Source organism: Balaenoptera physalus (assembly GCF_965194825.1).
Source record: "Balaenoptera physalus genome assembly, chromosome: 2".
Taxonomy (NCBI): domain Eukaryota; kingdom Metazoa; phylum Chordata; class Mammalia; order Artiodactyla; family Balaenopteridae; genus Balaenoptera; species Balaenoptera physalus.
Genome location: NC_138883.1, coordinates 37988094 through 38109989, shown reverse-complemented (window position 1 = coordinate 38109989; position 121896 = coordinate 37988094). Strand labels below are relative to the sequence as shown.

Here is a 121896-nt window from a genome sequence, read left to right as displayed (position 1 = left end):
TCTCCAGAATAGCTGTATCTGTGTGTCTACACTGCCATCAGCAGTGCATGAGGGTTCCTATATGCCCACGTCTCCAATATCTTGGTATCATTTAATTTCCTAACTTTTGTAATTCTAAAAGATACAAGGTGATTATTTTGTTTTCATTTTTCTAATTACTACGGAGTTTGATGATTTCTTTGGTTTCTTCTGAAATTTGCCTTTTCATATTCATTGCTCATTTTTCCATTGGTATTGTTTTCCCTTATTGATTTGCAGAATTCCTTCTATAGTCTACATTTAATCACTCATTGATTTCAAGTATCTTTTCTCCCATTCTGTCATTTATCTATAGATGTTCTGTGACCAGAAATGCTTAATTTTGATATAATCAAATTTCTTTTTTGTCTTATACTTTATACTTTTGAAGTTTAAGAAGCCAGTTGCCACCCTCTAGGTTAGAGAGATTCTCCCATGCGTCCTTGTAAATTTATAGTTATAACCTTTTATCATTTAATTCTATCATTTAAGGAATCTAGTTTTATTTTTCTCTATATAGTGAACTAGTATCCTCAAAACCACTTAATAAAAAACTCTCCTTTTCTATTATGTCACCTTTACAAATATTAAGTTGCCATATATCCATGCTGTCTCTGAGCTCTATTCATTTACATTGTTCTATGGCCATATCAGTTCTTACTGCTATGAGTTTGTGGAATATCTTAATACCTGATAGGGAAAATTCCCCTTTCTAAAGTTTACTTAGTTATTTGTGGACCTCATTCTTCCATACAAATTTTAAAGTAAGTTTGGATTCCTCAAAAAATTCAACTGGAATTTGGTTGGGATTAATTTTTAAGATTAAATTTAGAATGTTCACTTTTTTAATATTATCATCTCACTGGAAGCATGGAATGTTTCTTAGATCATTTTCTATGTTTTTATTGGAATTTTAGAGTTTTCTCCAAATAGATCTCTTATATTCTTGGTTAATTCCTTGATAGTTTTTAACTTTTGCTATTGTGAAATGATGTTTGGATTTTTATAGGCTTTCTTCTGGCAACTTTGCTGAACCTCTTTATAGTTCAAATAATTTGTTGATTGTTGGATTTTTTCAGGTATTTATCTTTTGCAAAGGAGAGTTTTTTTTCCCCTCTTCTCTTACAATCCTTACATATTATAGTTTTTTTTAAATCTTTCCTTATGGTATTAGACAGAATCCATGCTATGATAGGCTTACCCATTGTCTTGGTCTTGAAGGAAATGCATTTAATCTAATAACATTTCTCCACTAAGAATAACATTTAGTTTAGATTTTTTATATATAAACCTTAACCAAGTTAAAAAATTATTCCATTGCTGGCTTGATGCTGTATTTTTCATAAATAGGTGTGAAACCTTACCATATGCTTTTCTATACCAATTAAGATAATCATGCTTTTTTTCCTTTTTTGTCCGTTATTCTGATAGATTTTCTGATGCGGAGTCATTCTGGTGTTCCTGAGATAAATCCTATTTGGTGACGTATTTTAAAATACACCATTGGATTTTGTAGCTAGTATTTTTAACTGTGAATATATATTCATAAACAAAATGGGCCCTTTTTCTTCATTTTCATCTGGTTTTGAAATCAACATTAGCCTTAAATTCTATTTTGTCAATAATTAAGATTGCAATCTGGGCTTTTGGGTTCATATTTGTCTGGTATATACTTTTTTCTTTTTTTGGCAAGAGCTTTATTCAGATATGGTTCACATACCATATAATTCATCTATTTAAAGTGTACAATTCAATGGTTTTTAATATGCTCAGAGTTGTGCAACCATAACCACAATCAATTTTAGTATATTTTCATCACCCCCAAAAGAAATCCTATACACTTTAGCTATCATTCACACCCTCTCATTTCCCCGCCACCTCCCAGCCCTAGGCAACCACTATATATATATATATATATATATATATATATATATATATATATATATATATATATATATTCTTTATAGATTTGACTATTCTGAACATTTGATGTAGATGGACTCATACAACATGTGGTCTTTTGTGGCTATTTTTAGTTAGCATGTTTTCAAGATTCATCTAAGCTGTAGCTTGTATTAGTACTTCATGCCTTTTTATGGATGAATAATATTCCATTGTACGTATATACTTTTACCCATTCATCAGTTGATGGGACATTTGGATTTCCACCTTTTGGTTATTATGAATACTGTTATGAACATTCATGTACAAGTTTCTGTGTGGACTGTTTTCAACACTCTTCAGCATATACCTAGGAGTGGAACTGCTGTTATCAAATAGCAACTGTTTAATCGTTTGAGGAATTGCCAGACTGCAACTATACGATTTTACATTCCTAACAGCAGTATATGAAGCTTTCTATTTCTCTACACCCTCACCAATATTTTTTTATTATACCCACCCTAGTGGGTGTGAAATGGTATCTCATTGTGGTTTCAATTTGCATTTCCCTAATGACTAATGATGTTAAACATCTTTTTTTGTGTTTACTGACCATTTGTATATCTTCTTTGGAGAGATGTCTATTCAGATACTTTGACCAGTCAAAAAATTGGTGTCTTACTATTTTTTTAACAGATTTGTTTTTTTCTTTTCCTTTTTTTTTTTTTTTTTTTTTCTGGCGGCGCCACATGTGGGATCTTAGTTCCCTGACCAGGGAATGAACTTGCACGCCCCACAGCGGAAGCATGGAGTCCCAACCACTGGACCGCCAGGGAAGTCCCTGGGTGGTCTTATTACTGAGTGGCAAGTTTTTTTAAATTTTTTTTAATAAGTTCTGGATACAAGTTCTTATCTATTATTTGCAAATATTTTCTACCATTCTGTGGGTTGGTATGCCTTTCCTCATCCTTTTATTTTTTATCTTATGCCTTTAACTGAATCTTATTTATTGCTTTTCTTTTCTTTTTTAATCTTTTAAAAACTTTTATTTCTAAATGTTTTCACTTAAAAATTTTCAATATAGGATCTCCTGTAATTGGTGAGTTTAATCCGCTTATATCATTTTCCCCATGGTCAAATGCATTGGGTAACCTGTCAGTTCATTTTTCTCCCTGGACATCTCCCTCCACATAGCTCATCCTCCTCCAATCTGGACTGAATATTGTGGGCCTGCTGCAAATGTTATCCTGCCACTATACTGGGTTGGGGCACTGATTTCTGGTATCTCTTGCCTCCCTTGATTTACTCCCTTATTTTTTGTGGACTACATCCTCCAGTAGACTTTTATTTTTTCCTAGATGAGCCTCTTTTTTTTTTTTTGCCATAATTAACAACAATTTATTTATTTTGCAAGTGTTCCTATTTAAGTTTTGTTTTTTTCTATTTCTTTTAACATCTTTATTGGATTATAATTGCTTTACAATGGTGTGTTAGTTTCTGCTTTATAACAAAGTGAATCAGCTATACATATACATATATCCCCATATCTCCTCTCTCTTGCAACTCCCTCCCACCCTCCCTATCCCATCCCTCTAGCTGGTCACAAAGTACTGAGCTGATCTCCCTGTGCTATGCGGCTGCTTCCCACTAGCTATCTATTTTACATTTGGTAGTGTATATATCTACATGCCGCTCCCTCACTTTGTCCCAACTTACCCTTCCCCCTCCCCGTGTCCCAAGTCCATTCTCTAGTAGGTCTGCGTCTTTATTCCCAATTTTTTTTTAAGATTCCATATATATGTTAGCATACGGTATTTGTTTTTCTCTTTCTGACTTACTTCACTCTGTATGACAGACTCTAGGTCCATCCACCTCACTACAAATAACTCAATTTCATTTCTTCTTATGGCTGAGTAATATTCCATTGTATATATGTGCCACATTTTCTTTATCCATTCATCTGTCGATGGACACTTAGGTTGCTTCCATGTCCTGGCTATTGTAAATAGAGCTGCAATGAACATTTTGGTACATGACTCTTTTTGAATTATGGTTTTCTCAGGGTATATGCCCAGTAGTGGGATTGCTGGGTCGTATGGTAGTTCTATTTTTAGTTTTTTAAGGAACCTCCATACTGTTTTCCATAGTGGCTGTATCAATTTACATTCCCACCAACAGTGCAAGAGGGTTCCCTCTTCTCCACACCCTCTCCAGCATTTATTGTTTGTAGATTTTTTGATGATGGCCATTCTGACTGGTGTGAGGTGATACCTCATTGTAGTTTTGATTTGCATTTCTCTAACGATTAATGATGTTGAGCATTCTTTCACGTGTTTGTTGGCAATCTGTATATCTTCTTTGGAGAAATGCTGCATAGAAACTAAAGTTTAAAGTTTTGTATGTCTTAAATGTTTTAAACTTCTCTTCATGTTTTAAACTTGAAGTTTAAAACATGAGGGTAGTTTGGTCACAGAATTATAGGTTGGAAAAGCAAGTATCTCCTGAAATCCAAATCTCTTTTATTTCCTAGGTTCAGCCATTGAGTTTGGCTAGCAACGAATACTGTTAGCTAAATAAATTTGGTTCCTGAGTTTCAGAGAGCAAGAAGGAAGTGTTCACTTAGCAAGGGATGTGCCAAAAAAATTTATTGTAATCCGAGTTTAGATTGAATAGTTTGAATCTACTGTAATCTTCATGAATTTGGAGAGCATAAGTTCAGATAGCAGGAATTTGTCCTCAGAACTTTGAAGGCATTGATCTACCATTTTTTGTTATCCAGATTTGCTGTCTAATGCAGATGTTATTCTTGTTCCTAAGTGATTGTTTTTTACCCTCTCTTTGAAAACTTTTAAGATTTTCTCTTTATTCTTAGAGTTCTAAAACTTCACAGTGCTATGTCTTGGTGTGGGTCTTTTTCATTCATTACACTTGACACCCTTGTTGGGCCTTTCAACCTAAAGACTGAAGTTCTGGGATAGCCTCCTATGTTATTTCATTTTAATAATCCCTTCCCATCCCTTAAAAAAAATTTTTTTTTTCACTTTCTAACACCATCAGTCTGATATTAGACCCCTCCTGTGGCCTTTATCTTTTCTCTCACTTTCTGTCTCTTTCAGAGGTATTTCCTCACTTGCATCTTACAGCTCTAGTAATTACTTCTGAATTTGAAATATTTTTAAGAGCCCTGCTGTTTTATAACTCTTGTTGCATTTCCTGTTATTGCATAAATGCAGTGTCTCTGAACATTTTTACCAACTTTTCCCACTTACAACATAGTCAGCATTGTCTCATATCCTAAATATCTTGAAAACATGGTTTTTCATTTTAAACAGTCCTCTATCAAAAGTTCAAAATGTATCAAAGATTTTAAGCAGCATGAGGCATTATCAAATCTGTGTTTTCGATGTTCAGTCTAGAAGTAGTAGGGAGAATGAACTGGAGCAGATTAGAGACAGAGTCTGTAATCTCGCAGAGAAATGATGAAAGTCTTATCCAAGGCAGTAGTGGCGGGGGGGAAAGGCAAAAGAACAGGCTGACAGATTTTAGGAGGTGGAATGGCACAGGACTTGGTGATTGACTGGTTAAGGGAAAAAGGAAAAGTACTATATTACCCTCAGGTTTATGGTTTGGACAATACCAAGAATAGCTGAATTTCTCCAAATAAGAAACATGTATTTTTAATATATTTAATATAACAACAACTTACCTGTTGTTCAGTCTCATTTGAGTTAAGCTAAATCATATCTAAATATAAGTTACAAATGTTCTATAGAAAAATAAAAATTTCCCCCAGTGTTACAGTCTCAGAGATAAGATACCAAACCTTTAGAGGGATCAACTTTTTAAATTAAGATTCTTTACAGAAATATTTAAAAGGAAGGATGGATAAATTAGCAGTAAACAAAAATTCAAGTTTAAAATTATGGATGGATAAAACACTATAGAAGAAAATTTTATCACAAAATATTGGCATATTTTGAAATAAAAAGTCATTCTACTATTATAAATACTTTTGTTTTTGTATATTCACTTTGAGTCTCAAAAAGAATTTTGCAAGGTAATTTCCTTTTCATCAGTGAAACACCTGTTTACTGTTTAACCAACAATATTAAAGTGTGGATGCAAATATTTACTAAATATACTTTTCTCAAATAAATGCAAATCACTATTTCTGAAAAGGTTTAATTCTATTTAAACTCATTAGTATATTTATATTTAAATATGCCAGTGTAATCTATACGTCTTAAGCAAGTAGGAGCTTCTCGAATGAAGAAACAGTCTGACTTGGTTTTATAAATAATGAAGATGATTTAAAATGTAAAAAATTGAGCTTAAAAAACACAGCCCAAACCACCTGTTTTTTAAAGTCACACCAGCCATCTACTTCTAAAAAGCCCTTATCAAAGCTATTTCTTCAAACTCAACATTTACTAATTCAACAGATGGGTTTTTAAAATGAGGAATGTAATTTTACTTTCAACTCACTGATTATATACTCAAATGGCGGCTTAAAAAAAATAATTTTAGAATACACAAAACCTGAATTAAACCATTCTCAACATTTTTTCAGGACTGTTTGCTAACTGGTTTGCTTTTATTTACGTATGAGCTTTAAACACGTCTACAACAGGTAGTACACAGAAATAATTATTTGCAACTATAAAACCTGTCAAGTAAACTCCCAATGTAACATCACTGCTTTTTCCTTCTCTTGTAAGAATCATTACTATGAACTCGGACTCGCTGGTACACAGAGGATGCTATTTTCATGCTGTCTTTCTTTGTAAGCGTCTTCTCTACTGCTCCAGGTTTCCAAAGTAACAGCTGTGCATCTTCTCCTCCAGTTAGCAAAGAATCATCTTGCATATTCCAACAGAAAGAACGGACTGTAGCAACATGCCCTCCCTGAAGGCTGGTCACACGGACCAATCCTGATGTAGTACAGCTCATTATGTGAATAATTCCTGTGTTTGTTCCTCCAACTACAAACAATTTGTCCGTCTTTTCATGATATAGGCCGCCAATCAAATAGTCCAAAATCCCTTCTTTCACATTAATTACTTCTCTGACATCCGGGATGTTCAAACATGTAATTGGTTCATCGGTATCCAGATGATTAAGATCCCACCAACAAAATCCTTCATCATGTGTCATGCAGTAAATCTGTTTATAATCTTTCCCAGACCAACCAATATAGCTTACTGATGAAACTGAGTTACAGGTTGTAACCAGTGCATCTTCTTCGTTATCAACAGTAATATCAAATACATTTACCAGGCCGTCAGTTGAACCTGAGACTACCATGTTGGGATTGCTGGGATGGAAACATACTTGAGTGATATCATCACTATGTGTCTCTGAATATGCACCAAGTGGGTCTTTAGTAGTAGACAAATCCTGAGAATTAATTCTTGCATCCCAAAATACCAACAATGCATCATCATCAACTTTTTCTGTACCAGCACAAATGACATGATCATTACAGCTGATATCAAAACTGATAAAAATATTGGAAGGGTAACCCTTGAACAGCTGGACAGGTTTCTCACTGGCTAATCGAGCATCCCAACATTTTACAGTGCCATCAGTGCATGAGGAATACACGCTGTCACAGGAATTTGCAAACTTGACTCCATTAAGTCCAGGATATCCTCTAAATTCTTGTAGTACATTTAATCTTTCTTTATCATATATTCTGATTGATCCATTAGAACATAAGACAGCAACCAAGCTTCCTTTTTCTGCTTGTACAGTCTTTGATGTGTCTATGCCAAGCAGATAAGTAGGCTCTTTAGTTTCTGAGGAACGTTTAACAATGTTCAAATTAGCAAATTGTTCCTCAATCTTCTCCATATCAGGAGTGCATCCAAGGGTAGTAAAAATCTGTAATAAAAACAAAAATTAAAATTTAATCCAAAGCGTCTCTACATTGTGATTAAATCAAGAACATTTCCCTCTGAGAGCTGGCACAAAACAACAGAACTAAAATCTAATATTTTAATCATTTCCCTACCATGATGTAACTAAAACTCAGTTGCCTACTTCTAATTCAATCACTTTTTATGTACTGAATCTACTGCCAGTAAGAGAATTTTAAAACATGTACATACCTTGCTTAGTAATTCCTTTCAGCTCAAACCTAATAATTGGTCCTACGCACAGTCCTCAGCATTAGCCAGGATCTCCACTTTGAGATCTTCACCTGGCCCCAGCTGCCCTAACAACTATAGAATCTAAACATAGATGTGTTAGCAGAAAAATGGTCCCTCAAAGATGTTCATGCCATGGGGCTTCCCTGGTGGCACAGTGGTTGAGAATCTGCCTGCCAATGCAGGGGACACAGGTTCGATCCCTGGTCCGGGAAGATCCCACATGCTGCGGAGCAGCTAAGCCCATGCACCACAACTACTGAGCCTGCGCTCTAGAGCCCGTGAGCCACAATTACTGAGCCCGTGTTCTGCAACTACTGAAGCCCGCGCACCTAGAGCCCGTGCTCCACAACGAGAGAGACCACTGCAATGAGAAGCCCACGCACTACAATGAAGAGTAGCCCCCGCTCGCCACAACTAGAGAAAGCCCACGCGCAGCAACAAAGACCCAACACAGCCAAAAATAAATAAATTCATAAAAAAAAAAAAGATGTTCATGCCTTAATCCCAGGAACCTATGAATATGTTAGGTCACATGGCAAAGAGGAATTGAGGTTGTAAATGGAATTAAGGTTCCTAATCAGTTGACCTTAAAATAGGGAGATTATTCTAGATTATCCGGGTGGGCCCAAAGTAATCACCAGTGCCCTTAAAAGTACTGATAGAAGAAGCAGGCAGAATATGAGAGTCAGAGGGAGATGTTACTATGGAAGAAAGGTTCAGAGAGATACATTGCTGGTTTGCGCAAAGGAGGCCAGTTATTGGGTGGCCTCTAGAAAGCGGAAAAAGCAAGGAAACAGCCTCCTTTAGAGCTTCCACGTGAAAGTGCAGCCCTGCTAACCCCCTGATTTTAGCCCATTGAGACCCATTTTGGACTTCTGACCTCCAGAGTTGTAATAAATTTATGTTGTTTTGAGCCACCAAGTTTGCAGTTATTTGTTACAGCAGCGATAAAAAACTAATAAAGATACCCAGTAGGAGTTCTGGAGATGTGCTTCTCAGGCAGTAGCAGCTTGTAAATGTTGGAGATGCAATTTGAACTTAGGCATTCTGGCTTCAGGGACTGTGCTCTTAACCACCACGCTAGATTGCCTCTCAATGGTAGGTTGTATACAGAACAAGTTCAAGGCCAGAAAAATATGCATGCCTAGTGACTTTATCACAAACTTTTCTATCTTGCTTTCACCAATGAATATTCTAGCCTGCCTCACAAATTCACATTTTCATTAAGATGAACTGCCTTTCTTTCTGTTGCTTTAGTGATAGCTTTTTAACCGCCTGTCTTTTCATCTTTACAAGGAGAAATGAATACTAATTCAAGAGTTGTTAGAAGGATTAACTGAAATAACGTGTCTGCCATACCATGACACACATTCAACAAATGTTATGTAAAAATGACCAGTATTACCATTATCAATACCACTAACACCACATGGGGGAGAATTTGGATCTATCAGAGTGGCTCCAAACAAAACAACTAAACCAAAAGGCAAAAAATGTTAAAAAGTTGCATTGGGGTTCAAAAAAAGAATAAGCATCCTCTCCAACTTTAAATTTTGACTATTTAAAAACTTACAAAAGTTGAAAGAATAGTACAATGAATATACACACACATAGCCTTTCACCTCCGAGGTTCAACAACTTGCTTTCTTCTATCTCTATAAGCACACACACACACACATTTTTTGATGAACTATTTGAAAGTTAACTGCAGACAAAATATCACTTCATTTCTAAATACTTTAACACAGAGCACCTCCCCAATCTTTTGTTTTCTTAACACTGAATTTTTTTAAAAGTCCAGGCCAGTTGTTTGATAATATGTCCCATATTCCGGATTTTTCTAATTGTTTCCTCCTCATGATTAGATTCCAGTTTAATATTGTTATCAGGGATAAAATTTACGTGATGCTGGGTACTTTTTTTTTTGGCTGCATTGGGTCTTCATTGCTGCGTGCGGGCTTTCTCTAGTTGCAGCGAGCGGGGGCTACTCTTCGTTGTGGTGTGTGGGCTTCTCATTGCGGTGGGTTCTCTTGTTGCAGTGCACAGGCTCTAGGCATGTGGGCTTCAGTAGTTGCAGCACGTGGGCTCAGTAGTTGTGGCTCATGGGTTCTAGAGCGCAGGCTCAAATTGTGGCGCACGGGCTTAGTTGCTCTGCAGCATGTGGGATCTTCCCGGGCCAGGGATTGAACCCGTGTCCCCTGCATTGGCAGGCGGATTCTTAACCACTGTGCCACGAGGGAAGCCCTGGGTACTTCTTATTGCATCACATCATAGAGACTCAGAATAACAAGTTTGATCACTTACTTAAATTCTTCTTGTTGCTCAAACTGTCCCCAACTTGACCACTGAGAAACTCCTCAGGCAGCCAGCTTCTGTGTGCTTTTGATTTGTCATTATCACAATTAGTATGTAAGCCCTAAATGGAACAACTCTGTATAAGAATAAGTCTGAAAATGGTGAGCATCCTTCAAGTATTCAGAGACTAAATGACCATTTATCTCCACAGCATAACTGTCGGTTTTACAACCAGATAGGCTAAAATGGCCTTCTCTCCTTAAACATGTCATGCTTGCTTCTGTCTCAGGACTGTAGCAATAGCTGCTTCTCTGCCTGGAATACTTTCTGTACCTTTTTAGTGTGAGTAACTCCTTCCTGTTATTCAGGTCTCAATATGTTACCTCCCCAGAGAGACCTTCCCTGATCAACCAACCTAAAGTAGCCTGTCACCCCCCTATCATACTGCCTATTTTATTAATTAAAAAATTAAAAATGTTTAATTATGAAATATTTCAAATATACAAAGAAGTGTAGAAAAAAGGAAAGACACCCAAGTACTGTACATATTACCCACATTTAACATTCTGCCATATTTGCCTCAGTTTTTTTTTTTAATATTTTACTATTTTTTTAAAAATTTTATTTATTTATTTATTTATGGCTGTGTTCGGTCTTCGTTTCTGTGCAGGGGCTTTCTCCAGTTGTGGCAAGTGGGGGCCACTCTTCATCACGGTGCGCAGGCCTCTCATTATCGTGGCCTCTCTTGTTGCGGAGCACAGGCTCCAGACGCGCAGGCTCAGTAATTGTGGCTCACAGGCCTAGTTGCTCCGCGGCATGTGGGATCTTCCCAGACCAGGACTCGAACCCGTGTCCCCTGCATTGGCAGGCAGATTCTCAACCACTGTGCCACCAGGGAAGCCCAACCTCAGTTTTTTATTTAAAGAAATGAAACCTTATAGACACAACTCCTATGATTAAGAAATTTTTTAAATGGCATCACAATTGTATGTATCTTTGTTGCAATTTGCTCTTTTCACTCAGTATTTTTTAAAAACCTGATTTTACTGGTGTGGTAAACTTATTACCTGACTCTTTCTTGCTTTTTTGTTATCAATATGATTATTGAATAAATGAGTGAATAATTGATTCAACTTTCATGCATTAAGAGCTGAAGAATTCCAGGAGAAACAGAATAAATCTAAAATGATATTGCATGTGTCTGTGTGTCTGCAGGGGGAACTGTGCTTATGGAAATTAGTAAAATAATGGCATTCTTCAGCAGTACTTTAAATAAAGTACAAAAAGGAAATATAGAAAAAGACTTTACATTTGTGAAAAAAAAATTATTTAACTCAATTTTTTTTTACTACAAGCTCTTCAAATACGTCCTAAAATGTGTGTTCACTTAAGAGTGTACTGCCTATACACTTCAAGGAAAAATCCTTTTTAATTCCAGATAAAAACAACTGCCCATTCTTGAAATACTAGTCAAAGTGTTAATGAGATTACAAAAGAAACAATTCTTTGCTACGGCTTCATATTGATCTCTGCATATGAAATATCAGGTTTTAAACAATAAGGAAGTTTAATGTGACTTTTAAGCTAATCGTAAGTTATAGGACTATGACTATGCACTGCTACCCCCAAGCAGGAGAGTAGTGCGGTACTCCTTCCCTCCAGTGTTGCCTGGAGAGTCCGTTTCACAGTGGAACAGTCCCCTGCGAGGATTCTGGGGATTGATAAGGCAGGCAGAGTGGGCCCAGATGGAACGCTACAACAAACTAACACTTTTAAAACAGCAGTAATGGTAACAATCTCAATGGTTGTCCACCTGACACACTGTTTAAATGCAGCATAGTACTTCAAAAAAAAGAAAGATAGATGTTAGAAGGTAGGTAGCTCCTATAACACTCTCATGCTATAGAGTTTATATTCATTCGTCCATAGATACAAATAGTAAAATAGTTTAATCTCTTAGGGAAAAGATGAAAATCTCTGGCTTATGCTTTAACACATTACTATGCAAGTGAATCATATTTGAAATAGAACTTCCAAGGCTACATAGTTAATTTTAATTTTATATACTAATGGATCATTCTAAAATGATGAATAAACCCTTTTACTTCTATGTATGCCCTTCTCTGTGTTTTCTTTGTATGACCCACTTCCCAGTCCTCAAGATAAGCCATAGGCTCTCTTTTCTTCTCACTTGACACTCTCACAAGGCAACCTCATTGACATTCATGTTTTCAAGTGCCACCTAAGTGCCAGTGAGCTCATCTATTTACAAGTCCATATTTCCAAGTATCTACTAGCCATTTCTCCTTGAACATGTCCCACTACACCTCAAAGTAAAACTGATTATTTATGCCCCCACCAACCTTCTCCTTAAAAACAAAATGAAAATATGCTTCTCAACGTTCTCCATGTTGGTCAATGGTATTGGCACCATGACAACACTCTGATCCACACAGTTATCTAAGCCAGAACCTCTGGGGAATATCCAGCTCTCCTACTCAGGGCTCTCTTCCAATCCATTTCTTTTTTCTTTTTTTTTTTTTTTTTTAACATCTTTATTGGAGTATAATTGCTTTACAATGGAGTGTTAGTTTCTGCTTTATAACAAAGTGAATCAGCTATACGTATACATATATCCTCATATCTCCTCCCTCTTGCATCTCCCTCCCACCCTCCCTATCCCACCCCTCTCGGTGGTCACAAAGCACCGAGCTGATCTCCCTTCCAATCCATTTCTAAATCTCACTTTTGCTGAAGGCTACTAAGGGCATACTGAACTATAAGGTTCAATCTATTTCTGTAGATCAAAACAATACTGACAACTTAATATAGTTCAACCTAACAAAAACATATAAAGAGAACAAATAAGATTATCCATAATTTTAATCTTTTCTCTATTTATTTCTGTTAGATGCATAAAAGGAAGCTTAGTCAGCATTCTAGATCTCAACAGGCTAGTGAGAGCTGAGGATGTAGAGTGAGCCTTTCTTATATCAATACACACACACACACACACACACACACACACAAAAGAAAGAGGGGACAAAAAGAGAGGGACAGAAAAGAGTACTAAAGCAAACAGTAGGGAGGAGAAAAGAAGAGAAATGAAGATAAGCCAAAAGAGAACAGCAGAGTAAAGAGAAAGGAATGGATGGAGTTACCGCCACTACCTGTTGGATCATACTGCAGTTCTTACTTTCCCAACACTGACATGAGACAAGGAGAAGAGGTCCAGATAAAGGAAGTTTAGTAGAGTCTAAAGCTATGTTGGTTCACTTGGTTAAAGAGTTTTCATTAAAAAAAATTCCTTGTCCTTGAGTTAGTAGATGTAGCAAGCAACCATAACCCAATTTAAATACTGGCCTAACTGTTCTGAAAAAATTACTAATATCTCATCTTGACCCACCTGGTACAGATCAGGAAATAGCAGACCCCCAGCAGTGCCCTGGCATTGAGCCACCACTGCTGTTGTGGTCTTTACTGGGATACAGAATTCTCGTGTCTGAATATAATGCAGTAGCTGGAAGATGTTTAGAAAGACACCCTAGGGGCTTCCCTGGTGGCGCAGTGGTTGAGAATCTGCCTGCCAATGCAGGGGACACGGGTTCGAGCCCTGGTCTGGGAAGATACCACATGCCGCGGAGCAACTGGGCCCGTGAGCCACAATTACTGAGCCTGCGCGTCTGGAGCCTGTGCTCCGCAACAAGAGAGGCCGCGATAGTGAGAGGCCCGCGCACCGCGATGAAGACTGGCCCCCGCTTGCCGCAACTAGAGAAAGCCCTCGCACAGAAACGAAGACACAACACAGCCATAAATAAATAAATAAATAAATAAATAAATAAATAAATAAATAAATAAATAAATAAATAAAAAGACACCCTAAAACAAACACCTTAGGGTAAGCTTCAAGGGGGTGAAAATATTAACTTCTTGGTGAACTGCCATCTTGAGACACATTAGAAGGGAAATGCTGACTCATCTCTAATCTGAAGAACTGTCCTTAGGTAATTAAGAGTTAGTTACTTGATAACAAAATCCCCAAACATAAGTATTTCTTTTGTGGCTTTTGCCTTAGTAAAGTTTAAGTTATCTTTATCAATCAAAATATTCTTTCATTTTACTTCCTATTAAAATAAACCCAATAAAATGTTATTTCTCTATATAAAGTACACCTTAAATACATCTAGCTGCAACTAGGTGTTGCTCTTATTCCTGAATTGGCCAAGTGTGAATATGAAATCTGAAGGACAGCCTAGGTAGCTTAAATCATTCCACGATGGAAGAGGAAGTAGCTTTCTTTCTCATTTAAACAAGATGAAAAAATGTATTAAACGAAAACACACATTTTATACCTATTTAGAAACTATTGATTACAAAAGGCACTGTACTAAAAGTCTCTGGCATATTACTTTGTAGGAAGTCAGAAATGAGCAGTATCCTTAGAAATATATTTCTATCTTTCAGGTATGAATAAATTTCATCATACTTGAAAGATCTGACAGCATAAGCAACAAACACTATTACATTTTCACTACTAAAGAACAAGAGTTGTATTTGAACTGTATGTTGGATAAAGGACTAGTTTTCTTTCGAAAAGATTTATCAGACTTGGGTCAGAAAAACTAATTCCCCACAGCTGAAACTTAATACTGCCCACTGACCGCAAGGAACTAGCTCTGATGATTGCACAATGCAGAGATTTGGCTAATGTCCCCAATGCAGGGAGAAGCTAAATGGGAAAAGTCATTCAGGAATGGGCTCTAATAACTTCACAATCCACACTTATAATTTAACTACAATAATGCTAACATATCTATCAAACTGGGCTAGGATGATTGAGTCTCACAGAGAAGAAAAACTCATAACTGGAGTTCAAAAAATGCTAGGCGGTGTGCTAGAAACTTATTGATACGTTTAATTTTTTTACCCTAATCATTTAATCCTATCAGACAGGTATTATTATCACCATTTTACAGAGGAAATTGAAGTTCAGAGAAACTGAGTAACTTGCTAAATAACGCTCTCATAGGTAATAACAGAGGGAGTTTGATTTGAAACCCAAATTGTAACTTTAAAACCTGTGAACCTGTGTTCATTTTAATTCTATGCTATTCCTCTTCCACTTAAGTACTAAAATATTATTGTCAACTTTAATTAAGGAATATGCCTATTAGGCTTTGAGAGGAAGAATTACATATTAATTCTACATATAAGCAGAGGAGAAAGAAAGGGAGCAGGATGGGGGCTTCCCTGGTGGCACAGTGGTTAAGAATCCGCCTGCCAATGCAGGGGACACAGGTTCGAGCCCTGGTCCAGGAAGATCCCACATGCCGCCGAGTAACTAAGCCCGTGAGCCACAACTACTGAGCCTGCGCTCTAGAGCCCGCACGCCACAACTACTGGAGCCCACGTGCCTAGAGCCCATGCTCCGCAACAAGAGAAGCCACCACAAAGAGAAACCTGCGCACCGCAACGAAGAGTAGCCCCCGCTCGCCACAACTAGAGAAAGCCCGTGCACAGCAACGAAGACCCAATGCAGCCAAAAATAAATAAATAAAATAAATAAATTTATAAAAAAAAAAAAAGGGGAGCAGGATGATTGAAAAAACACACAGACACAGAAAAAGGTTACAGTAAGCAGCCATCACTTTTAATTTTTTTGTGTCCCATTTTTTATTATGGAATTTGTATGGAATAAAGAATAGTAAAAGAAACCCCTATGCAACCCATTATCCACCACGAACAATTACATTCCTCAAAAGTTATTATTAGCAGTGGAGGTGTCAAACATATATCATATTTTATTTGAAGGGTAATTAAGAAACCGTAGAGGATATCTAGTATGATGGAACCCCTCCAACTCACCCCTCTTCCCCCTCCATGTGGCATCAACATTGTTTCAGTTGCCTGTAGCACCAGGGATGGATCCTGATTAACCTAATCATAGTAATGCCATCCTTTTTAACCAGTAATTGGTTCAGAAACCATACATTTTTGCCAGTCCACGCATGTATTCCCCTCCTAACTACAATTTGTTCACATGTAGAACGCTAATTCTAAAGGGTACCCAATCCGACTGATGGAAAGAACTTTAATTCCATGTGTATGAGATTCAACATTTTCTGACTATTTAAGTCAATTTGCAGTGGAGTTTTTGTTAATGCAGCCAGAACCAGCCTAACTAATTAGAGATAATCAAATAAAGTCTTGGGTGTTATCACCAAGTACTGACTTAATGTAAGAGGCTCCTACAAATAAAGATTTAGGGAACATACTTTAAAAAGTCAAATTTCATTCATATTAAAGATGGGGACTTTGATCTTTTGTTCCCTTTAGAACATTCTATCCTCTCCCCTTTCCCACCTATTCCAAAAAATAGGATACACAAAGGAATTGTCAGAAGACTATAAAAAAACCTATGCTCAGTAATAATGGTAGGATCCCTGATTCTAAAGACATCAACAAAACAAAAAAACAAACAAACCTCTGAAATGATACAATATTTTAAAACTTAATATAAAACTCTATCTGGTAAGTTTCTGTGTATTTTACAAATTTATCTATATTTTTGAATTTCTAAATAGTCCCATGGCTCAAAATTCAAAAGGTTCCAAAACTAATGTCTTAGAACATTTCTGTCCTCAAACCCCTTTCTTCTCCCAGCAGGCGTCAAATGTTACCAGTTTCTTATGAATATTTTCAGAGATTGTCAATTTGGAAATAATGCAGTGAAGTAATTTTCAGCTTGTCAATAATCTGTCAGTGTGGTACAATAAAAAAGCAATACGTTAAAAAAAAAAAAAAAGCAATACGTTTAAGAATAAAACATACTAATTTCAAGCCCTTGTTCTACCACAAACTAGCAAAGTCATCATTGTACAAATTAACCTAAGCTCTGTAAGCCTCAGTTTCTTCATCTTTAAAATGGGGATAGAAATGGACATACTTGATATTGAGCGCCTTTTATAGCCAAGTACAGTGCTAAATGCTGGAGATTCAGATGAGAAACATACTTGCTGTCTTCAAGAAGTTAGGAGAAAGACCAGTAAACAATTACACTATAGGGTGATTGTACAAGGACAGAGATAATCACAGGATGACACAGGAACACAAAGCAGAAGGATGTAGTGGGCATAATTCTTGGCATAAAGAAAATAAGCAAATATTGATTTCCTTTCTTTCTAATAACTTCATTTGATTTGCCTTATTTCATTTCACATTCACATTTTAAAAAATACCATTCTACAGCTTTTAAAAAATGAAAGCATTCTGTTACTTTTATATTAAAACTATTTTAAAAAAATGAACCAATATGCAAAATTTCATGAACATGAATATCAAACCAGCAACTCTCAATTCTGAATAAACCACTGACATATCAAATTGTGTGGGTGCTTTTTAAGATTTCATTTTTCATTTTTTAATGAAAAATACATTTCTAAAGAGCAAATGAACTTCAGTATGTTTTAGAAGATGATATAGTTTCACTGAAGTGAAACAAGTTCTCAGTGAACTTCTCCAAAATTCTTATCTTTTAGTTAGGTACCGATCAGAAAGGCTTAAGATCTACCCTATTAAAAATACCCTGGACACAGGAGCCAAGATCTCCCACTGGTCACTCTAGACCAGTTTGAGCAAAAAAGCAACCAAACAATAAACACCCATGAATCCATACTGATAAAAATAAATGACTGAGTAAGTAAATAAATGAGGGAGAAGGGACATATCTTCCTTACAGAAAAATTCCAACGAATATAAGCAGAAACAACCTCCTCCAGGAGGTGGAGCTCAGTTCTCCTCTTCTGGAGTATAGGCTGGACTTAATTACTTGCTTCCAAAGAACAGAGTATTGAAAGAGTAAAAGATAGTAAATTCAACTAGAGAAAATCAGAAGAAAACACCTTAACCAACTGATCAAGGTCAGCATCTTTGGTGGTAAGTCATGTTGATGTCACTTGCCCTCTGATGTGATGTGATGAGAAAGATAGTTTACTTCTGTGGCATTCGTCTCAAAAATTCATAACCCCAGCCTAATCTTGAGAAAACGTCAAACAAACTCAATTGAGGGACAATCTACAAATACCTGGCTAGTACTCTTCAAGTTTCAAAGTCATGTTAGCAGAGCATTTGGAAGCAGTAGCTGCTAATGTCTAATGTCATGTGCTAGTGGCAAGGTCAGTGGTAAATGGGAAAAATCTAATGTTAGCTATAAAAGTTCTATACTGGACATTAAAGAACAGTCCCTCATATGCACTACCAACATGTCCTAGAGAAATCAATACCTTGGGATAAAAAGCATGCATTGGTTTAACTTCAGCAGAACATTTCTAAGAAAACTTTTATATCAAAAATTTAGAGAAATTTGTGTGTATATTTTAAACTGACACATAATTGGCCTTAAAATAATCTATCAAAGAACCATTTGTTTTAAACTGGGCAGAAGTGCTGCATATTTAGTGGAAGGTATGCTAAACTGACATCTGCTACAATTTCAATGCAATTTTAAATATCATATTCATTAATGACTGAGACAATGTCTTTGTAAATTAATCCTGGTTAGCGAGCCTGAATATGCTATTCTTGTTCACACGAATGTTCAAGATACTGGTTGCAGCAACATATGGCATTTCATGCATTAAAATACACTAAAATTCTTAGGGAGAGCACAGTTTTTAAAGTGCAGGAAATTGTTACCAAGGAAAAGAGGGAGGGGGTGGGAAGGAATGACACACACACACTCTCTCATGCAGTATGAGATTATCCTTCAGGTTCCAGATATAACATTCAAAGTATCTCTTAAAAAACAAAGACATTTTTCTCAATAACATCTTGAAATATCCAGTTTCTCAAGTAAATCTTTCACCCCAAAGTCACCCTTTATAGTAAGTCTATGAATACCCAGCTTCTTTCAACAAGAACAATGAACTGTCTTTGCCTTTCCAAAACAACCAGCTGGTTAACCAAACAGAGAAGAAACCAAACTTCTTCAGTCACCAGATGTCTTAATTTGGAACAGATAGTAGCAATGTGGAATAATCCAATTCTTGAATTGGTACTCTATGTTTACTACTTCTTTTTCTAATTCTCAATAGATGCTTTTAAAAATTAAGCAAACGCTCTCTGTAATAACTGCAAAAAAAAGGAAGGGGGAGGGGGAATTAAAAGAGTAATGACCTACAATAGAATGATATTAACATTATCAAAGAACAATCCACTTGAATATTATGTTATAGTTAGAAACTGATAAGCATTATCATTAAATCCCTGGGACTTCCCTGAGGGTCCAGTGGCTAAGACTCCATGCTCCCAATGCAGGGGGCCCAGGTTCGATCCCCGGTCAGGGAACTAGATCCCACATGCAGCAACTAAAGATCTTGCATACCACAACTAACACCTGGCACAGCCAAATAAATAAATATTTTTTAAAATCATTAAATCCCTATTCAATAATTCAGAAACGATTCTCGAATGGCTAACATGACAGGCCTAAAACACACTGGATTTAGCAAAGTCCCCGCTCTCAACAAAGAGCAGTGGGGAGACAGACAGATATATAGACAAATAACTAATTATCATAATGAAAATAGTGATAAGCATTATAAAAAATAATATTGGGTAAGGCAAGAAATGGGGCAGGAATAGCCTTTTAGATTTGGTCATTAAAGGCAAGCCTCTCTCATGAGGTGAGATTTGAGCCGAGACCAGAATAAAGTGAGGGAGCAAAGTATTGGACCGTGTGAACCAAGGGAAAAATAATGAAATGAAAATAAAAACAAAAATACACAAATGGGAGCTAATTAAACTTAAAAGCTTTTGCACAGCAAAAGAAACCATAAACAAAACAAAAATTCAACCCCTGGAATGAGAGAAAATATTTGCAAACGAAGCAACCGACAAGGGATTAATCTCAAAAATATATAAATGGCTCATGCAGTTCAATATCAAAAAAACATACAACCCAATCCAAAAATGGGCAGAAGATAATTTTCTCTCCTGGGCAGAGAAAAATAGCAAGTGGGCCAGTGCAGCTAACACTGAGTCAGAGAAAGAAAGTGGTGTAGGAAATAAGGTTGAAGAGGTAGCTGCAGTCAGATAAGAGCTTTGCAGGCCACGGTAAGGACTTCAGATTTTATTCTCAAGTGAGAGAGCAAGCCACTGCAGGTTGACAGCAGGGAGTAACGTCCGTGAAGAGATTCCTCCAGCTGCTGACTGGAGAACAGACCTAGGGCAAGAATGAAAGTAGTAAAGAGGCTTGTGCACAATTTGGGGCAAGAGATACGAAAGTAGGGAGAAGTGGCTGGATTCAGGCCACAATTATGAAAGAGGAAGAAACAGCATTTTCTCATTAGACTTCAAGAGGGGTATGAGAAGAAGTGTCAAAGATGATTCTTAGGTTTCTGGCCTCAGCCACAAAGTGAATAGACCACTGGCATGTTACTTTTAGGATAATTACAAGCTTTCAGGATAATTACAAGATGATTAATTAGATAATTAGACAATTATCCAATTGTTTAAATAGTCTTTATAAACTGTGGTATATTATTATACACAGCAAAAAACAAAACAAAAACCCACACACCACTGGTACATGCAACAAGGTGGATAAATCTCAGAATTGTTTAGTGACAGAAGCCCGACACAAAAGGTTGCTACAGGATTTCACGTATACAAAGTTTAAGAACAGGTAAAACAAATCTACAATGGTGGCAATTGGAATACTGGTTATCTTTTGGGGGAATCCGGACTGGGGAAGAAAGCAAGAGAACTCTGTGAGTCATGATTATGCACATATGTATACATTTGGAAAAAAAAAACAAATCATCACGGAGGAGAATGACCCTCTGCCTCCATCACGATTCTCACACTGAGTGAAAAGCATCAACAGTCTACCGCTGGAGGAGAAACAGCATGGTGAGAAATCCCCTATCTGGCACATGCCAGCAGTGCCTGCTAAAAGTTGCGAGTGGAGAAGGACAATGAGGAAAGCCCTCCAGCATCCCAGGCCCAACACGCAGTGGCTTATTAACATCAGACAAAGGAGAGGTCTGAACAAGCACTATTAATTCACTCAAAATTATCATAGACCTAAATGTGAGGGCAAGAACTACAAAACTTCTAGGAAAGAAGCAGAGAAGTTATGACCCTGGGTTAGGTGAAGATTTCTTAGAATCCAAAAGCACAAACCAGCAAAGAAAAACTTGAATTAATTAAAATTTTAAACTTCTCTGCTTTTTGAAAATCAGTTAGGAAAATAAAATGTCAATCTCTGGGACTTCCCTGGCAGTCCAGTGGTTAAGACTCTGTGCTTCCAATGCAGACGGCACGGGTTCAATCCCTGGTCGGGGAACTAAGATCCCACATGCCGCTGCAGTGCAGCCAAAAAAAAAAAAAGTCAATCTAAAAGAAAAGAGGTGAAGCTTAAGTTACCAGAAATCAAGTTTATTTGGGAACAGCAGAGGAATTGCAATTCGTGACAGCCAAGCTGCAACGAGTTACAGGCAAGTCTGTTGAAGGTTTAGGATGGGTTGCTTTTATGGGCAAGCAGTGCAAAAAAGGAGAGTCCAGTTGGGAGCCATTCAGCAAGTCACTGGTTCGAAGATGGGAAGAGATTCTTGGCGGATGCTCATTAGTCACAGGTTAAGTTTCGATAAATCTGTAAATGTGATAATTCTCTAAATCGGGTATTCATGGGAAATCAGTCTCTCAGTCTTTAAGCTTTGTTTTTCTGAGGGCACATGAATGGGTCTACATTTCATATCCTTTGGTTCCATTTTAGATTAAAATCCTTTCACTCTTCCCTCGCTTGAGCAAGATCTTTCACAGACAGTATCGCCGATCAACCTTATTGCATGGGTGTTTGTTTAGTCAGAGATGTTGTTAGATGTTGGGCTGTGTGTCCCTTGGAGCTGCAGAGGACCATTCTAAGATGTTCTGTTCCACCGAAGAGGGAAATGGCAAGTGGATTTTTGGCTTCATTTGAACAACATGGGGAATCTCAGTCATACTCCTCTAAGGTGGTCAGGTTGGTTTCCACAGTCAATTGAGCCTCATGATAAGCCTCAGGAACTTTATTCTGTACATACATCTGAGAGAAAGACATTTGCCTACTGAAATAAGACAGTAGAAATTTCATTAGGAGGATGACACCCAGGGTCAGAAGTCCAGTTTTGGTTACTGAGTGGAACAAACTTCTCAACCAGTTTCCCCAGCTACCTATATTTAATAGGTTGAGAATGTCCCAAGTCCTGGAGCTTGGCCTATTTCAGTTAACAGATTGATACTGTCCATCATTTTTATTTCTTGCATTATTTTTCCCCATTTGTTAACATAAAAACAGCCTTCTTCCCCAAGCAGGACACAGGTTCCTCCCTAGTGTGCAGTGAGAAGGTGTAGTGCTCTGTGGTTTTGTGAGACGACTTCTGCTAGGCTGTCTGTTTGGGTTTGTTGATTTTCAAAGGCTCTAAGAGAAGCATTAAGGGTAGCTGCCATGACTATGGAGAGGTTTCAAATTGCTTTTTCAAGTCCGTTACTCCAACCCACGGGGAAAAAGACTCAGGTAAAGGCATGCCCAAACCCCTTTCCATCTACTATGGGGTTATTTGTGGGCATCCATCCAAAATTATATCCGTCCCAGCTTTGACGCGCTCTTTTAAGTTGTTAGGAGAAAGAACCCAGACTGGGTACATAGGCAGTGGAAGGGCAACAACTCCACAACGTCCCTTCCATTTAAGGAGGAGTGTTTCTGCACAGAAAGAAATAACCAGTGTTTTCTAAAGACAGGGTGTAAGTGGGCCCCCTTTTTTTTCCTGGTATAAAAGAAGAGCTCTCAGGATCAAAAACATGGTCATTTACACATAGCACATGACAGTCAGCATGGTGGGAATGGCTATAAGAACATTTTAAATTTCTATACATTTGGAATAATAGGTGAGTTTGATTATTGCGGGTGCGTTTCTCATGGAGGTCTGGGGAATCTCCAGGGAGAAGGTAAGCTGAATTAAGTTCCCACCATTCACCAGATTTTTGGTCAATTCCCCATTAAGTACCATTGAAAGGAAGCACATCCGCTTCCCATTCCCTGGTACCATTATAATTTTCATTATCCCACCACAGAGATACATTAATAGAGGAGACATTTAGTCTTCTTGATTCCAGCAGGGAGTGAATTCACGATCATCTGAATCATATAGAATTGTATAGTTACAAGCGTTTAGTGGGAGGGAGGCCAGAGTTTTGCCAGTACCATAAATGTTTTCGAAACACAAAGAAAGATTTTGGGTAAGAGTCCAGACTTGGTTAAGGGGTATTCCTTTATGGGCAGGGGGCACCCAATGGAATGCTGTAATGTCTGGTGCCAATTTGCTGCAAGGAAAAACATGCACCTCTTCAAAGGTACCAAAGGAAAAGCCTACATCTCTGCCAGACAGATTTCGCCATCCTTCTAAGGCTAAAGGCCAGGTTACCAGTTCAGGTTCATCATGAATGTTATTAGCTCTGGCACAAATCAAACAATCAGTAAGGCTGGCAGAATCAGGGAGTTTTGGTAAGGTGCGCCAAGGGATGCGCTAAAGCTAAAGCGAGCAGCAAGAAAGCCAAAGAAAGGGCAATTAGAACTTTAAGCAGCATGACACAGGCCTGGTCTGGATATCTTGGGAAAGCTGTCTACTTCTGATGTCATCTGCTTCAGTAGAAAATTTTAGCTTTGAATCACCAGTTAGGTTGCAGATCCACTCAAGTTTGGGGGCCCTTTTATAGAAGAGACCCATGAATCCAGGAGTCCATCCCTTGGAGCTTAGCGACACAGGGGTTAGTCAGCAACAGCTGGTAGGGGCCCTTGCAACAAGGTTGGAGGGAAACTTTATGGATATGCCTTCTGCAACAGACGAAGTCACCAGGCTGCAAAGTGTGGTGTTTGACATCTTTGTCTCCTGGGAGCATGCTGTGGAAAGATTATTCCTCCAAAGCATTATTATTGTCAATGGATTTAATTAGACCTTTGCAAAACTGAAATATATCCCCTTTTATTATTTGTAGGTCAAAGGAAGCAGGGACTAAATGCATTGGCTGTCCTATAATTATTTCAAAGGGTGAGAGCTTATGAATCCTGAATGGAACGGGTCCAAGATTTAGAAGAACCAGCAGAAATATTTTTGGTTGAGGTATTTGGAGATTTTTAACTAATTCAGCCAATGGTTCTTGATAATGCCATTTGTATGTTCAACCAGTCCTGAAGAGTGAGGATGACAAGCAAAATGAAAATGTTGTAGAACTGGCCAGATGGCACAGATTTGTGAAAGTACTTGTCCAGTAAAGTGGGTTCTCCAGTCACTATGGAGTTCCAGGGAGGTTCCTCAAATGGAAGTAATCTTTTCTAAAAGGACTTTAGCTACAGAAGAGGCAGCTGCCTTTCTACATGGAAATGCTTCAGTCCATGTGAAAACATGCACACCATTACTAGCCTAATATATTTACATCCATGAGACAGGAACAATTGTATGAAATCCATCTGCCAGACCTCAAATGGTCTACTGGGTAAATCAAAATGTCCCCAGGCAGTGTAGATAGTCTTCTCTGGGTTGAATTTAGGACAAGATATGTGTTTTTTGTGGCCTTGCCGACGTTTCTACACCAATATTGATTCATAAATGTTACCATTTTCTCACTGGACCAATGGTTTAAGTCATATATGGTAGTTAAAAAGGGAAATTTTAGATTTTTTTTTGGCAGGACCAATTTATTACTGGGTCCAAACCAGAGTCCCTTTACTTCACGGTACCAACAGCCTTTGACTTTCCAATTCTGTTTTTCTCTTTCAGAGGCCAACTGTTGTACTTCCCTGGCTAGTTCCCTTAGGTCCTCGCCAGGGGGAGCAGCCTTCTGGACCATGACAGAGGTTTGGTTTACAGATCTCAGAAGGGTGGCATTTTTTGCAGGAATACTGGTGAGGTGGTTTTCTTTGGCTTCCAGAAAATCAGACTTGGAATGCCCAGGGACTTTAATGATAGCTAGAGCTGCTGGCAGCAGTACAGCATCCAACAAATTTTGGACATAAGGGCCATTCTTAATTTTAACTCCACTAGAAGTAAGGAAACCCCACTGTTTCCATAACATTCCAAAGTCATGGGCTATCCCAAAGGCATGTCAACTATCTGTACAGACATTTGCCGTCTTGCCTTTGGCTAAAACATATGTTTGAATGAGAGCATGTAACTCCGCTTGTTGGGCTGAAGTGGTCGAAGGCGAGGGTGCAGCCTCAATGACCTTGCATACCTGGCACAGAATTTGCCATTCTCACTTTTTAGGCAAGAACCATCAATTAACCAGATCAGCATTCACCAAGGGGGTTTCTTGTAAGTCATCATGAGGGGTCAAGAGGTGATCCATCAAAGTCAAACAGACATGGGGAATTTCATCAGTGCAAGAGGGAAGAGGGATAGCAGGGTTGAGACTGTTATAATGAATAAGGGTCATATGAGGGGAGGTTAGTAAGAGGATTTCATAGGTGGTAAGACGTCTCACTGAAAGGTGTTGAGTGTGGTGCAAAATTTAAGAAAGGCTCAACAGGCTAAGGTACAAAGATGATCAAGGAGGATCCTATGACAATCTCTTCAGTAGCCTTTACTAAAAGAGTGGAAGCAGGCGTAGCTCCAAGGGGTGGGGGTGGAGTATTCTCAGGCCACTGGATCTCACTGTTGGCTGTAGAAACCTAAAGGTCGGTGATAGCCCCCATGTTTTTGGGTAAGTAATCCGAGGGCATTCCCTTCCTTCTCATATACAAAAAGGAAAAAGGGTAGCTGATAATTTATGTGTCCAAAGGCAGGTGGATTTATTAGGCTTTCCTTCAAGATCTTAAAGGCCAAGCTATCTTGATCATCCAAACAATGGGGTCAGGTTGGTGTTCTTTAGTAAGGCATATAGGGGCTGAACCACTAAGGAGAAATTTGGGATCCAATTATGACAATGACCAGCTAGCCCAAGAAAGCCTCCAGAGAATTTTATGTCATTTAAATCAGCCTTTCAAACTTGTGAGAAGTAAGAAGGCCTCAGTAAAGCCTTGAGGCATGACTGTCCAGATGTACTGTTGTCCTTCTCAGGTAAAGGCAAAGAGACACTGACTACCCCTTTCAACAGGGATACTAAAAACCCACTGTATAAGTTGACTAGAATGTAAAAGTTGCTTCCAGTATGGATGGATACCAACAGCATGTGGGGATTAGAAAAGACAGGACGGCAAAGAATTACAATGTTATTTATTGCCCTACAGTCTTGGACAAATCTCCATCCTCATCCTGTTTTTTTAACAGGCAAAATAAGGGTATTACAAGGACTAGCACAAAGGATAATAGGTCCTTGGGCCTTATGGTCCTCTATAATGGGCCTTATGCCCTGTAAACCTTCCTTATTCACAGGATATTTGTTTATTCTTAGGAGAGGTTTTGTGCGGTCAATCTGGATCATAATGGGAGGGGCACCATGAATTGTGCCTTTTTCTGTTAAGAATTTTGTCCAAAGATTAGGGAATACCAGGTTTAATAGGGCGGATGAGTACAAAGTTTGGACTGCCTTGGTTTGTAGAGTGCAAATAATGGCAAAAGGGGTTAAATTTTCCTAAGTGTTGAATTCAAACTCAAGGGATATTTCTGCCTTTTGAGAGAGAAAAAAAAAAAGGCAGCATTGTATTTCTCCAGAAAATCTCATCCCAGTAAATGTTTGGGAGCAGGCATTTATCTTGCAAAGGTCCAGACAAAAAAATATGGGCTGAGAAATAAGGACACATTGCAGTTTTTTTAAGACTCCCACTATTTGAACATACATATTACTCCAAGAAAGGGACTGTTTAATTGTAGTGGGGTTCAGCACTTATAAGAGTAGCTCCTGTGTCAATTAATACTGTAAGGAGGGACTTTCCTGGTGGCGCAGTGGTTAAGAATCCGCCTGCCAATGCAGGGGATACGGGTTCGAGCCCTGGTCTGGAAAGATCCCACATGCCGCGGAGCAACTAAGCCCGGCGCCACAACTACTGAAGCCTGTGTGCCTAGAGCCCATGGTCCACAACAAGAGAAGCCACTGCAATGAGAAGCCCGCGCACGGCAACAAAGAGTAGCCCCAGCTTGCCGCAACTAGAGAAAGCCCGCACACAGCAATGAAGACCCAACGCAGCAATAAATAAATAAAACAAACAAATAAATAAAAATTTTTTTTTTTTAAACTGTAAGGAATTTGTCCCTGATCTGGAGAGTAGTTTCCTCCAGTCTATTTAATGGCAGAACAAGGAACAGTCCCTGTGTGTCCTTGGAGTCCCATCACTGGGGGTGGGTTTGGCCATGGGTTCTTAGAAGGTTGTGACTATTTGGATTTCAATTTGCAGCGATCCTTTTTCCATGGTCAGGTTTTTTATAATAATGACATAGTCCTGTAGGATGGATTTGCTTTGGAGTTTCTATCCGTTGGTGTTGTAGATTCAAAATCTTAGTTGTTTTTTTTCTAGAGTCACCTTCTATGATGTGAGCTAATTTATCAGCCAGATTGACAAGGTCAGGGGTGAACACTGTCTCCCATTCCATACAGGTTCTTTTGACCAACAAGGATAAGTTCTTGTGCAGGCCATTTATACACATGGAATTAAAAGCCACCTGAGTGGGGACTTCTCTGGTGGCGCAGTGGTTAAGAATCAGCCTGCCAATGCAGGGGACATGGGCTCGAGCCCTGGTCCGGGAAGATCCCACATGCTGTGGAGCAACTAAGCCCATGCGCCACAACCACTGAGCCTGCGCTCTAGAGCCCGAGAGCCACAACTACTGAGCCCGTGAGCCACAGCTACTGAAGCCCGCGCGCCTAGAGCCCATGCTCCACAACAAGAGAAGCCACCGCAATGAGAAGCCCGCGCACCACAACGAAGAGTATCCCCCGCTCACCGCAACTAGAGAAAGCCTGCGCACAGCAACGAAGACCCAACACAGCCAAAAATAAATAAAATAAATAAATTAGTTTAAAAAAAAAAATACCGTTTTTTTTTAAAAAAAAGCCACCTGAGTGGACTCAACGTCTATGGGGAGTCCAGAATTTTCTTTGACAACAATTTGGAGTTTGTTGTAATAGTCATGGAAGGATTCGGCAGGCTTTTGGATGCATACCTGAGTTTTATTCCAGTCCACAGGTTTGGGGAAGGCTGTAGGGATGGTTCTGTGCAGCCTTTTGGCTATACGATGAGGTTGACCATGTAAAAGAACTACTGGTTGGTTTAGCTTAAACCCTAGAAGTTGTTCAGGGTTTCCCCAACCTGCAGTTTTAATCCATTGTGGGGCCTGACATTCTCCAAGAAGCAAATGAACTAATTAAGAGACCAGAGAGACTACGTTGGTAGGCTGGGGTTACAATACTGAATTCCTCAGCAAATGTATGGGGATCCTCAGTTACCTTGGGGAAATCCTTAATTACAGCCCTACTTTTGGTCTTTGTCCATGGGGCATAGGAAATCTAGGGCAGTTTTTAGTAGGATGCTCAGAAGGTCTCATTTTGAAAAAGAAGATCTTAATGGGCTCAGTTTGGTGAGGAACGAAAGTAAATTCAGACAGAGGAGAGACTCAGGAAGGGGCAAGGAGGGATACAGAGGAGGTGGAACAGTGGGGTTAGAAAGGACCTCGGTTAGCACTGAGGAAAAGGGCTCTGGAACTTTTTTATCCATCTTTGGTTGTTTATTTGCTTCAGTTAATGTAGAAACAATAAGGAGGCAATTTTAGAATCCTGAATGTTTAGTAGCCTCTAGATACCAATTAAAATAACAATCCCACTCAGATTGCTTAATATTGTAGCCATGGTCTTCTAACTTAGTTCAAAGAAAACAAGTTTGGGGAGATCAAAGGTTCCACAAAATGACAATTGGAGTTCTATGTTATCCTTTGTAAGATTGGTCTATTTAGTCAAACATGCACATGAGGAAGGACCATAATTTTTTTTAACATAAAACTGGCTAGGATTCCCCAAGGGGGAGGCCACCTTTAGTACATTCAGATGACTAGATAAAATTATCAGAAACAAAAGAGTACTTACCAGAAAGACAATCTGCCTTTATCTAGATTTTGAATAAAGTAAGACAGCTCAACCAAAAGGATGTAGCTTGAGATCTGAGAGGAGACTTACCAAACTGAAAGTTACAGCGACTCACAGAAGCAAACAGTGCAAAGGACTCAAGTGCAGGAACCTCACTTGATCCCGGAAGTTCAAGTGGTTGGCGCCTTCAGATCACTTATGACACCATGTAATGTCAACCTAAAAGAAAAGAGGTAAGCTGAGGCAAACTCGAGTTACTGAAAATCGAGTTTATCCTGGAGTAGCAGAGATACTGCAGTTCGGGACACGCATGCTGCAGTAAGCTACAGGTGAGTCCACTGAAGGTTTAGGTTGGGTTGCATTTATGGGCAAGGAGTGCAAAAGGGGAGGGTCCAACTTAGGAGCCGTGCAGAGGGTTCACTGGCTCAAAGACAGGGAGAGATTCATTGGTCAGAGGTTAAGTTTCACTCTTTTGTAAATCAGGCATTTATGGGAAATCAGTCTCTCAGTCTTTAAGTTTCATTGTTCTGAGAGGACAAGTGTGAGATTCTCCATTCCATATCCTTCAATTCCATTTTAGATTAAAATCCTTTTACAGTTTTACCCACATCAGGCTGGAGGGACATATGGGGGTAGCCAAGGGAGGATGTAAAATAGACATTTGGATACATCAGTTTACAGCTCAGGAGGAAAGTATAAAACTGGGTCATCAGACTATAGGAAATAGGCAGTAGTTAAAAACTAGGGAATTGGATGAAACTCCTGAAGGGGAATTATACAGAATGATATAAAACAACAGGTCAAGAACGGAATCCTGAGGGCTTCCCTGGTGGCGCAGTGGTTAAGAATCCGCCTGCCAATGCAGGGGACATGGGTTCGAGCCCTGGTCCGGGAAGATCCCACATGCCGCGGAGCAACTAAGCCCGTGCGCCACAACTACTGAGCCTGCACTCTAGAGCCTGCGAGCCACAACTACTGAAGCCCGCAGGCCCTAGAGCCCATGCTCCACAACAAGAGAGGCCACCGCAATGAGAAGCCCATGCACCGCAGCAAAGAGTAGTCCCCGCTCGCCGCAGCTAGAGAAAGCACACGCGGAGAAATGAAGACCCAATGCCGCCATACATACATACATATATGCATACATAAATAAATAAATATAAATTAGGAAAAAAAAAAGAATAGAACCCTGAAACACCAGTTAAAGGAATGGGCAGAGGAAAAATAAAAACTATAAAGGAGACAAAGAAAAAAAAAGAACCCGAAGAACCTCAGAAAAGTGACCAAACAATAGACAGCTAGTATTAACTGATCATTAATAACTAGGTTCCTGTATCAGTCTCTTCACATGCATTGCTTCATTTAACCCTACCAATAACCCTAAAAGATAATCTTTTTATTACTGCTGTTTAGGTGAGGAAACTGAGGCTTAGAGAAATAGGTATTGCACAGTAGTTAAGAGAATGGGTATACCGCCAGACTGTCAGGGTTCAAATTCTGGCTTCACCAGCTGCATAGCACAGGGAGATCAGCTCTGTGCTTTGTGACCACCTAGAGGGGTGGGATAGGGAGGATGAGAGGGAGACGCAAGAGGGAGGGGATATGGGGATATATGTATATGTATAGCTGATTCCCTTTGTTATAAAGCAGAAACTAACACACCATTGTAAAGCAATTATAGTCCAATAAAGATGTTAAAAAAAAAAATTCTGGCTTCACTAGCTATGTGTTTCAGCTTCCTATTCTTTAAACAGAGGTTAACAGTTCCAACCTAACAGGGTTGTTATAAGATATAAACTAATTACTACATGTTAAGTGCTCAGAATGATGCCTGGCCCGAAAGACCAAGAAGTGCCAGCACAGAGAACTTCAAAGAAATGCAAGTGTCAAACGATAAACTTGCAGAATAACCTATTAGATTTTACATATATATATACATATCCCCCATGCTGTTAACCATGATAACTGACATCAAACTGAATATATACACTGGGGGGGAGGGGGGCAGGGAGACAAGCAGACTAGATACTTCTACAGTGAATTCACAGTATGAAATGTTCTCCCCAAAAGTCACCAAACAGAAAGATGCTTTAACACTTTATCATACTAATAATTCTTTTAATTTCCACTGTTAACCAGTGCCTGAAATAAGGTTAAGCCAGAATGAGGCTTCCTAATACTGGAGAGCTTATAATCATGTCCACATATCTCTCATACAAAAGGCAACAGTTTATAAATATTTATAAATTGATAGTTAAAGATATCTTCTTTTACATTTTGAAGTATAGATTCACTATTTATTACTCCAAATTAGATGAGTATCCAAAAGGGATCTATTGAAATAGAAATCAAAACAGTGGTAAAAACCTTTAAACATAAATATTTATAGCTTTATATTCGTGTAAAGATTCAATAGGACAGACCAGCTCTCTTAACCACTTTGTGCCATATCACGGGAAGATCAGAATCTAGTTAAGTTCTAAACTCATTTCCTTTCCTCTGAACACAGTGAAAGATCCTGATATTAGAGAAATAACCAACGAAAGGCATAATTCTTGAACCATGCTACAAAAGCCGGATATTAAGAGGAAAAATAAATTCCACGCTTACTGTATAGATCTGATGTGAAGGATAAAAAGGACTGGAAATAATGTACTGTCAAGTTTAACTTTACTAAACATGAAGACTTAAGCTACCAAATTCTTTTTTAATACTTGCCTTCTTTGTTCATGGCACTGATGACTACTGCCATCAAGCAACAGGTGCAAAAATTAGAGAATGACAAAAAACATCATTCAGGACTTAATTACAAAGTCTCTAAACAGAATAAATTTCCACTGTCACCCAGGATAACTGAGATTTTCTTAAGTTGTTTTTTCCTCTTCACCTGGCAATATAAATTCCTACCTCTATGTGAACTCCTAGATTTTATCCTCAACCCTGATCTCTCTTCAAAATTCCAATCCTATATTTCTAATGTCTGCCTAGACCTCTACCCCTGAATGTGCTGCCAAAACTTCAAATTAAACATACTCAAAATGTAACTCAAACATATATTCTTCATCTCTGTTAACTGCACAATCTTCTCAGTCACCAAGGCTCAAAATCTCAGAATTACCTTTGATTAAAGGGAGGCAAATGATAAGACTCCCCTAGCTAATAAAGCCTACCTTGAAAATCGCCCTTTACATCCATCTCCTCACTGTTTGTCCTGCCACTATCCTCCTGTTTTCCATTACCTCTCGCCTGCAACTGCAATAACCTCCGCTGTGCCTGATACAGAGCATGACAGGAAACATTTGACTTAACATCTGATTCCTGGCCAAAGATGTCAAGAACGGGAAAATTTCTTACTTCCCACACGAGAAATATCACATGAGAGTTTTATTCTTAGAAGCCAACTTCATGTTGTAAAAAATATTGACAGTATATCAGAAATAAAAGGAAATATAGATTTCACAAACATTTCTTAAGTACATAAAACAAAACACTTAATTTTTATAAAGTCTGACATACATTCTTTTGTTGTTTCTGCATGAACTGCAGATGTTTGAACATGTGAATTACACACTATATTTTATAGCAAGCCCAGACTCATCAATACTTTAATAGGCTAGGCAAAATATTTTCCCCACAATACAACTGCAAAGAGTTGCTACTCTCTCCAAGAATCCTACATCATTTTCTTGAGTTATCTAGATAATACCCATGCTTCAAGATATAGCTCAAATTCTACCAGTACTACAAAATCTTTCTTAACTCAGCCTAAAGTGAGTTTCTACTCCCTCTGAATGCCAAAATATCAACTGTTACTCATTTAGCAATCATATACCAAATATACTAAAGTGTTATTTATCTCTAGTTATATGTTTTATATATTTATATTTGCTTCTTTCTCCAGTATAAAGTATAAACTTCTTAAGGACAGGAACCATATTTTCCAATTCTCTAATATCAATCCTCCACCAGCCTGAGACTAGCTCCACAGCTTACCTCACGAAATGCTACTTCCCATGAGAGGAGTATAAAAATATAAACACACACATAACACACTCAATAGAGGCAGGCAGGAGGCAAAGATAAGGAACTACACATAGATGTAAAACAATGACAGTCAAAGACAGGAAACACACACACACACAGACCACGCTTTAGAAGCAGCTATCCCTTTTGTGGAGAAATTAAATAGTAATAATATTATCACTATTGATAAAACATCCATAACCACAGTTTAGAGGTAAATTCACTCAACCTCCTAACATCATAGAAAGCACCAGGAAGGCATAACTGAGGAAGCTAAGGACAGGGCTAGGATTTGGGAACATCACCTTACCATCTTACACAGTACCCTATAGGCAGAAATGATGGTTTGAATGCAATTTAATAACTAGATCTACAAACCCAAATTTCAGACCAGTATGTTCAAAATGCAACTCTTCTTTCACAAAATACTTTACGGGATCAAACTAACTCAAAATTCCAGTATAATGCACTAAATACTATGTGCTTTGCTTATATGATATAAACATGCTTTTGATGCCAAAAAGATACATCCACATTATAATCTTTCAAGATTTTAAAAAATAACCCAATGATTCATAAAATTGTATTCTTCCTATTTTTAGAATGGCTCAGGGTATTTGTGTGATTTTCAGGCTCCCTTCTTAGTTCCTAAGAAATAACTTCAGTTTGACTTTACAACCTCAGGGTGGGGGGTGGGGGCAGGGGAAGGGAAAGTTTGGAAAGAATAAAATAGCTCTGCAAAAATAATTCAGTGCTACATTAAATACAAATTAATGATAGGCTAATGAAATCACAGTGGCGCAGTTGTTAAGAATCCGCCTGCCAATGTAGGGGACACAGGTTCCAGCCCTGGTCCAGGAAGATCCCACATGCCACGGAGCAACTAAGTCCGTGCGCCATGACTACTGAGCCTGTGCTCTAGAGCCCGCGCGTCACAACTACTGAAGCCCACGTGCCTAGAGCCTAAGCACAACAAGAGAAGCCACCACAATGAGAAGCCCGCGCACCGCAACGGAAGAGTAACCCCCGCTCACTGCAACTAGAGAAAGCCCGCGCACAGCAACGAAGACCCAACACAGCCCAAAATTAAATGATTAATTAATTAAAAAACAACAAAAACTAACCACTATGGAAAATTTAGCTTCAGTATCTATTCTTTCTTCCTTTCTTGAAAATAGATGCCTGTCATGCATGCTAACAACTTTAGGTCTGAGAAATACAGGGCTGAAGGATTCATGAAGAAAGGGAAGCAGTCTGACAGAATTAGAACCAAGATAAAAATACTCTAACAAGCAGCCAAGAATTGGAAACACAATGGAAAATGAAGAAACGTGTCTCTGAGATGGACCTAGTCAATATGAGTGAGCTGAAAGGTGTTAAAGGTGGAAATGAAGGCAGTATTTTTATGGGAAAAGATCTGCACTAGAAGTAAGGAGGCTTACTTTTTTTTTTGCATGTGACCTTCAGTAAATTACAGATCCAATCTGAATCTTGGTTGCCTCACATTTCCACTTGTTCTGTTTACTGATACTTTTGTATGCATCAGTGACATTAACAGCAACTAAGACATACTGAACTTTTGTTATAATCCAGGCACTGTTCTAAATGCCTTATATGCATTATATCTCATTTAACCTTCCAGACAGCCCTACAAAGTAGGTACACTTACTTCTCCCATTTTATAATTAGGAAGTAAAGCTTAGAAAAGGTAGGTGATATGCCAGAGGTCACTTTGCTCACAAATGCATAGCAGGGATTGGAACTCAAAACTGGTTTCAGAGCCCACACTCTTAAATACTTTCTTATACTGCCTCTCAAATGATATAAAGGAAATATTTTACAAAGCATTCTTAAATGGCCATTCAAATGTGAAGTCCTGTTATAATTCTTATTTGCACTAATCAAAATGACTTCATAAAACCAAGCAACATAAAGTTAAAATATATAAAGCATAAATATGTGGAAGGCCTTAACAAAGTTTTTTAAGACAGTGGTAATATCAATGATGTGAAATCCAGTGCAAATTTTAGTTGAATGGATGCGTAAATTTCCAAGTATTTATAGGCTTAGAGACTTAAAATATCAGCTACAAGATATAATTTAAAATATAAGCCATCCCCTAGAGCTTTTTCTCTTTTAGCTATTATTTCACATTAATACTTGATGAATGATATTGAATAAAATCATTAAGGAAGGAATTTATTTAATAGTGTTTGTCAGGCACTGTTTTAAGCACTTCACAAATATTTACTCATTTAATCCTAACAGCCTACAAAGTAGTTATAATTGGAGCCAGTATTCAACTCAGGTCGTCAGGTTTAAGGATCTGTGCTCTTAACCACTAGCTCCATTGCAATTCAAGGAATGGTGAAATTCTTTTTTTTTTAGGCCAATAAAAAGTACTAATGATCAGGATGAATGTCCACAAAGAGAATGGAGCCATCACTTACCTCAGCATACATACTAATACAAAGGAACATGCAAAAGAAATATATTAACTGATATGGTAAACTAATCTACACTATCAGGAAAAGTTATTAGTCTTTGGAAGAAGAGGTTTCTTTTAATTTTCCTATGAAATTGTACTGTTAGCACACCAAAGGAATGAAATTGGGAAAATAATATTAATTAACACTAATATTAACTTAAAAGACTTGATAGAAAGGATTTTTATCATTTTTTGGTCCAGTCATCTTATGAAGCAGCAAAAAACTTAAAAAAAAATCACTTGAACGAGTGGATTTCACAATAGAATTCATGCTAAACTTGAACCTTTTAAGGTATAACAGATACTTAATATAACCTTATATTTTGTTTATGAAAGAATTACATTTTTCAAAGGACTATAGTATGTTATTTCATCTGTTTCTCACAACTCCGAGAGTTAAGTAGGAGAAGTACTATTATTCTTATTTTACAAATATGAAACTTAAGCTCAGAAAAGTTAAATATTGTGCATGGTCTAGATATACCTTCTGACTCCAAGTGCTTCTTCTATTACATCATGCTGCCACAATTTTAAGCTTTATACTTTTCAAGTTGTTTCACAGCCAAGAACATTTGGAAAATATACAGTAGAAAACATAATGAAGTTTTATGGTCGTTAAAATGTAAAGAGATTTGCTAAAAATCTCATTATTGTATGATGTACAAGTTATCTAGCTGAAATGATGAACAAGTTAATTCAGCCAAAATGAACTTGGAACCCAAGAAAAATCTGCATTTAAAGCTAAGTGATAGGGAGTTACTTACACACACACACACACACACACACACACACACACACACACAAACAAGGTAACTGAATCCAATTTTAAATGCATAAATGTGAAATAACGTAACCCTGTAATAATACTCTTTTTCAGGAAGTAAAAAAAAAAAATCACTTCTAACTACCATACATCTCAATCACTTAAATGCTAGCTTCCCAGAGATTATCTGTTTCAAAGATAGTTTTTAAAATTGTTCATTCTGGGACATCCCTGGCGGCGCAGGGCTTAGGAATCCGCCTGCCAATGCAGGGGACATGGGTTCGAGCCCTTGTCTGGGAAGATCTCACATGCCGCAGAGCAACTAAGCTCATGCGCCACAACTACTGAGCCTGCGCTCTAGAGCCCGTGAGCCACAACTACTGAGCCTGCGCTCTAGGGCCCGTATGCCACAACTACTGAGCCTGCGCTCTAGAGCCCGCGTGCCACAACTACTGAAGCCTGCGCACCTAGAGCCCGTGCTACACAACAAGAGAAGCCACCACAATGAGAAGCCCACGCACCACAACAAAGAGTAGCCCCCGCTCGCCGCAACTAGAGAAAGCCCGTGTGCAGCAACAAAGACCCAACACAGCCAAAAATAAATAAATAAATTTATTTTAAAAAATTTTTTAAATGTTCATTCCTCTGTATCTATTTCACCTGAATTACTACCCAGCCAAGGAACAGAGAAGGCTGGTGAACCAAATAGGAACATTTAACAAATAAGTGAAATAGCTTAGGTTTGGATTATCAGTTATGTAATTAATTATCAAGAAAACACCCAATAAACTGTACCTTAAGTGCACAAAAATAAAAATGTTGTAGCTATAAACTGTGTACTATACCCTCACAGCCCTAAGTTAGGTGGCGGACCACCCACATTGGACTTGTAAAGAAGACGGCCTAAAACTAGTCTTGTAATCATTAGCTTGACACCACTTTGAGGGAATAAAAGCACTAAAGAAGCTGATAAAGAATTTTTTTGGAATAAGTTATTTGTGGAAAAATATTACAGAATTTTTTCCTTGGGCCCACTTTACCATGCACGACAGTGGTTCAAACTCAGACCTTTTTTTAAAATTTCTTTTTTAAAATTATTATTTTTTATTGGAGTAGAGTTGATTTACAATGTTGTGTTACTTTATGCTGTACAGCAAAGTGAATCTGTTCACATATATCCACTCTTTTTTAGATTCTTTTCCCATATAGGCCATTACAGTCAAACTCAGACCTTGATCTGGTACCCTGTAGACTGCTGATACAAGAGCCATGCCTGGAAAAGTCCAAGATACTGTGGCTGGATACCTGCTCAAACAGAACAAGGACAAATGGGTGCATCGCACTGCATTGTTATTTATAGAGCAAAGGATGTGAGACTTTTTCTTGTGGACCTGATGATGGCAAAGGTATGGAGCCAGCAAAAAAAGAAATTTGTGTAATAGGTTTGTCTAGAGGCATTTGGACACCAACAGAGTTCACAGGGTGAAGAAACTAAAGGCTGGAAACTAAGGGTTGAGGACAAGTCTTAACAAGTTGGCTACAGGTATGGCCCATTGTAGCAGACTGCTAACTCATCAGCAGATCACTAGCGTAGGCACACAACTAGACTGGTTAGGTGTGGCTATGTGACAGAGTTTTAGCCAAAAGAACCTGAGAAAAAGCAATGTAGGTCACTTCTAGGCCTGGCCCACAGAAATGTCCCACATGTGCTTCTCCTTGCCCTTTACCCTTCCATCTCCATGCAAAAAGCACAGAGACTGTTACAGAGTAGTTCTTATATACTGAATGCCTACTTGAAGCTGGGTTCTTTCGTATTTTATCTTATTCCAACATATCCGTACTGGGTGGGATGGTAACAAACCCAACTCATCAGATTCTGTCTCCTGAGAATTATTAATTCCAGCCAGACATGAGAGCAACAGATTATTACCTCCTTCTGAAGATACAACAAAAAACTGAAGTCATCAGAGCTACTATCTCCTTGCTGGGGGGACTAGAGGATATCAATCGTGAGGGACTATCAGTCCAGTTCTCCATGAAGCCTAGTGCATATTCTAGCCTTAGGAGCAATAAGACTCAGCGTATTTAGTTGCATAAATGGCTTCCTTATAATAAATCCCCATCATCTGAGGTCATGCTTCTTAAACTAGGGGACACACCTATGACTATAGTAAACTGGCTATCATAAGAAGCCACAAAATAAACTGTCTATCTCCGTAGAACAGCAATGTTATGATGTGGCAATAGTTCAAAATAGTATCAAACACAAATATTATGAAATTGAATGCAATACTCACATGAATTTTTAAGGTAGAAGATTAGAATATAAAGAAATTTCACTCTTCTAAGGGGTTAATTCAGGCTTTGTATCCACATTATCACAGGAATATTCATTTACCTCTTCTGTTTTCCAGGGGAAAAGCTGAAGTACCAACCTATGGTAACTTAGAAGGGTCTTTTCACAGCAACCCAGAAGTCATTTTTTTTTTCTCTTACAGCATATCCTACTAGACTTTAAGCTGCACTAGGATAGGATATGTTTTACCCTTCTTTATACCCTTTGTGGCAAGCTAAATAATGCACCCCCAAAACATCCGAGCTCTAATTCCCGGAACCTATGAATGTTTCCTTATACATCAAAAGGGATCTTGTAATTAAGCTAAGGATCTTGAGATGGAGAGATTATTCTGGATTATCTAGATGGAACCTAAGTATAAACACAAGTGTCCCCACTAAGATGAAAGCAGACGGATTTGACTACGGAAGAGAAGGTGATATGATTACGGAAGCATAGATTGAAGTGATGTGCTTTTAAAATGATGGAGCCACAAGCCAAGGAATATAAGAGGCTACCAGAAGCTGAAAAAGGCAAGGAAATGGGACCTCCCTTCAGAGTCTCCCAAAGTAATCAGAACTCAGAAAAGCAGTTAAATGAGCTGATCTACTTTTGCTTTATGCTATCTACAGCAGTCTGAGGAAAGAATACAAACCAGACAAGTACCACTTCTGCATTCACAGGGAATACTATCCTGAACCCTGGATAAGCAGATAAGTGGGCCACATACGCTTAAGAGGTATTTCACACTCAAGTGGTACTAGGCTGCATGCTATCCACTGTATGTGTGTATATATATAATATTTTAATTATAATATATATTGCATATTAATGATAGTCCAGCTTCCACAGGAAAGAATTTGAAAAGCAGAAAACTGTCATATATAGTTAACATCAGTAATTTATAAATATTATATCATTTGATCCTCACGACTCCAGGAAGTAGACAACTCTGGAATTGATTTCAATTCTGCAGTGGAGGAAGCGGCGGCTGAGAAGGTGACTTACCCAAAGGTTAGTAAATGGCTCCTACTCTGATGTGTTTCTACTAGATCATTTTACCTCGATAACATCAATTGATTTACTTCTAGGTATGTTGCATTAACTTCTAAAATAACTTCAAGTTAGGAAAGAAAACAAGACCAACATTTTACAAGCAATACCATATTTAAATTTTACGTGCATGGAAGCCGAATGTCACACTCAATTAAGTGGTCAGAGAAAAGCTGAAGAGAACACGGGGACGAGTAACTTAACATATCTGTTTCTTCGCATGAAAATGAGAACCGTAACAGTATCTAACCCTTTAGATGTTGCTGTATGGATTAAATGAGATAATACACGTAAAGTGCTTATCATAGTAGCTAGTCTCAGAGTTCGCACTATACACTCCAGCACGTCTCTTCCCAAAGGAAAATCTGCTGTCTGACCCCGAAAATTAACCAACCCAGGAGGTGCGTAATTTAAGAATGCGAGGGAAGGGAATGAGGGAAGGGGAAAAATAGGTCCTGGCTACCTCTCCTTGAACACTTGACGAATAGGCGCTTTGTTTTTACCCAAGAATAACCCAGAGAAGTGCTGGGGGCGGCTTCGGCGACACCAACCTAACCCTTGGAAGGCCCGCGGGGCAGGGACAGCACGGGCATGACCCAGGGGCTCCGACAACTGCACCAGAAGCCCCAACACGTGGTTCTCTCCTCCCAGCTCCTCCCCATTTCCCTCTGCTCCTCGTGCTACAGGCTCAGCGGCTTCGGCTTTCTACTGTCAACCGGCACTGTTGTTGCCAGTCTAGAGAGCTGCCCATCCCAGGAACCTGCCCAACGCAGGTCTTGGAAATATACCTCATCGGAGAGCCCACACCTGCTGCAGGAGAGAACTCGCAGCACAGCCTCTGCGCGGACCGGTCCACCGGAACTCCACCCTCCACCTCTCTGATTGGATAAACGCACAAAGGAGGATGCAGAGGATTGGTCAGCAGCAGAGAGGCGGACCATAGCCCAGGGGAAGGGAAAGAGGTTGGGCGGGGGGAGCGAAGAAGCGCCAGGGGGTGGTCTCTCCCCGGATTGGACGAATGCAAGATATCTGCGCCTGCGTAGACCCAGCTTCCGTATAGCGCTACACAGCACTGCCCTTTACGTTACGTTAGCGGAAGTTTTAACGACTTATCGTTTGTGCTGAAAGCTTAAGTCTCCTTGCTGCGTGGCCAATAAAGGGCAAGAATAAAACGAGTTCCGCCTCTTCCTCGGACGAATGGGTCCTTCCGTTGACATAGGATGACGTGAGTTCCTTTCAGCGTTTAGACGCTAGAACTCCCGCAGAGCCAGACTCGGGTAGGGAATTGGTATGTTGACCAGATAGTAACTGCGGGTGAGAAATACTTAGTAGTTCGAATCGGGCCCTGAAACACCCACATACGCTCAGAACTCGTATGATTTCAGCGTTGTAATGTGGAAGAATCAGGCCTTCTCGCGGTACTTTGCTTGGCTGTGTCATTGGCTAAAAAAGCTGTCAATTTGAATGTAACTCCGCCTCCACCCCAGGGAACCCTGGGATTTGTAGTATCGGGCGCAAAGATCCTATGGCTTTAAATGTGGTTGTCGCTGAGCTCTTCGTTGCTAACAACCGTTGACATTTATTGTGGTTTTCATGTGTTCCGTTGTGCTTTGTTATCCTTTCACTTATCAGCACCATTAAAGCCAAAGGACACTTAGGAAAACTGGAAAGACTTCATGTATGTTTGTAAAGATAAATACTAGTGTTTCAAACATTCCACTACTGTGCCTGGCTCTCTGCTAGATGTTCGTAATTAACGTACTAAGCGGATTCTAAGTCTTGGCTTTTTGCCTTTACAACAAAATGGTCTTTGATTTGCATATTAGTGTCCATTCGAGGATATTTGAAAAGTGCCCTAAACTTAACAGCTATCTATACTGTTTTGTCGCTGCTTACATAAATCAAGTGTTGATACGACATGAAGCAGAACTGGCTGCTGTCTTGACAAAAATAGTGCTGTAATTAAAATGTCAAACGTGACCAGTTTCAGGAGGCACGCACATTGTATATTAGTCGAGATTGTATTATCACGTCCATTTTCAGTCTTATTGGAAACATGTTAGTTTAAGGCAGAATTTCCCTGCCTTTATTGAATCATGAACTCCTTTCACTTCTGTGAGCACATTTAGTAATATTTCATAACTTTGTGTTTAGCAAAAGTAAAAATCAATGTATAAATACCAAAACTTTCTGAGTGGAATTTTTCCTTCCAACAAGTTTTTTTCTATTTAATATGTAATACAAATTTTCATATATGTAAGAAAAGGGCTTGTTGCTGGACTAAAAATTAAGTACACTTTTAGAGGATTTAAGCCAAGCAGAAACCGCTTTTTTGACTGATGGTTGGAATAACTGCTTTTATGTTTAAAAAAATCAAATTATTTTAATAATTTTTTGTGTCTTGTTTGTAGATGATGAGAGAGGGTTTCAGGTTTTATTTGCAAATGAAACATGAGAAACATAACGTTTTTATAATTCTTAATAAATAGCCAAATTGGGTGTAATCACCACTATATTTCTCCTTTAAATATTTGATATGATGTACTAAGTGACATATATGGATACAAAAATCACCCTGAGACAAAAATGCAGATTTATTAGTTCTAATGCTTTCCATTAACTAACATTTTGAAAGAATTTTCCTTTTGCCTCCTATTTTAAATCAGTGGTCCATTTGGGATGTTAAATTCGTTTGACTAAGAATAAAAACCATTAAAAACTGCAGGTATCAAGACTGCTACTGTCGTTAGCAGGGTTCAGCAGAGTGATAAATCAACTGAGTGACTGACTCCTAGACACATTTGGCTGATCTGTATTAACTGTCTAAGTGCTCACTTTTGGACGCTCTCAAAGTGTTCCATTTTAAAGAGAAAAAACTTTAGTAGTTATTTTTTGTTTAACTGAGAATTTAAAAGTAGAAATTGCAACAGGCACCATTACTGCTTTTTAAGATGTGAACCCAGGAATCACCTTGGTACACCATCTGTTGGGAAAGTTTAAGGAATGACCTCAAGGTGAGATAAATGCAAGATGACTTTTGAGATACAGGAAGAGAATAGTACAATCCCTGTTTGTAATATTTACTTTTTAATATCAACATTTTTCTTTTTCTTTTTATATCTGTATTTTTAAAAATAGTGAACATGATAATAAAAGTATAAACTTTGAAATCTAACCATATGTATGTATATATGTTTATATATATATGAATGGTTAAAAAAATTATTGAGAAATATGTGATCAAAAAAGGTGTGGAGGTGTTAAAGAAAAGATTATTCATCACACTTTTTAAGATGGTTAGGCAGACTTTATTCAACGGGGGCTACTGTGGTAGGGTTTTGTAATAGCGGAGAGAGATTGGACTCAATTCTGAATACAACAGGAAAAGTGGGAATTTATAGCCAAGGAGCAGGGGATAGGGGGGTCAGTGGATGGAAAATTACTATGAAGAAACATCAGGCATGGGGGGATTATTGCTACATCACTCAACAGTATTCTTACTGAAAGTAGGTGGGTGTAATCAGACATCAACTGGGGGATAATGAAGGATGAGGCACTCAATCAGATATTGAGGGAGGGTGATTCTGGTTAAGCTGCCTTAGCAGGATTCTTGCTACAGGATTCTTAAACACTACAAGGAAGGACATGGGAGCTGAAGGTCAAGCCTAGTCAAAAGAGCACACATATATATACAGCCCACACATACTCTTACTCCTATATATACATAAAAATATTTGTATTTGCTATTGTTAAAATATGAAGTCTGAATTACACATAATAAGTGCTTGGAAATACTCAGGCTCAATCACTGTATCAGGGCTCAACCAGAGAAACAGAATCAGTAGGAGACATATATTAAGGAATTTTTTGCGAGGAATTGACTTACACAGTTGTAGGGGCTGGCTAGGGGATAAGTCTGAAATCTGTAGAGCAGGGTGTCAGGAGAGGCAGGCTGGAACTCTCAGGCATGAGCTGAAGTTGCAATCCACAGGCAGAATTTCTTCTGAGTACCTCAGTTCTGCTCTTAAGGCCCTTCCACTGATTGAATCAGGCCTACCCAGGTTATCCAGGATAATCTTTATTTAAAGTCTACTGATTATGAACATTAATTACATCTACAAAATACCTTCACAGCAACACATAGATGAAGAACTTCAGATCATTTGTTTGAGAGTCCGGTTTCAGGCTTGGAACTCATTCCAAAGAACCATGTTTGACACTGTGTCTTGTATTTGGGGGGAGTGGGTTAGTATAAGCATATAGGATGTACAAACCAATTACATTTTCCAATCTCTGGTAAAATACATCTAAAAGGAACAGCTCTACCTTCAAACTCTATTCCAGCCTACCTCTCTAACTCCCTATCTCTTTTGGCCGGCTAGTCCTTGAGATCTTGGCCTGACAGCCTACATTTGAAGTCTTTGGCTCCATTCTTTAGCACCAGGAATACTTTGCCCAACTCTTCAATCACAGAGGTTTCCCAGTAAATAAGGCCCACTCATAGGCAAGCCGGCCTCTGCTCTGTGAGGAGTACTTCCTGGTAAGCTACCAGCTCTAAAGCTTTTGAAAATGTCAGCAACACTGCCCTTGAAGCCAGAAGGTGGAGTGGTGGCTAAAACATCCTGTAACAGGTGCCAGCTGGTTTATACCAGTCACCATGCCAAAATTTTTTCAAGATAGTGGTGGTATTTTAACTACTTCAGTTTTAAGATGGACTTTCCTATTACCCCTTTTAATTTAGACAGCTGAAAGTTGAGGAAGAGGCAGAGCTAGTACTGAAACTGATAATTATGTTGATCGAAAACACTACCTACCTCCAGAAAACCTCTCCATAGGGCTGCTCAAAAGTGGGGAATCAACTGCATTAAGCTGTTTGTTCTCTTCCTGCCACTTTGAAGTTAAAAAGAATGAACAAACAGTAAAATAGCACACTAAATGGAGTCAAGAGGAGAAGAAAGACCAGGCTATCTGACAAACTGGTCTTTGGGTCTTCTATTTAATTAAGAATTAGGACCATAGTTTATTTTAAAGAGAGAGGTGTGGTTAGGATCAATAGGAGCAGCTTAAGATCTTAATAATTGCTATGAAAATTCATTTTTTTCTTTTTTTCTTTTTCGGCCGTGCTGCATGGCTTGTGGGATCTTAGTTGCCTGACCAGGGATTGAACCCGGGCCCCGGCAGTGAAAGTGCACAGTCCTAACCACTGTACCACCAGGGAATTCCCATCACTTTTTTATTAAATAAGTTATGAAAGTGCCCATTTACCCATGCATGTGAAATTGATCCAGGGTCCTTCCTCAAGATAGCTCTAAAAGGATATAGCTGAAAGAGTTATTGAATTGCTAAGATGAACGCTACTACACATTTACACTTTCTTTTTTATCGTAATTCTACTTTCCAGTTTACTTACTTTTAAAATCTGTTCAATGTGGAAAAGTTCCATCGTATACAAAAGTAGAAAAAAAAATCATGAACCCTTATGTATATGACCCTATCACCCAACTTTAACTGATGGCTAAACTTACTTATATCTATGCTCTTACCCACATTCCCACCACATCTCCTATCTGATTATTTATAAGAAAATCCCAGCATCATTTCATTTGTAAACAGTACTCTTTATAACTCTAAATAAGGACATTTCCCCCCAAATGTAACTACAATAGGCAGATATTTTAATAAGGACTATTACTCAAAACTAGGTGTGTGATTTTGAGCAAGCTGTTTAATCTCTCTAAACCTCAAATTACTCATCAGGTGACCATATATTCCTCTCAATGGGGTTATGAAGATTAACACAGTGTAAATAAAGTGCCCAGCATAGTGCATGCCACAGTGCAGACGTTCAGGAACTATTGGTTCAGATTCCAACATTTGGTCTACTTTCACCACTTGCTCTGAGAGATTATAGGAAGGATGACCAAAAACAAGATGTTTGCTGAGCCCTTTAGTTGTTGAAAATTATCCTTGAAAAAAGAAAAAAACTTTAATGATAGCACTAGGAGTGTACAACAGCCAGGAAGTGGAATCTAAGAAGTTTAAATGAAGTAGATCAAAGTTATAGGCAAAGTAGAGTAGAGCCCAGTAATAAGATAATTGATACGAACTTATGTGAAATACACTCGTTGACTAATCTCATATCCTTAGGGTTTTTCTTTTTTCATGTGATCTCCAGTTGATCTATATGATGGTATAATACAAAGCTATTCATCTGAGCTGTAAAAGAAATGAAACCTTTCTGTTTTCTTTTGTAGGATTTCTGGAACTTTTAGCCCCCAGACTCAAATACCACTGGTATCCCCACTTATTGTCTACATCTTTTTGGATTTACATATTGTTTGATTCTGTCTCACCTCTATTCTAGAAAAATACTTAGTAGGAGGTTGGATTTAATTTTCTAAGCATTATATTAAATAAATTTCCTTGCCAGATGACACAATATCCTAAGTCGTGACGAGCATTATGAAGATGAATCTGATCATGATTGCCAGCATCTTGATATCTGAGAAATAATAATATCACATTGCAACAAAACCATGTTTTCTTTCATTTAGAGAAATACATTGTGTATAGAAAAATAAATAAATAAAAGAAAATTTTAAAAAAATACGTTGTGATGGAGATAAAATATAGGGTCACAGTGAGAGTCAGCAGCTTGAATAAGTTTGTAATCAGATGATTATAAATGATTACAGATGATTGCTCTTAGGCTGATGAAGTGAAAGGTTAGAAGAGGAAAGGAACATTAAGTAGATTGTCTCAGTCATGAATATATTAATCTAATTAATTAGCATTTTCTCACCCTTAAATTCCCAAATTGAAAATCTAAACATGGTAGTTGTTTGTTGTACTATAAAACTGACTACTTTTGATAATCATTTCCCACTTAAACTTGTAGCATGTAATAATTTTTCCTATAAAACTTCCACACTAAGAAAATGTATATTTCAAAAAAACATATTTGAGTACTAGTTAGAGCAGCATGAGCAGTGAAGGAAAGAGAACTGTTTCAAAGAGCAAAGTCATAAATACCAAGTCTAAGTGAGCTAAATGGTAACCTTTGTCCCCCACCCTTGAGAGAATGCTCTGTGCAGGAGAAAACAAATCTCCCTCTTTTCCCTTGTAGATGCCTTGAGTACCTATTTGGTGGACTAAGATAAGGGAAAGCAAGGACTTCAAAGTTTTGCCAGGTCTTTGAGTAGATAGATGGTGGAACCAGAGGTAGATGACTGTATCATGAGATGGTTACCATATGGTCATTTCTTATGTACAAGAAGGCCTCTGGGCATGATTAGGAAGCTGGAGAATAAAAAATGAGAAATGGAAACCACTCTGCAAAAATAATATAAAGTACTACCTGTATTATGGCCAGTAATTTACATACAATGTGCTTTATTTAGAAAATGTTTCTCCTTAATATGAGTTGATTCATTCATTCAACAAATATTATCTATCACCTGTTATGTACTCAGTATATTTTACATCCTGGAATTACAATGTTAAACAAAACAAAGTTCCTGCCTTCATGCAGCTTACTTTCTAGTGGGAAGACACTAGAAATATAAATATAATGTATATTTAAAAAGTATATAATATAGTTTCAGCTAATGACAAGTACTATGCAGGGTGGACTATTCAAATATTTAACATTGGTATGGCCAGCTTTGTGATACTTGGTATGGGTTCATATTCCCTTGTACTCCTCTGTATTTGCTCCCTTCCTTCCCTGCCTCACTTCCCTTTCCTGCTCACTCCAACTTCCTTGACATTGAACTTCCCAATAACGTGTTAGTATATAAGCTTTCGCTTGTAACTATGTTCCCACATACCCCTTCCTATTCCCACCCTATCCCCTCAGAACATGGGCCGGCCTTAGACTAGTTGTGACTGGTGTTATGCCTTTAGTTGCCAGATCATGGGAAAGTCTGGGAGATGCTAGGATAGCAAGAACAGGGGATGCACTCAGGATGTGGGGCAGCAGCTATCTGCTTGCCAGCATAGAAGTAGCGTATCTCAATATTATAACAATTGATGTAGCCCTGCTAAAGTAAATTGGCTGAAAATCAGCCCTGCTCCTATGAAGAAAAATAAAGCAAGCTAAGAGGGTGGAGAGTTATAAAATAGCTGTGTATTAACTCTGTATTCTTCCTGAGAAGTATAGAGTCTTTGGGAGGTGTGTGTGTGTGGATATTTTATACAAAGTTATCTGTTGGATAACCAGAGAGCATGGGAGATCTGTTTACCACACACTGATGGGGAGACTTCAGTGGGAACAAGAACTAGGAGTGCCAAAGACAACCTTAGACTCTTCTGATAGTGCCTCCTCTGTGTTGTCCTGGACTGAATAATTCATATTTTGGGATATATATTACAACGACAAATTGTTTCCTATAGACTGAACTGGTATGATAGAGACAGATCCGAGTACAAGACAACTTTGTAGGTGGGTGTATTCTGTGTGTGTTTTAAGGGGAGCAGAGGTTGCAAGAAGGAAATCCTAGGAACCGCAGGGGTGCCCGTCTCTCTGAGGCTGACGTCTGCCCATGCACTTAATCACGTGTCCTCTGAGGCCTTGAATCATCAATTGTGTCCTCACCTTATTTTCAACCTTTTCCTCAGTTCTGCCTTTTCCTTCTTCCTACACATATGTAAGTCTGTTCCATTCTATAAAAACCTTTCCTGTGACCCTGAGAACCCATTGATTTATTCCATTTTCTATATCTTATCTGCTGCCTCTATTTCATCATCTCACCCTCATTCTTCGATTGGCTAGACTATAGCTTTCATCTCTAGGCTTCCATGAAAACTTCTCTCAGAGGTCACAAATCAACACTTAATTGCCAAATCCAAGGGTTTTCTCTACTTTGTCTGACAGGACCTACCTACATTTGAAAATGTTGACCCCTGCATCTTGTGAAATACCATTGGCTTCTGATTTTCCTTCATCCTAGTCCTCCTTCAGTCCCTCTGCCTCCTCCTAAATGTAATGTCCCCAAAGTCCCACAAAAAATTGTCTGCACCTTCAGTGTTGCCCGTCTCTGTGGCTTCCTTATCCTAGCCAACCACATACACGAAAGCCCTTTACATAATTTTTGACCCTCAACTTAACCCTTTTCATTCAGTCACAAATTATAGCATCTGGAAGAAGAAAAAAACATTCTCACGTACCCCTGCTTTCCCCACTGTTACCTTCCTAACTCAGACCGTCTTTACTGTTTGCTTGGACTTTGCAATAGCTTTAAACCAGCTTTGCCTCTACTTTCTCCCTCCTTCAGCCTCTTCTCCATAAAGTCACCAGTGCTTTACCTTGTAGAGAGACAGAGCAAATCCTTGACTCTCCTGCTTAAACCTTCTGTGGATTTTTGGTTTTAAAAGGTAGAGTAACAACAGTTTCTCTCTACTTCCTCCTATTTTCTAAAATTATCATAAAGGAATGAAAAAAAGTTAATAATCCAGAAGGACCAAGCAAACAAGAGGGAAGAAAAGAGATTTTAATGGATTTTTAGAAGATGGAAATTGAGTAGAAGACGGTAATTGATTTAGCAGAGTGGAGGAAGTAACCATTTAAGGAACAAAATATGTAAATGTTAATGAAAAGCCAGGTAATTAGCTCTGAAGAACCCCTCAGAGGCTCAGTGCTTATAGGCACCAACCCCACAAGATGGCTTTAGACCTAGGACCAAAAGTCTGTCATTGGAATCCCAGTTCCCCTTTCCTGTCCCACAGATCCTCACCTCTAAAAATGAACAGACAGCCAAAGATCTAACATAAAACAAAGAGGACCTGGAGAAAACAGGGTCAATGTAGGGAAAAACTTTAAAATAATTATTATTATACTCATAAAAATAAGTTTGCATCCATAAAAGAATAACAGATATGTGTATGTGTGTATATGTTGTATAACATATGTAATATATAATCTTTCTTATTAACTGATATATACTAATTATATATGTAATTATGTATAATATCTAATTATATATCAGTTAACAAGAAAGAGTTTGATATACATTTTATATATACATATTAGTTAACAAGATATATATATTATATATTAGTTATATATATTAGTTAACAAGAAAGAGCTCTTGGAATCTAAATGTTAGTTAACAAGAAAGAGCTCTTGGAATCTAAAAAACATCTCACAGAAAATAGAATAAAAAGCAAAGAGGTAGAAAACAGAAGAAAAAAATTTTTTAAAGAAAGAATCAATTCAGGAGGTGCAGTTAATATGAGGTACAGAAAGAGAGAAGAGAGGAAATGGAGGAGAGGCATTTATCAAAGAAATAATACAAAAATGTGTCCTAGAACAGAAGGACATGCGTCTGCACTGTGTCCCCAAAACAGTGAATGTGAACCCACACTAAGGCACGTTATTGTGACACCTACAGAGAAGATCTGAAGGGCATCCACAATAATGAGGGGGTGGGCCATGGCAGAATGATGTCCTCATCCACCATGCTGGGAAGTCAATATCTAAAAATTAATAAAAAATAACCCTTTAAGAATACTGATTAGAAATATGGCTGTTGGGCTTCCCTGGTGGCACAGTGGTTGAGAATCTGCCTGCCAATGCAGGGGACATGGGTTCGAGCCCTGGTCTGGGAAGATCCCACATGCCGCGGAGCAACTGGGCCCGTGAGCCACAACTACTGAGCCTGCGCGTCTGGAGCCTGTGCTCCACAACAAGAGAGGCCGCGATAGTGAGAGGCCCATGCACCGCGATGAAGAGTGGCCCCTGCTTGCCGCAACTAGAGAAAGCCCTCGCACAGAAACGAAGACCCAACACAGCCAAAAAAAAAAAAAAAAAAAAGTCTTAGGATGAGAAAGAAAAAGGATGCAGAAGATCTCATCTCATCAATGTTTAAAAAAAAAAAAATGGCTGTAAATTTGAGTAAACATCAGAATTGAGGGCAGTTACCTGGTGAACAGGACTGGGAGTAGAGCAGAGAACTACTCGTATAATTGTAAGCCTTTTAGTACTATGCCTTTTTTAAAAAAATTGAAGTATAGTTGATTTATGATGTTTCAGGTGTACAGCAAAGTGATATATATACACACATACATATATACTTTTTCAGATTCTTTTCCATTATAGGTTATTACAGGATATTCAGTATAGTTCTCTGTGCTATACAGTTGGTCCTTGTTGTTTATATACAAATTTTATATATAGTAGTGTATATCTGTTAATCCCAAATTCCTAATTTATCCCTCCCCCCCTTTTCCCTTTGGTAACCATAAGTTTGTTTTCTATGTCTGTGTGTATATTTCTGTTTTGTAAATAAGTTCATTCATATCATTTTTTTAGATTCCACATATAAGTGATATCATATGATATTTGTCTTTCTCTGTCTGACTTACTTCACTTAGTATGATAATCTCTCGGTCCATCCACGTTGCTGCAAATGACATTATTTCATTCTTTTTTATGGCAATATGATGTCTTTTTAAAACTATAGACTTGTATTACTTTGGAAAAATGCAAGTACTATTAACAAAAAACCTTTCTAGCTTCCCTGCTCCCCTTTGCCTACAAATAAGCCTTAAATCTTCACAGCATGCTTTTTAAAACCAGGCCTCCCCCTACCTTCTGATCTCATTTATCAGCCGTCTCTCCCCAGCCTCACTCATCCTGCACACCAGTCACTCATTCCTTTAAGAACATGTGTTGAGCAACTACGTGAGCAAGTGGGTATAAAAAGATGAATAAGATACCTTCCCCCTCCTCACTGCACTGCCTAATGGCAGAAACAGATGCATAAAAAGTAAACTCACTTCAGTGAGTTTGACTCGTAAATGAAAGTATAGACAGTGACCTATTTTATGAGAATCCAAAAGAGGGAGCAACAAGTTGCCCAAGTTTGTCCTTCACGCATAGCTCCATGCCCCTGGTCATGCTCCTCTGTGTGTTTGGGCTCTTTGTGGCCATATGGAAGGACATCATGAAACCTTCTCTTACGGTTCCTACCCAACCTCTCCTCTCAGAAACAAAGGCTTTTTCTTCCTTGCTCCCCAATCACTTTGTGCTTTATTCTCTGATTCTGTTTCACTCAGGAAGCATCATAAGATAATAACTAAAAGCTCCATCTCTGGAGTCGAGAAGACTCTAGCACTTCCTGGATGTGTGACAGAGCAGGCGACATATCCATTTAGCTTCTACTTGCTTCATTTCTTAGACGAGAAAGTAAGGCAACTGACATAATAGGGTTGTGTTGAGGATTACATGCATTTTATGCATAGAACATAGTATTTATTATGGTCATGTCAGTCTCCCATCTTGAATACATTCCTGAGAAGGACAGGGACTGTGTTTGACTTTACTTTTGTCACCACTGTCTAGTCCAGAGCTTGACACTTGCCAGGTACATGTTTGCTATGATGATAAAGGAAGAAAAAAAAGTATTCTGAGAAGTTTTGATGGAGACTATGTAAACTAAACTGCCAAGATCCTCCTTACTGGTCATTGCACCCATTCCTCATATGTTGTGACTCTTGGCTGCTAACAGCTCATAGATGTATCCTTCTGCTTGGGAGAATTGCTCTTAAATGATGGGAGCTACCTAATCAGGGAGGTTATACGCTACCACCACCCTCTCACCCAACCCAATGACTGAATGATAAGGGGGTATAAAAGGCTTGCCTCCTTTCTTGGAGGTGACACACACAACTCCATGGTGCCTTCCATACTCCAGAGCTCCTTGTAGGATCAGACTGAGGATAAACTTCAGCTGAACCCGCGTCTTTGCCTAGCCCCTTCTCCTACCCTGTTCTGTTTCCTGCACTGCCTTACAGGTTTCATCTGACATCACTCACTTTCTCCAAAAATCACTGGCACAAGAATCCTCATCTCAGACTCTGCTTCTTGAGAACCTGACCTAAGGTAATACACATCTGATGTTAAAACAGTCACGCAAAGAAGACAAGAATTGAAAAGACCAATAATAAAAGCAAAAGCAACAACCAAATGGCAGAACTAGATTTTTCCTACTTTCAGGAAAATCTCTTCTTAGCCAAAATATGTGATAAAAATGACAGTGTAATGAGATCTAACAAGTCAGCTAAAAACCAAAAAGAAGACTATTTGAAATATGGATTTCTATATACTTTTCCAGCAAATGAATCTTGCCTTAGTGACTATAATGGATTGAGGTATTAGCTAATAATACTATAAAAACACTATTAGCAAGGTATTTAAAATCTATGCATCCAGAATATGAAGCTAAATTTTAACAATCTTTTGAGCAATATTTAAAATTATGTGACATGCAACACTTTATACAGTTTCACTAAACTAAGTGATAAATGTTTAGAATTCTAAGATTTCTTACTTCTGAGGTTTCTTAAAAGTGAAAGACGAAAGAAAACAAAAATAGCAATAACTAAAAAAAAAATCAATTCATATGCCACTGGGGAAATATTTCTTTCCTGCAACAGTTAAAATAGCTAAAATAAAGAATTTTTAAAAAGAGACAAACTAAAATACATTCTTTAGGTAACATTCTAAAGGGAATATGCATAGAAAATATTGTGCAAAGTTGAAGAGACAAGTATTAAAACAAATTATGCAGTGTAGGAGGTTCCTATTCATTTGGATGAACGTGTGTTTCTCATCTGTTTCAGCTGATGGTATTTGTTAAATTCTGAGTTAAGAATGAAGTACAGGAAGAACTATTTTTCTTGAGCCATTAAAAGAAAGATATCCCAGAGAGGTTATGTTTTCAGTAATAAATGACTTTGCTAATAAAAACAATTTTGCATGGGAAAACAAAACTGATTTTTTTTTAGTGGAGCAACTGGTTTCACTAGAATAAATGAACTCTCTGGAACATGGTTACAGTGCTAATAACACATGAAATCAAATCACTGGATTCTTCATTGGTCAGTTACAATGACAGGAAAGTTGGAGCCAGACTGTATGAAATTCTACAGAATATCATCTATTTTAATAGAAACAAGACTTTAAAATTTTAGTGTAGACTCTTTACAATACTTTTTAATTATCCGTAGAATGGGCATAAAATTTTTTTATACAACAGAGAGAGGTTTACTGATATTTTGTGGCAGAGTACTTAAAAGAGCTGCCAAAGTGAAGATGAGTTTCACATTTTCCCTTTACAAAAAAAGAAAGTGTTTCAGATTTCCTGTGCTGACAAGTGGCTCTCTGCAAATGCAATGTTGGCAGATATTTTGGGGAACAGAAAAAAGGAACACTTTATCTGTTCCTTCAAGGTAATAGCGACCTTTTAACAATGAATGGAAAAGTAATTGTTTATCAAAAGCAAGTACAGGGACTTCCCTGGTGGTCCAGTGGTAAAGAATCTGCCTTCCAATGCAGGAGACCTGGGTTTGATCCCTAGTCGGGGAACTAAGATCCCACATCACACGGGGCAACTAAGCCCGCACGCCACAACTACTGAGCTCGGGTAACTTAAAGAGAGAGAGCCTGTGTGCCACAACTACAGAGCCCACACACCCTGGAGCCTGCACACCACAACTAGAGAGAGAAAACCCGCACATCACAACTAGAAAGAAGCCCACACGCCGCATGTAAGAGCCCACGTGCTGCAACAAAGACCCGACGCAGCCAAATAAATTAAATAAATATAATTTTTTATTTAAAAAAAAAGGTGATTCACGGAGTAGCTATCATATTTTTTTAAAAAAAAGCAAGTACAATTTGAAAACACGTTTGGAAATGTTTCTATCATTCTGTGATTTTATTGCTGAAAATGATGTTTTGTCATCTATAAAAAATCAAGTCTGCTGAAATTGGGAAACAGAATTGTCAAACTTGCTTGAAAGTTTTCCAATGAAGAGTTACAGTAGATATTTAATCCATATGTTAGATATAAATATACACCATCTGATTGACATTAGGGAAGATTTCTAGTGGAATTTCAACAAAAACTTCTACTTTTCTAGTGGAATTTTCAACAGAAATTTCCATAATTAGGATATAGATGATAAAAAATTAGTATCCTGATTTTGCACCACTTCCCTTTGAACCTTAGTACCTTTTTGAAGTATGTTTTTCATACATTATAGACATTAAAACCAAGAAGTGAAATAAATTGAACGTAGAATCAGACTTTCAAGAAGCTTTATGTCCAAAATGTTAAACCAAGATTTTAAAACATAATGAAATTATAATAATTATTATTATTGCTGAGAGCAAAACATCTGAGAATCATTAATAAGTAAAAATTATTTTAGAAATCTCATCCTTTAACAATTTTGATTCCATGTATATTTTATAATACAAAGAACATTATTATAGTACATGTGGGTAATTTATTAAGTAAAGTTTAGGGATAGACGCTTAAAAATTTTTTTATGATGAATGTGCAATCAACAAAGCTTGGTGACCACTGGTCTAGTGAATAGTAAGTACTTCATTGACAGAATGCTCTTTAATCAAACTCTCCAAGCTGATACAATTAAATATTTTAATTTCATTCTGAAATAGGTGAAAATCCAAGATATAAGAATAAAAATATAATTTCCAATTTTTTCTTGGCCAAACAATTTTACATGAAGTAACGTAGTGTGTGGAACTCAAGCATCCTTCCTATAACAGGAGAGCTATGTCAAGAGAGCAAACATGTGAACCAGCCTGCTGCAGAGTGGATTGGGGTCTGCCTTACTTGTTGACTATCAAGAGCCAAGAGAGATGGGCCACCTTTCACACATTAATTCTGCTCAATACAGATGTCATATTCTCACCATTTCACCAAATAGATAAATCCCTCTTGCATTCACAGAGGTGGAGAAAGCAGCATCTCCCTAAAATGTCCCAAAGAATGCAAGTTTTGGCAGACATTCCTGTCTTACTGGCTGAGGGAAAATGTACAAGAATAAGAGAATGAGTTCCCTCAAAAACAATTTAAAAATCGTAAAGGCAGCTGTTTACAAATTTAATACAAAGTTCAGTCACTTTCCCATAAAGAGAAAAGACCCAGTTAGAAAATAAAATGAATAAAAAATCCCATATACTATTTCAAAGATTGTATACTCAGGGAAAAACCTAAGAAATGTTCTGGGCCTGTATGAAGCCAATTGGAGGATACTGAAGACGATTTGAGTATATTTGAGTATAATTTGAGTGAGCTTGGTTGTCACTTCTTCAGGGAAGACTGCCCAGACCCGCAAGGTTAGATCAAATCACTTAATATAGGCCCATCATGTATCTCTCCCTTAAAGCTTCACAATTTTATGTTTATATGTACAATTGTTTGCTTAATCTCTATTTCCCCTACTGGATTTCATAAAATCTATGATAACAGATACATTACTTTAGTTACATTTATATCTCCAGTGCCTAGCAGAGTTCTCGGTATAATAGGCACTCAACAGATATTTCTTAAGTTAGTGATGAATGAATGAATGAATGAATGAGATGGAAAGACATATATTGTGCTTGGTTAGAAACACTTAATAATGTAAAAGTGTTATTTCTATGTAAGTCTCTACACTGAATATAATAACAATCAGAATATCAACAGCATTATGTTTTGGAACTTGACAAAGTGTTATTAGAATTCATCTAGATTCTGGGGATGAGTGGTGGTGATAGTTGCACAACAGTGTGAATGTGCACAACTGTACACTTAAAAATGGTTAAAATGCAGAATTTTATGTATATTTTACCACAATAAAAAAAAATCTGACTGGCCAAAAAAATTCTTCTAGAAATATGAGAATAGATGGAAAAAAAACTTTTTTAAAAAAGAGCATTTATGGAGGATTAATTAGTCTTATAAGAATTTTAAACTTATATAGCTACAGTACTTGAAACTCTTTGCAACCAGATAAACAAATCAACGAAGCTGAATAAAGAATCCAGAGAAAGACTAATATTTATATGGGAATTTAGTATATGATAAAGATGATATTTCAGAATAATGAGTAAAAGATGGCTGATTCAACAATAGTTTTGGAAAAATAGGATAGCCATAAAGGAAAAAGACTGAATTTAAATTATCTCACCACTTTAGAAAAATTATGAACTTTGAAAAGGTGATTTGCATTCATGATAAAACAAAAAACCTTGAAACAGCACAAAAGTGTATACACTAAGAAGTGAATAGGGAAGCAGGTACTTTCATATACCATTAGTGGTGCTATAAATTGAAATAACCTATCTGGAGGGCAATTTGACATCTATCAATAATAAAATCCACAAAAACTTTGACTTGTCAGTTACTTTGCATAAATGCATTAAAACGTATATACAAGGACAGACTCTGTATCACTGTAATTTTTAAAAACCTAGCAATATCTTAAATTTACAAATAGAATACTGGTTAAACTATGCTACAAGAATACAATAATATGCAGCCATTAAAATTAGGTAGATCCTTCATACAATTTTTAAATGCACGGAACCATATATATAGCTCATTTTTATTTAACTTTCAAAGGGATTTTTATGCTAGTGTATACATTTTTTAAAAAGTCTACAGGGTCAACAGTGGTTACTTCTGAGGAGTAAAAGGAAGACTTTTATTCTCCCCTTTATAGCTCAGTTATATTTTAATTTTTTATGTAACTATGAGCAAGTTTTATTAACTTGTGATAAACTTTAAAAAATATCAATGGACCGAAATGGCCGCATAAAATAGCTACATTAAAATGTCATGTACCAGGCTTCCCTGGTGGTGCAGTGGTTAAGAATCTGCCTGCCAATGCAGGGGACATGGGTTCGAGCTCTGGTCCGGGAAGATCCCCCATGCCCCGGGGCAGCTAAGCCTGTGCGCCACAACTACTGAGCCTGCGCTCTAGAGCCCGCGAGCCACAACTACTGAAGCCTGTGCGCCTGGAGCCCATGCTCCGCAACGAGAGAAGCCATGCAATGAGAAGCCCGCACACGGCAACGAAGAGTAGCCCCCGCTCGCCACAACTAGAGAAAGACCGCGCGTAGCAACAAAGACCCAATGCAGCCAATAAATAAATAAATAAATTTATAAAAAATAAAATGTCATGTACCCATTCAGAAATCTTTGCTGCAATCCCCCTTCTAGAAAAAAGCAGCCTCTAAGCTCCAAGAACAGGGTCTCTATACAGACTGCAATAGCACATGAAAATTTGTTCTTCCAGATATTGACTGTAGGAGAAAATTAGGCTCTCCATTGTTAAAGGAGAATTAAATTGTAGTTACAAAGTTATGGGAGTAATTTATTTGTAAATTTTCAAAGACTTTCATTAAAAAGGGCTTTCTTTTAAACACAACTGATTTTTAAAAAATTAAATAGTTCATCTCCAAGCATTCAGGTCAATTTCTTTTTAACTGACGTTTAGCATAAAACAATACACTTTATCACTATTTCTCTATCAAAGACAGCGAAAGTAAGTTGTTAATGTTACTTCCTGATTTTGCAAAACTCCAATATATGCTTTGAATAACTACAAGAAATAGAGAAGTTCTTTCTCTTGAAAACACAACTACTGTTCCACTCTTCTGTGGTTATACATATTTCTAAATTTTGAAATATAAATGTTGATTCTCGAGGGAACACTCTCTTCATAAGATAAAAATATTGTGAATACTATTCTTGAAATATCACATACAGAAATAGAATCTTTTAAAGAAATGCCAACCTATATCACCAGAATTTGTATTGAACACTTATTTGAAACATTTGTATATTGAGAACCTTGAAAAATGTAGCATATGTAGGTTAAGGTCCCACCAATATTATTAATGATACATTAGTAGGTATGTAATATTGGAAATCACCATCTTGCTCTCCTTTGAACATAGTGGAGAGGAAGAGCTGTGTAAGTCTGGCAACAAAGACTAATTTCCAATCTGGTAATAATACATATTAGCATTTTATAGTTTGAACTGGTAGTTAAATTATTAACAATTGGGAAGTCTTCATTCTTTGTCATCTGTTAAGGACTCCAATAGCATGAGAGGTATGGGTTTCTTGCAGCTGTTTTACACTTTTATAATTATTATGGTACTAACTTATGGGGTTTTTTTTCCCCCTTGCAATAGAAATGTCTTTAAGTGCAGTATTTCAAATTTGGGATTTTAAGGAAAGTTTGCATAGCGGAAAATAAAATGCTGATTTGATAATCTGCATAAATTTAGGGCAATAGTCAGAAATTTCAGTTCAACTTACTCTAGAAGAAACTGAGTTTATTAAATACACATTATTGAATGTACTAGATGTATTTTTATAGGAACTTTCATAAACGTTCTTCCTCTTTTCTTTCAAACCAAACCACAGTTTATAAGGATTATTATTTTTGAGGCAGGAGAAATTATTTTTATATTGACAGTTTTTCAACAAAATACTGTCAATTTAAATGTTGATAAATGTTTAGAAGGTATTTGAAACATGGTAGTTTATGCTATTGCATGATTATTAATAAACAGTGATATGTGATTTTTCATTGTACTAATTGAAATGTGGATTTAATAAAGAGAGGAAAATAATGCACCTGCATTTGATTGGTAGCAATGAATTCAAAACAATTTGGAAAATTTTTTAATGAATTGTAAATATGTTGAATACATGAACTTAAAACAATCATAATCACTATCAATCATTTCAAGGTTACATGATAATTCTGAAGCACAGATTGTCTAGACATTCATATAGTTACAAGATAAATTAAGGACAAAGTTCAGAAGGAGAAACAAAGATGTCACTCTTAAGGTTATTGTTAAAAAATGCTTTGAATCTGATGATGTAGATATCCATTAAACCCATACTATAACTTTCACTATAAATAAAATGTTGATTAGTAAAGGGCATTTTCAATTTTTATTTAAAAAAACACTGAAAATAAATGTTCTCAGTTTTACAAATATGAATCACACAATTATTGATCTCAATGGTGGGGTTCTGTCTTAGACCTTCCCTGGCATACACAGCACTGGCAGATGTGAGGATGCCACTTCAAGCCTCATGCCCATAGCACAGATTGACCAATGGAGGTAACTAGGACCAAACCAGAGTCAGAGAAAGTAAGAGAGGGCCTTGGGTAGTAAGCACAGGTTCAGCAGAGTCAACACTATGCCTGTAAATCCTGGCTAGATAGTCTATTTTCTGACACTGGGTTGATATTATACAAAGAAACGAGCTTTTAATTTCTTTAGGTAAAGACCTTCAATAATTGCAAGGCTGAAAGGAGAACTCAGTAGGAGAAGCACACTTTCTAGATGAAGGGATCTTTTTAAAGGATCTGATTATTTTGAAATGCAGTACAATATATTATTATGTAATATTATATGTAATACAGCAATGTAATAGATGTACAAATAAACGTAAAAAAGGGGGGGAAGAATTTTTGCAAGGCATATGTTACAAATGGGTAGTGAGGCAAAAATTCAACAAATAGTTATGTTCTTCACAGACAAATATGTCAAAAATGACTGTATGTAGTTTTGATGTGTCAGGAATTGGCTCTGGGCACCTGAGACTTCTGAGTTCAAGCCCCAGGGACTTAAGGAGAGGAGCTTCTCTCACTTGTGGGATCGCTGGTGCCCAATGTGAGTAATCATTTTTCCTCCAGCTCTGAGGTTTCTTAATATATCACAACTGGCCAATAGACCACAATACCCTTAAAAGACTTTCAGTTGGCTCTGAGGCCTTGAAAGGGTTTGGCAGTATAGCATCTAGGCCAAGCCCACCAAGTAGATTAGTAACTTAATAACTATGTGGCTTATTTAATAAGAAAGTACCATTATAATATGTTACAATATAATAACTCAAGTGTGCATCCAAATTACCTGTTGGGCTTGTTAAAAAAATTGCTGGTTCCAGGCTCCAAATCTTTTTTGATTCAGTAAGTCCTAGACGGGGCCTGGGAATGTGCATTTCTAACAAGTTCCCAGGTGATGCTGACGCTGCCGGTCAGGGAAATGCACACTGAGAATCGCTGCTCCAGGTAGTTTAGCTAATCCCCTAGACGTGGTTCCCTGATGTTTTCTCTTTGTTTGACAAATGTGAGATAAAAGCTAGATTAAAGGTACTGAAATTTATTGCTTAAGATCAGGTGCTACAAAGTCATTTGATGGATATTCTGAGCTTTAGGTTTTACATTCTTCCCGATTCATACGCAGTCTACTCTTAGATTTAATGTAGATTTAAAACTGTATATAATAAAATTAGCTCTAGCGTGTAGTACCTACTAATTTCACAAATTTATAAACTTCAGAAATATACTTACTGCCTCATTCCCCAATTCTTTTGTTCCCCCTCTAACTCATTATAATCTGACTACTAATCCTACCACATATATTATTGAATTTGCTCTCTTTAAAGTTAAACAAGAAACCCATGGCTTTTCTCTACCCTTATCCTGAATCCTTCCACTAGCATTTGACACTGTTGATCTCTTTGTTCTTCTGGGAACTCTTTCCATCCTTTCAGTCTGGATTTTAGGGTCCTTTTCATTGACTTCTTATCTTCCACCCCCTTTCTCTTGCCCTTGGCAGACATCATTAATTGCTTGTAGCACTCCTATCGACAGAATTTGAATAATTCTTCACAACACAGCCCTTAAACACTCATAGTTGATCGGTTTTTGTCCTTGAGGTGAAACATGTGTTGTAAAGACTCCCTCCGGAAGCAGATTTTAAGTACTAATTTTCTTAAAATAAATTATACATTTTTGATATATGTCAGTATACCAACAGCTATTAAATATAAAGGGAATACAAATAGCAATAAATATCCATTAAAAATGATAGTTACAAAATGTTCGGTACTGGACTTTTAAACATTCTAGTATTACTTGCTGAAGACATGTACAGGCAGGGAGCCAACAGAGATGAATAAGATGATGATGATGAAAGATCAAACTTAAAATTATTTGTAGAGGTAATTTTAAGGATCTTCTATCTATCTTCTTACAATCCCATGGTGATTTCTGAGACATAAGAGAATTTCAGATCTAACTAGACTGGGACAGAGAATACATTCTTGATGATAAAGCAAAAACTTTCTCTTTGGATCTAGCTATTAAAAGAAACAAACTTGCTTTATGTTTCAAAATTACTTTGGGTATGAGGGCTCTTTAAATCTCTGTGGAAAAAGTAAATAGAAATGCTGTTAGGAAAGAGGACAGGATATAGTCTTATTTATTCATCTCTGTTGGCTCTCTGCCTATTTGCAGTCACATGCAATTACAAAATAATAATAATAATAATAAATAAAGACACATACAAGAATCTTTAGAGTAGCATTGTTATAGCAAAAAATTAGCAGCAATCTGAAAGTCCATTAATATAGTAATCATTAAGTAAACTCTGGTAGATTTATGTAATTATACCATGCAGCACTGTAAAATAATAAGGTAGATCTATTCAGTCATTCATAGGCTCTATTCAGTCATTTATTGAGTAGGTGCTGGGAATAATGCAGAGAACATGATAGATATGGTTCCTGCCCTCATGGAGCTTCCAGGCTAGTGGGGAAAGAATATAACAAGCAAACAAATAAACAACATAATTTCAGTGCTATGAAAAAAATACAACAGGATAATGTGATAAAGAAAAACATGTAGGAGATGGGGGCCCATTAGATAAGATGACCAAGGAAAGCTTCATTGAAGAGGTGCTATTTAAGCTGAGATCTGAATGATGAGGGGAAGCCATGCATATGAAGACGTAGGGAGAGATGGCAATGGCAAAGGCTGTGATGCTTGAGTTAGAGAAAAAGGCCATTGTGACTGGGATGAAGTTTAAGTCAAAGAAGTAGGTAGTAAAAGCCAGATGGAGTAACTATATACAGATGGGAGTGGGGGACACAAATTCTATAAATACTAGAAGAGAACATGGGGAAATATCCTCTGGCTACAAGGTAGGGAAAGCTTTCATAAATAAAACTTAAAAAGCATAAGCCAGGAATTCCCTGGCGGTCCAATGGTTAGGACTCAGCACTTTCACTGCCGAGGGCCCGGGTTTAATCCCTGGTTGGGGAACTAAGATCCCACAAGCCACTCAGCGTAGCCAAAAAAAAAAAAGAAAGCATAAGCCATAAAGCAAAAGGTTAATAAGTTTACTATCTTAAACTAGAAAAAAACTCCATACTGCAAAAGATATTACAAACAAGGCTCAATAAGTGACGTAGATAAAGATTAAAGAATTCCTACAAATCAATTTTTTAAAGACAATCCAGTAGAAAAATGGGTAAAACACTGGAGTAGGCAAACCACAAAAGGAAACTCGAATGGTCATAGAGGGAAAAGCATTCAACTGCACTGAGAAGTAGAAACGCAAATAAAAGCAACAAGATACCATTTCATACTCATATATTAGCGAAAACTAAAAAGCATAAAATAGGATATGTTGGCAATGATGTGAAGCAAAAAAGTACTGTTATTGGGATTGTAATTGGTACTATTGCTTTGGAGAGCAATTTGTTTGTAGCTACTAAAATTATAAATGTGCATAATTCACAACCCAATACTTCCACTTTGGATATGTACCCAAGAGAAACTCTTGCATAATTCCACAAGGAAATTGTCACAAAGGTTTTTATAGAACTTTTTATTTTTCATTTTAGTTTTTATTTTTTATTTATTTTTTTAATTAATTTATTTATTTTTGCCTGTGTTGGGTCTTTGTTTTTTTTTGTGCGAGGGCTTTCTCTAGTTGCGGCAAGCGGGGGCCACTCTTCATCGCGGTGCGCGGGCCTCTCACTATCGCGGCCTCTCTTGTTGCGGAGCACAGGCTCCAGACGCGCAGGCTCAGTAGTTGTGGCTCACGGGCCTAGTTGCTCCGCGGCATGTGGGATCTTCCCAGACCAGGGCTCGAACCCGTGTCCCGTGCATTGGCAGGCAGATTCTCAACCACTGCGCCACCAGGGAAGACCTGGACATATATTTTTAATTCTCTTGGGTAAATACCTAAGAGTGAAATTGCGGGGTCATATAATTACTCTGCTTATATTTTGAGGAAGTGCCAAACTGTTTTCCAAAGACACTGCACTATTTTACATTCCCATCAGCAATGTTTGAGAATTCCAATTTCTCCATATCCTCACCAACACTTGTTATTGTCCATCTTTTTTATCATAGTCATCCTAGTGTGTGAAGTGATATCGCACTGTGGTTTTGATTTGCAGTTCTCTAATGACAAAGGATGTTGAGCATCTTTTCATGTGCTTCTTGGTCACTTGTATATTTTTTTTGGAGAAAGGTCATTCAAATCCTTTGCCTATTTTAAAAATTGAGTTATTAATCTTTTGTTATTAAGTTGGAAGAGATCTCTATATATTCTAGATAATAGACCCTTATCAGATATTTTCGTCCCATTCTGTGGATTGTCTGTTTCCTTTTTTGATGGTATCCTTTGAGGCACAAAAGTTTTTGATTTTGATGAAGTCCATTTTATCTATTTTTTCTTTTATTGTTTGTGCTTTTGGTGTCATATATAAGAAATCATTGCCTAATCCAAAGTCACAAAGATTTATTCCTATGTTTTCTTCCAAGAATTTTATAATTTTAGCTCTTAATTTATCCACTTTGAGTTAAGTTTTGTAAGTCTATTTTTTTTTTTACCTTGAGATTTTTTTTTGAGTAAGTTTAGGTTTACAGAAAAACTGGGGGAAAAATAAAGATATGCCCCCTAATCCCCTCCCCAACCCCCCCTATTAATTTTTGCATTAGTGTGATATTTGTTACAATTGAGGAGCCAACATTGATACATTATTATTAACTAAAGTCCATAGTTTACATTAGGGCTCACTCTTTGTGTTGTACATCAAAGCATGTTATTTTAATATAAAATTGCATATTAATATGTGAAAGAAGCCAATCTGAAAAGGCTATTACTGTATGATTCCAACCATATGACATTCTGGAAAGGGCAAAACTGTGGAGACAGTGAAAAGATCAGTGGTTGCCAGGGCCTTAGGGGGAAGGAGGGAGGCATAGGTAGAGCAAGGGGATTTTTAGGGCATTGAAATTATTATGTATGATGCTATAATTGTGGATACACGTCATTATATATTTGTCAAGCCCATAGAGTATACAACACAAAGAGTGAACTCTAATGTAAACTATGGGTTTTGATTAATAATGATGCGTCAGTGTTGGTTCAGCTATTGTAACAAATGCACAGCACAGGTGCAGGATGTTGATGGTGGTAGAGGCTATGTAAGGTTTGGGGAGAGGAGAGGTGGGGGAATGTGAGAAACCTCTATACTTTTTGCTCAATTTTACTGTGAAACTAAAACATTTTTTAATGAACCATATTGATAATTTAACTGTCCCTTCTAGAGGAATAAATAAATTGTGGTATAATTATATAATGAAATACTATACATTAGATAACAAATGAATTAGATCTATAAATTATAAACAGGGATATATCTCAAAAACATAATGCTGAATCAAAGAAAAGCAATTGTTGAATGATACCATTGATGTATATTTAAAAGAACACATAAAATATTGTACAGTGGTTATGGATATACAAATATGTGCGTAAAAGTAAACAATGGACTGGAAGGACTCATAACAATTGCCTCTGCAAATCGTTAGAGGAGATGGGAATAGGGCAATGATGAAAAGATGCTTCTGTAACGTTTTACTTCTTTTTAAAAATAAACTAAATCGCTAATCATCAGGGAAATGCAAATCAAAAGCACAATGAGATATCGTCTCACACCTGTTAGAATGGCTATTATCAAAAAGACAAATAAAGATATGCAGAAAAGGGAATCCTGTACACTGTTGGTGGCACTGTAAATTGGTGTAGCCACTATAGAAAACAGTATGTTAGTTGCTCAAGAATTTTAAAAAGGACTACTGTATGATCCAGCAATTTTACTTCTGGGTATTTCCCCGAAGAAGGCAAAAACACTAACTTGAAAAGGTATCTGCACCCCCATGTTCATTGTAGCATTACTGATAATAGTTAAGACATGAAGCAACCTAAAAGCCCATCAATGGATGAATGGATAAAGAAAATAAATACACGTATGTACACACACAATGGAATATTATTTAGCCATATAAAAGAATGAAATCTTGCATTTGCGACAACATGGATGGAGCTTAAAGGCATTACGCTAAGTGAAATAAGTCAGACAGAGAAAGATGAATACCATACGATCTCATTTATATGTGGAATCTAAAAAACAAAAATACAAACTCATGGATACAGAGAATAGATTGGTGGTTGCCAGAGGTGGGGGGAGAAGAGGGGGCAAAATGGGTGAAGGTGGCCAAAAGGTACAAACTTCCAGTTATAAAATAAATAAGTCATGGGGATGTAACATACAGTATGGTGACTATGGTTAATAATACTGTATTATATACTTGAAAGTTGCTAAGACAGTAAATCTTAAAAGATATTATCATAAGAAAAGAATTGTAACTATGTGTAGTGATGGATGTTAACTAGGCATATTATGGTGATCATTTCATAATATATACATATATCAAATCATGTGTACACTCAAAACTAATATAATGTTATTTGTCAATTATATCTCAATTTTAAAAAGTAAAATACAATAGACTGGAAGCAAATATGACAAAATACCAAGGGTAGTTCATTCTAGGTAATGGGAATATAGATATTTATTATATTCTTTTCACTTTTCTGTAATTGTTATAAATTCTCAAATAAAACAGGGAATGGGTGGTGAGGAAGTGGAGACAATATACAGACAATTCGCAAGAAGCTGAGAACAGAGACATGAGGCAGACCATGTTTGTGTGCTCTTGGCAGCAATTTAGTAGATAGGGAAAAACTCCATGTTTCAGGATAAAAAAGATAACTCCAGGAGAGAAATTCTCTATGAACTCCAATATATATCATTAATTGGAAAAAAAAAAAAAGAGGGGAGCAATTTGCAGAACAATATGTACAACATCCTGCTTTTGTTTAGAAAACCCAACTTTTATAAAACACAATTATGTATTTCAACATGTGTGAGTATATATATACAAAAGAAAAAAAAACCCCTCCAAATGGCAACACTGGTTACTTCTGGGAGGAGAATGCAATTGTTATAATGGTCAAATAGGACTTCTGCTTTTCTTGTATTTGAATTTTTTTACACCACCAATGTATCCATATATATCTCATGTAATTTTTTGTGGCAAGTTAACTTCTCATTTCTGTGAAAAAATTTCACTGTAAGAAAACAGCTGACTGACATTCAATAATCTCATGTTTTCTAACAGAACTTTTGAAACATTTTTTAAATGCCTTACTGCAATGAGCACTGTTGAAATTTTAGAAATGTTCTAATGAACAAAGGTAGTGATTTTATGTTCTGCTTATTTTATTTTTAAAAAATATAACTTGATAATGTGCTCTGCAATTTTTAAATGTCTTGAATTTATTACAAGGGTCTTATTTTCTAAAATACAACATGAATTTTCAATGTTCATATGAGATTTATGCTTGTAATGAGGTAGTTTTACATTCTTTGTCAAGCATTCTCTTCTCTGTTTTTTCTTTTAGTTCTGATTGAGATTCCCAAAGGGAATTTTCTTCTTTCTCTTTCTCTCTCTCTTTTTCATTTACATGTTCATCTCCATAGCTAGCAAGATTTGTTGAATGAATTATAGAATTACTGAGGTCTTTGGCATCTACCCTGTCCTTGCCCCCCTCCCTTTATTTTTTAAAGAACCATCTGTTTAGGGATTACAGTTCAGAGCTATTTTGATAGTAGGCTGGATTAGGTAATGCCTAGTGGTCACTTTAAACCTTGTGATTCAAACAAGAATTATGACCGAGACTTATAACCTCCTATTATGACCCTTCTAAAGCTATTAACTCATTGTTTCTCTTTGGAGAAACTTGAAACTTTCTTAGATGGGTGTCTACAAACCTTTTACGGACAGGACAAGATAGGCTCCTTCGACTCTATTCCCTCAGTGAAAAAGGAGTAAAATTTTTTCTGTTAAATTTCAGTATCCTCATAAAACCAATAGAAATATTCCCTTTGTTTTTGCATGCTTCGTCTAGTACAGTTTATTAAATTTTAGTGTTGAAAGGGATCTTAGAGAACATCAAGTCCAACGTCTTCATTTTATATGTGAGGACATGGTGTTTCACGAAGACGGAGCTAGTGCCTAAAGGTATACAGCAAATTATAGTCAAACACAAAACAAAGTCAAAACAAAAATTCTGCTCTTCTGACATCATCTGTAACGTACTGGCTTGAGTCTGTTTCTTCTATTCAACATACTTGTTTTGTCTTATTTACTGGAGAAAACAGACACAGAATGGGAACATAAAAGTCAATACCAGTTTGACCAGCATCTTCATGCAGACTGGAATTCATACACAAAAATTTTCACAAGGATGAACAAGAGTTCTGTAAAAAATGAAGAGTTCTTTATCAGGGTCAGGATTTGAGAGAAACCACTGCTTGCAAGCTGGGAATCTGAAGTCAGCTTTATGATAGACTTGCAAGGGCAAGAATAAGAATGTAACATATTATGACATGGAACACCTTAAAGTCCCCCAAAACAAAATTCTGTGATCTTTCTGTTCTACTTACAAAACCATCTCATGGAAAAGTCGCCAAAGGGTTCTTTGAATGAGAGTTTCAAGTGAATGATATGGAATGGCTGTACTTGCAGGTCTGCACTGTCTAGTAACATGTTTGAGGGCTAACTGGAAGGTAAATATAAGACAATATAGTTATTATGTCCTTTTAAAATAGGTAATAGACACACATACACACTTCTAACGAGGAAGCTAAGAGCCCTCCTGAACAATAATGTTGAATCAGAAAAATCAGGTGCTCATGGGTGTATTGTGGATTACCTGACATATATAGAACATATTTATGGTGTCTCTGTGATTCTACTAGCAAACATCCTTCCTACACTCACCCCACAATCCATGTCTCAAGCAGTTGGGGTTGATCAGATGTGTGATAGGTTCTGACTTCAAACCAAAGAAGAAAGTTCAGTCTCAAGTATGGTGGGATAGGAGATAAATTGAAGAACACCAACATTACTCCCAGAGCATGTCTCGAAATCCCAGTGCATCCCCTGGGAGGGAGTCCTTGTTGTGGAACACATGAAGGCCTGCAAACTCTGCAGTCCTCATGCTGCATTCCTTAGGGTTGTTTGCGGGGTTCTTGGTGTGCCATTATTTGCTTTACAACCCCCTAGTGAGGGTGGAAGGTTGGGGGAGTATAACTTCACATTCAAAGTTCTCCTAAGTCACTTGGGACTCCTCTAAATAACTGCAACTGTAGCAGTCATGATCTCATGTCACCAAAGTTCAAGGCCTTGGGCTTCTTCATATAAAATCCAGGATTAATAATAAAAAATTGCCTTACTTCTCTTCTCAATAAGTAAACAAGACTTAAAGCTAAACACACAACTCTCTTCCGTTATCACAGATTAAAAATATATCCTTATTTATTGAACAAACAATAGTTTTTTTTGTTTTTTTTTAAACTTTTTTTTTTAATGCTTCTGTCCTACTTAGTGTCTTTCATTTTATTAGCTACTTGTTAACACCCTTCTGTTGTTGTTATTTTCTCTTTTTTACGTTTCTTCAGAATATAACTTTTTTTTAAAAAACTTTATTTATTTATTTATGGCTGTGTTGGGTCTTCGTTTCTGTGCGAGGGCTTTCTCTAGTTGCGGCGAGCGGGGGCCACTCTTCATCGCGGTGCGCGGGCCTCTCACTATCGCGGCCTCTCTTGTTGCAGAGCACAGGCTCCAGACGCGCAGGCTCAGTAATTGTGGCTCACGGGCCCAGTTGCTCCGTGGCATGTGGGATCTTCCCAGACCAGGGCTCGAACCCGTGTCCCCTGCATTGGCAGGCAGATTCTCAACCACTGTGCCACCAGGGAAGCCCCAAACAATAGTTTTGATGACCTTCAAGTTGGGTGTAATTTCATCCACAAGCAATAAATAGTGCAGCTCTTCTACTGGTAAAGAAAGGCAACATCCACTATTACCATTGTTTACTGAACAATTTAACAAACTTCTCAGCTTTACATTCTACCATTCCCTTCCAGGTACCTTGATGCTCCAGACAAACTGCAATCCATTTGTTTGCCAAACAGGTCTAATACATCCCATTTCCATGTTTTGGTTCATCCGATTACTTCTACCTAAAATGTATCCTCTGTCTCACCACACTGCTCTTAGCCCATTGAAATTTTATTTCACTTATTTCATTCATTCATTTATTTCAATAATGCATCATAAAGTTACAGTCTGCCTAAGTATTTAAGAAGACTGCACGTGATTATCTGCTAATATTATAGAATAGATTTATGCACTTGGTAAGAAATTGCCATATATGAGCTCTAAGATGCCAGATACATCTAAAGTATTTTGTAATTCTTACCATATGACCCAGCAATCCGACTCCTGGGCATATTAGCCAGACAAAACTATGATTCAAAGAGATACATGCACCCCTATGTTCATAGCAGTACTATTCACAATAGCCAAGACATGGAAACCACCTAAATGCCCATTGACAGATGAATGGATAAAGACGATGTGGTACATATATACAATAGAATACTATTCAGCCATAAAAAAGAGAACAAAATAATGCCATTTGCAGCAACATGGATGCAACTAGAGATTATCATACTAAGTGAAGTCAGAAAGACAAAGACAAATACCATGTATCACTTATATGTGGAGTCTAAAATATGACACAAATGAACCTATCTATGAAACAGAAACAAAATCAGGGACATTTGAATAGATTGGTGGTTGCCAAGGGGGAGGGGGGTGGGAGAGGGTAGGAGTGGGAGTTTGGGATTAGCAGTGCAAATTGGTATATATAAAATGGATAAACAATAAGGTTCTACTGTATAGCACAGGGAACTATATTCAGTACCCTGTGATAAACCATAATGGAAAAGAATATGAAAAAGAATGTGTATGTATGTGTATGTGTGTGTATATATATATATATATATATATATATATATATATATATATATATATATATATATATAAAACTGAGTCACTTTGCTGTACAGCAATTAACACAACATTGTAATTCAACTATACTTCAATAAAAAATAGATTAAAAAAATAAAGTGTTTTGTAAATCTATGATTACCCTTAACATATATAACATAGTTGGAAAATGTAGACAACTTATTTTTAGAAAAGGAAGAAAAATATTTCAGACATAAATGTCATGTTTGGGTTTGTAATTAATTAATGATATTTATAAATTAAGTTATATGTTAATTTAAAAAATTTACAGCTTGTGTCCATGAATAATTTAAATAAGATTTTGGGAATATACTGCCAAGAGAAAGAAATATTTTTAAAATATTTATTTTATACAGCTATTTGAAACATTTTGCAGAGTGGAAATGTTGAGGGACTACTTTTTTTTCTTTTACTTTTTCAAGTTTGTCATCACAGCATTTCAATCAGAAATTAGCAAAAGTAACACCACCATTAAAATGAGTTTGGTGAATTTTATCCCTTAAGTCAGCCCAGATAAAAGCAGGGAGGCGGACACTGGGGGAACTTTAAATATTAGGGGAATTAGAATCCACTTTATTGTCACCAACCCCAGTTGAGTTCCGTAAGTCTGGGCCTGGAGACATTTGGAATCCAGGGGAGTCTTTGTGCTTAAGTAAAAAAATTGATATTTAAGCCCTGACTATATCTCATCTACATTTTAATTATAAATATCACTTTAATTATAAAAATTACAGATTGTGAAGTAGTTGGTTATGTGAAAGATTAAAGATCAAACTGTACAAAGTAATATTCTCAAGAACATATTTATATAGCTTATTACTAGAAACTATAGTTATATCCCCATATATGCAGAATATTTTCTTCTCAGATTTTATTTTAATTCCAAAGAAAATAACATCTTATAACTTATTTGGATACAAATCACATTCTATACAATGGGGTATTATAGTAATTACATGTAAAACATTTCAAGAATCTAAATGATTATCCTTTAAATATTTGCATGAAAAGTGACAAAATTTTTACTAGATGAATTGGATGCATTTACTTACAACCTAAACCTTTAAAACAGCTAGAACAAGAAGTAAAATGTAGACTATTACATAATTTTAAACTTTTTTAGATCACCGGTCTCTCTAAGAAGCTGATGAAAATTGTAGAATTTTTCACCCAGATAAACACACATACTGAAGCCTGTCTAGAGACTGGGTAGTCATCCAATATATATTATTATGCGTGCTCTGTCCCAGGGATCCAGAAGTAAATAGAGGCACAAGCCACTTTTCCTCATAGAGCTTACATCATGGAGATGAAGATAGAAAATTTAAGAAAATAATACATAAATAATTACAGGTTGTGATATGTGCTACAATGGATTTCAATTATGAGAACCCCTAATTTAGGACAAGGGACAAACCTCAAATCTGAAGGGGTAATATTACTGTAGTAACTATTTTTTAATAAGAGAATCCATTTTACATCTCATAAGAAAATGTCATTATGTAACAAAGGAAACTTTAAAAATATGTATTAAATCAAACAAATATTGCAAACAGCATAATAGGTAAGTGTATGAACTTTTAAAACCTGAGATAATGGACTTTATGACATTTAAGGTTGAAATAGACCCAATGATGTTGTAGACATCATGATACAAGCTGTTAGTATAGGTCATAAAGCTATTTTAAAATTCACTTGGCTTTTAGAAAATGACAGGAAAATACCCTTTAAAAACACACTTTAGATTTCTGTCATATCCTGTTGCTTACAGTACTAGGAGCTAGGCTTTTTAGACATCCATGGAAAGTGCACCAAGACTAAGCATGATGAAAGGAAAAAAGAAGGACAAATTAGCAGATACCAGATAGTTGAGGTTAAAAAGCTAGTGTTTATTTCTGTAAACATTTTTATTTTAAAAAAATACTTATTTTTCTTTGAATTTTCCCTCCTGTGTGTCTCACAAGGAAGGCATGGCATGCTTTGTTTATAAAGATTTGTAGTGGTCTGGTGTGCTTAAAAATGAAGAGCTTTCTAAAATGTCCTTTGTAATTAGCATGTTAAAACTTATTTTTATTGTGCTATTTATAGCCTATGTAACCACCATGAAAATCCAAGTGTAAAAGTTATTTAACATTCAAGTTTAAAAGTTTTCTTTTTAACTTATGTATATAACAGCAAAAACTGGACGAACACGACCAAAATTTGACAAAATAATAGCATAGTAACATCCACTACATCAAAATTACTTTCTCAAACTATTGCCTCTTCCCTTTCTCAAAATAATCTCCACAGCAAGCAACAAAAACTCCCTTCAGAAAAACTAATTCAGCTATAAAGTTGCATTTTAAAAACTGGGCCTTATTGATGTCCAGATTAAACAGTTTGGTTTTAAATCTAGAGTAAACATTCTTCATTAACAAGAATGAAATTGCTTTGGCAATAAAAAATCTTTGCCGTATAAAATTGTGTGATTATATACAACTTTACTCAAAATAAAAACATTTTAACATTACTCATCTTTATCAAACATTTTATGAAAATCTGCCTTTAAATTATACTCATATCACTGAATTAATTTTTATGTTGTCTTTGAAAGACACATTTAATAAACATTACTTGTAAAGAAAGCTAGTAGATAAAATTAAATTACATAAGTCTACTATAGTAGCATTGCTTTATATTAGGTCTTATAATGACTTTCGGGAAGCCCTAGTTTTTGCAGTTCACATGTCATGGCACTTTATAATTACAAAATGAAATGTCCATATGTTTATTTTGCTTGTAAAAGTACCTGTTCCTTGTATTATGATTAATTCCTGAATTAATGGATTAACAGTCAACTACCTACAATACTTAGTCGTGGATTTTACTGAAACATGTTTTATGCATAAGTTTTAAAAATAAAGTTATGAAACTTTTCACTAAAAGTACAGTGTCAGAATGATCATATATAGAGCCCAAAGCAGTTTGAACCTTAAAGAATTTCTTCAATGTCTTCTATTTCTAAAAACAGTACTTATATTGAATAAAATGCTTCACAGGAAAAGACTGCTAGAATGAAAATACTAGATATATTTTACAAATCTCTACCAGACAATACAGAAACAAATGCATAGAAGGCAAACAAAACACCCTCCAATCTTGAATTTGGCTTTTATTTTAAAATACATTTAGCATGGAACTATCATAGGACAGAAAATAATAAATCACAAAGAAATGGAATATTTTCAAATACCTTTTAAGCTAGATATAAAAATTAATAAGACGGCATATACTCAAATTATGGGAAATAGTCCCTAAAATTTGATTCAGTGAACACATTTTGAAAGAAAAGTTCTTTGCACATTTTCCAACGTACCGATATGTTCCTAAGTGCCTTGGTTTTCTGTTAATAGGTAAATGTCGAAAATTTAGTTGCTTTACTTACAATTATCAGATTCACTATTGGCAAAAATTACCATGTCCCTAAATTCTCAATCAGAATTATAAAAATATGAGCTCAAATAGTTTTGCTGCCCAAAATAGAAACATCTTAAGTTGATACCTCTGGATAATCAGACAGATATTGCACTAAGTCAGTAATTCCATACCTGATGCTCATTTACATGGAAAGTTAATTCTCTTCTTTATGAAAAACTTACTACAAATAAACTTAATAAACTTAATGTTAACCTAATTACAAGTACACTTCAAAATATAAAGGCACGAACAGAATAAAGAATAGTTTAATATTTATACTCAAATATTCCACCATGGAAATAATAAAAAATCTGAAAAAAAAAATAGGGCCTAAAATACTGATACTTTAAAATTTTATAATTTACCGTAGTAGCTAATAAATGGTATTAAAAGTTAACACTGCTAAACCCAATCATTTCCAAATAATTTAGAAACATGGTTTGTTTACATATGAAACGTGCATTGTCCCATCTATAAAGTTCAATTACAGTTCCATTCATTGGAAATATCTACCTGTAGTATAAACGATCAAGACAATGTACAAAAAATATATCTTGTCCCTATAACTTACAATGCACAGAAAAATACCTACAAAAATGGAAATATTTATCCATTTAGGTTCCCAATAAATTAGTGAGAAAGTTTAGTCCATTCCACATTTCTTTCTAAACAAAGGCTAAAGAACTGAAGGTGGTTTACTGCTAGCCCTGTTAGCTTGACAGATATTTTTTAAAATATTTGTCTGATTATATGTAACTTAAGATAAAGTTAGTCTTATTTTTATATCACAGTATACATGGCATTTCTTAATTCAGCAACAGAAAGGCACAATTAGCAAGCAATAAAATTCAGTACCTGAATTATTAAACTAATGTCCAGAACAAGTGCAAATAAAGTACATTCAACACAGTGTACAGAACTGGGAAACAAAAAAAGGAATCCAAAAACTAATTTTTCTGAAAATTTGGTCCATTAAAAATGCCTCCTATGTTCAACATCATGAGTAACATGAAAGGTGATGGCAGTATAAAAAGAGGCAGTAAATCAATATGTGGTAGCATACGAATTCTGGTCTAGTAATTATGCAATTTGATCAGGAAATGGCTCCCATAGTAAATAAACATTAAATATATCTGTTAATAACAACATACCTGTATTAAGTCCAAATACACAGGCACAACTGTTTGCATATTATTATTGATTTTATAATACACCCCCATGGTTTAAAAAAAAACTTAGGTATATTATTTTATATATAACATATATTAGATACATAATTGTATATTATGTTCCTTAATATATATTATATATAACTTGAATCCATAACAGCACAAAACTCTCCAAATATTACATGAACATTCCAAATGGATACTTATCATTTTCTCAATGTTGAAATAGCTCAGCTCACCTAAAACAATAACTGGATGTGCAATGATAAAATGCCCTGACTCTTATGAATTTACTTAAATAATTATTTAAGTTAAATTCCTGCAAAAGCCTAACTCTGATTTGGCTTTTAACTAGAATATGGTTTTAGATATCAGTAACTGATACCCTCCTTTCTTATTGTAAATCATATTTCTCCATCAAGAGATACCAATAAAGAAAAATACGTAAGGAACAAAAAATGTGATAGAGAAACCAACCATTCCATAGGTAAGATACCGATAAGGAAGTTCAACTTCCATGTGCTGTCTTGCTTTTCGAACATCATCACACGGTATATTGAAGATTTTACAGGCTAAAGGAATAGTGATTCTTTTCATTATATCTCTGACTACTAGTACAAACAACATCCCTACGAGAATCCGCAATATGGCTTTTCCAAACAGAGTCACTGAAATGGGGTGCCTAGGTAAAGGTAATATATCCAGAGGAGGATCTAATATTAGACCCATTTTATAGGTAAAATGAGATCCACATGCAATCCCAGCACCACTTCCTAGAATCTCAGCTGTGTCTCCCCGGGATGTACTCCAAGTGTCTAGAGTGAAAGAAAAGATCCCCAAGGCTAAATGAAGCCCGATGATGATTAATGGAGCATATTTGTGAGTTTGGTTGAAGTTGTCAATCAGGTCCACAAATGGATAGAAGATAGCTAAGATTAAAATGGTATATACGAATCCAGCAATAACATCCTGAGAAAAGAAGAAGGTAGAGTTGTTTAGTATAATAATTTTTTGGCATTTAAGGAAATATATATATATATTTCACATTTCAATGTTAATAAATGTACATTTTTTAAATATGCCACATTCTTAAAGTAAACTTTATATAATAGGTACTAAAAGCTGTTTTAATAATACTAAAAAGATTCATTGATGATAATAAAATGATTATACTTTTATAGTTCTGCCCTTTTACAAATTAATACATATATGCTATACACAAATGTATATTCAAATGAACAATAAACTATGCTTAACGTACGTAGTTGTGATTTCTGGGAAAAACAATATACAGCTGACCCTTAAACAACATGAGTTTGAATTGTGTGGATCCACTTAACGGCTGATTTTTTTCAATAGGAAACAGTAGTACAGTACTACATGATCCCCAGTTGGTTGAATCTGAGGATGCAGAACCCCTGATACAAAGGAACTGCAGATACAGAGGAACCAAGTTTATGAAGGGCACTCTGTAATTATAGGTGGATTTTTGATTGTGCTGACCTCCACGTTGTCCAAGGATCAACTGTACTTATTTTTCAAAGACTTCATCTTCATGCATTTACTATAATAATCACACATTTAAATACATAATTATTTCCATGACTAAAGAGGATACAAAGCCTACTTTTCCTTTTCCCATTCATTCATTTATTCACTGAACAAATACTTATTGGGTACCTACATGTGCCTGACACTATTTTAGGGGCTGAGGATACACTGCTTAATAAATGAAAAGATTCCTACTGCCATAGAGCCTACATTTTAGTGGGGATGACTGACAATAACCATGTGAGTAAAAAATAGATAAATATTACAATTTCAGATTGTTATAAAGAAATTAAAACAAGACAATGGGATAGAAAGATGAAAGACCCTATTAGAGTGATTAGGGAAACCTGTCTGAGGAGGTGACCCTTGAGCAGAAATCTGATTCCAAAAAAGAGTCAGCCCTATCTTTAGATCTAAGGAGAAGTGTCCCAGGTAGAGGGAATACCAAGTGCCAAGGCCTTGAGGCAGAAAAGAACCTAGTGAGTTCAAGGAACTGAGAGAAATTCCGTGTGGCTCAAATAGTGAGAAGAGTGATGTGATATGAGATCCAAGAGACAGGCACATGTCAAATCATGTAGAGAGAGCCCCTGTAGGCTAGGTAAGAAGTTCAGATTTTATTTCAAAAGTGATAGGGAGCCTGAAAGATTCCCAAGTAGGAGTGTAATAAAATCTGATGGATATTTATAGAAGAACACTCCATCTGCTGTGTAGAGAATATATTATAGGGGTAAAGTATGGAAGACAGGAGACACTAGTGGGAGGCTACTGTAGTGGTTCACTCTAGATATGGTCCATATAAAGAGATGTACATAGATGGATTTAGTAAAATATTTTAAAATTAGAGGTGACGAACTTCAGCTTGGTGATGATCTGAATGTAAGAGAGAAGCAAAAGAAAAAGGGATCAAAAATGACTCCTACTTTTAGGTACAAACAACCGGGTAAAAAATAGAAGATGGTTTATTGGAGGAAATAACACTATTATTAAAAGAACTTTCCTTTCTGAATCATTCCTGACATGAACAAAACTGTTTCAGAATTTCCACCTTAAAACAAACAAAACGAAATCCTGGGATCTAGTATCCCTGAAAAATTTATCAGAAGAGTTGCTTATATTCACTGCCTCCACTTTCTCACTTCCTATTTTTTTCTAAACTCATCACTGCATTGAAACCACTCTTTTCATGGATACTAGTGACCTTTATGCTGCCCAAAACAATGGTTACTTCTCAACAGCATTCAATACAGTTAAGCAACAGAGTAGTTGCTTAACGTTTTTCTGTCCTAAGATTTTTATTATGTAATAGTTAGTACATAGAATAAGATACGTAAAGTACATGTGAAATTACAAAAAGAGTATCTATGAAATCACTGCCCCAAAAAAGAACTATAATATTACCAGTACTTTGAATCTATTGGTATGCTGTTTCCTAGTTCTATCACTCTGCATAAGCCTGAGTATTAGCTGAATAAATACCTGCTTTTAACAACTGTTTTATTACATATCTCCAAATAAAACATTACCTAGTTTTGCTTCTTTCTGAGCTTTATAAAAATGTTAGGCAGTATGCAGTCTCCTTTGATTTGCTTTTTACACTTAACATTAAGTTTTTAAGATTCATTCATCATATGTAGTTAGTTATAGGTCATTCACTGCCACAACTATATAATATTTTATTGTGTGGTTATACAATTTAACTATTTTCCCACTGATGGTCACTTAGGACGTTTTCAGCTTTTGGATTAGTTCATTGGTTATGGTTGAGCTTGAATGCTTTCTTAATTGGTATATATTCTTAAACCAACCAGCATTATAAACAATGCCTCTATGTTCTTTCTTTTTATGTTCCCTGTATGGGTCTATGAAAGTTTCTCCAGGACATATGCCTAGGAATGTAATGGCAGAATCATAGTATATGTGCATGTTCAATTTTACAAGACAATAAAAAATTTCCAAAATGTTTATAGAAATTTACATCCCATCAGTTGTTGGTATTTCTTGATGTTTAATTTGCATTTCCCTGATAATTAATTAAGCATTATTTCATATGTTTATGGACTATTCCTTTTCTATACAATGTATATTTGTGTCTTTAGGGCAACTATTCCTTTGGATTTTCTTTTACTTGCTGATTTACATGATTATATATATATATGATAACACATCAATTACATTTTTAGATGTATATTTCAGTATGACATAAAACATCCAATATTTGTTGTCCTCTGCTTTTCTTTTATAGCTCTATGAACAATAAACTTAGATTGCTACAAGTCTCTATACAAATCTGCCTCCTTTTCTGATTGAATTATTAATTACTTATAATATTATCCTGGATAAAAAGGCACATTTAATTTCCATGCTACAGAACCAGAAGGAAGAATGATTGAATTCAGGACATAAACATGGTGGCTATCATTGTAATATCAATTTAATGTACAATATTAAAATGTGTAACAAAGTTTACAGCACAAAGTATTCAATAAAGAAAAGCTGATGTTAAAGGTAGCATAAAGAACTCAAAGTAGGAAATTTTCCAAAAAGAAGCTTAGCAAATAATTTTAGATACTTATTAATTATAGATAACATATATGCCGTAAAAGTTAATAATTACACATTTGAATGGAATGTTCCTGGTTATCAAATTTACGGTAGAAGATATCAAATACCATAAATTCAATAAAGATTTATTATGTATTAAATTTGAAATTGTCTCCTTTTCATTTCTTCCAATCAGTAAATAAAACTAGAGAGGCTGGTGATTCACTGAGGCTAGAATTCAAGACTTCTGCTGGCTCCTAGGGCTTTGTTTTTTTTTTAATTGTAACATATTTCAGGTGTTCTGCTTCTAATTCAACATGTCAGTGATGCCAACAGGGTTTCTAACAACAAAATGTATTATTGGAATGCAATCCTTGATTATAAAGGCATTATTAGGGATGGATTTTGAAATTTTTATCTTTAATTAAAATTCAAATTTAATACATGTTCAGTACAGAAAAACTAGAAAATATGGATAAACAATAACAAGTAATTATTACCCAGAAATAACTACTATTAAAACTCTTAGTGTTTACTGTTCTGGATCTTTCTCTATAACATGTTTTCAGGATTTTTCCTGTTGTTTGGTTAGTTTGATTTTTATGTCTTGTTATAAAAATGGGTTTGAGAAGTACATTCTACTTTATGATCTCATAATACCTTTCGAAAAAGACTTTCCACATATAGAAAAATAAACTTTTAGTACAATTTTGGGTAAATGTAATTATAACATATTCATAATTTTACTAATGTAGAAACAAAATAGTAATTTGTCAAGTACTTAATCTAGTAATTTAAAAATGGCTTGTGTTTCAAGAAATTTTTAGAGCTAGGTTTGATAATGAATAAAGGAAAAATGGGGACTTCCCCATTAAGTTAAGACTCTGCACTCCCAATGGGTTCGATCCCGGTTGGGGAACTAAGATCCCGCATGCCGCATGGCACCGCCAAAAAAATAAACAAACAAACAAATACATAAATACATACATACATACATAAATAGAGGAGAAATGGATGTAGTAACTCCTCTACTTTTCTGGGGATTAAGAAAATCTATTTAGGAAGGTAGGCAAATGTTAAAAATAAACTTGTGTTGCTCTTTGTGTTATAACAATAAAAACAAAGCATATGGAAAATACTCAACAAAGTGCTCATTATAAATTATGTAGACTACATTATTAGAACTTTCTTCTTAATGTTAATAAAGACATCTGCCTAGATAATATGGCATCTAAGCACCTATTAGTAACTTCTAGGCCATACTCTGCCTATAGTTCCATAGTAATTTCACAATAAACAGTGAAGATACAAATTATGATTAAGAAAATAGTTCAAAATGCGGGTAATTACTGAAGCATTAAAATATAGGAAAAAGTGAAAATTGTGGGAATATATTAGATCCATAATGTAAAAAGGGGGGGTTCATTAGGACTATAATTTCATATATCAATTATCAAATGATAAAACCAATATAATATTGATTAGGAATAATTGTGCTTATAACACAGAAACATAATTTACAATGCTTGCAAGTCATCTGTGATTTTACTTTTAAAAGAAAAACAACTTGCAATGCTATACATAATAAAAATTCAGTAGCTAGTCAGAATAAAACTGATAAAGACATTTTATGGGACAAGATCATTTTTGAATAATTAAAAGACGGGCTGGGGAATTCCCTGGTGGTCCAGTGGTTAGGACTTGGTGTTCTCACTGCTGGGGCCCGGGTTCAATCCCTGGTCTGGGAACTAAGATCCCACAAGCCTCACAGTGTGGCCAAAAAAAAAGACCAAGGGTTATCGGACTCACGATTTGGTTGTCAGACTCATGATATGAAAAAGAATACATCAATATTGTTTTTACTTCAGCTGATTCAAGAACAGATGTTATCCAGTATCTAAACATGAACTGAACTCAGCTTGAATATTTAATCAATGCACTATACATTTCCTTTTTATTAAGAACAGCATGGTTGAGATTACATATTCAGTATATTAAGATTCTTATTCCTCTTTTATGATGATAATGAATCTAGGGATAATATTATCATTCATAGATGCATAACCTTTTGTTAGTTTTTTAGGTGCGATATTGCTAATTGGTAGTGGAAGGGAATAACTGTAACATGGCACAGAGATGGAAAACATTTTCTTGTGACTAATATTAGATTTGATATAAAAATGTGATACTTAGTCTATTATAAAATTAGTAGAGATTAGTCAGAAAGATAGAATTATATGCCAATTCATAATTTGCATTAATATAAATAATTATAAAAAATAAAACACAAATAGTTTGCTTCTTAACATAGCATTTGGGACTTCTGGAAATTTACTAGTGAAGGGGCAGCTGCTGGAAGCAAGCAATCTGAGGAAGAAGTAGAAACCCAATACTTCTACAGCTACGAGATAAGCTAATGAGACACTTTTATGAGTCAAAAGTCTAAAAATGTGAACTTGTTAAGGACAAGAAAAATTTTATATAACCCATTATAAACTTTTGGATTCCATGAATTCATTTCTATCTCTCCACCTTTCTTCTGATCCTTTATCTACAAGATAATACATAATACATTCACAGTGTCCTAAGAGACACCACACTAAATGCAAGGGATAGAGAGTTACTTTTCTCATGTTGCTTATTATCTAGTGGGGATGAGAGATAAAGAAAAAAGCAATAGCAATTTAGCATAAGTGCTATGCCAGAATTATGTTCAAGATGCTCTGGGAGAAAGGCTACCTAACCAGTCTTGAGAAAGGAAAGATGGGGAAGGTAATGAGGCTTTAGGAGATAATGTTTTTTTGTGAGTCGTGAAGAACAGGAGAGGATAGTCCGTTAGGCAAAGAAAAGGAAAAGGGCATTCCATGTGGAGGTTAAGGCGTTCCTAATGGTATTGGGATATGAAACACCCTTTGCATTTGAGGAAACATAAGTCATTCAGTATGGCATCATACTTGTGTGTTGGGCAGTAAACTACAACAGGAGGCTAAACACTGTTCGGAGCAGTGTCTTATTGGAAGTGGGGCTGCTAATTAAGAAGCTGCTGCAGTAATCCGGTTAAGAGATGGTGCAGGCCAGAACTAGGAAATGTCAGTGGGATAGAGGGGAAGGGAAGCGAGTAGGTGTGGCTGGCTGAAAATATACAGGGTCTCTGTGCTGCTGCTTTTGAAACTGAATTGCATTCTCAAAATAAAATACCTGATGTAAGCCCTAAAATACTGTCAGGAAAGAGAAGAAAACTAGAGTTTAATATTCAAATACAAGTGGCACCAGGACAGTTTAAGTTCATTTAGCTTCTAGTCACTGGGTCCTCACTTATAAGTAGAGCTCCTTGGTGTCTGTATTTACATTGTAGGTTTTGACTCAGTGGTAGGAAAGGCATAGAAGAGAATGAGAAAATAAAAGTGAAACTGGAAGGAGGGAGAAATGTTATCCTGAGTATAATACTTGGTTATTGTGGGAACTGTTTGTATGAAATACGTGATAACTACATTAAGACTTTACAAAGCATCCTGTTTCTATTTTTGCAAAACAAAGAAGATTTACAGTAACTAACTATATTTTCTCATTTAGGTTTCCAGTAAGTTTGAAAATGATTAAAAATTATACAATTGCCTGTCGATTTTAGAAAAAAATAAAGCTCTATGAATACAATGTTTTCCTTACCAGAATGGAGTGCATGCCCATGTAAATTCTACTTAGGCAAACTAGAGAACACCAGCAGGGAATAAGAATCAGTCCATATATAAGAGGATACTAAAGGGAAAAAAAAGTAAAATTAGTTAAATAAATTAGGTTAAATATAAACAAGCAAATAAAAAATCACTATACTACAAAACTCCAGGAGAACAAGAACTATGTGTTTTTTACTCTCTGTTGTATTCCCAGCACCTAACCCTAAGCATGGCACATAGCAAACATTCAGGAAATCCTTTTACATGAATGAACAAATGAATCAAATGGAATGTTTCTACAATCTTCGTTGTGGGAATTGGCTCATTTTTGCTTCTACAGTAAAGATTCAATCACTGGTATGCTACAGAAGAAAAACAGGTAAGAGACATACTTTTACTGTAGCTTCAAAATGAAAGTGCCTCTGGAATAACGCCTGAATCTGGTCCAGGTGAATATCATTGCTCCCTTGGGGAGGAGGCATTACCTCCCTCTCACTTCCATCAGTGACTGACTGCTATTTGCCATTTCCCCATCTTCCTTTTGATATTCAGCATCACGTAATTTGTTGCCCATTTTTGCCCCTCCACTAAAATTTCAAATGGCAACCTTATTGCAAAAAATTTTGGTGGGATACTGGGAGCAGAAAGCCACAAATTGGGAAAAAACTTAAAATGTAGACAACTCTTAGTATTAATGGCACTGGTATTAGACTTGGCTTTGAAGCTCCTGATATTAAAGGGAAGGAGGAAATGATTGATGGATGGGCATGTGCCTGATAACTTCAAATTTCTCAGTGAAATTGAAGCCAAGATAGTTCAATTCAATAAGAATTCAAGGTGGTTCAATAAGAAGTGGAGTTGAAAGAGTTAAGTAAGGTTGCAAGAAGAGTGGTCAAGATTTAGTACACGGTTGTTTTGATTTGACTTCTCTACTGCTTTTAACATGGCCCACACATTTCTTCCTGAAAGTCTAAATACCTTGATTTCTACAGCATCACACTCTCGTGGTTCCCCTTTCACCACCTATTTTTTTCTGTGTTTTCTGCACAAGAGCATGTATTCCTCTAATTGTTCCTTAAACGTTAGTTTAACTAAGGGTTCTGCCCTTAGTAGTTACTGGCAGTCTCACCTTTTCTTGTTTTTTAACTACTACTTAGCATGCTGAAGACCTATCCATGCCCTTGGATTAAGAACCATTTAGCCAACCCCTGCACATATCTCCATCTTGAGATCCTTATGGAGTTAAACCTACTATACCTCAAACCCAACTCATCATCCTACCACCTAGACTTGTTCCTCCTCTCATATTCCCTATTTCATTTGGAAGTATCATAATCTAAATGAGAAGTATGAATTATCCTTGATTTCTCCCTTATCCCTCATATTCAACCAATAAGCAAGTCTTGCTGATTTTACTTTCTAAATATTTCTTGATTCTGTCATCTCTTCACCCTACTTACACTGTCCTTATTCAGATCCTCATAGTTTCTTTTCTAGGCTCCATGTATTTCTTCAGACATTCTCCCACATGCATGAGGAACTTGCTTAATGGGGCAGACAGACATGTAACCCTATAAGGAGGTTAAGGGCTATGATAGGAGTATAATAAAAATTCAGAGGGGAGTCTAAGGGATGGGCCTTTAACTTAGTTTAAGGATGTTAGTTGAGTCTCCCAGATTAAGATTCAAATTGTCCCAAAAGATAAGGAGGATTTACTCTTTAGAGGAAAAAGGAGCACAGGGCAAAAAAGATAGAGGGCATTACAAACAGCAGGAGCAAATGAAGAAATGCTTGTGTCCAAGAAGCTGTAAGTAGTGAGGTTTTCTAGGAGAATAAGTTTTAAATTCTTGCTGAGGAAAGGCACTAAATAATAAACACAAAATATGCAAATTATACAATATGTAAATATATAAATGACATTTTATATAAAATATACAAATTATACAATAAAACATGATAAGTACTATGGAGAAATAAAAAGAGAACAGGTGTTGAAACAGTAATGTTCACCAAATATTCCTTGTGCTCCTTTTGCAGTTAGATTGGGGCCATGTGACTGGTTTTGACAATGAACTGGGAAAAAGGTGACTTCTGCCCCTTTCAATCATTCTATGAACTCTCTCTTCCCTACAGATGTGACGCTGGAAGCTGCATGTTGAGATGCATCACAAGATGGGCAAACTTCCATCAGCCTGGGTCCCTGAGGTTCTAAGTGGAACAGAGTTGTTTGCTAACCCGTAATGGATATGAAACACAAATGAGAAATAAGCTTTTGTTGTTAAGCTGTTTTCAGGGTTAAGTCATTACCAGAGCATAACTACACCTATCATAATTAAAACTGTAACAGAAATAGGATCAGGAGTATGGGAGTGTGAGTGGGGCAGGTTAAAGTATTAAAAGATAGTCAGTGTAGGCTTTATATTGACAAGCTGAGATTTAAGGCAAGACTGGATGGAAGTGAGAGAATTAGCCAACCAGGTATCTGAGGAAAGAACAAATATGAGGGAGTGGGATCAGGTAGAGCAAAGTCTTTAATGAGGAAATGCGACTGGCAAGGAAGCTAGTGTGGCTGGAATAGAGAGAGCAGGTAGGAGGAGAGGTGAGAGAGGTCATGGCAACCAGAGCCTGAGAGCCCTCCGTAAGAAATCTGATTTTGGGGGGAATCAAATGGGGAACCATTGCAGGGTTTTGAGCACAGCAGTGTCATGGGATTAGACAATAAGGGAGCAAGGGTGGAAGCAGGAAGACCAGTTAGGAGGCTGCTGTTACAATCTAGGTGAGAGATGATAACAGTGGCTTTTGTCGCTGTAGCAGGCACTCAGGTTTTTTCAATTTTTCTGTTAAATTTTTTTTAAACTGTTAATAGCAAGGGAGAGGCAAAGAAGTAAAAACCACCACCACCACCAAAAAAGTCTCCCATGCGTCTGTCTTCTTTCTCTTTTTTCACTTAGTCCCCATAAGGAAGTAAAAAAGTACAAAGTTATTGGTGGGAATTCTCTTACACAATAGATAGAAGAAAAATTCATTTATTAAGTCTCAAAAGCTAGGACTGAAGGTAGGCAAAAAGAAACATTTTAAGTTAACTGAATTTAACTTAACTTAATCCACCTTTATTCAGTCTTACTAACTCCAAGGTGTTTAAATGGGAGAGTTAGGAATGCAAACAAGCTAGATGCGGAGGCTTTTCCCCTATTCCAGAGCACCTTTAGACCTCACTGGGGTAAGATGACTACTTGGGAAAAGAACAAGTCACTTTTTTTTTCATGATGGTTGATTTTTTTAAGCCATTAGTCTCTACCTTCACAATATTTTCCCTAGATTGTTTTTGTGGAAAGAAACACATTTGGGGGAAGACCTGATTCAGTTCTGACTACATAACTTTCACATTCGCTCCCCACAGAACAGAATTCAGTATAATTACAGTATCAAAGCAAAGAAGTATTTTATCAAGCAATCTTTTAAGCAGATAAAAAAGATCACAGATCGTAATGACTATAAAAAGTAAAACCACCTAGAAAAACTAGATAAAGCATTATTCCTAAAGTGGGATCATGTTCAGGGAGGAAGATTATGCATAATAACCAATTCACCTGGCACACTTATTTTATATTTAAGAATATCCAAATTATAACTACCTTTTTATTTTATGTTAAACTGTCTCTAAAATTTAGGACCACTAATATTTAGGACCACTGTCCTCATTTAGATATTGCTGGAAAGAAAACAGATTTATGTGGAATTATCCTTTCCTAAGAAATGACAGAATCTATTACAAATATATAAAATATACATAGACTACTCCTTTTCAGTCATTTTTGTTAGTTCCCCCCTTTATTCACAGCTCTTTAGTATTAGTGTGCCCATTTCCCAATCTACACTCACTCCCTTAGTGATCTCATCCAGTCCCAAGGATTTATATACAATCCATATGTTCATGACTCAAATTTCCATCTCTAGCCAGGACACCTCTCTTGAATCTCAGACTTTTATATCCAACTGCCTACGTGATCAATGTCTAACAGGCATCTCAAATGTAACATGACTAAATCTGAACTCCTGATTTCTCTGCCATCTCCACATCTGACCAGCTTAAATTCCTATGGTTATCTCCTTCCTAATAAATGACTTCTCCACTGTTCCATTCCTCAGGCCAAATACCTTGTTGTTAACCTTGACTTCCTCATTCATACCCATCATCCAATCCATTAAAAGTGTCAGTTATACCTTCAAAATATATCTAGTTATTAATTGTAATCCCCATGGTAACCACAAAGAAAGTATCTAAAAAATATACACAAAAGGAAATAAGAAGGGAATCAAAATGGTACGTTATAACCCTCCAGTTCCCTTTCCCATTGGATTTGAACCCTGGTCTCGGTGGTCGTAAAAGGAGGAATAGTAGTACTGAAGCTGTGCTCATAGTGTCTGCTATATAGCATGTGGGCTAGTTTAAAACAAGGTAAAAAAAAAAAAAGGTACGCTATAAAAAACTCAAACACAAAAGAAAACAGTAATGTAGGAAATTAGAAGTAAAAAACGCGTAAGACACACAGAAAACAAATAGCAAAATGTCAAAAGTCATTCCTTATCAGTAATTAATTTAGATGGAAATGGTTTAAACTCTTCAATGAAAGGCAGAGATTGGTAGAATGGATAAGAAAACACGATCCAACTATATGCTGCCTAAAGAGACTCACTTTGGATCCAAAGACACAAATAGGTTGAATGTGAACAAATGGAAAAACATATTTCATGCAAACAGTAACCAAAAGAGAGAACTATGTGGCACTACTAAAATCAGACAAAACAGATTTCAGGTCAAAAATTGTTACCAAAAATTGCAATCATTGTTGCTTTTGTTGTGGTCATCCATGTACAATGCTTGGTGTCAGTCTATTTATCTCTTGTAAAAATAAAATACAGTGTGTGTGTGTGTGTGTGTGTGTGTGTGAAAAAAAAAAATTGTTACCAAAGACAATATTTATTGATAAAAGGATCAATTCATTAAGAAGATATAATGATTGTAAACACATTTGCACCAAACAAAGCCCCAAAATAACTGAAGCAAACATTGACAGAATTGGAGAAATAGTTCTACAAGCCAGTCTCATCAGCATTGAAAACCTGCTTTTCCACATAGCCTTTTTCCTAAATAACACTTAGCAGACAATCTAAAGATTCTCCCACAGCCTCTTGATCTTGACTCAGGATTATTGCAAGTTTAACATTTTTCATGCCGTATAGTCTTTTGAAATGTGCAGGCCAGTCAGTACTACAAGAGAAGAATTTAATATTTTCCTTACTCTGGGTAACATGATTTCATTGGCTTTCAGCTTCATAACGATGCTGTCCACTATGCTTTCTTTTTTTAATTGGTTATCATCTCATGAATCCACAAAGTCAGCCACTTTTCCATCTTTTCCATAGCTTCATCAGGCACTACAGATACTACTTCAGCATTTCCAGAGTGGCCTTACATACACATCAGTGAATTTCCTCTTCCCTTTTCTGGATGTACTATATTGTTGATGCATTAATATTGAACTCATGGCCAAAAGAACTATAACTGGTGCCTGAATGAATCTTACCTCACACATGTATATTTCCTTTGTAAAGCATATCACAGCCTTCTTGTATGTAGGAACACTAAACAACACTGCAGCTTGGGGACCATTTTAAACAGCAAAGCCATCAAAAAAAAGCACAAAGACATGACAAACGTGGTACTGAACATACTGCAAAAAGGACTCTTGTTTACAGTATAACAGCTGAAACAAGAAAGCAGTTTATTGCCTTGTTCAGCCTTGGCTGGGAACATGTACACCAGGTGACTCAAATTTTTCACCACTCTGCACAGGTCTGAATGTACTGATTCTCGAGTAACAAATCCTACTGCGTAGGTAAACTTACAAACAAGCAATCCATGAATAATGAGGATCAACTGTATGTAGAAATTAAACTACTCTTTTTTTTTTAATTGTTGTTTGGCTGTGTTGGGTCTTAGTTGCGGCACGCGTTGTAACTCGAGGGCTCTTTCTTGCGGTGCAGGGGCTTTTCTAGTTGCAGCCCATGGGCTTCTCTCTAGTTGTGGCTTGCAGGCTCTAGAGCGGAAGGGTTCAGTAGTTGTGGTGCAGCCTTAGCTGCCCCGTGGCATGTGGGATCTTAGTTCCCTGACCAGGGACCAAACCCGTGTCCCCTGCATCGGAAGACAGATTCTTAACCACTGGACCACCAGGGAGATCCCGAAATTAAACTACCCTTAAATAACCATAGGCCAAAGATGAAATCACAGGGAAGTTATAAAATAGAGACAAATAAAAACGAAACACAACATACTAAAAATCATGTAATACAATAAAAGCAGCACTCAGAGGGAAGTGTATAGCAGTGGAGCCCTACATTAAAAAGAAAGAAATCAGTCACAACTCTGTACCTTGAGGACTAGAAAAAGAAGAGCAAACTAAATGCAAAGCTAGCAACTGAGGGAAATAATAAAATGATAAGAGTAGAGAAAAATGAAATACAGAATAGAAAAACAAGAGAAGCAACACAACTAAAAGTTATTTCTTTAAAAAGAACAACAAGACTAATAAATCTATAGCCTGGCTGACAAAAAAAGAAGAAGAAGATGCAAATAACTAAAACCAGAAATGAAAGTGGAAACATTACTATTGATCTTACAGAAATAAAAAGGATTATAAGACGGACTTCCCTGGTGGTGCAGTGGTTAAGAATCTGCCTGCCAATGCAGGGGACACAGGTTCGAGCCCTGGTCCGGGAAGATCCCACATGCTGCGGAGCAACTAAGCCCGTTCGCCACAACTACTGAGCTTGCGCTCTAGAGCCTGCAAGCCACAACTACTGAACCCACATGCCACAACTATTGAAGCCCTCACGCCTAGAGCCTGTGCTCCACAACAAGAGAAGCCACCGCAATGAGAAGGCCGGGCACCACAATGAAGAGTAGCCCCCGCTCGCCACAACTAGAGAAAGCCCGCACGCAGCAACGAAAACCCAACGCAGCCAAAAATAAATAAATAAATTTATTTTTTTAAAAAAGGATTATAAGAGAAAACTATGAACAATTATATGCTAACAAATTAGATAACCTAGATGAAATACACAAATTCCTGGAAAAACACAAATTACCAAAACTGACTCAAGAAGAAATATAGTCTAAACAGACTTACAATAAGTAAAGAAAGTGAATAAGTAATCAAAAACCTCCAAAGAAAAACCTGAGTACAGACAGCTTCACTGGTGAATTCCACCAAACATTTAAGGAAGATTTAATGTCAGTATTTCCCAAGCTTTTCCAAAAAACAGAAGCAGAGGGAACACTTCCTAACTCATTCTGTGAGGCCGTTATTACCCTGATATCAAAACCAGACAAAGACATCACAAGAAAACTATAGGCCAATATCCCTTGTAATACTGATGCAAAAATCTTCTACAAAGTATTAGCAAACAAAATCCAACAGCACATTAAAAGTATTATACACCACGATCAAGTGGCATTTATCCCAGAAATACAAGCGTGGTTCAACAAAGAAAAATCAATCAATGTAATACACCACATTAATAGAATGAAGTAAAAACAAAACAAAAAACACATGATCATCTCAATTGGTGCAGAAAAAGCATTTGACAAAATCCAACACTCCTTCCTAATAAAAGCTCTCAAAACCTTGGAATAGAAGGGAACTTCCTTAACGTGATAAAGGGCATTTATGAAATATCTACAGATACTATTACGTTCAATGGTTGAAAGATTGAAAGGTCCCTCCCACCCTGCCTGCCAAGATTAGGAACAAGACAAGGATGTCTACCTCTTACCATTGCTATCTAACACTGTATTGTAAGTTCTAGCCAGAGCAATTAGGCAAGGAAAAGAAATAAAAAACATCTAAATTAGGAAGTAAAACTATCTCTATTCACAGATGACATGATCTTAAAAACAGAAAATCCCAAAGAATCCACAAAAAACTACTAGAGTTAAGAAATGAATTCAGCAAGTTGCAGGGTACAGGATCAATGCACAAAAATAAGTTTTGTTTCTATACACCAGTGATGAGTAATCTGAAAAGGAAATTAAGAAAACAATTCAATTTACAATAGCACCCAAAAGAATAAAATACCTAGGAAAAAATTTAGCCAGATAAATAAAAGAACGGTATACTGAAAACTACAAAACATTAATAAAAGAAATTAAACACCCTTATCTTTGACAGGATATATTTATGCATTAGGATATATTTTATGTATATTCTATGTGTACATATATATTACAAATACTTATATGTCCTTAAAATAATAGTATTTATTTTAATTATTGTCTAGTGTCTGCATATAGTAGGCAGTCAATAAATACTTGTTGAATGAAGTAAATGTAAGCCTTTAGCCACTAAGAACATCCATCTTACAGTATCTCATTCAAGATAACTTGGGGTCAAAAGCCACAGTATCATTCAATTCCTGGCCTCAAACTTGGGCTATGTTAAACTTTAGTTCTAAGAGCATCTCTGGAATTCACCATGATAAACTGCAATCTGAAAATCCTGTTGAGTAAACTAGGAAAGGGAACTTCCAATACTTGTTTTAGAATACACATTATTAGGTAAGGATTCTGTAGCTTAAGCTTTTAAAAGTAATATACACTTTCTAAAACAAAGTAACTCAAGTTGCATAGAAATATAAAAGCCACTTCATTCAACAACACAATATGAACTATATTTTCTATACTAAAAGGAAAAATAAATAATCAAAAAAATTTAATCAAAATAGCATGTTTTCCTTCATGGTACTTTCCACACTGGTAGACTAATGTAGAGTAATACGTTGGTTCAAATAGGTAAAACAAAATCTGACCCATATACAGTCATTTAATGTACATATTAATAAAAATGTGTACTAAAATATTTTCAACTCAATCTACTGTTTTGACCTATACACATTTGTTGTCATCTTAGTTACTGTTTCACTGTCAAACTTTTATATCACAATTTAGCAAAAGAACTCATCAATAGAACTTAATTATAATTTTAAATGTCTTTTATATTACAAACCACAATAAGGAAATACTATTTATTAGCAAACTAGTTGATGTGGCCTTATGTTAACAAAATAAGTCCATTTCCCAATTCCTATTATAGGGAAGGGATTTGTGACGAAAAAAGATAAGGGCTACATGTAATATTATATAGATTGCATCATTTTAGAGCTGCTAAAGGAAGCTCTAAAGCCCACAGCTTTCCAGATAGTTAAGATGAACAACAAATTCTTAATTCCCTCTGCAGAAACCAGAGTAGAAACAAAAGAAATTTAGTAAATCCCGTCTTCCAGGCAGTATCCAATTCATTAATTCATTACGATTTTAACCTGTCAAATAATTTTTAATCTAATTGTCTCTTGGATAATATAGCTTATTTGCTCACAAGGTCCCAGAAAATTTCTCCAGTGTCTAGTACAGATTCTGTAGAGATTTTTTTTTTTTTTAATTCCTAACTCAAATCTCTAGGGTTGGGAGCAAATCTAGTCTGGGATGACAACAGCTCTTCTGGAGCTGCCTCAGCACTTGGGAGAGTAAGTGGAATAAAGGCAATTAAGTACAGTAATTTTCAAACTGCAAAAGGCATTGCAATAGAAAACTTAAACTGGATTTTTATACCCCAAATTCAATTCTAGGCAGATGTTAGAAGAAATGTGTGTGGGTTTGTTTTTTACTGAGATGTTAATAGATTAAATAATTTAACGTACAATTTACCATGTACCAGGCACTATTCTAAGAGCTTTACAAATATTAGCTCATGTAATCATCAGAACAACCCTAAGGGGTAGGTGTTCTAATTTAAATGAAACAGGCAGAGAGAGGCCCAAAATCAAACAGGTATTAAGTTACAGAGATGAGATTCAAACACTGGAAGTCTGATTCACAAGTCTGAGCTCTTAACCACTATACTAAGCTGTATAAAGTGTATTGTTTGTTTAATTCCTTGCATCCCTAGGATCAAAAATACCACAGATACATTTTACTTAGTTTTTCTTAGAATGGAGGCTAGGTACAAATTTCACTTAATTACAAGTACAAAGGATCTTACACTAATTCCTCTCCCCTCTCTTTACAAAATAAGAAACAGACCCAGCAATGCTAAATAACATTTAGTATTATATTCTAGTGGCCTATTCTGATGACTTTTCCAATTTACCATGCTTATTACTTTACACTTTTATCACTACACAAATAGGTTATAATTTTGAGTTTGGTAGGGGTTGCTAGCTTCTATTTTCTTTTTCTTAGAGAATGTTGAGCTTTATCTGCTGAATTTATGTTATTTCCTCTAAAAAGAATGTTTTTACTTAAGTCTTTAGATCTTATCAAAAAAGATGAAAGAGGGAATTCCCTGGCAGTCTAGTGGTTAGGACTCCTCACTTTCACTGCGGAGAGTGCGGGTTCGATCCCTGGTTGGGGATCCTGCAAGCTGGGCAGCCAGAGAAAAAAGCAAAATGACAACAACAACAGCAAAAAGATGAAAGAAAAATGTACAAATCCTTCCTGTTTTCAAATCAATAAAAAATTACCAAACCCAAAACAGATTATATGACCTCCTAGATGTTTTTAATTTCATGCCACTATCTAATCTTTTCATTGTGAATCCTATCACAGAACACTTATCTAAACATTTCCTTCAGTTATTCTACCAAATGTTTTTACTCCTACTGATATGCTTTCCTTAAATATTTATCACTCATAATTGGAATTATTTTTTATATTAGGACATTTTCCATTCACACTCACTTAAGTCAGTAAATCAATAAAATTACTTACAAATAAAGCAGTTACAGGGCTGCCCTGCTGGCACAGTGGTTAAGAATGCGCCTGCCAATGCAGGGGACACGGGTTCGAACCCTGGTCTGGGAAGATTCCCACATGCTGCGGAGCAACTAAGCGCGTGCGCCACAACTACTTAGCCTGCGCTCTAGAGCCTGTGAGCCACAACTACTGAGCCTGCGAGCCACAGCTGCTGAGGCCCACGCGCCCAGAGCCCATGCTCCGCGACAGGAGAAGCCACCGCGGTGAAAATCCTGCGCACCGCAACAAAGAGTAGCCCCCACTCGCTGCAGGTAGGGGGAGACCCTGTGCAGCAACAAAGACCCAACGCAGCCAAAAAAAAAAAATTTTTTTTTAAAAAGCAGTTACAAAGACTGTCCTTAGTAGAATTCAAAAATTTTTAAAGTAACTTAAGCATGGGACAAAGGCAAGCACCAAGAAAAAAAATTATATTTTCAATTTGAGGAATGGACAGTGTTCATATGAACAACAAAGGACAGGAAGAACACATTAATGATATATCTTGCACTGTTCTCATACACTGCTAGTGGAGTAAAAATTGAGGCAACCTGTCTGGAAAGCATTTTGTCAATACATAAAAGAGCTGTAAATGTTCATATACATTGAATCAGTAACCTCTCTCCTAGAATTCTTCACTAAAGAAATAGAAATGAGGGCAAGGATTATATATAAATATGTTTATCATAAAATTATATATACCATACAACAATGAATAAATCAACATTTATTGATAATAAAGTAGTGCTTAAAAATATCAGTTTTGGGGAATTCCCTGGCAGTCCAGTGGTTAGGACTCGGCACTTTCACTGCCAAGGGCCTGGTTCAATCCCTGGTCGGGGAACTAAGATCCCATAAGCCATGCAGCGAAGCCAAAAAAATAAAATAAAGTATCAGTTTTTGGAGCTACACAGACCTGGATCTAGCCACTTACTACATGCATTTATTGGGACTCTAAAAATGTAAATAACAGATATTAAATTATCTTGAGGGGGAAAAAAAGAGATGTATCTCTAAAGATACAGAGCATCTCACAGAACCCTAGGGCAGAATGAGGCTAAGCTTCAAGAAGAAACTGGAATTATAAACTGGACAGTCACAGGACCATCTCTTCTCTTTACATATCCACTTCATTCTTCTTTTTCTGCAGACTAGTTTCTCTGTTCTTCAGTCCACATGGTAGATAAAGATTTCTGAATTCACTACTTCTTCATTGAGGAACCTGCCCAAACAGTACTCTTCTCAGTTCCTGATGGGCAAGAACATGTAGAGAAAATATGGCAGCCCTAAAGGTGAGGGAACCTTTAGAGGGTTGGGAACTAGGCAGACTCTCCAAAAGGTGCCTACTTCTTCAGGTGTGGGACCGTGGGCTAGTTTTATAGTCTCTTTGCAATGCAGTTTCCTCGTTTATAAAGATAATAATATCAACAGTAAGGACAACCCTATAGTATAAAAAGTATTTTGCAGGAATATGAAAATATTTCATTCATTAATAATGTTTTCTAGGAATTTTTACTGATAGAAAATTTATGACATAATGTATTAGTCAGAATTCTTTAGAGAAAAAGAACCAATAGGATGTATATGTATACATATATATTGAGAGATTTATTATAAAGAATTGGCTTTATTATTGGATTTATTTTAAGGATTATGGAGGTTGGCAAATCCAAAATCTTCAGGGTAGGAAAGCAGCCTGGACACCCAGGGAAGACTTGATGTAGCTCAAGTCCAAAGGCAGTCTGCTGGCAGAATCCCCTCTTCCTTGGGGGAGGACAGTCTTTTTTGTCTTAAGGCCTTCAACTGATTGGATAAAGCTCCACCCACATTATGGAAGGTAATCTACTTTATCCAAAATCTACTGACTTAAATGTTAGTGTCATCTAAAAATATCCTCACAGAAACATCTAGAATAGTGTTTGACCAAAAATCTGGGTACTGTGGCCTAGCCAAGTTGACTCATAAAATTTACCATCACACTTTATATTAAATAAAAAAAGAATAAAGTCCGTATACAATATGGTCCCAATTATTTCAAAATTATAAGGAAATAAAGTTAACGCTAGCTTTTTCCTATTCTTGTATTTTCCAAGCCTTCTATAAGGTTCAGTACTTATCCTGTTTATCCTCTTAGTAGCATTTAACAATATTAACTACTTTCCTTTTCCAGAATACCCTCTCTTTCTTTCACTTGTAGTTTATAGTATATTCTTTTTATGATACTGTCCAATCTATATCCCTCTCTTCTGCAAACATCCCCACTTAGACCCAGCAGTGTGGCCCTGGAGACATGCTCATACTGTGTGATCCTGCTCTCTTGGCCACAGCCCCTGAATCAGACACGGACACTTGGTTCTAGGGAAGCAAATCCATTGGCTGGGCTGAGCTGATTAGATTCTTTTTCCTAATAGTAATAAAGTCAGAAAGTCAGTCAGTCTCTGTTACGTGCTTGAATTTGGAAATGACATAGAACTAGGGGTGAGGCTGACATACACATGCCAAAGTAGAGACAGAAAAGAAAGAAGCAGAAATGAGAGACCATGCAACCTCAAGAAACAAAGATGGATGGCATGCCTTTAGTTCTGATAGCGTTCCAGAGCCTAGCTCCAATCCCTCAGGAGGCCTGGTAGCACTTTCTTATCCTTGACTTCCACGAGACACCCCACCTCTAGCCTTCAAATAACGTTTTCTGGTTTTTTTGTTTGTTTGTTTGTTTGCTTAAGCTAGTTCAAATGGGTTACTAGAACACTGCACCCCCCCCAACACACACACACACACACACACACACACACACACACACACACACACACACACTCACACTCACACACACGCTGCCTTAGTTAGACAATCCCTAAGATATCCTCTTAACCTCTTGAACTGCTACTTGTCAGATTCTGTTCCAGGTTCTTTTTACTCTATCCATTGCTTAAATATTGATGTCTTTAAATTTTTTTTTCCTATAGACCCTCTGTTCTTCTTATTCTGTATCCTCACTGAGGGCAATATCATCCACTCTAATCACTTTGTTCTGCACGTCTATGTTGTTGACACCAAACCTGTCCAGGTCTCTTTCATGTATACAGCTGCCTCCTAGATAGTTCCAAATGGCTGTCTTACACGTCAAATTCAACATATCTAAAACAGAACTCATCTCCTCCATGCTCCTGCTCCTTTCCACAAATCTGACCTAATTTCAATATTTTCTATCTCTATAAATCAAACTAATAGTTCTCACCTTTCCAAATATCTGGAAATTTGGGAATAATCCTTTATTCCACTTTTTCCTCTTTACAGCCACACCCAGTTAATCACCATGCCTTGTCAGTCTACCTCCTAATAACTCTCAAATTCACCATTTCTCTCTACTGCCACCTAAAGGTCAGGGGCCAGCAAAGTCTTTTTCTGTAAAGAGCCAGAAAGTAACTATCTTGGGCTTTGTGGACTATACAATCAGGGTCACAGTTACTCAACTCTGCTGTTGTAGCACAAAAGCACCACAGACAATTATGCAATGAATGAACACGGCTGTGTTCCAATAAAGCTTTACTGTATAGCCCCTAAAATTTTGAATAATATAATGTACACGTGTCACAAAATATCATTCTTCTTCCAACTTTATTCAACTATTTAAAAATGCGAAAACCATTCACAGTTCACAAGTCATATAAAATCAGGCAGCAGGCCTGTCTGCAGTCTCCTGATCTAGGTCCCTATCATCTCTCCCTTACACTGGCAGAGTAACCTCTTACTAGGCCTGCCTTACCTGCCTCCAGTCTTGCTTCTCTCCAGTCTATTTTCCATCCTACAGACACAAGAGTATTTCTAAAACACCAATCTAATCTCCTTGAGCAAACAGACCATATTTGTTTTAGTCACTCTGATATCTGGAGGGCTTATGTTATTGCTTATAGTACTTATTAGAAATGTGAAGAGATCATATTTGTGGAATTGAATGTCATTACCTTGATTAAAGCTTTTCAGTCAATGAGAAGGAAAAAAGGTGTACAACTACAACAGAACAAATATACTTGTCATTATTCTCAGCTGAGATGATTTTCCCTATAGAGAACAGATGAGGCTATCCTACAAATTATTAAATTAATGGAGAGTTGAACAAAGTTTATATGTGATCAATGCATAAAAACCAACGGCATTTCTATATTCCAGCTACAAAAAGTTAGAATATTTGAATTTTAACAAGATATCATTTACAACAGTAACAAAAATAAATAAATAAAGTAACTAGAAATAAATCCAACAAAAGATATGCTTGATCCGTATGGAGAAAATTATAAAACTTCACTGAAATGCATTTAAGAAAACATAAATAAATAAGATTTACCATATTCAAACATAAGAAAATTCAATATTGTCAGGCTATCAATTCTCTCCGTATTAATTTATAAATTCATTGCAATTTCAGTAAAAGTCCAGACAGGTTTTTACATGGAAATTAAAGGGCTGATTCTAAACTGTATATTGAAAACAAATATTCAAAAATAGCCAACACAGTCTTGAAGAATATGATAGAGAACTTTCATAAACAGATACCAAGACTTATTCTAAAGCAACTATACCAATTAAGAAAGGCCATAATATTGCTAAGGAGATAGACAAACAGGCCAGTGAAACAAAACAGAGAACCCAGAATTAGACCCATACATATACGGGAACTTGATATGTAACATAAGTGGCATTATAGATAAGTGGAGAAAGGATAAACTATTCAAAAATGGCACAAGGTCAGTTAATTATTTATATAAAACATTACATCAGATCCATACCTCACAGCACATACAAGGCAACTGAAGGTGGATCAAAAACTTAAATGTGAAAGGACAACTTTATCTTTCCAATTAAAAAAAAAACCACAAAAGGATTTTTCTTTTAGAACTAGACAAAATCGAAAGTACACGAAGACAGATAAATAAAAACAGCAAGAATTCTGAAAAAATATTTATAAAACTACAATAAATATAATAGTATAGTACTTGCACAAAATATTAGATATATCAATTCTAAATCAAATTATGGACATAGACCCAAATATATACCTATACTTAATATATGATAAAAGTGACAGTTCAAGTCAGTAGGGAAAAATGGATTCTTCAATAAATGGTGCCATTGGGAAATATCAAGTTGGATTCCTTTCTCAAAACAAGAGATGATTCAAAAATTTAAGCATAAAAAATGAAACCATAAAAGTACTATAAGAAACCATGGTAGAGGGGGCATCCCTGGTGGCGCAGTGGTTGAGAATCTGCCTGCCAATGCAGGGGACACGGGTTCGAGCCCTGGTCTGGGAAGATCCCACATGCCGCGGAGCAGCTGGGCCCGTGCGCCACAACTACTGAGCCTGCGCGTCTGGAGCCTGTGCTCCGCAACAAGAGAGGCTGCGATAATGAGAGGCCCGCGCACCGCGATGAAGAGTGGCCCCCGCTCGCAACAACTAGAGAAAGCCCTCTCACAGAAACAAAGACCCAACACAGCCAAAAATAAATAAATTAATTAATTAATTAAAAAAAAAAAAAAAGAAACCATGGTAGAAAGCCATCCTAATATTACACAAAACCGCGAAACTATGAAATAAAAGATTGATACATAAAAAGAAAAATTTCTCCTTGGAAAAAAAGTCAGAAGAGAAGTAATGATTAGGGAAACATACTTCCAAATCACACCACAGCCAAAAGGCAAATTTCACCACAACATAAAAGGCTTCAAAAACTAGTAAGTAACCCAAGAGGAAAAAAAAATATGTCCACACAAAAACTTACGCAAAAATATCCATGGCAACATTGTTGAGAATAACTAAAAAGTGAACTCAAATGTCCAACAATAGATGAAAGCATAAATAAAATGTGGTATATCCATCCAATGGAATATTACTCCGCAATAAAAAGGAATGAAGATACATGCTATAAATATGGATGAATCTTAACACATTATGCTAAGTGAAAGAAGCTATTCACAATAGACTACATATGTATGCTTCCATTTGCATGAGATGACAACAGTAGGCAGATCTCTAGAGTGGATTAGTGGTTGCCTAGGGGTGCCTAGGGATTGGGGGAAAATAGAGAACAACTGCTATGGGTATGGGGTTCCTTTGGGGGATGATGAAAATGTTCCAAAGTTGTTTGTGGTGATGGTTGTACAATACTATGAATACATTGAAAGCCGCTGAATTGTACATTTTTAATGGGTGAATTGTATGGTATATGAATTACATCTCAGTAAGCTGTTGTATGTTTAAAAAAAAAAAACAGTAGAGGTAAGAGAATTTCTGTTTCTGCCCATAAATGATTAACTGTTGTAAAAAAAAAAAAAAAAAGCTGTTCCACTGTAAGCAACCAGAAAACTAGACAAATTATATGAAAGAACTGTTTTCAGATACTGGAAAACAAACAGCACAGGACTGTGATTCATGAGAAAAGGGAAAACAACTGAGATGAGCTCTATGACTGCCCTGGCTTGCTGCTAGAGGCAGTCTCCAGGCTGTAGCGCAGGAGGAGGAAGCAAAACAAAGTCCAACGGTCTCACTGAGTTGAGGGGAGAGAAACAGGAGTTCCCAGAGGTCAAAGCAGCAATAATTTTCAAGAGAGTACTGGAGAGAGGACTCTGCACAGAGAAAGAGCCCCGTGGGGGTGGAGGGGTCTCTGCAAATCATTGGCTGAGTACTAACCTGTGCACACATGGGATGAAAATCCACCAGGCTGGGGGAGAAGCTATTGGAAAGCAGTAGGCCAAATAATTCCCAAAGCTTACACAGGCCTGTAATTGCTCTCCCACCAGGCAGAGTGCTGAGGGAATTGGCTAGTCTTTGGAAGGTTATCACCTTAGTAGTGAGGCTAAATTAGCTCTAGACTATGGTTATTCTAGACCCACTCTAGCAAGCCTGAAAAGATTAAACTGACAAGTAATTTAATTGTACACTAGACCAAAGACCCAATAGGAACGTCCAGATATAAACTATATAGTATCTAAAATCATATCTCATTCTACTTCATGAGTTTACCAGAAAACTAGACATTGCAGAAGACCAGTGAATTTGAAGTTGTAGCAATAGAAACTATCCAAAATGAAGCACAGAGAGCAGAAACACTGCAATCATCATCATCATCATCATAGCATTAGTGATTTACAAGTGACCAGTGTTAAACAAATGTAACATACATGAGATTGAAGTTCCAGAAGGGGATGATGTGAGAGAAGAAGGGAGAAAAAAATACTTCTAGAAATAATGCTGGAACACTATACAGAAATAATCATGTATTCTGAGTATTATAACATATGTAGATGTAAAATGTACAACAACAATAATACAAAGGAGGGAAAAGGGAAAAATGAAGTATGTTGTTGCTATACTTGAAATGGTATAACATTATTTGAAGGTAGAGCAAGGACTTAAAAAAAAAAAAAAGAAAACCAAAGAGGTATAGTTTTTTAAAATTAGTAAAATACCAACAATCTGATAGGAAAAAAATAGAGAAAGTCTTTGAATTGGCAGTACTGGAATAGTCAACTTTTAAATAAATTACGCTGTTAATATACTGGAACATCATGCACATGTGAAAAAAATCAGATAGCTCTCTGTATAAAACATGGAAAATGCTAATACGGAGAGGCAATATAACAGTAGTATAGTGTCACTTCACAGCAGAACAGCCTGGGTCTGAATCCAGGCTCTGTTAGGTACTTGCAGAGTCATTTTGGGCTAGTTACTTATCTTCCCTCTGCCTCAGTTTCTTCTGCAAACCAGTGACAATACTCATGGGATTTTATGGAGATTAAAAGTCATGTAAGGCATTTAGACAATCGCAAGTACAAACTTAGTATTCATTAATTTTTGGGTAAAAGAAAAGGAAAATCTCCACAATATATTTCTACATTAAAAAAGCAAGGTCCAGAACGGTATGTTGCCATTTGTATGAAAAATAAGCTATATAAATATATGCCTACAAAAGTAAAGACTATCTCTAGAAGACTAAATAAGAAACTTCTAACAATGAATCCCTCTGGAAATGAGATTCTCATAGCTGTGGAACAGAAAAAGAAGACAAACTGTACTCTCCTCTTCATATTTTTATGTAAATATTGAATTTTCTACAATCTATTACCTATTCAAATAAATTAATTTAAAATGAAGATTTAATAATAAGTACTTATAAAATCAGGAAAATGTGCATTTCAAACACAAGTATCATACTAGGTAAAAACAAATAAAGTAGCAAACCAATCTGATTTTTTAATAAACTGTGTTTCTTCCGAGAATTACTATAATGATCAGTTTCCTTGGCTCTGGAAGCCTTTTCTGGTCTCTCTCATTTGTGACCTACTTTTCTAACTCTTACTTCTTGCCTTTCTTTTATTGTTTCATGATCTCACAGATATCTTCCTTTTTAATCTACAATAAACTACATTATGATGGAATATCTTATGTTCTTTTTTTCCCCAAAGACTTCATTATGCTTAATTTTTTATTTATATTAGGAAGATAGAGGAAAGGAAAGGTGATCAAATCAGCATTTGATTTCAGTCAACAACTTAATGTTTAAAAGAAATATTTGTCACTATTGCACATGTATGTACACATTATATTCTCAAGGCATATAAAAGCTGTTTTTGTATTTTAAGAACACACATATCTATTTCAAAAATTTTATTATTGCAAAGATCATTTAAAAATCACAAAGTATAATATGAAAAGAGTTTTCTCTGTAAGCTCTGGAGTTTGTCTACAAGTTTAAAGACAGCTTGTGGGACTTCCCTGGTGGAGCAGTGGTTAAGAATCCGCCTGCCAATGCAGGGGACACGGGTTCGAGCCCTGGTCCAGGAAGATCCCACATGCCGCGGACCAACTAAGCCCGAGCGCCACAACTACTGAGCCTGCGCTCTAGAGACCGGGAGCCACAACTACTGAGCCCTCGCGCCACAACTACTGAAGCCCGCACGCCTAGAGCCCATGCTCCGCAACAAGAGAAGCCACCGCAATGAGAAACCCGCACACTGCAATGATGAGTAGCCCCCGCTCGCTGCAACTAGAGGAACCCCGCGTGCAGCAACGAAGACCCAATGCAGCCAAAAATAAATAAATAAATAAATTTATTTTAAAAAAAAAAGACAGCCCGTGCCTCACTAGCTATGTTACTCTGAGTAAGTCATTTATCCTTCCTCTATGTCAGTTTCCTAATCTGTAAACTTGTATTAATAGTAGGACCAAACATTGGGATGTTTTAAGAGCAGACTAAATGAGGTAATAAACATTTCAAACAATATCTGACCCATAGTAAGACCTTAATAAATGTTAATAAAGATAATAATATAACTATTATTATTATTAAAAGTAGTGAAAGCATATGCCCTAGTTGGGAATGGGTTAGCCTATAAAGTGTGAGATGTCACTAATTTTTTAAAAATGAAATTCATCTAAAACTTGCTTAATGTTATTAAATTAAGTATATAATTAGAATTCATTATATGCCATATTATTTAAAAATTAAGACTTTTTATTTCTGGAAAGAACATGCAGACATAAATACAAAAGGAGTGCTTTATTTTTTATTTTAGATTATTCTCCAAAAGACTATGTTCTTAATATCTGATGTCCCTTACTTCTTATTTTTTCCCAATTCAGGCTACAAAAAATTCCAACAAATAATATGAGAGCAATAATCATTATCTTGGCCAATGGATCAAGCTATTTAATACCTGGAGAAATGCCATAACACTTTCTATCTTGCATTACTGGAAAAAATTCTTCCAGCATATCAAATAAATGTTTGGAGCCATACTGTTTCAATCTCCCTTTTTGTATTATTAACATATCTTTAAAAGATTCAAAGAATCGAACTGCAAAAGAACTGAGACAGCAATGTTGGAGAAATATAAAATATATTCTAAGGATCAAGAGTTGATTTTACTGGCTGGAGGTTGGTTTGTTCGTTCTGTGGACCAGTCCCTTAATTAAAGAAAAAAGTTAATAACTATGAAGAATCTAAGGGGACTTCCCTGGTGGCGCAGTGGTTAGGAATCCGCCTGCCAGTTCAGGGGACACAGGTTCGATCCCTGGTCCAGGAAGATCCCACATGCCACAGAGCAACTAGGCCCATGTGCCACAACTACTGAGCCTGTGCTCTAGAGCCTGCGAGCCACCACTACTGAGCCCTCGCGCCACAACTACTGAAGCCCGCATGCCTAGAGCCCGTGCTCTGCAACAAGAGAAGCCACCGCAATGAGAAGCCCGCGTACCGCAACGAAGAGTAGCCCCTGCTCGCTCCAACCAGAGAAAGCCCACCCGCAGCACTGAAGACCCAATGCAGCCAAAAATAAATAAATAAATAAAATTAAAAAAAAAAAAAAAAAAGAATCTAAGGAATCAGCCTTCCTTGATATTTTTGAAGGGACTGAAGAAAGTACATTTTTTCCTCAAAAATATTTGGGGAATTTCAGTAAAATGCAATACCCCTCACTTATCTAATGGATCAGAATCTCTGGGAGTAAGGTGCAGAAACTGCACTTTACAGAAGCCCCAAGTAATTTTTCTGGCTTACTGTCATTTTAAGAACAAATGAATAATGAAACAGAAAAGGTTCATTGAAAAGGCTCCATGTAAGTGAACCTTGTCCAGATTTCAAGTTAAGAACATGAAGTGAGGAGTGAGTGAAGTAGTTGTTCCAAGCCAAAGGGATGGCATGTGAGATAACTCAGTTTCCAGAGAAGTTTCAGCATCCTAGGCACTAGAAATAAACACACCTGTCCTGAATAAGCAGTAGGAGCACAAGCAGATGGAAACAACTGTCAACCAAAACTGCTATTAATTAGAAAAACACTAGGCTTGCATTGTTTAATTCTTATCCCACTTTCCAATATATATTTTTTTCATTACCCACTCTGGAAATATAAGCCTCCTAAGTACTATAATACTAATTGGCAGAGAAGAGGACCAAAACACCTTAAGCAAAGGAAGGTACTTTTGTTTTCAATCATAACAAGGATTTTTTTAAAAAGTAAAAAATTTAAAAAGTCATTTTGGTTTTTTGTACTGCATTATTACAACCAAACATTTATGAACACAGAACTTTCATGTACGGGAGTCTTTCTTTCAAAACAACTAACCAAAGACAATCATTCAAATTTTGGAAGTTTATTCAAACTTAGAGTGGACACGTAAAAGAAGAAACTTAATTTTCCAAGATTAATTCTAATGTAACTGGTCAGTTTCCACATCTGTAAAATGACAGTTTGAGACTAGGTGATTTTTAAAGTCCTGTCTAGCTCAAATTCTAAAACTGTATGATATATAAATTCCTCAAACTTTGAATTAAATATACTAGGTTGTTCAAAAACTGTAATGTAAGCATATTCTGATAATTCAAATAACCCTAAAGTGTCAAAATATTGATAGCTGCATCCCATAAACAATCCAGCAGTACTGTTTTCAGACTTCCTGTTAGCATGTGTTCTGAATGAATGATGAGCAACAACTACTTTCTCTTTCTTGGACTGCTAATATTAATAGCTTGCAACATAGCTACTCAACGAGGAGTTACAAAAGGCTCTATCATTATGGAATCTGGAAAATCTCATAAAAATAAGAGAAACATCATTAGCTAACCAGTTAATATTATAAGTCAATGACAATCTTAAATTCTGAAGCATTTAGATTAAATAAACTTGAGATATTTATCTATTATGCAAAACAGGCAGCACTACTTTACAATCTGAATATTACTGTGTATCTCCTTAGGTTAAACAGGAAAAAAAAAAACTGTTGATGGTACTCTTCCCTCATAATTCTGCCATTCTTACTATACACATTACATACTTTCCATGTTCCTGTAAGAGAGATGCACTGCCCAGAAGTGTCCATGAGGACAAGGGTTTATCTATACTGAAATTAAGTCTGAGATAAGTAAGCTTACCATAATGGAGTTTTATACAGAATGTGTATTTCTCAGTGTGAGATGATTTTGTGCTGTAATGGAAAAAAAATCAAGGAAGTCTGATTCCTTAGATTCTTCATAGTTATTAACTTTATTCTTAAATTAAGAGACTGGTCTGCAGAATGAACAAACCTCCTTACAATTTAAAAGGCAGATAACTAACACAACATTGTAAACCAACTATACTTTTTAAAATAAGAATTTTAGAAAAACATAAAAAATCAGTCTAAGAATAAATTTTTCTTCTATATAAAAAAAGAATTAGCTTTTAAATCTAAGTAACATTTACAGACCATGAAAAACTGAAAAATGGGAGGGCAGAAGAAGTAGGCAAAATATAAAAGTTTACTGTTAAAAACTCATCCCCAGCTGTCAGGCTGATCTTGCTGTCATATTTACCATTTTTACAAACCCACTAGTCTGACCAAGAACCCTAACTTTAAGAATAACTTTAAAACCATTTGTAAAGCTAATTCAACAATAATACTGTAGCTCAAAGTGATAGTTCAGATCAGTGATCCAAAAGCTAATTAAACTGTGTCTATCAGCAAATTAGCAACCACACCCCTTAAAAAGAGCAGTCAGGCGGTGCTCCATTAACTTCCACAAAGCGTGGCTTTCATTTAAAATTCATTACTTCATTGCCTGAACAACCATGTTTGTTTCATAAACATTGTCTCGGGATAAAGCCAATGACTTTACCTAAGCCTGAAACAGAAATCAGTCTGGGGAAAGGCACCATATAAAACGGGTGAATCTTAGTCACCCAACTATTAATTATAAGGACATTACATTACATTAAGTAATCATAATTACATTCTGTGCATCACAAGAATTAAAACCGCTTAGAAACTCAACCAAAGCCCGATGATAATGTATTACTCCACGAATAGTGTTTACTTTAGGTTCCAAGAAAGGTATTACTATTAAAATAGAGTTTGACGACTAAGTCTGAAGGTTTCCCCCATCGTTTCATTATTTTTTTTAAAGCTAGAAAGGGCCTGTTTGCGGGTACTGTGAAAACCTGTGGGAAGAGAGGTTTGGGAAGGGAACGGCCAAATTCAAATAACTGCAGACAGCAACAACGGCTCGGAGTCCTTTAACTCCCCTAGGCTGAGCCGGGCGAGGACAGGGACCCTTACCTGCCAGCGGCCATAGGTGAGGAGGATCATGGAGATGGGGATGGCAGTGCCGGACATGGCATGGGTGGAGGGCATGCTGTACTCTGAGTTGTAGAAAACCTCCAACTTGACCACGGGCGGCGAGGCGGGCCGCGGCCAGCGGATGATGTCCTTGGTGCACTGGCCCAGGTACATGGCCAGCACCCAGATGACCACGAGCCTCCGGCCCACTAGGGCGTCCAGGTTCCAGATCCAGAAGGGGAAGAACAGGATGTAAAAGAGTTCATTGCCCAGCTCCGTGCCGAAGCAGAACAGGTAGTAGAGAGGCATGTTGCTCACGTGGGCCAGCTGGCCCTCCTCGCCCGTCAGCGAGTTGCGGCGCAGGACCCCCGCGCGGCGCTGCGAGGCCGGGCCCAGCTCGGTCGCCCGCCCGTTCCGCACGCCGTTGGGGGCGCCGCCGCCGCCCGGCTTGGCTGGGCACTGATTGCGGTCGCTCTCGGGCGGCGGGGGGCCTCCGGACGCCCCCAGCTGCCGCTCTCGGCGCCTGGATTCTCCGGCGAGGGGCGCCTCCGCCTTCTCATCCTCCCTCGGGTCGGCGGCAGCTGTGGCGGTACGGCTCACCGGCGCTTCCACCCCGCACAGCCGTTGGAAACGAGCCACTTTCTGCGGGTCCTGCAAACTGCCGACCAGCTGGACCAGCCGCTGCCTCAACGACATGATAACGGGACCGCGCGGTCCGCGGGCCGGAGGACGGCGGCGGGAGGGTGGACCGGCCGACGGTGCAGCCCCGATCTGTCTCCGCGCGCCTCGCCGGCAGCGCCTCCCTCCACCCGCTCGGGTCTGCCGGGTGACGGCGCCACAGGCCTCAGCGGCCGCCGCGCGCCCTCGCCCCGCGCGCCCCCGCCCCGCGCGCTCCTCCCTCGCCGAGCGCTCCTCCACCGCCCGCGGCCTCCACGCGCCGGCGCGCGCCGCGCCCCGCCCCGCCCCCATGGCCACTATGGAAGGGGGCCCGGCCGCTTGGGTCCGCCCCGAGCTCACACGGGCGGCGTCAGGGCGCCTGAGGCTCAGCGGGGCCGCGGCCTTGAGGTTCTTCTTATTAATACCCACCAGGCGTCGCGGCGCTCGGCGGGCGGGACTTTGCGCGTCCTCCTTCCCCAACTTCAGCCCTCGTTCCCCGCCAGCTGGGGTTGCTGGCTTCTCTCGGTCTAGCGTTGACTGGGAGAGGCCACGATCCCGGTCCCAGGTTCGGCGGTGGCAGTGGCCAAGCACCCGGACGACCTGCTGGCACAGAATCAAATGGTGAATGAAGGCTAAGTAACCACCATGCGCCCGGAATCGTTCGACTCAAGGAATAACAAGTAATTACGGAGCTGTCCCTGATGATTGGTGTCCTGAAAGCCACGTGCCAGTTGACTAGTGGTGACAAGAGTAGATATAGATCCCAGGACAATAGCGTGTCATTGATTGTCAAAAGTTCACAAATAGCCGAAGTAAAACCAATAAATCACTGAAGTAGTAATTAGTGAAAGGGTATTGTGCACACACCGAAAAACAGTTTGCAAACTGGAATCACCCAAACCAAAACGTGGAGTGAGGCTCAGGGATATATTGTTATAAAGCAGCTTATATAGTGAGAAGGCAGTGACTGTTTCTTCTTCATAGTGATTGGTTAAAATAGTAGAATTTTCAGTGGTTACCTCATGTCAACCTTGAGAAACGGTTCAAGTTTTGTTTATAATTTCCAAAGGCATAAGCAAGAAATGACTAAATTGGTTTTGTCTGCCCAGGGAATTTTCAAGACTGGCCTTTATTTGGTTTTAAGAGATCACAGTTATTATTGACTTACATATAGAATTTACTTTTAATAAATTCTAATAGCTAGCAGGGTTGCACAGATGATACAGAATTGGTGGCTGAATGCAGGGTGTAGATTTTTGAGTTTGATAAGGCTGGTTGAGAGACTTAACTTTCATGTTTCACAAGTTACAAACTTGACTTCTAGAAAGAATGTTTTTTTATCAGAAGGGCTCTGAACTCTAATTCCAGGAAGTTATTTCAGGTACGGTGAATGTCTATAATTTTAAAATTTGAACTTCTTCCAAGAAACAGGCTGGAAAATTCCCCTCCCTTATGTCATTAGAAATATTTTCTTCTTTCCCAGGGAGAATTATTCTCCTTCTCCCACTCCACTTGCCAGGCCGTGGCCATGGAAAGATGAATAAATCATCAACCGTGCGCTCAAGTTGCTCACAGTATAAATGGGAGACGGAGATAGATCCACCTCTGGAGTACAGAGCAGATGGTAAGTGCTAAAACTGGGTCATAAACAACATGCTCTGGAAAGAAGAAACAAGTTGACTAGGGACAGCAAGAAAGGTGTTAAGAGGTGATCCAATTGAGCTGGATCATAATTGAAGAGCAAGATATGAATAAGTGGAGAAGTCCATCTGAGGAAGAGAGAAAATGAATAAAGACAGGGGATGGAAATGTGCAAAGATGTATTTGGTAAACAATTAATAGCTCATAGAATACAGAGTAGGAAGGGTAAGTGGCTGGAATGGGGTTAGTAACGGAAGATAGGACCAGATTGTAAAGGCTGGGGATTTTATTTTGTAAGCAGTGGGGAGCCATCGAAGGCCTTTAAGCTAGGCAATGACACCAGCAGAACTGTGCTTTAGAAAGATGACTAGGAAGGAAATCAGCGATGAATTGCCAGAGGTTAGAGACCAAAGGCCAGGTAAATCATTAGAAGATGATTACAGTAATCAGGCGAGAGAGAATGAGTGCCTGAACTAGAATCGGGTTCTGGGAATTGGAAGGAAGGGATTTGAAAGGATTTCATTTGAATTCAGAGATCTGCAGGCAAATAATAGTCCATCCCTGATTGGAAATTATTGTGTCTAATATTGAGACATTTCTAATCTAGTGAGGAAGACAAAACATGAGAAAACATGCAAGTATATTCAAAGATGTAAAGCCAGACATAATAAACAGTTCTAGGAAGTGTGATACAAGCAATCACTATGTGGAGTGAGAGGCAGAGAGGCGGCATTGGGTTAGCTGTGACTGGTTCTGTGAAACAGATGGTTAGCTGGCATATGAAGTCAAGGAGCAACTTTGTTCTTAGAAAGAAATGTCGAACAGTCTCAGTGAGGCACTTTACACATGCTTTTCTGTGAAAATAATTTGTTTGTAGGGGAATTATTCAGATTTATCCAAGAAATTTTTATTCTGTGGATTCGTCTAAAGATAGCAGAAAAAGAGGAAAATATATAAAACAAAGTAGAAGGTGATCTTTACAGATGTTCCTCTATTTGCAGTGGGGGTCCTGATAAACCCATCATAAATTGAAAATATCGTAAGTCAAAAATGCATTTAATACACCTAACCTACCCGTCATCTTAGCTTAGCCTAGCCTACCTTTAAACGTGCTCAGAACACTTACATTAGCCTACAGTTGGCCAAAATCATCTAACACAAAGCCTATCTTATAATAAAGTGTTGAATATCTCATGTAATTTATTGTATACTGTAGTGAAAGTGAAGAACAGAATGGCTGTATGGATACAGAATGGTTATAAGTGTCTCAGCTGTTTACCCTTATGATCTAGTGGCTGACTGGGAGCTGCGGCTCCCTGCCCTGCCCAGCCTTTTGTACTGCATATCCCTAGCCCTGGAAAAGATCAAATTCAAATTTGAGATATGATGTCTACTGAATGTGTAATATTTTGCACCATCATAAAGTCAAAAAATCTTAAATCGAACCATCACATACTGGGGACTGTCTGTGTATTCCATGGCTAAATTATGACTCCTTCAGCACTGGCAGATTTTACCAGAATGCAATATTCCCTTTAAAGGCAATGGAGACAAAAATGATGGGGAAATGGGAATTTGGCCTATGACTGCACTAAAGAGGAAAAAGAATGCAAGTTGACCAAACTTAAAGAGGCTAACACTGTCCCGCTGGTGCAATAAATCTGTTAATGATAAGGACAAAGTCTTAGCTGTAAACCAAAACACCACAGTGGAAAGAATAGTAGTTTTGGTGGATTCTATTCACATTCACTCTGAACTTTTTATAATAGAATATCTTAAAACTTAACAGAAATTTAACTATATCAAAAGATTCAAATTTAAACATTCTGTGGCAAGCATTTTTATAATAAAGCATAAACATTTTTTAAAAGAAAAAAATATTGCTGCCAAGTAAGGATATGACTATATGGGTGTGATTCAGTGTCTTGCCTGCAAAGCCAAAAATGTCTTAATCCATGTCCCACAATTGACATGTTAAACAACTTTTGTTATATCCCTCTCTCTGTACTTAAGTTTAACTTTATGTAATATTGAAACATTCTTCTTTTTTAATTTAATTTTATTTATTTTTTTATACAGCAGGTCCTTATTAGTCATCAATTTTATACACATCAGTGTATACATGTCAATCCCAATTGCCCAATTCATCACACCACCACCACCACTCCCTGCCGCTTTCCCCCCTTGGTGTCCACACGTTTGTTCTCTACATCTGTGTCTCAATTTCTGTCCTGCAAACCGGTTCATCTGTACCATTTTTCTAGGTTCCACATATACGCATTAATATACGATATTTGTTTTTCTCTTTCTGACTTACTTCACTCTGTATGACAGTCTCTAGATCCATCCACGTCTCTACATATGACGCAATTTCATTCCTTTTCATGGCTGAGTAATATTCCATTGTATATATGTACCACTTATTCTTTATCCATTCCTCTGTCGATGGGCATTTAGGTTGCTTCCATGACCTGGCTATTGTAAATAGTGCTGCAATGAACATTGGGGTGCATGTGTCTCTTTGAATTATGGTTTTCTCAGGGTATATGCCCAGTAGTGGGATTGCTGGATCATATGGTAATTCTATTTTTAGTTTTTTAAGGAACCTCCATACTGTTCTCCATAGTGGCTGTATCAATTTACATTCCCACCAACAGTGCAAGAGGGTTCCCTTTTCTCCACACCCTCTCCAGCATTTGTTGTTTGTAGATTTTCTGATGATGCCCATTCTAAGTGGTGTGAGGTGATACCTCATTGTCATTTTGATTTGCATTTCTCGAATAATTAGTGATGTTGAGCAGCTTTTCATGTGCTTCTTGGCCATCTGTATGTCTTCTTTGGAGAAATGTCTATTTAGGTCTTCTGCCCATTTTTGGATTGGGTTGTTTGTTTTTTTAATATTGAGCTGCATGAGCTGTTTATATATTTTGGAGATTAATCCTTCGTCCATTGATTCGTTTGCAAATATTTTCTCCCATTCTAAGGGTTGTCTTTTCGTCTTGTTTATGGTTTCCTTTGCTGTGCAAAAGCTTTGAAGTTTCATTAGGTCCCATTTGTTTATTTTGGTTTTTATTTCCATTACTCTAAGAGGTGAATCAAAAAAGATCTTGCTGTGATTTATGTCAAAGAGTGTTCTTCCTATGTTTTCCTCTAAGAGTTTTATAGTGTCAGGTCTTACATTTAGGTCTCTAATCCAGTTTGAGTTTATTTTTGTGTATGGTGTTAGGGAGTGTTCTAATTTCATTCTTTTACATGTAGCTGTCCAGTTTTCCCAGCACCACTTATTGAAGAGACTCTCTTTTCTCCATTGTATATCTTTGTCTCCTTTGTCATAGATTAGTTGACCATAGGTGCGTGGGTTTATCTCTGGGCTTTCTATCTTGTTCCATTGATCTATGTTTCTGTTTTTGTGCCAGTACCATATTGTCTCAATTACTGTAACTTTGTAGTATAGTCTGAAGTCAGGGAGTCTGATTCCTCCAGCTCCGTTTTTTCCCCTCAAGACTGCTTTGGCTATTTGGGGTCTTTTGTGTCTCCATACAAATTTTAAGATTTTTTGTTCTAGTTCTGTAAAAAATGCCATTGGGAATTTGATAGGGATTGCATTGAATCTGTAGATTGCTTTGGGTAGTAGAGTCATTTTCACAATATTGATTCTTCCAATCCAAGAAGATGATATGTCTCTCCATCTGTTGGTATCATCTTTAATTTCTTTCATCAGTGTCTTATAGTTTTCTGCATACATTTCTTTTGTCTCCCTAGGTAGGTTTATAGGAATATTTTATTTTTATTTTATTCTTTTTGCTGCAATGGTAAATGGGAGTGTTTCCATAATTTCTCTTTCAGATTTTTCATCATTAGTATATAGGAATGCAAGAGATTTCTGTGCATTTATTTTGTATCCTGCAGCTTTACCAAATTCATTGATTAGCTCTAGTAGTTTTCTGGTGGCATCTTTAGGATTCTCTGTGTATAGTATCATGTCATCTGCAAGCACTGACAGTTTTACTTCTTCTTTTCCAATTTGTATTCCTTTTATTTCTTTTTCTTCTCTGATTGCCGTGGCTAGGATGTCCAAAACTACGTTGAATAATAGTGGTGAGAATGGACGTCCTTCTCTTGTTCCTGATCTTAGAGGAAATGCTTTCAGTTTTTCACCATTGAGAATGATGTTTGCTGTGGGTTTGTTGTATATGGCCTTTATTATGTTGAGGTAGGTTCCCTCTATGCCCACTTTCTGGAGAGTTTTTATCATAAATGGGTGTTGAATTTTGTCAAAAGCTTTTTCTGCATCTATTGAGATGATCATATGGTTTTTATTCTTCAATTTTTTTAATATGATGTATCACATTGATTGATTTACGTATATTGAAGAATCCTTGCATCCCTGGGATAAATCCAACTTGATCATGGTGTATGATCCTTTTAATGTGTTGTTGGATTCTGTTTGCTAGTATTTTGTTGAGGATTTTTGCATCTATATTCATAAGTAATATTGGTCGGTAATTTTCTTTTATTGTAGTATCTTTGTCTGGTTTTGGTATCAGGGTGATGGTGGCCTCATAGAATGAGTTTGGGAATGTTCCTTCCTCTGCAATTTTTTGGAAGAGTTTGAGAAGGATGGGTGTTAGCTCTTCTCTAAATGTTTGATAGAATTCACCTGCGAAGCCGTCTGGTCCTGGACTTTTGTTTGTTGGAAGATTTTTAATCACAGTTTCAATTTCATTACTTGTGATTGGTCTGTTCATATTTTCTATTTCTTCCTGGTTCAGTCTTGGAAGGTTATGCCTTTCTAAGAATTTGTCCATTTCTTCCAGGTTGTCCATTTTATTGGCATAGAGTTGCTTGTAGTAGTCTCTTAGGATGCTTTGTATTTCTGTGGTGTCTGTTGTAACTTCTCCTTTTTCATTTCTAATTTTATTGATTTGAGTCCTCTCCCTCTTTTTCTTGATGAGTCTGGCTAATGGTTTATCAATTTTGTTTATCTTCTCAAAGAACCAGCTTTTAGTTTTATTGATACTTGCTATTGTTTTCTTTTTTTCTATTTCATTTATCTCTGCTCTGATCTTTATGATTTCTTTCCTTCTGCTAACTTTGGTTTTGTTTGTTCTGCTTTCTCTAGTTCCTCTAGGTTTAAGGTTAGATATTTTATTTGAGATTTTTCTTGTTTCTTGAGGTAAGCTTGTATAGCTATAAACTTCCCTCTTAGAACTGCTTTTGCTGTATCCCATAGGTTTTGGATTGTCGTGTTTTCATTGTCATTTATCTCTAGGTATTTTTTGATTTCCTCTTTGATTTCTTCAGTGATCTCTTGGTTGTTTAGTAACGTATTGTTTAGCCTCCATGTGTTTGTGTTATTCACATTTTTTTCCCTGTAATTCATTTCTAATCTCATAGTGTCGTCGTCAGAAAAGATGCTTGATATGATTTCAGTTTTCTTAAATTTACTGTGGCTTGATTTGTGACCCAGGATGTGATCTATCCTGGAGAATGTTCCATGCGCAGTTGAGAAGAAAGTGTAATCTGCTGTTTCTGGATGGAATGTCCTATAAATATCAATTAAATCTATCTGGTCTACTGTGTCATTTAAAGCTTCTGTTTTCTTATTTATTTTCACTTTGGATGATCTGTCCATTGGTGTACGTGAGGTGTTGAAGTCCCCCACTATTACTGTGTTACTGTCAATTTCCTCTTTTAGAGCTGTTAGCAGTTGCCTTATGTATTGAGGTGCTCCTATGTTAGGTGCATATATATTTATAACTGTTATATCTTCTTCTTGGATTGATCCCTTGATCATTAGATAGTGTCCTTCCTTGTCTCTTGTAACATTCTTTATTTTAAAGTCTATTTTATCTGATATGAGTATTGGTACTCCAGCTTTCTTTTGATTTCCATTTGCATGGAATATCTTTTTCCATTTCTCACTTTGTCTCTATGTGTCCCTAGGTCTGAAGTGGGTCTCTTGTAGACAGCATATATGTGGGTCTTGTTTTTGTATCCATTCAGCAAGCCTGTGTCTTTTGGTTGGAGCATTTAATCCATTCACGTTTGAGGTAATTATCGATATGTATGTTCCTATGACCATTTTCTTAATTGTTTTATTGTTTTGGGTTTGTTTTTGTAGGTCCTTTTCTTCTCTTGTGTTTCCCACTTAGAGAAGTTCCTTTAGCATTTGTTGAAGAGCTGGTTTGGTGGTGCTGAATTCTCTTAGCTTTTGCTTGTCTGTAAAGCTTTTGATTTCTCCATCGAATCTGAATGAGATCCTTGCCAGGTAGTGTAATCTTGGGTGTAGCTTTTTCCCTTTCATCACTTTAAGTATATCATGCCACTCCCTTCTGGCTTGTAGAGTTTCTGCTGAGAAATCAGCTGTTAACCTTATGGGGGTTCCCTCGTATGTTATTTGTCATTTTTTCCTTGCTGCTTTCAATAATTTTTCTTTGTCTTTAATTTTTACCAGTTTGATTACTATGTGTCTTGGCATGTTTCTCCTTGGGTTTATCCTGTATGGGACTCTCTGCCCTTCCTGGACTTGGGTGGCTATTTCCTTTCCCATGTTAGGGAAGTTTTCGACTATAATCTCTTCAAATATTTTCTCTGGTCCTTTCTCTCTCTCTTCTCCTTCTCGGACCCCTATAATGCGAATGTTGTTGCGTTTAATGTTGTCCCAGAGGTCTCTTAGGCTGTCTTCATTTCTTTTCATTCTTTTTTCTTTATTCTCTTCTGCAGCAGTGAATTCCACCATTCTGTCTTCCAGGTCACTTATCCATTCTTCTGCCTCAGTTATTCTGCTATTGATTCCTTCTAGTGTGGTTTTCATTTCAGTTATTGTATTGTTCATCTCTGTTTGTTCTTTAATTCTTCCAGGTCATTGTTAAACCTTTCTTGCATCTTCTCGATCTTTGCCTCCATTCTTTTTCTGAGGTCCTGGATCATCTTCACTATCATTATTCTGAATTCTTTTTCTGGAAGGTTGCCTATCTCCACTTTATTTAGTTGTTTATCTGGGGTTTTATCTTGTTCCTTCATCTGGTACATAGCCCTCTGCCTTTTCATCTTGTGTATCTTACTGCGAATGTGGTTTTTGTTCCACAGGCTGCAGGATTGTAGTTCTTTTTGCTTCTGCTGTCTGCCCTCTGATGGATGAGCCTATCTAAGAGGCTTGTGCAAGTTCCCTGATGGGAGGGACTGGTGGTGGGTAAAGGTGACTGTTTCTCTGGTGGGAAGATCTCAGTAAAACTTTAATCCGCTTGACTGCTGATGGGTGGGGCTGGGTTCCCTCCCTGTTGGTTGTTTGGCCTGAGGCGACCCAACATTGGAGCCTACCTGGGCTCTTTGGTGGGGCTAATGACAGACTCTGGGAGGGCTCACGCCAAGGAGTACTTCCCAGTACTTATGCTGCCAGTGTCCGTGTCCACACGGTGAGCCACAGCCATCCCCCGCCTCTGCAGGAGACCCTCCAACACTAGCAGGTAGGTCTGGTTCAGTCTCCCCTGGGGTCACTGTTCCTTCCCCTGGGTCCCAATGTGCACACTACTTTGTGTGTGCCCTTCAAGAGTGCAGTCTCTGTTTCCCCCAGTCCTGTCGAAGTCCTGCAATCAAATCCCACTAGCCTTCAAAGTCTGATTCTCTAGGAATTCCTCCTCCTGTTGCCGGACCCCCAGTTTGGGAAGACTGAAGTGGGGCTCAGAACCTTCACTCGAGTAGGTGGACTTCTGTGGTATAAGTGTTCTCCAGTTTGTGAGTCACCCACCCAGCAGTTATGGGATTTGATTTTATTGTGATTGTGCCCCTCCTACCATCACATTGTGGCTTCTCCTTTGTCTTTGGATGTGGGGTATCTTTTTTGGTGAGTTCCAGTGTCTTCCTGTCGATGATTGTCCAGCAGCTAGTTGTGATTCTGGTGTTCTCGCAAGAGGGAGTGAGAGCACGTCCTTCTACTCCGCCATCTTGGTTCCTCCTCTGAAACATTCTTAAGACTCATGTTCTATAAAGGTAAATGTTGCTGTCATTTCTAATGGAAGTTTCCTAAAAGTAGTGGGAAAACACAATAGACAGTCTTAGCCTTGGTCATTTTACCTTCAACAGGTAACTTATCATATTGAGTTGCGATAAACCATTGATTCAGCTACTTTTACAATGAGTTCAAAGAACTTTATCATTAGAAATGCACCTTCTAAGTAATTTATGTTCAAAACTATGTTATACTGTATTGTATATTTGAAAGTTGCTAAAAGAGTAGATCTTAAAAGTTCTCATCACAAGAAAAAAAATTGTAACTATGTGAAGTGATGGATGTTAACTAAAATTGTGGTAACGATTTTGCAATATATACATATATCAAATCATTATGTTGTACACCTTAAACTAATACAATGTTCAATGTGAATTATATCTCCATAAAACCCCCGGGGGTGGGGGAAACTATGTTACTTAATAAGAAAATGATAATATTCATTTTAAACTGAATATTCATTATAATTAATTTATTTTCTTTTGTCTACCAGGAACCCAAATTAATTTCGTTCTTTTTTTTTGTTTAGAATTTTTTTTTAATCTTTATTGAAGTATAGTTGATTTACAATGTTGTGTTAGTTTCAGGTGTACAGCAAAGTGATTCAGTTTATATATATATATATATAACTGATTTCATATATATATATAATTTACATATATATGTGTGTGTGTGTCTATATATATGTTCTTTTTCAGATTCTTTTCCATTATAGGTTATTACAAGATAGTGAGTCTAGTTCCCTGTGCTATACAGTAGGTCCTTGTTGTTTATTTCATATATAGTAGTGTGTATATGTTAATCCCAAACTCCTAATTTATCCCTCCCCCTGCCCTTACCCCTTTTGTAACCATAAGTTTGTTTTCTATGTCTGTGAGCCTGTTTCTGTTTCAACTTAATTTCTTATTCGTTAAACTACAAAATTTATATGTTGCAAACTATTTACCGTAAATTATTACTATTACTAGAATATTTTTGACATGTAGATGTCATTACATAGCACTTATGGCATCAATAAGTGGTCATTATGAATATTTTTGAAAGATTAAACCCATGTTTATTAACTTCTTTACATATAACCTAATGGTTTTATCCTGCATCTTTGATTAGTTTTATATTTCTCAAAAATAGGATTTCCTTTGAATTCTCAAAAAGATACCTATCATACCACAAAGGTAAAGAAAATGTATGACAAATATAGATAAAATTTTATAAGTAACAGTTGAAATTTTTATCCTCTACATTTTCTATGCTACAACCTTTCAATCACTTTCTCCCAAAGAAAGATTCTACGGGAAAAAAACCTTATAGAAAAATGGTCTGAGTATATCTCAGTCAACAAAATAAATGGCCTCTCACCCACTTTGTTTCTGGTGCACATAGGCTGAGATCACCATGGAATTTTTTTCCTTACTGTGCAGACCGTTTACACTCAGGTTTATTTTACCTCAACTCTGTAGTAATTTTTTTAAATCATTTTTTTCTCCCTAATATTTTTCTTGTTTGTTTGTTAACATCTCTCTTTGCAGCTGTACTTTTCTTATTCTCAAAACCTGATTCCTGGCTCACCCCCACCCCACCTCCACCTTCCCAGAAATGATTGGAAATACAGGTGTACAACCAACTCAGAGGTTTTTTTTTTTAAGTTCAGTACATGAAACCTCCAACCACATCTGGCCATTCACCATTCCAGACATTTTGGTAGGTGTTAATTTGCCCCTAATATTTTGATGTTTGTAATGTATTAAATTCTCCAATAAATATCCAATGGAATATTCCGGTTAAATTTCTAAAGAAGGTAAACTTTTTAATAAACTTTTGCTCATGGTGACAATATTTATTAAATGTGTTTGTTATATTTTTGAAAGTACAGTAGAAAGAACAACCTGGGTATTTTTGCATTTTTTTATTGTGATCAATAATACACAACAAAATTTACTATCTTAACCTTTTTTAACAACCTATCTTTTTTGTGTGTGGTTATTTGAGGACTTTGAAGACTTTTAAGATCAGGATTAGAGGTGGACTTATAGAATTGAAGAGCTGGAAGGGGTTTAGAAGCCATCTTATTAATTTCCTCGTTTTTGAGAGTCATTCAGTCTATTCATCTGGTAAATGAAGCACCAACTGTGCTAGATTCCCAGAGATGCAATGTTATTAAAACACAGCTCCTGCTTTAAAGAGGCATATGTTCATATAGTCACTGAGAGTGCTATCATCCTTCTTTTGGGCTGGCAGATTAGATGACTAGGTGTTGTCTTGAGTTTCCTTCTCTGAATTCTCTCACCCATTCTTTATTCTTAAGCCAAGTTCAGTTGACAGGGAAGGAAGGAGCATTCTAGGAAGTGGTTGAAGATTTACATTGTAAAGTGGGGTTTCAGAGTCACAGTTGACTCTACAGGAAATCTATAATGGTTGCTTCAACCATAACAAATTCTGTGTTTATCTTCTAGGTTCAACATAATCAGTTTCTACCTTAGCAATCCAATGTTATTTCCAAGGAACAAGGATGAAGCCTCCATTCCAGTCAGGCTTGTCTTTCATTCATAGACCACCTACATCACTAACTCAGAGCCTCCTTTGCCTACCTGGAACACTGGCTTTCTTTCCTTCTACCTACCAATATCATGCCCCATATTCAAGGTACATGTGAGAGAAAGTGAAACTGCCACAGATAGCAGCAGAAACAAAAGGTTTCAAAGACTCCTGCCAAGGTTTGAGCCCCTCATCCCAGTTGTTCCTCAGGCTACCTTTGCTGCCCTGCCTTTCTTCATGCTTGACTGTTCAGTTCTTCCTTGGATTTCATGAGCCAATAAATTCCCCTTTCTATTTAAATTTGTCTGAGGTAGGTTTTCCAATTTTCAAATCAAATATAATCAGGCAGGTAGTTAGAGGCAGAGTTAGAAGTCAGATCTGATTGCTAATCTACAGCTTTGCTGACAATTTTTTGTTGCTGCAGAACCTCTTGCTGTCCCCCAGAGGCAAGGCCCTGTGCTGAGCTTCTAATTCCTTTTTATTTCCTGTAACAAAATGCTGGGAGCAAAATTGACACTGAATAAAGGGTTAATGAGTTACTATAAACGTATGCAGTTATGCAAAGAACACTATCTTGATTTGGAAGAGCTAGATTTGGGGCTTGGATCTGCCACTGACTTCCTCTAAGATTCTAAGATCCTAGGCAAATAAATCACTTACAACCTCAGAGGTACAAATCCTCATTGCAAAGTGGAGAGAACAAGAGCCTTATAGGATTATGGAAAGGCTAAAATGACATTATATAGGTAAGAAATTTTTTAACTCTAAAGTGAGTTAATCACAGAATATACCTTGGAAATTTTATTTAAAGAACTGAATCTGGTATATTATCATTTTAACATCACCGTACAAATATCCATCATTATCTCAAACTCAGCATATTCAGTTAGAATCATTGTCTTCTTCATACCTCTGGTTCCATTCACCACCCCCTCAAATCTCTTCCCTGCTTTAAAAACTGCTTTTTTTTTTTTAATTTTATTTGTTTATTTATTTATTTATGACTGTGTTGGGTCTTCGTTTCTGTGCAAGGGCTTTCTCTAGTTGCGGCAAGCGGGGGCCACTCTTCATCGCGGTGCGCGGGCCTCTCACTATCGCGGCCTCTCTTGTTGCGGAGAACAGGCTCCAGACACGCAGGCTCAGTAATTGTGGCTCACGGGCCCAGTTGCTCCGTGGCATGTGGGATCTTCCCAGACCAGGGCTCGAACCCGTGTCCCCTGCATTGGCAGGCAGATTCTCAACCACTGCGCCACCAGGGAAGCCCAAAAACTGCTTTTTGAAAGGCAAACTGGATCACAGTTCTATCCTGCTTAAAATCCTTCCGTGTTTCCCCATGGCCTTCAGGATAAAATTCAAATTTTACTTTGGCATTCCCGAAGGGCTAAAGTTAGATCTCTCAGGATGCAAGAGGAAAAACAGGTGATTGAGGTCTAGTCTATCCAGAGCTTTGGTTTTACAGAGGCTGTTTGGCTACTACCAGACTTTTTGTTGTCTTCTCCTCTCCCCCCATGAGGTATGCAAGCTAAGGGGACGTTAACAGGCAGAGTGAGGGAAGCCAGGTGCTATTCAGGCCTCATATACAAGGTCATCGTCATCCTGCTCCTGCCTCTCCCTCTTACCACTGCCCTGACACCCTCACTCTATATTTAGTTATTCTGAAATGAATTGCTCTGAATATTTCATTCTCCCTTGTGCCTATGTGTCAGTGCTCTGTGTCCGTTCTCTGTGTCAGTTTATGTTATTTCTGTCTTG

At 37.0% G+C, this 121896-nt stretch overlaps 1 protein-coding gene and 1 long non-coding RNA gene across 10 annotated transcripts; one reads left to right on the top strand and one right to left on the bottom strand.

The window, feature by feature from the left end:
• Positions 1-3241: 3241 nt before the first annotated feature.
• On the bottom strand, positions 3242-112310 carry LOC309650809 (WD repeat-containing protein 89). 9 transcript variants are annotated; one of them, XM_082442602.1, is made up of 3 exons: positions 40844-40927; positions 29487-29615; positions 3242-7782 (listed from the first exon to the last, which is right to left on the bottom strand). In XM_082442602.1, the coding sequence occupies exon 3, from the start codon at positions 7750-7752 to the stop codon at positions 6592-6594; it is 1161 nt and encodes a 386-aa protein (XP_082298728.1). In that variant the 5' UTR covers positions 7753-7782; positions 29487-29615; positions 40844-40927; the 3' UTR covers positions 3242-6591. The 9 variants fall into 9 exon arrangements, 7 of the variants coding, with proteins under 7 accessions (XP_082298728.1, XP_082298730.1, XP_082298725.1 ...); XM_082442604.1 differs by lacking the exons at positions 29487-29615; positions 40844-40927 and adding exons at positions 8010-8132; positions 10356-10467; XR_014257739.1 differs by lacking the exon at positions 3242-7782 and adding an exon at positions 22444-22453.
• LOC309650906 lies at positions 41245-85606 on the top strand. Its single transcript, XR_014257812.1, has 3 exons — positions 41245-41332; positions 83582-83746; positions 85501-85606. It is a non-coding gene; the product is annotated as an uncharacterized lncRNA (long non-coding RNA).
• Positions 112311-121896: the final 9586 nt, after the last annotated feature.

Excerpts from the sequence above, each read along its gene's own strand:
- LOC309650809 (XM_082442599.1), bottom strand. The coding sequence starts at position 108,269 with ATGGGGGCGGGGCGGGGCGCGGCGCGCGCCGGCGCGTGGAGGCCGCGG. Across the intron at positions 7,783-107,300 it reads TCACCTATGGCCGCTGGCAG|ATTTTTACTACCCTTGGATG; the intron begins GTAAGGGTCCCT and ends TTTTTATTACAG.